The sequence below is a fragment of the Salmo salar genome, chromosome 20 (assembly GCF_965601325.2).
Source record: "Salmo salar chromosome 20, fSalSal1, whole genome shotgun sequence".
Classification (NCBI taxonomy): domain Eukaryota; kingdom Metazoa; phylum Chordata; class Actinopteri; order Salmoniformes; family Salmonidae; genus Salmo; species Salmo salar.
In genome coordinates, this window is record NC_138310.1 from 28,957,324 (window position 1) to 29,061,047 (window position 103,724).

At 44.3% G+C, this 103,724-nt stretch overlaps 4 protein-coding genes and 1 pseudogene across 13 annotated transcripts in view; 4 read left to right on the forward strand and 1 right to left on the reverse strand.

Moving 5' to 3' along the window:
* LOC106580384 (tuftelin-interacting protein 11-like) overlaps nucleotides 1-13,048 on the forward strand; it is a 13,173-nt pseudogene extending 125 nt beyond the window's left edge. The window contains exons 1-9 of the transcript XR_014381787.1: nucleotides 1-313; nucleotides 8,582-8,721; nucleotides 8,828-9,019; nucleotides 10,456-10,564; nucleotides 11,228-11,284; nucleotides 11,406-11,540; nucleotides 11,656-11,762; nucleotides 11,852-12,022; nucleotides 12,255-13,048. The exon at nucleotides 1-313 is cut by the window's left edge and continues 125 nt beyond it. The product of XR_014381787.1 is annotated as a tuftelin-interacting protein 11-like (transcript). The remainder of the gene's footprint in view (nucleotides 314-8,581; nucleotides 8,722-8,827; nucleotides 9,020-10,455; nucleotides 10,565-11,227; nucleotides 11,285-11,405; nucleotides 11,541-11,655; nucleotides 11,763-11,851; nucleotides 12,023-12,254) is intronic.
* Nucleotides 13,049-15,839: 2,791 nt separating this feature from the next.
* LOC106580291 (THO complex subunit 5 homolog) lies at nucleotides 15,840-41,881 on the forward strand. Of its 4 annotated transcripts, none has more exons than XM_082966332.1 (20): nucleotides 15,840-15,976; nucleotides 19,517-19,672; nucleotides 19,774-19,917; nucleotides 26,376-26,489; nucleotides 26,599-26,696; nucleotides 26,856-27,002; nucleotides 27,090-27,204; nucleotides 27,278-27,410; nucleotides 27,540-27,617; nucleotides 27,770-27,816; nucleotides 29,492-29,591; nucleotides 34,369-34,477; nucleotides 34,883-34,984; nucleotides 35,105-35,201; nucleotides 35,314-35,425; nucleotides 35,542-35,645; nucleotides 35,867-35,954; nucleotides 36,081-36,196; nucleotides 36,336-36,526; nucleotides 41,616-41,881. In XM_082966332.1, exons 2-20 carry the CDS (start codon nucleotides 19,547-19,549, stop codon nucleotides 41,677-41,679), a joined length of 2,085 nt encoding a protein of 694 aa, XP_082822458.1. In that variant the 5' UTR covers nucleotides 15,840-15,976; nucleotides 19,517-19,546; the 3' UTR covers nucleotides 41,680-41,881. The 4 variants fall into 4 exon arrangements, with proteins under 4 accessions (XP_082822458.1, XP_014016608.1, XP_082822456.1 ...); XM_014161133.3 differs by having other exon boundaries at nucleotides 19,517-19,639; XM_082966330.1 differs by having other exon boundaries at nucleotides 34,369-34,984.
* A 2,941-nt stretch (nucleotides 41,882-44,822) lies between these two features.
* Nucleotides 44,823-50,500, reverse strand: LOC106580290 (uncharacterized). The gene is made up of 4 exons (XM_014161131.3): nucleotides 49,742-50,500; nucleotides 47,827-48,026; nucleotides 47,610-47,734; nucleotides 44,823-47,417 (listed from the first exon to the last, which is right to left on the reverse strand). Exons 1-4 carry the CDS (start codon nucleotides 50,334-50,336, stop codon nucleotides 45,509-45,511), a joined length of 2,829 nt encoding a protein of 942 aa, XP_014016606.3. The 5' UTR covers nucleotides 50,337-50,500; the 3' UTR covers nucleotides 44,823-45,508.
* Nucleotides 50,501-60,413: 9,913 nt separating this feature from the next.
* On the forward strand, nucleotides 60,414-73,883 carry LOC106580383 (transitional endoplasmic reticulum ATPase). Its single transcript, XM_045703181.2, has 17 exons — nucleotides 60,414-60,595; nucleotides 61,881-61,992; nucleotides 62,196-62,368; nucleotides 62,470-62,612; nucleotides 64,849-64,979; nucleotides 65,214-65,345; nucleotides 66,965-67,067; nucleotides 67,187-67,320; nucleotides 67,558-67,693; nucleotides 67,797-67,909; nucleotides 69,104-69,268; nucleotides 70,988-71,110; nucleotides 71,394-71,606; nucleotides 71,777-72,085; nucleotides 72,286-72,441; nucleotides 72,564-72,718; nucleotides 73,347-73,883. Exons 1-17 carry the CDS (start codon nucleotides 60,579-60,581, stop codon nucleotides 73,450-73,452), a joined length of 2,421 nt encoding a protein of 806 aa, XP_045559137.1. The 5' UTR covers nucleotides 60,414-60,578; the 3' UTR covers nucleotides 73,453-73,883.
* Nucleotides 73,884-75,082: 1,199 nt separating this feature from the next.
* On the forward strand, nucleotides 75,083-81,570 carry akr1a1a (aldo-keto reductase family 1, member A1a (aldehyde reductase)). Of its 6 annotated transcripts, none has more exons than XM_014161129.3 (11): nucleotides 75,135-75,192; nucleotides 75,284-75,320; nucleotides 76,041-76,154; nucleotides 76,247-76,366; nucleotides 76,462-76,613; nucleotides 76,738-76,933; nucleotides 77,011-77,060; nucleotides 77,193-77,342; nucleotides 77,436-77,508; nucleotides 77,708-77,794; nucleotides 78,002-81,570. In XM_014161129.3, the coding sequence occupies exons 3-11, from the start codon at nucleotides 76,074-76,076 to the stop codon at nucleotides 78,065-78,067; spliced, it is 975 nt and encodes a 324-aa protein (XP_014016604.1). In that variant the 5' UTR covers nucleotides 75,135-75,192; nucleotides 75,284-75,320; nucleotides 76,041-76,073; the 3' UTR covers nucleotides 78,068-81,570. The 6 variants fall into 6 exon arrangements, 5 of the variants coding, with proteins under 5 accessions (XP_014016602.1, XP_014016604.1, XP_045559138.1 ...); XM_045703182.2 differs by having other exon boundaries at nucleotides 75,139-75,192; nucleotides 75,284-75,528; XM_014161128.3 differs by having other exon boundaries at nucleotides 75,139-75,192; nucleotides 75,284-75,440.
* Nucleotides 81,571-103,724: the final 22,154 nt, after the last annotated feature.

Below are 103,724 nucleotides of genomic sequence, written 5' to 3' on the forward strand. Positions count from 1 at the left end.
CGAAGAAGAAGCAGAGGGGACATCTAAAGGAGAGGAGGCTGTGGCAGTCCAGGAGACCAACAGCGAGGTGCTCTCAGTAGAGGCAGGTCACGATGAGAACCCAGCCAACAAACAGACAGTGGACTGCCATCAACAGGAGCCCACTGAGGAGAACGTAGAGGAGGGCTCAGTAGTAGAGGGGTCAGCAGTAGAGAGTGGCGCTTTTGGAGAATCCAGTGAGGGAGATGAAGACCGAGCTGCCCCAGAGGCTGAGCAGCACACAGGGACAGAGGATGGAGAGGCAGAATTGATGGTTACTGAGGAAACTGAACCAGTATAGAGGAGAGTCTGACACAAAATGGAGGTTTGGAATCTGACGGAAACAAATCAGACAGTGAGATGGTCAATGATAAGCCAGGGTCAGAAGTGAACGGATCACCAGTGATGACCAATCCTTGATAACCATCGACCAAGCAAAACTAACCCTGACCACAGCAGAGGGTGAGATGCTAGCTAACGGAACATCTGTCAGAGAGGGAGGACTGAGAGGGAAGGACCTTTTTTATTTTACTTCAAAAAAAAATTTAAGGGATTAACAGAACAAATAACCAAAGAAAAGCCATAGGACAGACAAGGCAGTAGCATATTAAAGGGGCTGTTGATTCAGCTGGATCAGAATCCTGAGAGCAGATGGCTGTAGAGGATGAAAGGGAAAAACAAGGAGAAAGAATATAGAAGTGTACCACTGTACCATTCTCTTTTATCTGGGTTCTTTACTGATATTGGGAGAGGGCTAAACTTAGTTGGTCTTTATCACCAATGTTTTGGCATCACTGTGCCATCAGGGTTTATTCAACATTAAACATGTAATTCCATTGACTCTAAATAAACCTGTGTTTTTTTAATCTTACTGCGTTGTTTGATTTAGTAACAGATGGCATATAACTGAATGTTAATTCTTAAACTGAATAAAAAACATGAGCTGGAGCACACCCAGAAAAATTATTTTATGTCGAGGTGCTGACTAATGGCAAATAAACTATAAAAAGAGTTGCGCACTTCATAAACTCCCAGTAATTTATATATGGAGTGTGCGACTCTCTTTATTTTTATAGTTTATAATTCTTACAACTGAACCAAAATATGAAAATGTATTTTTTTTTTAACATTTCATACATACTGTGCATTCAGAAAGTATTCAGACCCCTTTACTTTTTCCACTTTTTGTTGCATTACAGCCTTATTCCAAAATGTATTTTAAAAAAAACAATCCACATCAATCCACACACAATACCCCATAATGACAAAGCAAAACAATTGTTTTTTTAAATGTTTGCAAAATCACATTTACATAGGTATTCAGACCCTTTACTCCATACTTTGTTGAAGCACCTTAGGCAGCGATTACAGCCTCAAGTCTTTTTGGCTGTTCATCAAGTATTTTGCTCCATTCATCTTTCCCTCGATCCTGACTAGTCTCCCAGTCCCTGCTGCTGAAAAACATCCCAACAACATGATGCTGCCATCCGTCTTCACCTTAGGGATGGTACCAGGTTTCCTCCAGATGTGACACTTGTCATTCAGGCCAAAGAGTTCAATCTTGGTTTTATCAGACCAGAAAATCTTGTTTCTCATGGTCTGAGAGTCCTTTCGTGCCTTATGGCAAATTCCAAGTGGGCTGTCATGTTCCTTTTACTGGGGAGTGGCTTCCATCTGGCCATTCTACCATAAAGGCCTGATTGGTGGAGTGCTGCAGAGATTGGTGGAGTGCTGCAGAAATGGTTGTCCTTCTGGAAGGTTCTCCCATCTCCACAGAGGAACTCTAGAGCTCTGTCAGAGTGACCATCGGGTTCTTGGTCACCTCCCTGACCAAGGCCCTTCTCTCCCGATTGCTTAGTTTGGCCGGGCGGCCAGCTCTAGGAAGAGTCTTGGTGGTTTCAAACTTCTTCCATTTAAGAATGATGGAGGCTGTGTTCTTGGTGATCTTCAATGCTGCGGACATTTCTTGGTACCCTTCCCCAGATCTCTGCCTCGACACAATCCTGTCTCGGAGCTCTACAGACAATTCCTTCAACCTCATGAATTGTTTTTTGCACTGACATGCACTGTCAACTGTGGGACCTTACATAGACAGGCGGGTGCTTCTCCAAATCATGTCCAGTTAATTGAATTTACCACAGGCGGACTCCAATCAAGTTGTAGAAACATCTCAGGGTTGATCAGGGGAAACCGGAAGCAAAGTAACAAAATGTGGAAAAGGGAAGAGGTCTGAATACTTTCCGAATGGAGTGTGTGTGTGTGTGTGTGTGTGTGTGTGTGTGTGTGTGTGTGTGTGTGTGTGTGTGTGTGTGTGTGTGTGTGTGTGTGTGTGTGTGTGTGTATTTATTTATATTCCACAGATGAATAAACACAAGTTATACAGCACTTACACACAGCAGCCTGAGAGTCGGACTATAGAAATCCAACTTAGCTAACAGGATGTCCAGTATCCCACAATCCTTTTATTTTAATGAACTGGAAACCATAGACTACATCATCATTGTCTCTCCATCATCCACTCAGTAATTACTTCATCCTCCACCCCTCCCCTCTCAGCGCTGTGGTTCCCTCTGTATGATCGGGGCAGTGTTGATATTGGGGCTCTGGCACCTCAGCCAAGGTTGATTGTGGGAGTCTTTTTAGGCTGCTGGGATTGAAAGCGATGAGGCCAGTGTAATTGAAGACGTCTGGCTGGGCATGGGAATTGCCACTCCTTATACACACACACACACAGCCTGACTGAGGGAGGTTCAAACACCTCCAGAGACAGTGGATCATATGAAGCTCACTTGATTTCTACTGTATATATCTTGAGTTCTCTATGAAACATCCTGAAGAAAAAGACAATTGTTTAAAGGCAAGGTTTCACATGTATGTGTGCGCACACAGACCTGTCCTGTATACTAGCAAAGCTGTTTCCTATGATAGTCAGTAAAGGCAGCGTTTCTCTACAGCAGGCTGTTTTACAGAGCCTTCCCACAATGCATCAGGTAGAAAAGAGTTGGCCTCGACACAGCTCAGCTGAATACAACAGTACTTCATTAGTCCATCTGCAGAGACCCACATTGTCTTCTGTATTACTTCCCCACACACAACAAACCTACCTCATTTTCAGTCAGCACGGTGAAGTCAAGCTGTCTCAGTACCGCCAACTCCCCTTAGGAGAACAAAGGGTCGTACACACTGCACAGCTCCATAGGGATCTAGACAGGAATACAGTTTATATGACATATAGTATGGAATACAGTGTCATTACACACCACACTGCTCCGTGGGGATCTAGAGTGGGCCAGGATAAACTGTGAAGCTGTGTCTTTTGAGAGAGAGTGTGTGTACCTGTAGTGATTCCAACAGCAGTAAAAGCATGACAAGCTGGTAATGAGCTGTTACACAGGAAAAGAAGGAGCCTAGACCATAACACACAGACTCTGGCGGGCCGTTGGGGCTTCAGGGGCCAGTTCCCCTTCCTCAGGCCCTGGGTCACAGCCTGCTGCTGGGGAGTCTGTCTTTACCACAGCCGTCAGTTGCTCTGAGAAAGATAGGAACTCTTATCATAGTGTTTACACTTATCCAATCCTTTTTAGTTCAGCCCTACAGGGGGAGAAAGAGGGACGTGAGCAACAGTTTATCATTTTGTGTCAACTGCCGTGACTAGATAGGCCTACTGTCCAACATGTAGAAACTATTCTAAAATACTACTTATGAATGGAATTTAGAATGGTCATACGCATTGAAAAAGTGTGATTTATCAAACACTGGTCATATGCACACTGGTAAGAGATAACCATTGATAAATACCAATTGTTCTCAGACTAAGTGCTCACACACAACTTTGGCTTTTTGCATTTCGAAAGTCCCCAATTAACCATATATGGTCAATCATCCCTTTAAAGCTTGTGGGAAATATACAACACCGTACCATGAAATACAACGGCGCAACCAAAAAAAGCTAATACATTGTTTATTTTTTTGAGAGTGAAATAAAGGTGCTAGTGTCAGAGATTGAGTACAACCAAAAGGTTTTATTTGGCTCGCTCAGTTGAGCTTGACCATGAAAAATAAAAACATAGCTACAAAGAGAGGACCATTAGGACAATTAAGTTGCTTTAGCAATGGTAAATATACACTGCTCAAAAAAATAAAGGGAACACTTAAACAACACATCCTAGATCTGAATGAAAGAAATAATATTATTAAATACTTTTTTCTTTACATAGTTGAATGTGCTGACAACAAAATCACACAAAAATAATGAATGAAAATCCAATTTATCAACCCATGGAGGTCTGGATTTAGAGTCACACTCAAAATTAAAGTGGAAAACCACACTACAGGCTGATCCAACTTTGATGTAATGTCCTTAAAACAAGTCAAAATGAGGCTCAGTAGTGTGTGTGGCCTCCACGTGCCTGTATGACCTCCCTACAACGCCTGGGCATGCTCCTGATGAGGTGGCGGATGGTCTCCTCAGGGATCTCCTCCCAGACCTGGACTAAAGCATCCGCCAACTCCTGGACAGTCTGTGGTGCAACGTGGCGTTGGTGGATGGAGCGAGACATGATGTCCCAGATGTGCTCAATTGGATTCAGGTCTGGGGAACGGGCGGGCCAGTCCATAGCATCAATGCCTTCCTCTTGCAGGAACTGCTGACACACTCCAGCCACATTGTCTTGCATTAGGAGGAACCCAGGGCCAACCGCACCAGAATATGGTCTCACAAGGGGTCTGAGGATCTCATCTCGGTACCTAATGGCAGTCAGGCTACCTCTGGCGAGCACATGGAGGGCTGTGCGGCCCCCCAAAGAAATGCCACCCCACACCATGACTGACCCACCGCCAAACCGGTCATGCTGGAGGATGTTGCAGGCAGCAGAACGTTCTCCACGGCGTCTCCAGACTCTGTCACGTCTGTCACGTGCTCAGTGTGAACCTGCTTTCATCTGTGAAGAGCACAGGGTGCCAGTGGCGAATTTGCCAATCTTGGTGTTCTCTGGCAAATGCCAAACGTCCTGCGCGGTGTTGGGCTGTAAGCACAACCCCCACCTGTGGACGTCGGGCCCTCATACCACCCTCATGAAGTCTGTTTCTGACCGTTTGAGCAGACACATGCACATTTGTGGCCTGCTGGAGGTCATTTTGCAGGGCTCTGGCAGTGCTTCTCCTGCTCCTCCTTGCACAAAGACGGAGGTAGCGGTCCTGCTGCTGGGTTGTTGCCCTCCTACGGCCTCCTCCACATCTGATGTACTGGCCTGTCTCCTGGTAGCGCCTCCATGCTCTGGACACTACGCTGACAGACACAGCAAACCTTCTTGCCACAGCTCGCATTGATGTGCCATCCTGGATGAGCTGCACTACCTGAGCCACTTGTGTGGGTTGTAGACTCCGTCTCATGTTACCACTAGAGTGAAAGCACCGCCAGCATTCAAAAGTGACCAAAACATCAGCCAGGAAGCATAGGAACTCAGAAGTGGTCTGTGGTCCCCACCTGCAGAACCACTCCTTTATTGGGGGTGTCTTGCTAATTGCCTATAATTTCCATCTGTTGTCTATTCCATTTGCACAACAGCATGTGAAATTTATTGTCAATCAGTGTTGCTTTCTAAGTGGACAGTTTGATTTCACAGAAGTGTGATTGACTTGGAGTTACATTGTGTTGTTTAAGTGTTCCCTTTATTTTTTTGAGCAGTATACTTCAAATGAGTAAACAACACTGACCAATAAGCCATCCATCCTCAACAGCTCCCTCCTGTAGGCGTATAGGCTAACATTACTGTTCAGCAGAATGAACGAGTCGTGTGTTCCACCTGGCCACCACTTTCAGCAGGGTCTTTAGCGCATCACATAACCTATCACCTGCACATAAAGAGTGGAAGCCTTTTCTGTTCACATAGTTTAAATCGTTTTGGGTGCCGTCTATTGCTCCATTCGTATTTGGGAACCTATTGATGGCATCATGGCAAAGAAACCCCTCTTGACCTCAACCTGTTGTGCGATGGGGTATGAGGGGGCTGTGAGATGCCGATAGGCAAGCTGAAAAGTATCCACTGCCAAAACAACAGAGGGGTTGGATTTGGATGTACATCGGAATGGCATGTGTTTGCCTTTTTAAAGTAGGTCTTAAATCCTCCCAAAAATCCTATAAGATTGGTTTTTGGAAGCTATATCTGATGAGCTATTCAGTACTTTCTGTATAAAAAGGCCCACATGTCTCTAAAAATGTGCTCTCTGCGAAATGCAGCATGTGCCAAATCTTCAAACCACAAGATCAGCCATCTCTCATTTGATTTCCAATTATCTCAGTCTTTTATAGTATTTCAACAATGGTTTCACTTTTACAGTACCTCTCATTTAAGAAATGACTGTACTTTATATGGATTATTATTGTAACAAATGCACCTGATGTGGTCAAATTATATAGCATGTCAAAATATGTTGCATGAATTCACAAAGGAAGTACAGTGAAATCAAAAATGCATTTACTTAATACTCTCACAATTTCACTTTTTTTACATATACAGTGCCTTTGGAAAGTATTCAGACCCCTTGACTTTTTTCACATTTTGTTACGTTACAGCCTGATTCTAAACGTATAAATAGTTTTTCCCCCCTCAATCTACACACACAATGAATAAGCAAAAACATTTTTTTTGAAAAAAATATAAATAAATCACATTGTACATAGGTATTCAGACCCTTTACTCAGTACTTTGTTGAAGCACCTTTGGCAGCGATTACAGCCTTGAGTCTTCTTCCGTCTGGCCGTTCTACTATTAAGGTCTGATTGGTGGAGTGCTGCAGAGATGGTTGTCTCTGTGGAATTTCTTTCTGCATGCGTTTGACCCAATCAGTTGTGTTGTGACAAGGTAGGGAGGTATACAGAAGATGGCCCTATTTGGTAAAAGACCAAGTCCATATTATGGCAAGAACAGCTCAAATAAGCAAACTGGAAATATCACATTGTACATAAGTATTCAGACCCCTTGCTCAGTACTTTGTTGAAGCACCTTTGGCAGTGATTACAGCCTTGAGTCTTCTTGGGTATGACGCTACAAGTTTGGCACACCTGCATTTGGGGAGTTTCTCCCATTATTTTCTATAGATCCTCTCAAGCTCTCAGGTTGGATGGGGAGTGTCGCTGCACAGCTATTTTCAGGTCTCTCCAGAGATGTTCCATCGGGTTTGAGTCTGGACTCTGGCTGGGCCACTCAAGGACATTCAGAGACTTGTCCCGAAGCCACTCCTGCGTTTTCTTGGCTGTGTGCTTAGGGTTGTTGTCCTGATGGAAGATCTGACGTCCTGAGTGCTCTGGAGCAAGTTTTCATCAAGGATCTCGCTGTGCTTAAAAAAATGTTTTACCTTTATTTAACTAGGCAAGTCAGTTCAGAACAAATACTTATTTACAATGACAGCCTACCCCGACCAAACCTGGGCCAATTGTGCGCCGCCCTATGGGACTCCCAATCACAGCTGGATGTGATACAGCCTGGATTCGAAACAGGGACTGTAGTGACGCCTCTTGCACTGAGATGCAGTGCCTTAGACCGATGTGCCACTCGGGAGCTCTGTTCATCTTTGCCTAGATCCTGACTAAGTCTCCCAGTCCCTGCCGCTGAAAAACATCCACACGGCATGCTTCACCTTAGGGATGGTACCAGGTTTCCTCCAGATGTGACGCATGGCATTCAGGCCAAAGTGTTCAATCTTGGTTTCATCAGACCAGAGAATCTTGTTTCTCATTGTCTGAGAGTCTTTTGGTGCCTTTTTGCAAACTCCAAGCGGGCTGTCATGTGCCTTTTACTGAGGAGTGGCTTCCGTCTGGCCACTCTACCATAAAGGCCTCATTGGTGGAGTTCTGCAGAGATGGTTGTCCTTCTGGAAGGTTCTCTCATCTCCACAGAGGAGCTCTGGCAAAGTGACCATCAGGTTCTTGGTCACCTCCCTGACCAAGGCACTACTCCCCTGATTGCTTAGTTTGGTCAGGTGGCCAGCTCTAGGAAGAGTCTTGGTGGTTCCAAACTTCTTCCATTTAAGATTGATGGAGGCCACTGTGTTCGTGGGGACCTTCAATGCTACAGAAATGTTTTGGTACCCTTCCCCAAATCTTTGCCTCGACACAATCCTGTCTGAGCTCTACGGACAATTCCTTCGACCTCATGGCTTAGTTTTTGCTCTGACATGCACTGTCAACTGTGGGACATTATATAGACCGGTGTGTGCCTTTCCAAATCATGTCCAATAAATAGAATTTACCACAGGTGGACTCCAATCAAGTTGTAGAAACATCTCAAGGATGATCAGGGGAAACAGGATGCACCTGAGCTTAATTTCGAGTCTCGTAGCAAAGGGTCTGAGTACTTATGTAAATAAGGTGTTTCTGTTTTTCATTTTTAATACATTTGCAAAAATTTCTAAACCTGTTTTCGCTTTGTCATCAAGGGATATTGTGTGTAGATTGCTGAGGATGTTTTTATTTAGTCAATTTTAGAATAAGGCTGTAACGTAACATGTATCTGGGTTAATGATGTATGCCTTACCATACTTTCACCCCCCCTTTTTATTCTAGGAGTTCCAGAAGGAGCTAGCTCAGTGGCGTAGGGATCCTGTGGGTGGGGGAGGGAAGAAAAAAACAAAGTATTCCTACAGGACTGTAGAAGAGCTGAACGGACCACACCGACACCAGCTGGAGAACTGGCTCAGGTCAAGGTGAGGGGGAACACGCGCACAAACACACATGCATAGTTGCTCATTTAAGTATCCAGAAACAGATTTCAACATGTGAATTGCTGTTTTTATCTCCCCCTCTCTCTAGGTGATAGATATGACAGGCAGGGAACAGAAGGTGTATTACAGCTACAGTCAGATGACTAACAAACTCAGTGTACCAGAGGAGGCTCCAATGAGCGTAGCCGCACGTGAGCAGAAGACGTCTGGATTTGCCCTGCCAGAGCTGGAACACAACCTGCAACTACTGACCGACCTGACGGAACAAGACAAACTACAGGTGACCTCTAACCCCTGACCCTTTAACTTCTTTGGGATAGGGGGCAGTATTTTCACGGCCGGATAAAAGACATACCCGATTTAATCTGGTTACTACTCCTGCCCAGAAACTAGAATATGCATCTAATTAGTAGATTTGGATATAAAACACTCTAAAGTTTCTAAAACTGTTTGAAAGGTGTCTGTGAGTATAACAGAACTCATATAGCAGGCCAAAGCCTGAGAAGATTCCATACAGGAAGTGCCCTGTCTGAGAATTTGTTGTCCTTCTGTTGCATCTCTATCGAAAATACAGCATCTGTGCTGTAACGTGACATTTTCTAAGGCTTCCATTGGCTCTCTAAAGCCGCCAGAAAGTGGAATGTGTTGTCTGCTGTCTCTGGGCAAAGAACAGCAGCAGAATTTGTAAGTGGTCAGCCTGGGGACAGTGAGACTGAGATGCGTGTTCACGAGACTACTCATTTTTTTCTTTCAGCCTTTGAATGAATACAACGTTGCCGGTTGGATAATTATCGCTATTTTACGAGAAAAATAGCATAAAAATTGATTTTAAACAGCGTTTGACATGCTTCTAAGTACGGTAATGGAATATTTTGAAATTTTTTGTCACGAAATGCGCTCGCGCGTCACCCTTCGGATAGTGACCTGAACGCACGAACAAAACAGAGCTATTTGAATATAACTATGGATTATTTGGAACCAAAACAACATTTGTTGTTGAAGTAGAAGTCCTGGTAGTGCATTCTGACGAAGAACAGCAAAGGTAATCCAATTTTTCTAATAGTAATTCTGAGTTTAGTGAGCCCCAAACTTGGTGGGTGTCAAAATAGCTAGCCGTGATGGCCGAGCTATGTACTCAGAATATTGCAAAATGTGCTTTCACCGAAAAGCTATTTTAAAATCTGACACCGCGATTGCATAAAGGTGTTCTGTATCTATAATTCTTAAAATAATTGTTATGTATTTTGTCAACGTTTATCATGAGTAATTTAGTAAATTCACCGGAAGTTTTTGGTGGGTATGCTAGTTCTGAACATAATATAACATGCTAATGTAAAAAGCTGGTTTTTGATATAAATATGAACTAGATTGAACAAAACATGCATGTATTGTATAACATAATGTCCTAGGCGTGTCATCTGATGAAGATCATCAAAGGTTAGTGCTGCATTTAGCTGTGGTTTGGGTTTATGTGACATATATGCTTGCTTGGAAAATGGCGGTGTGATTATTTGTGTCTATGTACTCTCCTGACATAATCTAATGTTTTGCTTTCGCTGTAAAGCCTTTTTGAAATCGGACAATGTGGTTAGATTAAGAAACAAAAACTTTTAACCCAGTACCACACATCTCACCCATTGCTATAACCCTATTTCCCGAGAGCTCAGAAACTCGTATAAACTAACTATATATTCCCGTCTGTCCAATTGTCTGTAGTCTTCACGGCGTCTGCAGCGTGGTGGTGACTCTGAGCCACGAGAGCTCCTGTCTGCAGATGAGGCTGGGGTCGAAACGAGACGCCATCCAGAGGCTGTAAGCAGTACGTGTCAGAGGAAGGCCCTAAAAATTGTCAAAGACCCCAGCCACCCCAGTCATAGACTGTTCTCTCTACTACCGCATGGCAAGCGGTACCGGAGTGCCAAGTCTAGGACAAAAAGGCTTCTCAACAGTTTTTACCCCTAAGCCATAAGACTCCTGAACAGGTAATCAAATGGCTACCCGGACTACTTGCATTGTGTGCCCCCCCAACCCCTCTTTTTACGCTGCTGCTACTCTCTGTTTATCATATATGCATTGTCACTTTAACTATACATGTCACTTTAACTGTACATACTACCTCAATTCGGCCGACCAACCAGTGCTCCCGCTAACCGGGCTATCTGCATTGTGTCCCACCCACCAACCCCTCTTTTAAGCTACTGCTACTCTCTGTTCATCATATATGCATAGTCACTTTAACCATATCTACATGTACATACTCCCTCAATCAGCCTGACTAAACGGTGTCTGTATGTACTTTTATAGCCTCGCTAATGTATATAGTCTGTCTTTTTACTGTTGTTTTATTTCTTTACCTACCTATTGTTCACCAAATACCTTTTTTGCACTATTGGTTAGAGCCTGTGAGTAAGCATTTCACTGTAAGGTCTACACCTGTTGTGTTCGGCGCACGTGACAAATAAACTTTGATTTGATTTGAGTACTGCAGCTGGTGGATCGCTTTCAGAGTGGAGAGACTGCACCCGGGGTGGGACCCAGCTTGCCGGTATACACACACACAAGTATTTGTGCTCTCTCAGGGCAGGTCATTGTTGAAGATGGAGAATAACAGTGGTCCCAGTATTGAACCTTGTGGTATACCCTTTTCTCTCTCTCTTTCTCTCTAGGAGTGTGCTGGTATCTTTGCGACCCTACAGAGTGAGTTCTGAGAGGAGTATAAGACTCTAGGTTTGGGATATCAGGCTGCGGTTGTAGTACATCCACTTATCAGAGAGAAACTATACACATGGGACCCTCTCAAAGTACACACACACTCCCTTGTTTGCTCCACCTTCAGTTGTGGAGGCACCACCAAGTGCTAGAAACACTCACATGTACTCCTAGTTTCCTCCACTGACTCCTGCTGTTTGTCTGTAGGATAGTTCATATGGTCTGGAGGAGGTGGGTCAGTGGCGAGCCATCCAGGAGTCAGGTCAGCTACACCACGCCAACGCCCCTGAAGCACACATGGACCCCTACCACAGGTAAGTCAATACCATGTCACACCTCAGAGGTGTTTGTGTGTCCCCAGTAGGCAAGTGGCAAACATATCAGTGTGTGTGTGTGTTTACAGGCTGCTGTGGGAGGTGTGGATCCCAGTGCTGCGAGTGTGTTTGTGTCGGGGTGGCAGCCTCGTATGGTAGGACCCATGGTGGACTGTGTGGAGGTATGGGCCCCTCTGCTGTCCCTCTGGATACTAAACCACATCCTGGAACAACTCATCTTCCCCAGGCTCCAGAGAGAGGTACAATCCCACAGACAAACATCAGCACTATACCAGTGATACAAATATGAAGACTCATGTCATGGTGCCAAGCTGTCTGTTGAAAAAAAATGGATAAACCTTTCAGAACCTTAAAGTAGTAGTAGCTTGGTCTTGGTAGGGTAGCTCAGAGTGTCTGCTCTTTTCTACCCAGAACCCTAAACATCATGAACACACCCTTTCGATCTCCACTAACCCCACACCTCTGTGATAGGTGGATAGCTGGAACCCCCTGACGGACACCATGCCCATCCATGCCTCTGTACCCGCCCATCCGCAGTAAACTGGCCAATGCACTGCAGCGCTGGCACCCAAGTGACGGCTCTGCCGCCTCATCCTTAATTTGTGTAATTTCTTTCCTTCTTAATGCGTTTGAGCCATTCAGTTGTGTTGTGATAAGATGGTAGGGGTATACAGAAGATAGCCCTATTTGGTAAAAGACCAAGTCCATATTATGGCAAGAACAGCTCAAATAAGCAAAGCGAAACGACAGTCCATCATTACTTTAAGACATGAAGGTCAGTCAATACGGAACATTTCAAGAACTTTGAATGTTTCTTCAAGTGCAGTCGCAAAAACCATCAAGTGCTATGATGAAACTGACTCTCATGAGGACCGCCACAGGAAAGGAAGACCGAGAGTTACCTCTGCTGCAGAGGATAAGTTCATTAGAGTCACCAACCTCAGAAATTGCAGCCCAAATAAATGCTTTAGAGTTCAAGTAACAGACACATTAACTGTTCAGAGGAGACAGTGTGAATCAGGCCTTCATGGTCGAATTGCTGCAAAGAAACCACTACTAAAGGACACCAATGATAAGAAAAGACTTGCTTGGGTCAAGAAACTCAAGCAATGGACATTAGACCGGTGTAAATGTGTCCTTTGGTCTGGAGTGAGACGCGGTGTGGGTGAACGGATGATTTCCACGTGTATTTCCCACCGTAAAGCATGGAGGAGGAGGTGTTATGGTGTGGGGGTGCTTTGCTGGTGACACTGTCTGTGATTTATTTGGAATCCAAGGCACACTTAACCAGCATGGCTACCACATCATTCTGCAGTGATACGCCATCCCATCTGGTTTGGGCTTAGTGGGACTTTCATTTGTTTTTTTTTAACAGGACAATGGCCCACCTCCAGGCTGTGTAAGGGCAATTTACCAAGGAGGAGAGTGATGGAGTGCTGCATCAGATGACCTGGGCTCCACGATCATCCAACCTCAACCAAATTGAGATGCTTTGGGATGAGTCGGACCGCAGAGTGAAGGAAAAGCAGCCAACAAGTGCTCAGCATATGTGGGAACTCCTTCAAGACTGTTGGAAAAGCATTACAGGTGAAGCTGGTTGAGAGAATGCCGATAATCTACAAAGCTGTCATCAAGGCAAAGGGTTGCTATTTGAAGAATCTCAAATATAAAATGTTGATTTGTTTAACACTGTTTTGGTTACTACATGATTCCGTGTGTTATTTCATTGTTTTGATGTCTTCAATAGTATTCTACAATGTAGAAAATAGTAAAAATAAAGAAAAACCTTTGAAAGAGTAGGTCTTTTAAAACTTTGAACCGGTAGAGTGAGAAAGCACATAGGTTGTGCTTAATAAGAATTGACTTACTCATTTCTGATTACCTTTGCTGTTGCTTAGACCTAAAATAGTGTAAATGCAGATAACTTTTTTTTGTGTGTGTAGGTGCCGTTTCCGTGGCTCGGTAACAGTCCTAACTATGAGGAGATTACTAAGTGGTACCTGGGCTGGAAGTCCATGTTCAGTGATGCTGTTCTGGCTCAGCCACTCATAAAGGACAAGTTCAATGAATCAATCAATTAAATGTATTTATAATGCCATTCTTACATCAGCTGATGTCAAAGTGCTGTACAAAAACCCAGCCTAAAACCCAAAACAGCAAGCAATGCAAGTGTAGAAGCACGGTCGCTAGGAAAAACTCCCTAGAAAGGCCAGAACCTAGGAAGAAACCTAGAGAAGAACCAGGCTATGAGGGGTGGCCAGTCCTCTTCTGGCTGTGCAGGGTGGAGATTATAACAGAACATGGCCAAGATGTTCAAATGTTCATAGATGACCAGCAGGGTCAAGTAATAATCACAGTGGTTGTAGAGGGTGCAACAGGTCAGCACCTCAGGAGTAAATGTCAGCTGGCTTTTCATAGCCGATCATTCAGAGTATCTCTACTGCTGTCTCTAGAGAGTTGAAAACAGCAGGTCTGGGACAGGTAGCATGTCCTGTGAACAGGTCAGGGTTCCATAGCCCTAGGCAGAACAGTTGAAACTGGAGCAGCAGCACGGCCAGGTGGACTGGGGACAGCAAGGAGTCATCAGACCAGGTAGTCCTGAGGCATGGTCTTAGGGCTCAGGTCCTCCGAGAGAGAGAGAATTAGAGAGAGCATACTTAAATTCACACAGGACACCAGATAAGACAGGAGAAATACTCCAGATATAACAGACTGACCCTAGCCCCCCGACACAAACTACTGCAGCATAAATACTGGAGACCTGGAGGGGTCAGGAGACACTGTGGCCCCATCCGACGATACCCCTGGACAGGGCCAACCAGGCCAACCCCATCCACTTTGCCAAAGCACAGCCCCCACACCACTAGAGGAATACCTTCAACCACCAACTTACCATCCTGAGACAATGAAGCTATGGACATCATGAATCGCGCTGTCTTCTCTAGCCTAGGTTAGTATTACACATACACACACACACACAGCACAAGACAACATGAACTGAGAACTGACCTTTGTATAGGTTAGTATTTATTAGGATCACCATTAGCTGCTGCAAAATCATCTGCTACTCTTCCTGGGGTCCACAGTATGATACTCACCCTTCTCGTTCTCCTGTAGGTGGGGGGGGGGGGGGGGGGGGGGGTACATGCAGCCCAGTGCGAGTGAGAACATAGCGCATCACACACACACAGAGCGTTGTAAGGACTTCCAGTACGAGGCTTTGCAAGAGAGTCAGGATGCTGAGAGCGATGCATCGGTGCCAGCCTGTCCACCAACTTCAAAGACCTTATCCAGACCAAGGCTGAGGAGAACAACATTGTCTTCATGCCGCTGGTTGCCAAACGCCACGAGGGCAAACCGCTGTACACCTTTGGACGTATCATCATCTACATCGACAGAGGAGTGGTCTTTGTACAGGGAGAGAGTTTAAATAGTTAACTGATAATTCCAGATAAGCATTTTTGCTGACTGAAACCCTTGTGTATACCTACCACTGTGGCACAAATAATATTTTTTACTGAGGAAAAATATAAATGCAACATGTAAAGTGTTTGTTTCACGAGCTAAAATAAAAGATTTCTGAAATTTTCCATATGCACAAAAAGCTTATTATTCCCTGTTAGTGAGCATTTCTAATTTTCCAAGATAATCCATCCACCTGACAGCTGTGGTGGCCTCACAACTGCAGACCAAGTGTAACCACACAAGCCCAGGACCTCCACATCTGGCTTTTTCAATTTCAGGATCATCTGAGACCCGACAGCTGATGAAATTGAGGAGTATTTAGGTCTGTAATTAAGCCCTTTTGTGGGGGGAAACTCATTCTGATTGGCTGTGACCCTGCCCAGTCATGTGAAACCATAGATTAGGGCCTAATGACTTAATTTCAATTGACTAATTTCCTTCTAAGAACTGTAACTTAAGTAAAATCGTTGAAATTGTATTTATATGTTTGTTCAGTATAGACGAGAACAGACCGAGACAGTCGAGATACTGTACTCTGAGGTTCGGGCCTCCAGTACCCTAAGCAGCGGTATGCATCTCTCCTCGCTAAACTACCTGCTGTTGCAGACACCAACGAAGAAGGTCGTTACCCACAGTGCTTTGCGTTGGAACTGGAAACAAAGTGTCTAGAACAACTTGTGCACGAGATGAATGTTCTGATTTAGTTTTTCGTATTTTATATTGTTTTGGTGAGTATGTGTGGCGCCTGTAATATTTGTTATCGCTACTTTGATAGCTACCTGGCTTGTGCATTTGATAACTTTATTAACTGTCTCGCTTGCCACAAAACACCATCCTGGCTTGCCTAATACATCTGACTTTTATACCAATACTTGATATACAGTCAAACATAGCATTGCAAAATCGTCGAAGTGTTCCTTAAAAGCCAGAAGGTAGAATAAAATTACATTTGAACTCAATCTAACTCAATTGTATGGTAGCCCAACCGGCCGCAAGATGGAGCTACTATGTAGTTTACGCCGTTTGTCAATGTGCTCAGCCAGCAATACACTGGTGTCCCCCATCGACCGGCTCGTACATCCTCCATTTAGGCTGAAAATGCGTCGTTTTTCTCCTTAATTTGATTTAATGCTTAGTTATTGGAAAAAGGGTAAAATATGCGTACTGCCTTATAAAACCATTTTTTACCACTATTTTCCGATAGTCTTGATGTTGCACACGGCGTGAGTCTTGTTTACTGCTGGCTAAATTCACACCGCAACATCAGGAAGTAAGTTTTTCGGCAAGACAACGGTCCATGCTGGACTTTAACTAGGCAAGTCAGTTAAGAACAAATTCTTATTTACAATGACGGCCTACCAAAAGCCTCCTGCGGGGGCTGGTATTAAAAATATAGGACAAAACACACATCAGGAAGAGAGACCTAAGACAACATGGCATGGCAGCATCACCACATAACATGGTACAAACGTTATTTGGCACGGACAACAGCAGCACAAAGGCAAGAAGGTATAGACAACACATCACACGAAGCAGCCACAACTGCCAGTGTCCATGATTGAGTCAATGAATGAAGAGATGGAGATAACTGTCCAGTTGGAGTGTTTTTGTGTAACTCGTTCCAGTCGCTAGCTGCAGCGAACAGAAAAGAGGGGCGACCCAGGGATGTGTGCTTTGGGGACCTTTAACAGAATGTGACTGGCAGAACGGGTGTTGTATATGGAGGATGAGAGCTGCAGTAGGTATCTCAGATGGGGGGGAGTGAGGCCTAAGAGAGTTTTATAAATAAGCATCAACCAGTGGGTCTTGTGACAGGTATACAGAGATGACCAGAGTATAGAGTACAGTGATGTGTCCTATTAGTACCATTGGTGGCAAAGCTGATGGCCGACTGGTAAAGAACGTCTAGCCGCTTGAGAACACCCTTACCTGCCAATAGTATATTACCCTGTGGGTTGCCTGGAAACCCAACATTGCATTGAATTCTACATCTGGCAGAAATGTGCAATTGAATCAGGAAAGTTTACTCTCAGGACCTCTACAAGCCAGAGTGTTGAATAAAATTATATTTAAACTTTATCGGTTGTCCATGCGGTTGGTCCTTTTACAGGTAGGAATGAGACAATATATCAACAGGGAAGTATAATTAATTCAACTATTCAGATTGCTGTCACCTGAAGCATGTACACACGATGAAAATACATGTGTGCATACTTGCAGAGTTCTGCACATGTTTCAGGTGATAGAAATCTGAAAGCACTACCAGCACTTCGATAAGGTGACTTAATTCTACTTTCCTGTGGATATATAGTCTCGTATTCTTACCTCCGAAAGGACCAACAGCGATAACGGGTAGAATATGTTTCGGCTAGGCTCACTGCATGGACACCTAGGGGTCTAGGCGCTAACTGTGCAGTTGGTCCTTCATCCACTCAAATTTTTTTTACAAAATATCAACAGGAAAGTATTGTTTACCCAACTTTTTTGAGCACCCGTACTGCCGTTTAAATTTAAATCACCTGGTAAAAGCATATAAGCCCCTACAGACTTTGGTTACATGCAGGCGTTTTCTTCTGACTTGTGTTCAGCAGCTGCCTTTGGTCACAAGAAAACTAATCTTGATTGCCACACACATAGACCCATGTTTTGAAGACGGGTTAAGAACACTATCCTGTGGATATTTTGTCTGAAATTTCGACCAACTGAAGGATCCAACACCACAGACAATTAGCAGAGTTCAAATTAAGTTTATTCAACATTCTGAATTGTAAAGGGACTGTTTGGAATTGTTTAACATAAATGTGCATGGTGTTTCCTACATAATTTGAAGGCATCACCAAGTTTCGTACCTACATCATGGCTAGTAGTGCTGAGCGGTTAACCACCATTTCGGCGGGGGGGTTTGGTTATTAAACAACTGATGAACCGACGTCGGTTCAATTGCTTGAATTCCATTCATTTTTTTTTTTTTTTTTTGTGAGGCCAACGCCATTTTCTAGAGCGAAATCAAATCATCCACGAGAGAAATCAAGGCAAGAACTGTGTGGGACACTGGGCTGAAGGGAATTGTAGTCTTCATTAAGGAACTATTCAACCTAGTCGGATATCTTTTTATAATGACGAGATGCTCATGTCTCCCCCCTAACAATCGTCGTTCCAAAGTTGGGAAAGGGTCGTCCCAAAGTTGGTAAGGCAGGCGACAAGTTTAGGTCCAAAATAAGTCCATAGAAATGCATTGGGATTATTTTGGCAAGTGAAACCTCTCGCTTTGCCTCTTTTCCTTTCTGACCTAGGTCAGCAAATAACTACGATGACCATAACCCATTGCACCTGTTCTTTCCGGCTCAGAGACTAATACACTTTTACGCCTGCTACATTAGGTTTGATACACACAGACCGCATGAAAGAGGAATGTACACAACACAACCATGAGAAGGATAGACACAATTCGTGAAAGTATGCCTTATCTACTTTGAAAAACGAGTACAATTATTTAGTCAGACTGCTCTACAGCATACTTAGGCAGTCAAGCCTAGCAAAATTGGATGACTTAAGACAGTACAGAGATAACGTGAGATGGTTGTCTGGCTGAGATTAAGACTTTAAGGAATTAAAAATAATAAAGTCATAAGTAATATACACAACTGAAATATTGTATTATTTCAGTCATTTCATTTTTTTTGTATTGATGTTTACCCATTGTGGACCTGACAGAGACAATGGAGTATTTTCAATGTTTTGGCAATTGAATGTTTGCTATTTTTGGCTCAAATCTAACGGAAAACGAACCGATCTCAAATAGTAGTAATCGCTCAGCACTACTACCTAGCTAGATCCTCTCAGTTACTGACGTTGACTTTGTTTTTAGAACAATCATATGGTCACTTATGATTAACATTTGTTGAACTTTGGTAAATAGCTATTTATGTGAAATGCATTAGTAACAAATAAAATGTTATTTGTCACATACATATGGTTAGCAGATGTTAATGCGAGTGTCGCGAAATGCTTGTGCTTCTAGTTCCGACAGTGCAGTAATATCTAACAATTCCCCACAACAACCTAATACTTAGAAATCTAAAGGGGTGAATGAGAATATGTACATAAGTATATGGATAAGCGATTGCCGAGCGGCATAGGCAAGGTGCAATAGATGGTATAAAATACAGTTTATACATTTGATATGAGTAATGTAAGATATGTAAACATTATTTAGAGTGGCATTGTATTTGTTACCGGTCTGTTTCCATACCAAAAACCTGCTAAAGTGTCCTAGACTAGTCTGACGTTGACCAGCCATGTCTGACGCCCTGAAGAAGCGCAAGTCGAAGGTGCTCCGCAGCGAGATGGGCACGCCGGAGGTGAAACGTGGCCGCGGAGAGGGGGACCAGGTGAGCACTGGAGAGGAGAGGGGTGGACAGCAGGTATGGTGGAGGAAGGGAGGGGGGTATGGGGTCAAGGTGGGAACTGTAGAGAGGAGGGAGCATTACCGAAATTGACTACTTTGGTGTGTGTGTGTATTCAGGATGTACGTGTGTACAGTGAGGAGGTGGAGCTGGATGGCAGGGACCCAGAGGAGGACTACCAGCAATATAAACTAACCTGCGAAGCTCTGGCCCAACTGATGAACGATATCCAGGAGCTGAAAGCCAACGGCGCCAAGGATGGGGTAAGAAACATACACACACCAGGGTTTTTGTTAGCCGGTAATTTGCAGGTTTTTAAAATGTAATAAAAGCCAATAAAAAAAAAATATGTAGCCGGCCATATTGTCCGGAGCTGTCTATCATACCCCCAGATCTTGCGCTTAAGCGCCATTCTCTCACTCCTTGGCATTGCCCACTGCCTTACGTGCGTGCACCTGCTGCTGAGGAAAGAGAAAGAGGAGCCTTGGCCTACGCTACTGTTGATTGCAAAGATGGGGGGCCTTTTTCATTGACGAAAAGCGAAAGTTAGAGTATGCCTATATTGAATAGCGTAGAAGGGGCACGTCCTCGTTAGCGGGGCTAAATGTAGGCTACTGTGCAACTCTATTCGGGTAGAAACTTTTATTTATAAAAACATTTGTATTTATAATAATTTGTTTTAGCATTATTATTGTATGTCGTTGTTGTCGTAGGCCTATTTATTAATATAAACCAGTTCTTTAAATATGCTAAATGTGTTTAGTTTAAGATGGGTGTTAAGTAGGCTTGTTGTAAAATAGATACAGTGGCTTGCGAAAGTATTCACTCCCTTGGCATTTTTCCTATTTTGTTGCCTTACAACCTGGAATTAAAATTGATTTTTTTTGGGGTGGGTTGTATCATTTGATTTACACAACATGCCTACCACTTTGAAGATGCAAAATATTTTTTCTTGTGAAACAAACAAGAAATAAGACAAAAAGAAACAGAACTTGAACGTGCATAGCTATCCACCCCCGAAGTCAATAGTTAGTAGAGCCACCTTTTCCAGCAATTACAGCTGCAAGTCTCTTTGGGTATGTCTCTATAAGCTTGGCACATCTAGCCACTGGGATTTTTGCCCATTCTTCAAGGTAAAACTGCTCCATCTCCTTCAAGTTGGATGGGTTCCGCTGGTGTACAGCAATATTTAAGTCATACCACAGATTCTCAATTGGATTGAGTTCTGGGCTTTGACTAGGCCATTCCAAGACATTTAAATGTTTCCCCTTAAACCACTCGAGTGTTGCTTTAACAGTATGCTTAGGGTCATTGTCCTGCTGGAAGGTGAACCTCCTTCCCAGTCTCAAATCTCTGGAAGACTGAAACAGGTTTCCCTCAAGAATTTCCCTGTATTTGGCGCCATCCATCATTCCTTCAATTCTGACCAGTTTCCCAGTCCCTGCCGATGGAAAAACATCCCCACAGCATGATGCTGCCACCACCATGCTTCACTGTGGGGATGGTGTTCTCGGGTTGATGAGAGGTGTTGGGTTTGCGCCAGACATAGCGTTTTCCTTGATAACCAAAAAGCTCAATTTTAGTCTCATCTGACCAGAGTACCATCTTCCATATATTTGTGGAATCTCCCACATGCCTTTTGGCGAACACCAAATGTGTTTGCTTATTTTTTTTCTTTAAGCAATGGCTTTTTCTGCCCACTTCTGTAAAGCCCAGCTCTGTGGAGTGTACAGCTTAAAGTGGTCCTATGAACAGATACTCCAATCTCCGCTGTGGAGCTTTGCAGCTCCTTCAGGGTTATTTTTGGTCTCTGTTGCCTCTGATTAATGCCCTCCTTGCCTGGTCTGTGCGTTTTTGTGGGTGGCCCTCTTTTGGCAGGTTTGTTGTGGTGCCATATTCTTTCAATTTTTTTTTATAACGGATTTAATGGTGCTCCGTGGGATGTTCAAAGTTTCATATTTTTTTATGACCCAACCCTGATCTGTACTTCTCCACATCTTTGTCCCTGACCTGTTTGGAGAGCTCCTTGGTCTTCATATTGCCTCTTGCTTAGTGGTGTTGCAGACTCTGGGGCCTTTCAGAACAGGTTTTTAAACTCAGCAAAAAAAAGAAACATCCCTTTTTCAGGACCCTGTCTTTCAAAGATAATTCGTAAAAATCAAAATAAATTCACAGATCTTCATTGTAAAGGGTTTAAACACTGTTTCCCATGCTTGTTCAATGAACCATAAACAATTAATGGACATGCACCTATGGAATGGTCATTAAGACACTAACAGCTTACAGACGGTAGGCAATTAAGGTCACAGTTATGAAAACTTAGGACACTAAAGAGGCCTTTCTACTGACTCTGAAAAACACCAAAGAAAGATGTCCAGGGTCCCTGCTCATCTGTGTGAATGTACCTTAGGCATGCTGCAAGGAGGCATGAGGACTGCAGATGTGGCCAGGGCAATAAATGGCAATGTCTGTACTGTGAGACGCCTAAGACAGCGCTACAGGGAGACAGGACGGACAGCTGATCGTCCCCGTAGTGGCAGACCACGTGTAACAACACCTGCACAGGACCGGTACATCCGAACATCACACCTGCGGGACAGGTACAGGATGGCAACAACAACTGCCCGGGTTACACCAGGAACGCACAATCCCTCCATCAGTGCTCAGACTGTCCGCAATAGGCTGAGAGAGGCTGGACTGAGGGCTTGTAGGCCTGTTGTAAGGCAGGTCCTCACCAAACATCACCGGCAACAACGTCGCCTATGGGCACAAACCCACCGTTACTGGACCAGACAGGACTGGCAAAAAGTGCTCTTCACTGACGAGTCACAGTTTTGTCTCACCAGGGGTGATGGTCAGATTCGCCTTTATTGTCAAAGGAATGAGCGTTACACCGAGGCCTGTACTCTGGAGCGGGATCGATTTGGAGGTGGAGGGTCCGTCATGGTCTGGGGCGGTGTGTCACAGCATCATCGGACTGATCTTGTTGTCATTGCAGGCAATCTCAACGCTGTACGTTACAGGGAAGACATCCTCCTCCCTCATGTGGTACCCTTCCTGCAGGCTCATCCTGACATGACCCTCCAGCATGACAATTCCACCTGCCATACTGCTCGTTCTGTGTGTGATTTCCTGCAAGACAGGAATGTCAGTGTTCTGCCATGGCCAGTGAAGAGCCCGGATCGCAATCCTGTTGAGCATGTCTGGGACCTGTTGGAGCGGAGGGTGAGGGCTGGAGCTATTCTGGGAACTTGCAGGTACCTTGGTGGAAGAGTGGGGTAACATCTCACAGCAAGAACTGGCAAATCTGGTGCAGTCCATGTGGAGGAGATACACTGCAGTACTTAATGCAGCTGATGGCCACACCAGACACTGACTAACTTTTGGTTTTGACCTTCTGTTAGTCACATGTCTGTGGAACTTGTTCAGTTTGTCTGTTGTTGAATCTTGTTATATTCATACAAGTATTTACACATGTTAGATTTGCTGAAAATAAATGCAGTTGACAGTGAGAGGATGTTTCTTTTTTTGCTGAGTTTATATACTGAGATCATATGACACTTATAGGCTGACCACACCACTCGCATCGTCTGCGTTGCAACATAAATTTAGAAATCCATGTTATTCAATTATTGCACCCACGCTGCTCGCGCGCACCAACGAGCGTCTGCGTTGCCAAGGGCTAAAATAGAAATCGGTTCTATTTCTGACGTAGATCGCGCTGCAAGTCCTGCCTCTCCCATCTCCTCATTGGTTTGTAGACGCAGGTACCCACGTGCCATCTCCTCATTGGTTATACCCATGTGGGTGACTGAAGATGAACGAGGTCAGTGGCGCTAATGCACCTAATTTATGAAAGTTGCCAATCGCAATATAAAGTCAAGAGAAGAAAAAGCCTGGAAGGAAGAGAGATGACTAGAAACGATTCGGTTGACTGTTTTATGTGTGGATTAATTGGCGGAGTAGAGGACCTTGGGCATTTCAGGTAAAATAACAACTCAATGTTTATATCCCAAGACAAATTAGCTAGCAACAGCAAGCTAGCTAAATAGGACAAATTACCTAGCAAGTGCAAGCTAGCTAGCTAAATTGCCATGCATGTTTAATGCTTTTCGACCTGTCCCCAAATTAATGTAATTGGTTCAGAGTTTTAAATATTTTAACCTGCGTTTGGTGTGGGGGGTCAAAATAAATCTATGCATCATGGCGCACGCGCGTGCGCAGCCAGTTTGGGTTCCGTGTTAGATTACACACAGGTGGACTTCATTTAACTAATTATGTGACTTCTGAAGGTAATTGGTTGCACCAGATCTTATTTAGGGTGAATACATATGCACACGCCACTTTCCCATTTTAATATTTATAAAAAAAATGTAAACAGGTTATTTTTTTCTTTTTGCTTCACCAATTTGGACTATTTTGTGTATGTACATTACATTAAATCCAAATAAAAATCTATTTAAATGACAGGTTGTAATGCAACAAAATAATAGGAACAACGCCAAGGAGGATGAATACTTTTGCAAGGCACTGTATCATTAGCTTGTTGCTGTCATTTGTTGGGTATGGTAGGCACTAGTCTTTCTTGATAATTGCTGCAATATAGCCTGTTCAAAACTTTTGAAGGTTTAAACTAGTTAGCAAGTGTTTTCTTTTCCTTCTGCTGATCCATTTTCTTTGGCCAAATGAACTCTTGTGTTTACCACAATATAATATTCTGCTTCTATTTTCCCTATAAACAATGACTTACTTTTGATATTACCCTAATAATGTTTATAAACTTTTTTCAAGGTTTGGTGTGGCTATTAGCCTATTATACTGCAGGCCGATGATATGAAGGCAGTGTGCATTGGCGCTCCGACTAACTCCAACATAGAGCTGGGACGATAAACCTAAAATTATCAAGACCGATCACTTTTATCGCAGACATTTTTCAGATATCGTTCATTATCATAAGTAGCCTATACCAGAGAGATGTGAAGATTGAAATTGAGTTTGCTAATACGGGTGTTTGTTAATGTGAAAATGAATGGCTACAACCATCAAACTAGTGCTACAGAGTTTCCCAAACTCTGGCCTGGTGCCATATGGATTTTTGTCCATATTGCCCAGCTCTACTCTGACAGTTAAACTTGAGGTGAGGAAGAATGTTTTAGGCCTACCAGAGTAACTCCTATAATTTAGAATATAATGCTTTAAGAATGAACCTCCTCCTGTATGCCTATATCTGTTAAGCAGACCGAAGCACCGCCGCGAAGCGTTCTATGGCGAATGCTGCAGAAGAAGCAAAGTCCTTCATATGTGACTCTTTCGTCCGCGCGCACAGACACGGCTGGCTGTTTAAACCTGTCTGAAAACAGCCTATACTATATCTTTGCCTATAAAAACTCTGAGCTGCATGCAATTGAACAAGTCACAGAAGGCATGCGCTCCTTTCGTTGCCTTCCTTGTAGAAAGAATAAAACGGGGTTGGGCGGATTATTTGAAACATTTACTCGCCTAATCCGTAAACCTACTAATACATTTATGAATAAATTAAAAACATGCACTATGCACAAATTCAATAGCTTAGAAACCTAAAAAATATATTTTAACCCGGTAATAATAAATCTTCTTCAACTGGCTATAGAATCTAATTATCAATAGTAAAACTAGGCCTATGATATTTCATTAAAGTAGACTCCAACAGCATATGTCGGATGGGAATTGCCTTTAGCAAGGCATTGCGGCTGGTACTGGCAGATCGCCTCGAACTTGTCAGCAGCACACCGAATTGCTCCAGCAATTGGAGGAGTTGTAGGCTACTAGTGATTGGCACCAATATGTGACGTCTGACTTTAGCCTGTTACCAGTTGCATTTTTTTCAATATGAAAAGACTGAATGCGACTGACCTGCACACGTAGGAAAGTGTCCAGATGACTGTGTGCTGATTGACCAGTAGGTGTGAATGTTCTGAAAGATGAATTCCCTAAATTGATGTTGGTCATCTGCTAACAGAAGGCAAGGATGTTTGGAATGGGATTACTTTTTTTCTTCATTCAATTGAGTAGCTTTTATTTTGGTTGTGAGGACTAAACTGATATATCGCACTTGTCTGCCAAATGTGTAGGTGTCCACATAATGTTTAATTGAGTGTGATCATAAGTTATTTTAGCGATCCACAGTAGACGTCCTTGCTAATGAAAAGGCCCCCCCCATCCCACTGACGTGAGCTGCTGAACAGCGCACTTGCACTAATTTATGGATGAGAAAGTGAACTTGCCTTCTCCAAAAAGTTTTAAATGTAGGCCATTCATATGAAATATGTGCGAAATACTTTGTTTTAAGCATCAATTTATTCTAATCAGTTCTTGTTGTCTGGCTCTAAATGCGAGCAGCACCTGTCAAACTCAGTAATGTCTCTGAAAACACAGGGATGTTGGATTTTTGCAGCATTCCATTGGAAATGAATGTACTTCTGGTGTACCAAAACACGATGCTGTTTGTCTCATTGAGGCAATCCTCGACAAAAAGTAGTGTTGTGTGGGTGGACGGTCTAATGGGTTACGCACCCAATGCATATGGATGACTGGTAAATTCTTTAAATGTCCGATAAATGTAAATCTTCCCAGTTGCTTGTCTGGCGGCAAATTTTCCTGACGGAAACCTTGACACAGAGGCTACTCGGTGTTAAACGAGAGTTGTTGCTCTAACCCCCATGTTGTCTGCCCTTCCCTCCAGTGTGCTGAGGTAGAGCAGAAGAGGATGCAGAGCTGTATCCACTTTATGAGTCTGAAGAAACTCAACCGCCTGGCTCACATGAGACTGAAGAGGGGGAGAGACCAGACACACGAGGTATGTATATATACACACACATGCATACTCTCTTTCACACTCACAGTTCCCTCTACACACACACAGCAAAAGCAGTTATTGACTCTCCTCACCTCTCTCCCTCCTCCAGGGCAAGCAGAGAGTGGATGTGTTGCACCTGCAGCTCCAGAACCTGCTCTATGAGGTCATGCACCTGCAGAAGGAGATCAGCAAGTGTCTGGAGTTCAAGTCAGTACCACTGAGAGAGGGGGTTCTAATTCACGTCTGCTCCAAGTCTGCCGGCATTTGTCCAGGAATGAGAAGCTTAGAGTTTTGAGGCACAATGTCTAAAGTTAATAGTATATTTTCAAAGTTGATGTTGTTCTCTGTGTGTGTGTGTGTGTCCAGGTCAAAGCATGAGGAGATAGATCTTGTGAGTGTAGATGAGTTCTACCAGGAGGCCCCCGCTGAGGTATCCCGCACCCCCATCACCAAGGACGACACCCACCAACTCACGCTGGCCAGGCTGGACTGGGAACTGGAGCAGAGGAAGAGGTGCCACACACACTGAGAAACCTTTCTTGCTCTGTAGGTTAGCTGAGCAGTACATGAGCTCCCACTGTTGTGTGTGTGTGTGTGTAGGCTGGCTGAGCAGTACAAGGAGTCTCTCTCCAGTAAGGAGAAGATCCAGAAAGGCATTGAGATGAAGAAGGAACACCTGAGTTCTCTACAGCCTGGACTCAACGCTATCATGCAGGTAACATACCTCTTTGTAACTCACACCCATGTGACCTTCCAGGCCTGAAGCCTAAACCTGTCCCCTTCCCCAGGCATCCCTCCCAGTCCAGGAGTATCTCTCCATGCCATTTGAACAGACCCAGAGACAGACAGAGATCGCCCGCCACCTTCCCCCCTCTCTCTATGTCCTACTGGTACAGGCCAGTGCTTACGGACAGGCCTGCGGTGAGTGTTTGTGTGTTCACTTACATTTGTGAATACGACTGTGTGCCAGACTTTTTTTTAAATTGTCACATTATCCATTTTGATGAGGACATGCGGTTTTTATGCGTTTTGTGTTTGTGTGTGTTTCAGATAAGAGCCTGAGTGTGTCCATCAGTGGAGACGTGGACGAGGCCAAAGCTCTGTCTAAACCTCCAGAGGACTCCCAGGGTAAGACTGCATCACACCTGCCTGGCTGCATGTTAATGACCCTATACTATGTGTGAGTGTTCGACAGGGCAGTGATTAAGTAGAGAAACGTGTGTGTGTATTTTGACTGTGTGTATCTAAGTGTGTGTCATTTGATTGTCTCTCCTCTCTAGATGATGATTCTGGTGATTCTGATGCAGAGGAGGAGCAGGAGAAAACGGTGAGTGTGAGAGTGTCCCACACCATGCTGCCACTAGAGGCCCCTGTAATACCACACACACACACACACACACACACACACACACACACACACACACACACACACACGCAAGCAAGCATGTGTCAGGGTCAACGAGTTCACCTCTCCTACACCCAACCCTCCTACCTACCCACATTTTAAATTGCCTATTGTCATTATTTATTGATTGATTCATATTTCTGCTGAAAGCAACTGTCTGTGGTTGCCTGGTCACATTACTGCTGCTCTGCCACACCTCAGCTGTACCTCCTTTTCACCCCTCCTCCCTCCCTCCCTTCCCACCAGCTAGTCCTTCTCTTTCTCTGTGAAATATGTATGATCTGATTGTCTCTATTGAATACTCCTCCTAACATCTTAATGACAGATGATCACTTAGGATTATAGATTGCTTCCCAAGTGGCACCCTATTCCCTATAACAAGGGTTCCCAAACTTTTTCACTCAGGCCCCCCTTCCAGCATTGATGAACATCCTGCGATGTCTATTTCTATAGACACAAGCATTGTTCATGACACAAACTGTTTACACCCCTCTTGTTGGCGGAAATAAAAAACATATATAATAATCTTGGAATTCTAAACATTTTGCCATGTCTAATGTGTATTCTTGTGACATTTGAGTGACTCCAACATTACCACAAAAAACCTAGTTAAAAAACATTATCTGACATGGGCTAGTTGATCTGGACATTTCTGACTAGTTATAAATGGTTCTTTAAGGTATGCAGCTGATGGTGCACTACCCAATTTCAAAATTGCAACTTGCATTCTACTATTACAACTTTAAGTAAGTTGAAAGCCAGACTGAGTTCCCCCAAAAATGTGTGTGTATGGGGCTTTGTCATTATGGGGTATTGTGTGTATTTTAGAATAAGGCTGCAACCTAACAAAATGTGGAAAAAGTAAAGGGTCTGAATACTTTCCAAATGCGCTGTACCAGCGCTCTGGTCTAAAGTACTGCAGTATATAAGGTAAAAAATATATATATTTACACACTGAGTATAGAAAATAGGTGAATCCAGGTGAAAGCTATGATCCATTATTGATGTCACTTGTTAAATCCATTTCAATCAGTGTGGATGAAGGGGAGGAGACCGATTTTTCTATTTTGTATTTTTTTCTTTCTTTATTTTTATTTTTTTTAATATATATTTATTTTAATTTTTTAAAGAATGGATTTTAACCCTTGAGACAATTGAGACATGGACTGTGTGTGTGCCGTTCAGAGGGTGAATGGGCAAGACAAAATATTTAAGTGCCTTTGAACGGGGTATGGTAGTAGGTGCCAGGTGCACCGGTTTGTGTCAAGAACTGCACCGCTGCTGGGTTTTTCACGCTCAACAGTTTTCCATGTGTATAAAGAATGGTCCACCACCCAAAGGACATCCAGACAACTTGACACAACTGTGGGAAGCATTGGAGTCAACATGGGCCAGCATCCCTGTGGAAAGCTTTGGACACCTCGTAGAGTCCATGCCCCAACGAATTGAGGCTGTTCTGAGGGCAAAGGGGAGGGGTGCAACTCCATTTTAGGAAGGTGTTCCTAATGTTTGGTTAACTCGGTGTAGACATCAGTACATCTGATTAATGAGCAGTAGAACATGACAGCGTGATGTAATGGTAATTCTCTGTGTGTAGAAGAGGAGGAGACCTACTACAGGTGGTCAGCTGGATGATAAGAGACGTGAGATGCTGAAGAGACACCCTCTCTCCCTCTGCCTAGACCTCAAATGCAAAGGTACACACACACACTTTCTATTCCAGTAGTTTCTGTGTGTCAGCCTTTCACAGATAGTGCTGTTTTTCTATCTCTGTGAAAGACTGCAGTATTCTGTCACTGCTCCTCAGTGACACACACACTGTTCCTGTGTGACAGGCAGCAGGACGCTGTCACTGCTTCTTAGTCTCTCTGGGACAGTAAAGGGGAGATGACATCATTCAGAACTACAGTTGAAGTCGGAAGTTTACATACACCTTAGCCAAATGCATTTAACCTCCGTTTTTTACAATTGCTAACATTTTAATCCTAGTAAAAATCCCTGTCTTAGGTCAGTTAGGGTCACCACTTTTATTTTAAGAATGTGAAATGTCAGAATAATAGTACAGTGATTTTATTTCAGCTTTTATTTATTTCATCACATTCTCAGTGGGTCAGAAGTTCACATACACTCAATTAGTATTTGGTAGCATTGCCTTTAAATTGTTTAACTTGAGTCAAAAGTTTCAGGTAGCCTTCCACAAGCTTCCCACAATAAGTTGGGTGAATTTTGGCCCATTCCTCCTGACAGAGCTGGTGTAACTGAGTCAGGTTTGTAGGCCTCCTTGCTTGCACACGCTTTTTCAGTTTTCTATAGGATTGAGGTCAGGGCATTGTGATGGCCACTCCCATAACTTGACTTTGTTGTCCTTAAGCCATTTTGCCACAACTTTGGAAATATGCTTGTGGTCATTGTCCATTTGGAAGACCCATTTGCGACCAAGCTTTAACTTCCTGACTGATGTCTTGAGATGTTGCTTGAATATATCCACATAAATGTCCTTCCTCATGATGCCATCTATTTTGTGAAGTGCACCAGTCCCTCCTGCAGCAAAGCACCCCCACAACATGATGCTGCCACCCCCGTGCTTCACGGTTGGGATGGTGTTCTTCGGCTTGCAAGCATCCCCCTTTTTCCTCCAAACATAACGATGGTCATTATGGCCAAACGGTTCTATTTTTGTTTCATCAGACCAGAGGACATTTCTACCAAAAGTACGATCTTTGTCCCCATGTGCAGTTGCAAACTGTAGTCTGGCTTTTTTATGGCGGTTTTGGATTAGTGGCTTCATTGCTGAGTGGCGTTTCAGGTTATGTCGATATAGGACTCGTTTTTCTGTGGATATAGATACTTTTGTACCTGTATCCTCCAGCATCTTCACAAGGTCCTTTGCTGCTGTTCTGGGATTGATTTGCACTTTTCGCACCAAAGTACGTTCATCTCTAGGAGACAGAACGCATCTCCTTCCGGAGCAGTATGACGGCTGCGTGGTCACATGGTGTTTATACTTGCGTACTATTGTTTGTACAGATGAACGTGGTACCTTCAGGTGTTTGGAAATTGCTCCCAAGGATGAACCAGACTTGTGGAGGTCTACATTTATTTTCTGAGGTCTTAGCTGATTTCTTTTGATTTTCCCATGATGTCAAGCAAAGAGGCACTGAGTTTGAAGGTAGGCCTTGAAATACATCCACAGGTACACCTCCAATTGACTCAGGCTAATTGACATCATTTATCAGAAGCTTCTTGTCATACACAAAGTAGATGTCCTAACCGACTTGCCAAAACTATAGTTTGTTACCAAGAAATTTGTAGAGTGGTTGAAAAACAAGTTTTAATGACTAAGTGTATGTAAACTTCTGACTTCAACTGTATATGACTGTTAGAAATGGATATTAATGGAGGTGATAAGGATTTTGTGGTGCAGTGTATATGGTGATGGTTCAGTGCATAGATTGAACAAGAATCATTAATTTAGTGTAATCAACAATAACATCACTACTAAGGCTACACAATGTCGCTTCGTCTCTCCTGGCTCTGCAGTCAGACAGAACCCAATGGCACACTGAGAGAAGGACACATACACACACTCACTCTCTCACAAATATACACACACGCACGCAGCTTTTACTGCTGCAAACCTCCAAAAGCTGCTTCATGGTTTAGAGCAGTGGTTCCCAACCTTTTTCGGTTACTGTACCACCAACTGAAGCCTATAGTCTCATGAGTCTTCTCAAATACCCCCTGTGGATAGGCCCAGTACCCCCCCCCCCATGGGTCCCAGTACTCCTGGTTGGGAACCACTGGTTTAGAGGACAACAGAGAGCGTGAGAGGAGGCTGATGTAAATGTGCTTAAAATAAGGTGTGAGTGCTGCAGCGCAACATTGCTGCCAGCTCCACACACACATACCGTCCTCTCCTCCCTGCCTGCAGTTCAACACTGCTGCCAGCTCCACACACACACACACATATATACCATCCGCTCCTGCCTGCCTGCTTGCCAGTGGATAGAGTTACACCTGCAATGCAGAACATCCCCCTCCCCTCTCACCTCATCCCTTCTCTTTGCCGTCTCTCCCTCCCCTCCTCCTCTTCTCCATTCCCCATTTCCTCTCTTCCTCCCCTCCTTCCCCTGTCAGCAAGATAATGCCTCACTTCATCCTATATAGTACCTGTGGACTCTGTTTTTGGCTGGTATTAAGCCAGCTCTCTTCTATTTTCAAACCCTAGCGCCAGGATTGGTTATTTACCTGTCGTATATGAGCTCACTTGCACTGAAGTGGGAGGGGTGGCAATATCTGAGGTGTGTCCTTGAAAAGGTGCTCCGAAGTGCCACTTTCATTATGCGCTGGTAGGGCTATTTAAGACCAACTGAAAGCTGGTCTTAGTGCTAACACTGTTGGTTATGGCATGAATTTTAACATTGGTTATGGCATGGATTTTAACATTGGTTATGGCATGGATTTTAACATTGGTTATGGCATGGATTTTGACATTGGAAGTGCAGCCTATCTAGCCGTGAAGCACAGTGCCCATATACACATGGAAAAATGTTATTTTTGTGCCCATAAACCTCGTATTTAGAAACAAACTCGTGTTTTTTTTCCCCCCTCTCAATGAAGGCTGTTTTTTTTCTCTCCTGTCCAATTCATTCGCCAAGTAGTCAAGACTGTCGATGAAGAGTTTGACTCATGAGTCCGCTTTGAAATTAGTCTTAATCACCAACGTTTGGCAGCAGCAAAACAGTGAGCGGACATCCCCTTTTTATCTATGTAGGCGATTGTACATTATTTTAGCCAGCTCATGTTATTATTTTGGATGTGCTTAAAATACCCTCCATGTAGGCTATATGCCCATCATGGAACGAGAGATGAGATAATCCAGTGACGCTTATATTCAGAAACCTGCAAGCCCTTAGGCTACCCTTACCCTACTATAACGAAAGCTAGTTCTACACCTATGCATCTGCCGTCTTCCTTATCCTGGCCCTTCATTAGCCACGTAGCCTATCCATAAAGGGCTTCTAAATGATCTACTCATGAAGCTTTTACCGTCATGCTTTTGCATTATTCACATAGGCCTACCTGCCATGCATCCTCCATTCTACTTTTATCCATCCCCATTTCCAAAGAGAGCCTCTTGTCTGGTTACCAAAGACGCGCTCCTACAAACAAATTCAAATGTTAATTCCTATAATGCCATATCCACGGTAGGCCTTGCTTATTGAGAATGTGCCTCACATACAATTTACAGGAGCCTATAGTATTTTTTTATTTAAGGAGAAGTGCGACGCGTAAAGGCCTATACTTGTTGAAGCCAATTACAACATCGTTGACTGTCAACACTCAAAGCATATTGAGAAAACACTAGATGTTGCTCTTACTCGTTACTGTAACCTATGCTATTTGATAAACTGTGGTATCAATCCACAATGGACCAGGATGAGAATATTCTGTGCCCCCCGCAGAATTGGAGTTGATGACAACGCAAAGACCGTCAGTAACCTACAGAACTTGAGACAAACGCATGCAGTATTAAGCCATGGAACTCCTTGATTGGCCAGAGAGTGGCCAAGCCTTTGTCACATCTACAACTTGTTTATTCATCAAAACCCAGCCCTTTCGCACCACCACTAGCTATTGCGCTCATAATAACGGCTGTGAAAATGGCACAAATATTTCTGACCCCCCCCCCCGAACCTATAGCGCTACTTTTACGTAAGGTTTGTTAAAATGAGCCCTGAGTAACCGTGTCATAGCTAAGAATCTAGTCATCCTCTTTGTGTTAATTCACATTGACATCACCCGTGAACCGGTTGGTGCCTGAAACATTCTCCTTTCAGGCTGCAAAGTCTTCAATTTCCTCAACTTTATTTAATGCAGAAAAGATGGGGGAAAAAACAGGGAAACTATGCATACTTTCCTTATAAAACATAATTTTCCACCATCATGCTAGAGTGGCTAAATGCTAATCCCAGTTGTTGCATATGGCATTCAGCCAATCAGGTAACAGCAGTCTGTTGTTTATCACTGAATGAACGCGGGGCGCAACATCAGAAAGTAGCATTTCTAGGCGTTAGCCACTCTAGCATGGTGGTAGAAAATGGTGTTTCATAAAGTACGCATATTTTCCTTTTTTTATTTATGTATTTTTTTATTTTTTTTGCCTTCTCCCCATTAAATACAGTTGAGGAATTTCAAGCCTTTGCAGCCTGAATGGACAATGTTTTAGGTACAAACCAGTCCACGGGGGATACAAGTGTATTGCTGGCTGCATACAATGCTTTTGAAAGCTAAGATTGCCATCTCAATATTGCCATCTGCCAGCCTTTGGGCTGTTTGTGGCAGATGCAATTTTCCATCCACGATACATGCACACCCACAATGTCTCATCTCCCTGTTTGCTAAATGGCATATTATGTATATATTATAAATAGATCGCATCATACCCAGTGACCCCTGTCCCTCTGTCTCTAGACGGCAGTGTGCTGCATCTGTTCTTCTACTACCTGATGAACCTGAACATCATGACTGTCAAGGCCAAAGTCTCCACCGCCACAGATCTCACTGGAGCTATCAGCGCCGGGTGCGTGTGTGTGCTTCGTGTGTGTGGAGTTTGGGGAGTGTGTGTGTGCTTGCGAGTGTGGGGAGTGTGTGTGTGCTTGCGAGTGTGGGGAGTGTGTGTGTGCTTGCGAGTGTGGGGAGTGTGTGTGTGCTTGCGAGTGTGGGGAGTGTGTGTGTGCTTGCGAGTGTGGGGAGTGTGTGTGTGCTTGCGAGTGTGGGGAGTGTGTGTGTGCTTGCGAGTGTGGGGAGTGTGTGTGTGCTTGCGAGTTTGGGGAGTGTGTGTGTGCTTGCGAGTGTGGAGTTTGGGGAGTGTGTGTGTGCTTGCGAGTGTGGAGTTTGGGGAGTGTGTGTGTGTGTGTGTGTGTGTGTGTGTGTGGAGTTTGGGGAGTGTGTGTGTCTGTCTTGTATTGATTCTATTTTCTGGCAGGGAGCTGTTAAACTCTGACACGCTGCTCAACTGCCTGTATGCCAAGGACCAGGGGCGCGAAACACCCAACCCCTCTAACCGTTACCAGTTTGATAAAGTGGGGTAAGGATGCTGTCCTAAAGCCCAACACCTATATACACAGTGTACAGTTGCTTCAGTATCAATACAGATATTGTTTAATTGTAGGATCAGTATTAATTTATATATTTTGTGTTCTTGTAGGATCAGTTCATTTGGAGACTACGTGGCAGAACTGGGTCATCCCTACTTGTGGGTGCAGAGTCTGGGAGGACTGAAGTTCCCCAGTGATGCACCAGAGGTGTGTGTGTGTGGCCCTCCCATTGCTATTAGTAAATTGTCTGCTGCTATGGTGTGCTTCTTTCTCTCTGTCTCTCTCTGTGTGTGTGTTAAGCCTACCGTGTGTGTTTCAGGGTTTGCGTGCAGGCAGTTCTCTGAGTGCCAGTCACATGGAAAGCACCATGAAGCTGCTGAGAGGACGAGTCCAGTCACGCCTGGCCCTGCAAAAACAATTCTCCTCACTAGGTATACACACGCCTGGCCTTTCACAAACAGTCCTCCTCACATTTCTCATCACTGGGTACACGCACACAGACAATAAAATACATGTTTAAGGTATTGTATGCTTGTGTGTTTTTCAGAGCACAGTATTGTTCCAGTGTCCAGTGAGTGCCAGCACCTGTTCCCTGCTAAGGTTCTCTCCCGCCTGGCTCGCTGGACTACCATCACACACCAGGAGTACACGGTACGAACACACAAAACACTTCCTCACACTTTGTTTGCTGTCAACACAACTGAGGAGTACACAGGAAGTACACAACTTTGACTACAACTCAACCACACTCAATATAACAATTTCTGACTCATTGTAGCTGCTGTGTAGATGGCGTGGCTATAAAAGGCATTGTGGTTTAATTAAATAAACCATATAGTTTACTGTTCTTTGTGTTCTCTCTCGATCTATAGAATCTGGTGTTCACGCAGCATGTGTCAGAAGCAGGTTTGGCTCGGGAGACTGACCTGTTCTTCATGGCCGTGTTGGAGAGAGGAACAGGTAAATACCAGGGGTTAAAGTGATGATTCACTGCGTAATATATTAAGACATTCCTGAAGAATTGGAGGCCTGTCTGCTTTGTTTGGACAAATTCTTTAGAAAATAAATGATCTCTTTCCCTTCCAGCTCGTCTTCAGGCTGCGGTGGTGTTGAATCCCCGGTACCCAGTCATTTCTCCTCTCTTTGCTGTCTCACTCAGCTGGAAGGGGGAGCGCAGTGGGCGTACTGACGACAACCTTCGAGTGAGTATACACACCCATCACACGCTGTGAATACGAGACCCTATCACAAGGGAGGGCAAATCTATATGCTGTTATGCCCTTTGATGTTAGTGGTTAGACACTCACCGGCAGTGATTGACACGTCTAACCCCTCCCCCAGGCCATGGAGAGTGAGGTGAACGTTTTCAAATCAGAGCTCCAGGGGCCCCGCCCAGGCCACCAGCTGCTGACCAATCAGGTAGCTCGTCTGGGTGTCTGTCTGGATGTGTACCTGGAGACTGACGGACAGGACGACAGCGTGGAGGGACCACGGGAGTTCCCCAGAGAGAAGATGTGTCTACGCACTGTCAGGTACATGTACACACACAAAGTTGGCACCGATCGACATGGCCCTCCTGCTTCTGGCTCCTAAGCAACTTTGTAGTATGTATTTTTGTTGTTGTTCTCACATTATTAGCCCAGAATGTTTTTTGCATTATTACATACAGCCAGAAATGACTTTTGGATATCAGAACGGCAGTAACTCGCCAGCATTTCGACCAGAAATACGACTTTCCTGAATTGGATCCTTTGTTGGTACCCCCCAAAGCAATTTAACTTATCCCAGTGGCTGCTCCAAGACGCTGCCAGTGGAGAAGAGTTATTTGGAGTGGAGGCATGCACACCATCCACCGCGTCCGAGTATATTACTCGCTAATGTTCAGTCCCTGGACAATAAAGCAGACAAGCTCAGGGTGAGGATCTCCTTCCAGAGAGACTTCAAGGACTGTAACATAGGCTCTTTCACGGAATCATGGCCCTCTCCGGATATACTGTCACCTTCCATACAGCCAGCTGGGTTCTCAGTACATGTACTGGGTTCTCAGTACATCGCGCAGATAGGAATAAAGAAGAAAAGTGGGGGTCTATGCCTCATGGTGAGATTGTGGTAACGTACAGGAACTCAAGTCCTTTTTTTTCACCCGACCTAGGATACCTCACAATCAAATGTCGATTGCATTACCTCCTAAGATAATTGTCTTCGGTCATCGTCACAGCCATGTATATTCCCCCTCAAGCCGATACCACGACGGCTCTCAAGGAACTACGCTGGACTTTGTGCAAACTGGAAACCGCATATCCTGAGGCCACATTTATTGTAGTTGGGGACTTTAATAAAGCAAATCTGAGGAAAATGCTACCGAAGTTTTATCGACATATACTCGCGCTTCAAAAACTCTGAAACATTGTTACTCTTCCTTCCAGGATGGCTACAAGACCCTCCCTCGCCCTCCGTTCGGCAAATCAGATCATGACTCCATTCTGCTCCTCCCTTTCTATCGGCAGAAACTCAAACAAGAAGTACCTGTGCCACGGTCTATTCAACGCTGGTCTGACCAATCGGAATCCATGCTTCAAGATTGTTTTGATCACCAGGACTGGGATATGCTCTAGGTTGCCTCTGAGAATAACGTTGACGTATACACTGACACATGGTGACTGAGTTCATCATGAAGTATATAGGGGATGTTGTTCCAACTGTGACAATTAAAACCTATTCAAACCAAAAACCGGGGATAGATGGCAGCAATCGCGCAAAACTGAAAGTGTGAACCACCGCTTTAACCACAGCAAGGTGACTGGGAATATGATTAAATAGAAACAGTCCAGTTATGCCTTCCGCAAGGCAATCAAACATGCAAAATGTGAGTACAGAGACAAAGTGGAGTCGCAATTCAACGGCTCACACACGAGATGTATGTGGCAGGGACTCCAGAAAATCGGGGGTTATAAAGGGAACCCCAGCCACGTCGCGGACACTGACGTCTTGCTCCCGAACAAGCTAAACAACACCTTCACCCGCTTTGAGGATAACACAGTGCCGCTGACACAGCCCACCCCCGAGAACTGGGAGCTCTCGTTCTTCGTGGCCGACGTGAGTAAGCGTGTTAACCCTTGCAAGGCTACCGGCCCAGGCAGCATCCCTAGCCGTGTCCTCAGAGCATGTGCAGACCAGCTGGCTCGGGTGTTTACAGATCTATTCAATCTCTCCCTATCCCAGTCTGCTGTCCCCACTTGCTTCAAGATGTCCACTATTGTTCCTGTACTCAAGAAAGTGAAGTTAACTGAGCTAAATGACCATTGCCCCTAGCACTCACTTCTGTCATCATGAAGTGCTTTGAGAGGTTAGATAAGGATCATATCACCTCCACCTTATCTGACACCCTAAACCTACCTCAATTTGCATACCACCCCAACAGATCCACAGTTGATGCAGTCTCTATTGCAACCCACACTGCCCTTTCCCACCTGGACAAAAGGAACACCTATGTGAGAATGCAATTCATAGACTACAGCTCAGCGTTTAACACCATAGTGCCCTCAAAGCTCATCAATAAGCTAAGCACCCTGGGACTTAACACCTCCCTCTGCAACTGGATTCTGGACTTCCTGACGGGCCGCCCCCCAGGTGGTAAGGGTAGGTAACAACACATCTGCCACGCTGATCCTCAACACAGGGGCCCCTTAGGGGTGCATGCTCAGCCCCCTCCTGTACTCCCTGTTCACTGATGACTGCACGGCCAGGCACGACTCCAACACCGTCATTAAATGTGCAGATGACACAACAGTGGTAGGCCTGATCACTGACAACAATGAGACAGGGAGGAGGTCAGAGACCTGGCTGTGTGGTACCAGGACAACAACCTCACCCTCAATGTGATCAAGACAAAGGAGATGATCGTGGACTACAGGAAAAGGAGGACCGAGCACGCCCCCATTCTCATCAACGGGGCTGCAGTGGAGCAGGTTGAGAACTTCAAGTTCCTTGGTGTCCACATCACCAACAAACTAACATGGTCCAAGCACACCATGACAGTCGTGAAGCGGGCACGACAAAACCTATTCCCCATCAGGAGACTGAAAAGATTTGCCATGGGTCCTCAGATCTTCAAAAGGTTCTACAACTGCACCATCGAGAGCATCCTGACTGGTTGCATCATTGCCTGCTATGGCAACTGCTCGGCCTCCGACCGCAAGGCACTACAGAGGGTAGTGCGAACGGCCCAGTACATCACTGGGGCCAAGCTTCCTGTCATCCAGGACCTCTATACCAGGCGGTGTCAGAGGAAGGCCCTAAAAATTGTCACACTCCAGCCACCCTAGTCATAGACTGTTCTCTCTGCTACCACACGGCAAGCGGTACCGGAGCACCAAGTCTAGGTCCAAGAGGCTTCTTTACAGCTTCTACTCCCAAGCCATAAGACTCCTGAACATCTAGTCAAATGGCTACCCAGACTATTCGCATTGCCCCCTCCCCTCTCCACACCACTGCCACTCTCTGTTGTCATCTATGCATAGTCACTTTAATTAATTAACTCTACCTACATGTACATACTACCTCAACTAACCGGTGCCCCCGCACATTGACTCTGTACCGGCACCCCCCTGTATATTTTGTTATTTTTTGCTGCTCCCCTTTAATTACTTTTATCTTTTATTCTTATCTGTATTTTTTTTAAACTGCACTGTTGGTTAGGAGCTCATAAGTAAGCATTTCACTGTAAGGTCTACACCTGTATTCGGCGCATGCGACTAATAAAATTTGATTTGATCAATCTACACACAATACCCCATAATGACAAAGCGAAAACATTTTTAGAATTGTTAAAAAAAAATTATTTTGCACATATATTAAAAATAAAAAACTGGTTACATGTGTAAATAAGGTTTCAGACCCTATGCTATGAGACTTGAATTTAATCTCGGGTGCATCCTGTTTCCGTTGATCATCCTTGATGTTTCTACAGCTTGATTGGAGTCCACCTGTTAAATTAATTGGACATGGTTTGGAAAAGCACACACCTGTCTATATAAGTTCCCACAGTTGACAGTGCATGTCAGAGCAAAAACCAAGCCATGAGGTCGAAGGAATTGTCCGTTGAGCTCCGAGACAGGATTGTGTCGAGGCACAGATCTGGGGAAGGGTACAAAAAAATGTCTGCAGCATTGAAGGTCCCCAAGAACACAGTGGCCTCCATCATTCTTAAAGTGGAAGAAGTTTGGAACCACCAAGACTCTTCCTAGAGCTGGCTGCCCTGCCAAACTGAGCAATCAGGGAAAAGGGCCTTGGTCACTAAGGTGACCAAGAACCTGATGGTCACTCTGACAGTGCTCCAGAGTTCCTTCCTTTGTGGAGATGGGAGAACCTTCTAGAAGGACAACCATCTCTGCAGCATTCCACCAATCAGGCCTTTATGGTAGAATGGCTAGATGGAAGCCACTCCTCAGTAAAAAGAACTTGACAGCCCACTTGGAGTTTGCCAAAAAACATCTAAAGGACAAAATTATCTGGTCTGGTGAAACCAAGATGGAACTCTTTGGCCTGAATGCCAAGTGTCACGTCTGGAGGAAACCTGGCACCATCCCTACAGTGAAGCGTGGTGGCAGCATCATGCTGTGGGGATATTTTTCAGCAGCAGGGACTGGGACACTACTCAGGATCGAAGGAAAGATGAATGGAACACAGAGAGAGATCCTTGATGAAAACCTACTTCAGAGCTCTCAGGACAGACTGGGGTGAAGGTTCACCTTCCAACAGGACAATGACCCAAAGCATACAGCCAAGACAATGCAGGAGTGGCTTCGGGACAGGTCTCTGAATGTCCTTGAGTGGCCCAGCCAGAGCACGGACTTGAACCCAGTCGAACATATCAGGAGAAACTAGAAAATAGCTGTGCAGCAACATTCCCCATCCAACCTGACAGAGCTTGAGAGGATCTGCAGAGAAGAATAGGAGAAACTCCCCAAATACAGGTGTGCCAAGCTTGTAGCGTCATACCCAAGAAGACTTGGGCTGTAATTGCTGCCAAAGGTGCTTCAACAAAGTACAGAGTAAAGGGTCTGAATACTTATGTAAATGTGACATTTCAGTCGTTTTTATAAATTAGCAAAAAATTCTAAACCTGTTTTTGCTTTGTTATTATGAGGTATTGTGTGTAGATTGAGGGGAAAATAACAATTTAATCAATTTTAAAATAAGGCTGTAACGTAACAATGTGGAAAAGTGAAGGGGTCTGAATATGTTGTGTGTGTGTGTGTGTGTGTTTATATGTACACACACAGCACCAGTCAAAAGTTTGGACACATACTCATTCGAGGGTTTTTCTTGATTTTTACTATTTTCTACATTGTAGAATAATAGCGACGACATCAAAACTATGAAATAACACACATATGGAATCATGACGTAAGCAAACAAAACAAAATATATTTGAGATTCTTCAAACTATCCTGTGTGTGTGTATATTATTAGATATTACTGCACTGTTGGCGCTAGGAACACAAGCATTTCGCTACACCCACAATAACATCTGCTAAATATGTGTATGTGACCAATAAAATGTGATTTGATTTGACACTCACACACTCTTCTCTCTCTATCTCTGACGTTGTGTTTCAGGGGTCCGAACCGTCTGAAGCCGTTCAAGTACAACCACCCCCAGGGCTTCTTCAGTCACCGCTGACCTCTCCTTTACCCCTCTCCCTTCCCCTGACCCCCTCACCCCAGATCTCTTACCCTACCTCAAGGCTTCTTCAGTCACCAGTGACTCCTGAATTTACCCTCTGTCATGCCCCTGCCCTCATATCCCCATATCTTGTTTAACACACTGTTTGACACATTCTGTGTGTCGGTTGGACAATAAAAAGCTAGTGATCTTGTTTGGATCTGCAAGTTCTTTTGTCTTTTTTAATGTTATTCTTCACTGCTGACTGATTTATGCTCAGCTTTATTCTACTATGAATTCTCTCTTTTAGCTAGTACATATTTATTTCCTCATCTCTCCCTCCCATCCCTTTTTCATTCCTCTCTGTGTGTGTGCGTGCATCAGATCACATAGTTATGTCCTTTATTATCATGGCTCAGCACTTCTCTAAGATGACTCATTCCTATTGGTTCTGGAAATACAGCGTCTACACTATCACACACACACTTAGAAATGTTCCCTATCCTGTATTTATAGTGTAATAAGAGATGATTAAATGTGTTCCCTATCCTGTATTTATAGTGTAATAAGAGATGATTAAATGTGTTCCCTATCCTGTATTTATAGTGTAATAAGAGATGATTAAATGTGTTCCCTATCCGGTATTTATAGTGTAATAAGAGATGGTTAAATGTGTTTCTTATGTATTTACAGTGTAGTAAGAGCTGATGAATAATACAGGACCACTTGATCATTGCCCTGGATGTAATCTGACATTAGTGCAGCATCACAGAGCCCCAGTAGCGCTCTCTCCTCCAGGACAAGCTTGCCACTGTTAGGATGTAGCCGATGTGTTTTGTGGGTTCCATACCATGGTGATCATTAGGGGAAGTGGTGTTCTGAGGATGTTTTTGCTGCAAGTTGTGTCTCCTGTTAATACCCAGTCATCCATCAGACATAAAGAGATTACATTAAAACCCCAAGGAGAATGATCATCAGGAAAGAATTCAAGGAGAAACTTAACGAACGTGATGATATCCTGTCAGAATTCAGGGAGATTCGCTACATGGCCAAAAGTATCTGGACACCTCTTCGTCGAACTTCTCATTCCAAAATCATAGGCATTAATATGGAGTTGGTCCCCCCCCTTTTCTGCTATAACAGCCTCCACTCTTCAGGGAAGGCTTTCCACTAAATGTTGGAACATTACTGCGGGGACTTGCTTTCATTCAGCCACGAGCGTTAGTGAGGTCGGGCACTGATGTTGGACGATTAGGCCTGGCTCGCAGTCGGCGTTCCAATTCATCCCAAAGGCGTTCGATGGAGTTGAGATCAAGAGCTCTGTGCAGGCCTGTCAAGTTCTTCCATACCGATCTCTACTAACCATTTCTGTATGGGCCTTGCTTTGTGCACGGTGGCATTGTCATGTTGAAAAACGAAAGTGCCTTCCCCAAACTGTTGCCACGAAGTTAGAAGCACAAAATCGTCTAGAATGTCATTGTATGCTGTAGCGTTAAGATTTCCCTTCACTGGAACTTAGGGGCCTAGCCTGAACCATGAAAAACAGCCCCAGACCATTATTCCTTCTCCACCAAACTTAACAGTTGGCACTATGCATTGGGACAGGTAGCGTTCTCCTGGCATCCGCCAAACCCAGATTCGTCCGTCGGACTGCCAGATGATGAAGCGTGATTCATCACTCCAGAGAACGTGCTTCCAGTGTTCAATGGCGGTGAGCTTTACACCACTCCAGCCAACTCTCGGCATTGCGCCTGGTGATTTTAGGCTTGTGTATGGCTGCTCGGCCAAGGAAACCCAACGAACAGTTCTTGTGCTGACGTTGCTTCCAGATGCAGTTTGGAACTTGGTAGTGAGTGTTGCAACCAAGGACAGACAATTTTTATGTGTTTCAGCACTGGGCTGTCCTGTTCTGTGAGCTTATGTGGCCTATCACTTCACGGCTGAGCCGTTGTTGCTTCTAGACGTTTCCACTTCACAATAACATCACTTGACCGGGGCAGATATTGGACAAACTAACTTGTTGGAAAGGTGGCATCCTATGACGGTGCCACGTTGAATGTCACTGAGCTCTTCAATAAGGCCATTCTACTGTCAATGTTTGTCTATGGCGATTGCATGGCTGTGTTCTCAATTTTATACACCTGTCAGCAACTACACAGCATATCACAACCACTCCCCCAGTGCAGCTGATTAGTGTTGTTTCCATGATGATTATGGACCACTGTGTTACATCAAGGAAATGACAGAGACCGACTCAAACATATCAAAATCAACAATAGACCTTTTTCTGTTCTGAAATAAAGGGTGTGTTTTTTTAGCACTTCTCATACTGCGCTCTATCTTTTGCAGCACTTGCATGGATCTTCAGATTAGCATGTGTAGATTCTCCCCTGGCTGGGCAGGTTACTGCAGTATCTCTACTTTATGGCTACTGTTTTAGCAGGCTGGCTATGTAAAGCAGGTACAGTGTGTGATATGGAGAAAGAGATAAAAGAAGGGAGAGGTGAGATAAGGAGAGACCTGAACTAAGGACAAGAGCGAGATGTGAAGGGGCAGGTGTATTCTCTAAGTCTTGGATGTTGTGTGGAAGATGGGAACAGTTCTGTTCAGGTAGCACTATTCTCCAGACCACCTCCGGATGTATGAACCAAAGTTAGGCGACGTCAGAGCAGGGAGTGGAGGGGAGGAGGGAGCGGTGTTGGGAGGGTGCTGCAACACCGGTCACTGCACCCCTCAGCCGCAATGCAGCACCACACACACACACACACACAGTTTTAGGAGATCCACACCCCTCTCACACCTCAACTTCCTCCCTCACACACACACCTCATCTTCCTCACCTCCACTGTGCTTCTCTTCATACCACCTTAGCACTCAGACAGTGTACTGTTCAGAACTGTTCCTTTCCTTGTAGTGTGTATGCTGAAATGTACATGAGAGGAATAGACAAGCTCTATAGCATTTACATCGTTTAGTTCAGTATCTTAGTACTGTACCAGTAAATGATCTATTTTAGCAAGCTAGTTTTTCTCTCTCAAAGTGAGCACATCAGGTAACGTCAAGACCATCACAGCAGCCATCAGTATCATTCCCACCAGAGTAATATAGTATCTCTTTGCATTTGTATTAGAGTAATATAATAATGACAACACACAGAAATCTTTCGGTTTTAACCTTTATTAGTTCATCAGTTTGTATTGCATACTCTCAGCAGTTTATACATAGCACAGTCATCCCTGACTTCAGAGTTCTCCTCACTGGCCTAGGTATCATTACTGACCACAGCACAGTGAGTCAGCACAACCATCGGACAGGGAGCTGTTTAAGATGCACAATGAGCAGGTTTGTAGTCTTTCTCTGCTTTTTATAGTCGTTAATATAATATACGCATTTATATCTTCATAAATATACACATACAGTACAATATATTCATCTTTCACAATCTTTTATAGACATTTTGTTGACATCGCTACCCTTGAAGGCTTCAGAAGGTGCATGGCCCTGTGCTGTGCTCCCAGCCAAGGCAATGGTGCTGTTTTAATGCACTTGTTATTATTGACGGGCAGTCAGATAGACACAATTCAGATAGAGTTTAGAGCATTCTGCATTCACTACAGTCATAGATTAGAAGAAGCATCATATCAGGGTTGAGTACCCGGGGATAGTAACTAGAGAGAAGCTATTGCTTTGTTTGTTTACTGTTTGTCTCCTGCTCTGCTATGCTCTGGCTTCCCTTTACAAAGGTTGCTCAGGTCTTCAGTAGCGTCCCTTCCCCCCCTTCCCATCCCTCCCGATAGTTCTTTGGCGTCTCTCTCTTCTCCTGGCTCATACGCAGTGTGTTAGTGACTCACTTCTTGGCTTTCTCGTCTTTGACCTCAGTGCTAGAAGACTTCTCGTCTTTGACTTCAGTGCTAGAAGACTTCTCGTCTTTGACTTCAGTGCTAGAAGACTTCTCGTCTTTGACCTCAGTGCTAGAAGACTTCTCGTCTTTGACCTCAGTGCTAGAAGACTTCTCGTCTTTGACCTCAGTGCTAGAAGACTTCTCGTCTTTGACCTCAGTGCTAGAAGACTTCTCGTCTTTGACTTCAGTGCTAGAAGACTTCTTGGCCTTCTCTGCCTTCCCTACCTCCTTCGTATCCTTTGCCTCTTTAATGTCGGATGCTTTAGAGGCCTCCTTCTTGTCCTCCTTCTTATCCTCCTTCTTCACCTCCTCTTTGGGCTCTGGTTTCTTCTCCTCCTTTGTGCTCTCTGTTTTCTGTGGTGATTCTTTGGGGGCTGGCTTCACCTCTACCTGGGGTGTGTCATCTGTTTTGGCTTGTTTCTCCTCTTCTTTCTTAGCAGGGCCGTGGCTCTCCTTGGCAGGGGCGGGCTTTTCCTCTGCAGGCTTGGCCGGGGTGGCAGCAGAGGGGGCAGGTGTTGGGGTCTCAGTCTTCTTGGGATTCTCCTCTGGCTTGCTCTCCTTGGGATCTGGTTTGTCTGTCTTCTCCTCAACCTTCTCCTCTTTAGGCTGGCTCTCACTCTTCTCCTTCTCCTTGGGTTCTGGTTTGTCTGTCTTCTCCTCAACCTTCTCCTCTTTAGGCTGGCTCTCACTCTTCTCCTTCTCCTTGGGTTCTGGTTTGTCTGTCTTCTCCTCAACCTTCTCCTCTTTAGGCTGGCTCTCACTCTTCTCCTTCTCCTTGGGTTCTGGTTTGTCTGTCTTCTCCTCAACCTTCTCCTCTTTAGGCTGGCTCTCACTCTTCTCCTTCTCCTTGGGTTCTGGCTCTTGTTTCTTTTCCTCCTTTACAGGCTGGGGTTGTTCCTTCTCTTTCTTCTCCTGCTTGGCCAGTTTGTCTTCTGCAGGGGGCTTGGCCTTCTCCTGGATGGGGGACTTGGGTTCAGGAGACTTTGGGAGGGGGGATTTGGGAGGGGGAGACTTAGACTCTGGGGATTTGCTGGGGGGAGATGTAGATGTTGGTGATTTCACAGCTGTGGGAGATTTGGGGGCGGGAGATTTGGCAGGTGATTTGGGGAGGGGAGATTTGGCTTGGGGTGATTTGGATTCAGGTGATTTGGGGGCGGGAGATTTGGCAGGTGATTTGGGGAGGGGAGATTTGGCTTGGGGTGATTTGGATTCAGGTGATTTGGGGGCGGGAGATTTGGCAGGTGATTTGGGGAGGGGAGATTTGGCTTGGGGTGATTTGGATTCAGGTGATTTGGGGGCGGGAGATTTGGCAGGTGATTTGGGGAGGGGAGATTTGGCTTGGGGTGATTTGGATTCAGGTGATTTGGGGGCGGGAGATTTGGCAGGTGATTTGGGGAGGGGAGATTTAGCTTGGGGTGATTTTGATTCAGGTGATTTGGGGGCAGGAGATTTGGGCTGGGGGGTTTTGGGGGGAGACTTAGATTGGGGAGATTTGGATGGAGAAGAAGCAGCCTTCTCAGGTGACTTAGACTTCTCTTCCTCTTTCTCCTCACCTTCCTCCTCTTCCTCAACTCCTTTCCCTTCTCCCTCCTCTGCCTCAGCTTTGGTCTCATCCTCTTCCTCATCCTTTTCTCCCTCTTCCTCTTCCTCTTCTTCCTTTTCTGTCTCCTCTCCCTTTTCCTCTTCCTCATCTTCTGCTTCCTCTGTCACCTCAGTGACCTGTGTCTCATCCGTCTGTTCCTCCAGTATGACTGTGTCTGAGAGCTCCTCCCCCTTCAGCTTCAGGTGGGCAGAGGAGTAGGAGTACAGGCTTGGCCCAGGTATGAACCGAGTCTCCTCCCCTTCCAGCAACTTCCTGTTTAGGGGAAGAACACAGGAAGTACAGTCTGAATTGTGTGTGTCAATACAGTCTCCTGTTCAAAAACGTATCAGTAGTTATTCTGTGATAATCATGTTTTTTTCACAAGAGCAGGCCTTATTCAGAGATAATCTGAGTGCATGAGTGCACTAACAAAAAAATATCCCCCACCCTTAACCTCTGACCCACCTGTAGGCTGCTATCTCTATGTCCAGAGCCATCTTGACGTTCAGCAGCTCCTGGTATTCTCTCAGCTGACTGGCCATCTCCCACTTAGTACTCTTCAGTTCACCGTCCAGCTGATGAATAGTCTCCTACACACACACAAATTTTGGTGAGAAATGCGTGTCAAAGTGCAGGGAAAGAGAAGAGCCAGACAGACAGCCAGACTGGCAGAGGAGTGTACCTGTAGTGAGTGGATATCTCCATGGTGTCTGTCCTCAGTCTCCATGCATTGTCTCTCCAGGGAGTCCTTGGTTCCTCTGAGGGTCTCCAGTTCGATGGTGCGGCTCTGCAGCTGCCGTCTGTACTCTGCTATCTCATCCTGGGCACCACGGATCGCATCTGTGTTAGAGTGAGCTGCATCTGCCAACCGCTCCATACGCACTACAGGGGTTTGGGAGAGGTGTGAGGTTGGGGAACAGGGTCAGAGACAGGGTTTTAGAGGTCATAGGGACAGGGGCTATAACAACCCTATACTCTCAGATAGTGTCCTTTCCTTGTATCCTCTCATTCTCTTTTCCTCCGTGACCACCACAGAGGTCGGTCATTGAGAACACAAATCCTCTCCTCCAGGAGTAACCTTGACAGTGCCTGTCTGTCTGTCTGAGGTCTGACTCAGCTACAGGACACTGATCAACAGGCTGCCAGAGTCAGCTGGACAGCTCCATCACATTCGGCTGCAGAGCTACAAAGAGAGGGAATGGTCACTGGTAGGAGGAATGTTAACTCAATGAGGTGGTGGACCAGTACAAATCAACATTTATCCATCCATTCAGAGAGTTTAACTAAGGTCTCTAATCCTAATTCTAGCACCAACACTGGTACATAACACAGTTAGGACACAATAGCATTGCTTGTGTATCTATGGGGACAGGTCATGACCCTGATGGCTGAGCTAGAGGTGGAGGACTGCATTAGCCATGATCTTATTGTTATTGTCCTCTGGTCTCTTCTCTCAGGTAGAGGCAGTAGCCCTCAGGAAATTATATAATGTTATGAAGGTTAGAAAACATACACAACACTCACTGGAAACCACACACACAGGGCCACAACATCTTCAAACACATAATCACCAAACACAGGCAAACCCCCACAGTCACATTAATAGAAATATAATCCATTGATTCTATTTCTATGGTCACATTAACATGCTATATACACAGTGTACTCAGACGCCCCCTACACGTGTCATCTCACCCTGCTGCGTCTGACTCTGCAGAGGAGCGCTCCCCTTGTGGTAGGAACATGGCATGACACTCAAGAGACTGCAAGTTATAAGAAAAGGTAGGACGGTGAGATAAGATATGTGACTTTGAGGGGCAAAATATATCTAATTATGGGGTTAATACGTACATTCACCAGGGCCGTGTCGGGAATGATTGAGAGACATATTTAATATCTTATGAGGTAGGGATTGGGGGGGGGGAGTGTCCGATGCTTTCTTGGCAAGATGCATTTCCAAGGACACTAGAATGCGCCATCAGTGTTTCTAGGGACCTAATACTGCTGACTCATAGTTGCCTGCGGCAGGAATGCATGATCGGACTCAGAGCAGCAATAAGGCTTTCAAAACAGGACTGTAGCAGACACAAATTTACATCAGACAGAACACTTTCTCCTCTCCATAAAATAAACCAGTAGGCTATTTCACCACATTATTCACATCTTTTATTTTTCCAAATGCAATCAGAGCCTATAACTCCATAACTATGAATGGTTCCATTCGATACTACCCTTGGGTAACACAAGCTGTCATTACAGTCATTGGTGCGCACTGGATGATGTTTATGCAGTGATTTAACTGAATATATAGCCTAGAGTCTAATACAGTTTGCTTCAAATGGTGACCTTACAACGAATCAATGTCCCAAATAGGATTGATATTAGCCTATAGGCTATGCACCACTATGTACCAAGAGCCTATTTGATAGTAAAACAAACGAGATCCATAGCCAACTCCTCCAAAGTTCAGCACCATGGACAGCAAACTGCACCGTAACATCAGAGCCCTAAAACTCTATAAACCTGGCTTTCTCTCACTGACACATCGCTGAGTAAAACCAGGTAAAGGTAGATTGATATAAAGTTGCGCCTCTCACCTTTGAACCATTCCTCCGCGTGCGTTGCGCTCTTGGTCGCGTGGCCATCCAGCTGAGCGCGGATCTCCCGCAGGGCGTTCGTGACGTCCGCCTTGATTGTGTCTCGAGCCTCGAAACTCACCTGTGCACCCTGGATCTGTGATAGCAGCTCCGCCACCTCCTCCTCGTGGTTCTTCTTCAGGAACGCGGCTTCTTCCTGCAGCGCGCTCAGCTTCTTGTCCAGCTCTAGCCGTGCGAGCCCAGACTCATCCACATACTTGTTCATGAGGCGTGCCTTGGCTTCCAGCTCCTCCCTGCTGCGTGCCTCGTCCTCGAGCCTGGTCCGCACATGCTGGATATCCTCTTCCAGGTGGTCTTGCTCCAAGAGTGCGCGTGCCTTCTCCCCGGTAAGCTGCTGAACCAGACCCCTCAGGTTCCCCAGCTCGCGCTCATAGTGCTCTCCCACGGTAGCGCGCCCGGTCTGGCTCTGTCTCAGCGCAGCCGCTTCCTGCTCCAGATTCGAGTTCATCAGCTCGAGGTTACGGACCTTGTCGATGTAGCCGGCGAACCGGTCATTGAGTGTCTGCAGAATCTCCTTCTCGTTCCTCCGAGTCATGTCGCCGTTAAAGATCTCCAAGCTGTCGGCGGAGGGTGTCTGGCTGTAGGCCTGGCGGCGGCGCTGAGAGGTCGTCCAGGGCTGGGAGTGGAAGCCGGAGGAGGAGAGGGAAGCGGCAGGCCGGGCAGAGAGGCCCTGCGGTGCCCTGCGGTAGGAGCCGTGGCCGTAGAGGTGGTCCAGTGGGTAGCTCATCTCTAAACCGGATGCAGACTGCGGCAGGATGGAGAGAGGTGAGCTTTTATACCGCGGGAAGAGAAACTCACAACTCAGCATGGACACTCTCTCTCTTTAAGGATACATCATCTTCGCTATCGTCATGCACCACTCCTTCCTCACACAGACTAACTACAGAAGAACAGTATGATGCTTGAATTTTTACCCAAATGTCCAATTGACATTAGTCAGTCACTTGCATGATTTAAACATGATGTCTAATAACTTCAGACCGCAAGAATCTTGTCGGGACATTGGGTTTATGCAGATGGTTCCTACTATATATCTAGTTTAAGGATCCATCTGTGTAAGGATCCATCTGTGTAAGAATCCATCTGTGTAAGAATCCATCTGGGTAAGGATCCATCTGTGTAAGAATCCATCTGTGTAAGAATCCATCTGTGTAAGGATCCATCTGGGTAAGGATCCATCTGTGTAAGAATCCATCTGTGTAAGAATCCATCTGTGTAAGAATCCATCTGGGTAAGGATCCATCTGTGTAAGAATCCATCTGTGTAAGGATCCATCTGTGTAAGAATCCATCTGTGTAAGAATCCATCTGTGTAAGGATCCATCTGTGTAAGGATCCATCTGTGTAAGAATCCATCTGTGTAAGGATCCATCTGTGTAAGAATCCATCTGTGTAGGAATCCATCTGTGTAAGAATCCATCTGTGTAGGAATCCATCTGTGTAAGAATCCATCTGTGTAAGATATGATTGTACGATCTTCGTTATATTAGGCCAACATAATGATATCCACAATACCATGTTGACAAGAAGAAATATAGCTGATGTAACATTTCCATTTCAGGTTTCAATCATTTTATTGTGTTTAGACTAGGCTGAAAGTTTCATGTGGAGCTCTTCATTCTCTCTGTCAGTGCTCTGTGAATACATTACAGTGTGTGTGTGTGTGTGTGTGTGTGTGTGTGTGTGTGTGTGTGTGTGTGTGTGTGTGTGTGTGTGTGTGTGTGTGTGTGTGTGTGTGTGTGTGTGTGTGTGTGTGTGTGTGTGGTTCTGTCAGTTGGCCAGGTGTGTGTCCCAGGTGGGTTGTATCAGGATAAGGTAAGACCCAGATGTAGACCGTATCGAAGTAACAATGTTTATTACAGCGAACAGAGGCAAAGGTACAGGACGACAGGCAGGCTCAGGGGGAGTCGTCAGGGTCAGGACAGACAAGGGTCAAAAACCAGGAGGGCAAGAAAAAGAGAGGATGGGAAAAGACAGGTGCTGACAGGACAAACACTGGTAAGCTTGACAAACAAGACGAACTGGCAACAGACAAACAGAAAACACAGGTATAAATACACTGGGGATAATGGGGAAGATGGGCGACACCTGGAGGGGGTGGAGACAAGCACAAAGACAGGTGAAACAGATCAGGGCCTGACAGGTTGAAGTGGATCTGCAGACTCACACTGCAGCGGTAATCACACCGCTTATCAGCAGAACATTTTACATTTTAGCCACTTTAGCATGTCAGTCATTGCATACCTTAGAAAGTTATTCATAACTTGTCAGAAATGTCAAGATCAACTAGCCCATGTCAGCTAATGTTTTTTTGCTAGGTTTTTTAACCCATAGATTTTGTTGTCTGAGATGTTCCCAAATGCTGGAAGGGGGTCTCTCTCTCGCTCTCTCTCTCTCTCTCTCTCTCTCTCTCTCACACACACACACCTGGCCCACTGACAGCTTTACACATCGTAAGAGTGTTTGAGGTTTGATGTCATAATCTGTTTTCATCATGCTCATCAGAAATTGATAAAAGTGAATGGACCAGCTCCAATGCAGTAGTTGAGACCAGACATACCTCTGTCAATAGCCCTGTTAAAGGAAGGGGAGATGACTGAGCATTAAGTACGCACACACAAGCACACTTGCTATTTTAGTTCAGTCCTAGTAAGTGTGTGTCAGCTGATTTGGAGGAATGTGTCTGAGGGGGATGATTCTGTCCCTACAGCACCTATTGATCAAACTCCTTTAGGATCTATACCACACACACACCACACACAGGAACATGACAGAAGCTATAGCATTTACATCGTTTAGTTCAGTATCTTAGTACTGTACCAGTAAATGATCTATTTTAGCAAGCTAGTTTTTCTCTCTCAAAGTGAGCACATCAGGTAACGTCAAGACCATCACAGCAGCCATCAGTATCATTCCCACCAGAGTAATATAGTATCTCTTTGCATTTGTATTAGAGTAATATAATAATGACAACACACAGAAATCTTTCGGTTTTAACCTTTATTAGTTCATCAGTTTGTATTGCATACTCTCAGCAGTTTATACATAGCACAGTCATCCCTGACTTCAGAGTTCTCCTCACTGGCCTAGGTATCATTACTGACCACAGCACAGTGAGTCAGCACAACCATCGGACAGGGAGCTGTTTAAGATGCACAATGAGCAGGTTTGTAGTCTTTCTCTGCTTTTTATAGTCGTTAATATAATATACGCATTTATATCTTCATAAATATACACATACAGTACAATCATCTGTCACAATCTTTTATAGACATTTTGTTGACATATCTACCCTTGAAGGCTTCAGAACGTGCATTGTTTCAATTATATTATTGTGTTCGGAATAGTTGAAAGTTTCATGTGCAGCTCTTCATTCTCTCTGTCTTCCAGTGTTGTGAATACGTGACAGTAAACACACACACACACACACACACACACACACACACACACACACACACACTTTGTCATGACCTTCTCCTCCTCAGAGACATAAACTCTGTCATTACATATCAGTCAGACAGACAGAGCATCACAATCAGACCAGAAATAAACACTCAACACGCTCCTAGTCCCAGTTACTCACTACATCCATTATATATGAGGCCACTGCAAGTGGAGATCACTGAGCCAGAATGGAGGGGTGGAGCCAGTCCTGTATTCTCAGTCCTTGGAATATCACTCAGTTTGATGTTTGAGGAAGGGAGGGGAAGGGAAGGTGTTGATGTAAGAGGGAGAGAAAGAGAAGAGGGGAGGAGGGAGATGAAAAGAGGGGAAGGGAAAGATGAGAGGGAGAGGAAGAAAGAGCGAGACCTAATGGACATGGAGGGAGGAGAGAGATGATGGAGAAAGAAAAGGAGGAGGAAAAAGAGAGGTGAGAGAAGAGAGTGACCTTGGGAAGACAGAGCTCTACTGGCAGGCCTCATATAGATGAGTCAGTTTCTATACAATTAAGCTTTTCGATTGTATTACATTGTACCGATCTGTCTGTCTGTCTGTCTGTCTGTCTGTCTGTCTGTCTGTCTGTCTGTCTGTCTGTCTGTCTGTCTGTCTGTCTGTCTGTCTGTCTGTCTGTCTGTCTGTCTGTCTGTCTGTCTGTCTGTCTGCGTGTGTGTGTGTGTGTGTGTGTGTGTGTCAAATCAAATGTTATTTGTCACATGCTTCGTAAACAACAGGTGTAGACTAACCGCGAAAGGCTTAAACTTACTTAACCAACAATGAAATAAAAAAACTATGAAAACATAGAAAAATAATAACAGAAGGAATAAATAGAAAAATAATAACAGAAGGAATAAATACACAATGAATATTAATAACTTGGCTATATACATGGGGTACCAGTACCGAGTCGATGTGCAGGGGTACAAGGTCATTGAGGTAGGTAAGGATAAAGTGACTAAGCAACGGGATAGGCAATAAACAGTAACAGCAGCGTATGTGATGAGTCAAAAGCGATTAGAGCAAAAAGGTTCAATACAGATATTCCAGGTTAACTATTTAGCAGTCTTATAGCTTGGGGGTAAAAGCTTTTCAGGGACCTGTCGGTTCCAGACTTGGTGCATCAGTACTTCTTGCCATAACTGTAGCAGAGAAAACAGTCTATGATTTGGGTGGCTGGGGTCTTTGACAATTTTTAGGGCCTTCCTCTGACACCACCTGGTATAGAGTTCCTGGAGGCCAGTGATGTACTGGGCCATACGCATTATCCTCTGTAGTGCCTTGCAGTCGGATGCCAAGCGGTGATGTAGCCAGGCAAGATGCTCTCAATGGTGCAGCTGTAGGACTTCTTGAGGATCTGAGGGCCCATGCCAAATCTTTTCAGTCTCTTGAGGGGGAAGAGGTGTTGTCGTGCCCTATTCACGACTGTGTTGATGTGTGTGGACCATGTTAGTTCCTTAGCGATGTGGACACCGAGGAACTTGAAGCTCTAAACCTGTTCCACAACAGCCCCGTCACTTTGGATGGGGGCGTGCTCGGCCCTCCGTTTCCTGTAGTCCACGATCAGCTCCTTTGTCTTGCTGACAATGAGGGAGAGGTTGTTATCCTGGCACCACACTGCCAGGTCTCTGACCTCCTCCCTGTAGGCTATCATCATCATCGCTGAGCAGGCCCACCACTGTTGTGTTGTCTGCAAATGATGATGTTGGAGTCGTGCGAGGCCACGCAATCGCAGGTGAACAGGGAGTACAGGAGGGGACTAAGCACGCATCCCTGAGTTGTTGAGGGTCAGCGTGGTGGATGTGTTGTTGCCTACCCTCACCACCTGGGTGCATCCCGTTATGAAGTCCAGGATCCAGTTACAGAGGGAGGTGTATAATCCCAGTGTGTGTGTGGTGTGTGTGTGTGTGTGTGTGTGTGTGTGTGACAGACAGAGAGAGAGGGCAATAACTGTACACATGACACACACAATGACATAAACTGGAATTCTAAACTCATCAGAGGGTCCCTCTAATTTGAGGAATTATGTTGGTACTCTCCTAAATTTCTCTTCACTGTGGTCATCTGGCGCCATCTCATGGACACTCAGTCAGGACTGTTTCCAAACTCCATACTTCTGTACAAAGGAGAAGGGTGTAATTGCAGACCGCATTTAGGGACATTTTTTACTACTTATTTTTAATATATCAAGTTACACCCATTGATCCTCGCCATTGGTCCATGGCTGTTTCATTCGTGCTGGGGACGCCCGAATTGCGGTCTGAAATCACACCATCTTGGTACCCAGGCCTACACAATGATTTATATATACACTAGATGACTAACAGCGGGTGCTGTGTTGAAGCCACTATGCCTCCATCTTGGCAGTCCCTCACCGTTGTTAAAAATATTTTGGAAGCTAATCAACTAATCATCAAGCTTTGATCATTTGAATCAGCTGTATAGTGTCAGGGCAAAAACCAAAATGTGCAACTCTTGAGGTCCCAAGGACCTAGTCTGGAAAACGCTAGCCTGGGGAGAGATAGGAAACCCCAGACACCTTAACCGTGACATGACTAGGTTTGATGCTGTAGTAGTGATGTAATGCAAATAATGATGGAGAGGAAGAAAGGAAAACACTGTCTTTTCAATAGTCTCTCTCCTTCCCCCATCTATCTTTGACCTCTCCCCCATCTCTCTCACCTCACCCCCCAACCTTTGTGCAGCTCTAGGGGCTGTAGGTTGTGACCGTCCTCCTCCCGACCCCCTAGTGTTCTAGGGTACGGTTTTAATGTCCCTGGGCTTCACGTTTTCCCTGCTGCTCTGTCTGCACTAGACTGTGTGTGTGTGTTTGACACCCCTCACATGTAACTGGACAGGATTAGAGTATTAGGTCATGGTAAAGTAATCAGGAATGAGGTCATGAAACAATAGCTCTTTGACAGTTACACACTGACATCACATCACAAATGTTCACGTTGTTTTTCTGGTTCCTTCTGTCTGCAGGAAGAGCTGCTTTCTCTCTCTGAGGGACTGGGGGCAGGAGAGAGGGATGTTCGGAGGAGGGCAGGAGAGGGGGATGTGGAGATGAGTGCCGTCAGGCCAGCGGTGGTAGTGCACCCCAGGGAGCTGAAGGGCCTCCTTCATATCTGCACTGTCATCGCTCAAGGTCTGACCATTTAGAGCTCTCCATGCTGGTTAGTTTAACCTGTCCAGGGTAGAGAGGTTAACCCTTACCTGTCCAGGTGCTGAGCTGCTGTCTGAGGGGCGGTGTTCAGAGGCCCTGACTGTTCTTCAGAGAGACCCCTCCCCCTTGGCCCCAAGAGACCTGCTGGCCCAGATACACACCCTCAAACGCCTCTGCCTCAGTGGCAAGGTACACACCTCACAAGCCTCTCAGATGCATGGTGAGAGAGTGTGACGACCAACGGTGTGCGTGTGTGTGTTTATGTGTAAGGTCGTCCCGTCAGTGCTGTGCTGTGTTATAGGAAGGCTTTGGAGACAGACGTGGGGTGTGTGTGTGCACTGCACCAAAGCCTCCTGGTTAACAGACAGCTGGGAAACACACAAGCAGAGATCCAGGCTCTACACCTGATACACTCAGTGAGTAACACGACGCCAGGACAGCGGAGTCAATCCCCACCTTCCGGAGACACCTGAAACGCCACCTCTTTAAGGAATACCTGGGATAGGATAAAGTAATCCTTCTAACCCCCCCCCTTAAAAGATTTAGATGCACTATTGTTAAGTGGTTGTTCCACTGGATATCATAAGGTGAATGCACCAATTTGTAAGTCGCTCTGGATAAGAGCGTACGCTAAATGACTTAAATGTAAATGTAAATGTAACACACACACACACACACACACACACACACACACACACACACACACACACACACACACACACACACACACACACACACACACACACACACACACACACACACACACACACACAGAATAAAGGCATCTGTCTGATGCTGCAGTTGACTGAGGTGTGATGGATCTTGTCTCCGTGCCAGGCTCTGATGATGCCACCTGCCACTCAGCCTGCTGTGGTCCTACCTCCTCTCGTCTGCCCCGCCTCTCTGCTCCCTGGCCAATCCTTGTCCAGCCTGCTTTCAGTCCCCTCCCACCTTAGCATACCACACAATCTGGCTCAAAAGTGTGTACTCCCAGACAGCCGACATTGAATATTTTTTTCTCTATACAGCCAATATGTAATTTATAGGCATATGCAACGTATTGCATTGGGACCCATGAAGTGGGTGGAGTAGAAAGTGCTGCTAGGTATTTAGACCACATTCCCCCATGAAATAACACCATATATAGATTCTACAGGCCCCACAGAGTAATCCCAACCCCACTTTTACCTCGACACAGAGAATCGTTTTTTCTCTACAGCCCAATATTGTGAACAGTCTAAACATTGTAGCCTAGTGGTTAAGAGCTCTAGACCCAAACTGTTATAGACCTGTATCCATCCTGCCCTGCCTTTCTAAAATCTTCGAAAGCCAAGTTAACAAACAGATCACCAACCATTTCGAATCCCACCGTACATTCTCCACTATGCAATCTGGTTTCCGACCTAGTCATGGATGCACCTCAGACACGCTCAAGGTCCTAAACGATATCATAACCGCCATCGATAAAAGACAGTACTGTGCAGCCGTCTTCATCGACCTGGCCAAGGCTTTCGACTCTGTCAATCACCGCATTCTTATCGGCAGACTCAATAGCCTCGGTTTCTCAAATGACTGCCTTGCCTGGTTCACCAACTACTTCTCAGATAGAGTTCAGTGTGTCAAATCAGAGGGCTTGTTGTCCAGACCTCTGGCAGTCTCTATGGGGGTGCCACATGGTTCAATTCTCGGGACGACTCTTTTTTCTGTATATATCAATGATGTCGCTCTTGCTGCTGGTGATTCTCTGATCCACCTCTACGCAGACGACACCATTTTGTAAACATCTGGCCCTTCTTTGGACACTGTGTTAACAAACCTCCAAATGAGCTTCAATGCCATACAACACTCCTTCCGTGGCCTCCAACTGCTTTTAAATGCTAATAAAACTAAATGCATGCTCTTCAACCGATTGCTGCCCGCACCCGCCCGACTAGCATCACTACACTGGATGGTTCTGACCTAGAATATGTGGACAACTACAAATACCTAGGTGTCTGGTTAGACTGTAAACTCTCCTTCCAGACTCACATTAAGCATCTCCAATCCAAATTAAATCTAGAATCGGCTTCCTATTTCGCAGCAAAGCCTCCTTCACTCATGCTGCCAAACATACCCTCGTAAAACTGACTTTCTTACCGATCCTTGACTTCGGCGATGTAATTTACAAAATTGCCTCCAACACTCTACTCAGCAAATTGGAGGTAGTCTATCACAGTGCCATCCGTTTTGGCACCAAAGCCCCATATACTACCCACCACTGCGACCTGTATGCTCTCATGGCTTGCCCTCGATACATGTTCGTTGCCAAACCCACTGGCTCCAGGTCATCTATAAGTCTTTGGTAGGTAAAGCTCCGCCTTATCTCAGCTCACTGGACACCATAGCAACACCCACCAGTAGCACGCTCTCCAGCAGGTATATTTCACTGGTCATCCCCAAAGCCAACACCTAATTTGGCCGCCTTTCCTTCCAGTTCTCTGCTGCCAATGACTGGAACGAATTGCAAAAATCACTGAAGCTGGAGACTTATATCTCCCTCCCTAACTTTAAGCATCAGCTGTCGGAGCAGCTTACCGATCACTGTACCTGTACACAGCCCATCTGTAAATAGCACACCCAACTACCTCATCCCCATATTTTTTGTTTGTTTGTTTCTTTGCTCTTTTGCACCCCAGTATCTCTACTTGTACATTATCATATGCACATCTATCACTCCAGTGTTAATGCTAAATTGTAATTATTTCGCCTCTATGGCTTATTTAATGCCTTACCTCCCTAATCTTACTACATTTGCACACACTGTACATAGACCTTTTCTATTGTGTTATTGACTGTACGTTTGTTTATCCCATGTGTAACTCTGTGTTGTTGTTTTTGTCGCACTGCTTTGCTTTATCTTGGCCAGGTCGCAGTGGTCAACTGGTTGAATAAAGGTGAGAAAAAAAACATGGTGCTGGAGACCAGAGGTGTCCGTTGAGAGAAAGGCAGGTTGAGGTTGCCAAGATCAGAGTAGTACATAAGGTGTCGTACGCTGAGGAAGTGAAGAGAGTAGTAAAGGAAGATGGGTCCAGGGCCTGGGAGCCTAGGAGGATCCCTGTGAGTAGGCCGAGGCCAATAGAGTGATAGGAATAACATGAACTTCAGTAAGGTTGGCTTCTTAGCGTTCATTGCCATGGTTATCAACTGTACAGGAGAAACGGAATGTAAATCACAGAAAATAGCTGTGGTGGTGGCAACTGCAGAGAAGTACTTGGGTGTACGAGATTTTACTGCAGAGGAGTTACAAGGTGTGTTGAGCGATAGTGTCCCGCACTACCAGGCTGCCGGCTTGGTGTAGGATCAGATAGGGCCAAGTAGTGGAATAGTGGGGATGTTTGTTAATGGGTGTAGGTTTAGTTGGTAGGGCAATTTTTCTACGATGTCTAATGAACTCACACACAGAACTAGATAAGAGGAATACATGAATAGGGAGGCCTTGAATGCGGTGCGAGAGAGGCAGGTTGAGGTTACCAGGGTTAGAGTAGAGCAGAGGTTGTCATATGTTGAGACAGTGAAGAAAGTTGAGGAAGATGTGTCAAGGGGGAGGGATCCTGAGAGGATTCATGTGAGTAGTAGATCTGTATCAGTACAGAGGGATAAGCCAATGAGTGATATATGCTTCAGTAAGATTGTCTTTTTAACGTTCATAGTAATGGTTATCAACTGTACTGCAGGAATGGAACGTAAGTTGCAGAAAATAGAGGTTATGGTTGCAGCTGTTGATTGGTGGTGTCCCGTCCTTTCAGGCTGTTGGCATGAGGTAGGACTAGATAGGTTTAAATAGTGGAGTTGGGTGGTGGGTTTTTAAATGAGTGTAGGGATAGGGTAAATGTTGATTTATTTTCCTTTTTTCAAGTAAAGTATAAGGAAGTTATAACCCAGTCTAGTTGGTGGTGGTAATGCAACATTTATTGGATGCCAACCGCATCGAAGAAGAAGAGGCCTTGAATGGCATCACACTCCACTACTGTAGGTGGTGGTGTATGCACTACACGGTTGCGATCCGCCAATACAAATGTAAAGAAGAAGAAGAGCTCAAGAGAACGTTGTGAAGTTACTTTGCGGACAAAGCTTAACAAATAGCTACAGTAGCTACTTTTTATTTATACACACTAGCTATTTCAGGAGGAGTACCACCATGGCCTCGGGAGGAGAGTAAGTATAAATAGATACAAAGGTGTCATTTTTACAAGCGAATTAGCTAGCTTAGCTACTAGACTCTTCTGGTATTTTACCTCAGCTAGCTAGTTAGCATATTGGATGTCATGCCATACTAACATTACGGTTTATGTAATACTCTTACTACGAGTGAATTTAGCTGGCTAGTTAGGTAACCAAGTATTAGCTAACGTTAGCTCGTAAAGTTGTACACTGTAATTGGGACCAGTCAATGGAATGACCAAAACGACCGTACATGACTGACAGGCGTTTGTATCTAGCTAGCTAACGTTAGCCAACTTAACCTGACAAAACGTAACTAGCTGGGCCTACCGGCACAATTTGCTAACCAATGTTAACATATGTTGCTAACTAGCTAGCCTGTGACTCTCTGGCTTGACAAACTCATCCAAGGACCCATGATGATGAGTGGTTGGGTAGCTAGCTAACTGTCAAAGCTGGATGAAAATGCCGGCCATGTCACTAACTTACTGGCTTAGCTAAACTAACGTTAACATGTTATCCTAACGTTACCCGTTTAGTTAGCTAATAAACGTATCATTCAAAGTGTAATGACGGTTTAGGTAATTTAGGAATATGGCATATTAACTAGCAATCTAGCATATGCAATAACGTTACCAAATTATCTACACCTCTGTTTTAGCTGGTGTAGCTAATAAATAGCCGTAACTTGACAACTTGGGATCTCAAAAGGTGTGTCCTTTTGCTGTGTCATCTGCTGTTTGGCTACTAGTAGCTAGTTAGCCAACATTAGCTGGCGATGAATGAACAGTATTTCGGATTTAGCTAACGTTAGCATAGTCTAGCATAGCTATTTAGCTGATCATGAAACAAAGTGTACAATATGAAAGTTGGTCAAGTGATTGCGCGATGTTAACTTGCAAGCTTTGCAAAGATGGCATTTATAGCCAGCTATACTTATCTATCTAGTTAGCTAGTTAATGAGGTTGTTAATCAATATTCCCAATAGGACAAGGATTTTTAAAATTTTATTTAACCGTTATTTAACTAGGCAAGTCAGTTAAGAACAAATTCTTATTAACAATGACGGCCTACACCGGCCAAACCAGGACGACGCTGGGCCAATTGTGCGATGCCCTGTGGGACTCCCAGTCATCGACGGTTGTGACGCCTCTAGCAATGAGATACAGAGCCTTTAGACCTCTGCGCCACTCGGGAGCCCAAGAATGAATGTGTATGTAGTAACTGCGAAATATCAGACAGTCAGTTTTAACTTATCGCTTTTGTTTGTTTCACCCAGATCCAGAAATGATGATCTTTCCACTGCGATTCTGAAGCAGAAGACCAGACCTAACAGATTGATTGTAGATGAATCCATCAATGAAGACAACAGTGTGGTCTCTCTCTCTCAGGTAGGCACATGTGATTGGGTGGACTTGTATCCACATCCTCTGTTCACAGTCCCAGAATGTAATTATTCTGGCGCTAAGCAACCATGTGTTATTTTGATTCTCTGCTGCTGCTGTGGCAAAAATCTGTAAAAGATCTGATCCTGCTGTACTAAAAGTATTTAGAACATCTAGTGAAACTCATGGTGTTCATGCTCTGTTTTTAGGCAAAGATGGATGAGCTGCAGCTGTTTCGTGGAGACACAGTGCTGATGAAGGGGAAGAAGCGCAGGGAGTCAGTATGTATTGTTTTGTCTGACGACACCTGCTCTGATGAGAAGATCCGCATGAACCGTGTGGTCCGCAACAACCTCCGCGTCCGTCTGGGGGATGTCATCAGGTACAAACACAGATGCACACACTGGAACAAACAAGTTTGTTTTGTACATATGCCCAAAGCAAATTTAGATGAGTGATGTTTCTCTATTCTTCCTGTTGCAGTATCCAGCCGTGTCCTGATGTGAAGTATGGGAAGAGGATCCACGTTCTGCCTATTGATGATACAGTGGAGGGAATCACTGGCAATCTATTTGAGGTCTACCTCAAACCCTACTTCCTAGAGGCCTACAGGCCCATCCGCAAGGGTCAGTACACACACTAGGGATGAGCATTTGAAATTATTTCACTATTCACATAAAATATATTTTTCCGGATAGTCATATAGTCAAAATTAGATATAATAATCTTTACTCTCTTGACCAATCAGAATTAGAGGTCGACCGATTTAATTAGGGCCGATTTCAAGTTTTCATAACCATCGGTAATCAGCATTTTTGGATGCTGATTACATTGCATTCCACGAGGAGACTGCGTGGCAGGCTGACCACCTGTTACAAGAGTGCAGCAAGGAGCCAAGGTAAGTTGCTAGCTAGCATTAAACTTCTCTTACAAAAAACCATAATTAATAGTTAACTACACATGGTTGATGATATTACTAGGTTAACTCGCTTGTCCTGCGTTGCATATAATCAATGCAGTGCCTGTTAATTTATCATCGAATCACAGCCTACTTCGCCAAACGGGGGATGATTTAACAAAAGCACATTCGCGAAAAAAAACTATCGTTGCACGAATGTACCTAACCATAAACATCAGTCTTTCTTAAAATCAATATACAGAAGTAGATTTTTTTCAAACCTGCATATTTAGTTAAAAGAAATTAATGTTAGCAGGCAATATTAACTAGGGAAATTGTGTCACTTCTCTTGCGTTCATTGCACGCAGAGTCAGGGTATATGCAACAGGTTGGCCTGCCTGGCTCGTTGCGAACTGTGTGAATACCATTTCTTTCTAACAAAGACCGTAATTAATTTGCCAGAATTTTACATAATTATGACATTGAAGGTTGTGCAATGTAACAGCAATATTTAGACTTAGGGTTGCACTGAAAGAATAAATGTTTTACTTTCGAAATGATAGTTTCTGGATTTGACCATATTAATGACCAACGGCTCGTATTTCTGTGTTTATTATAATGAAGTCTATGATTTGATAGAGCAGTCTGACTGAGCAGTGGTAGGCGGCAGCAGGTTCGTAAATGTTCATTCAAACTTTACTGCGTTTGCCAGCAGCTCTTAGCAGTGCTTGCTTCACAGTGCTGTTTATGACTTCAAGCCTATCAACTCCTGAGATTAGGCTGGCAATACTAAAGTGCCTATTAGAACATCCAATAGTCAAAGTCCTGTGTGGCTCAGTTGGTAGAGCATGGTCTTTGCAACGCCAGGGTTGTGGGTTCGACTCCCATGGGGGACCAGTACGGGGGGGGGGGAATATATATGTTTGAAATGTATGCATTCACTACTGTAAGTCGCTCTGGATAAGAGCGTCTGCTAAATGACTAAAATGTAAAGGTATATGAAATACAAATGGTATAGAGAGAAATAGTCGACGCATCACAATTCCTATAATAACTACAACCTAAACTTCTTTACTGGGAATATTGAAGAACTGGGAATGTTGAACCACCAGCTTTCATATGTTCTCATGTTCTGAGCAAGGAACTTAAACGTTAGCTTTTTTACATGGCACATATTGCACTTTTACTTTCTTCTCCGACACTGTGTTTTTGCACTATTTAAACCAAATTGTGCATGTTTCATTATTTATTTGAGACTAAATTGATTTTATTTATGTATTAGGTTAAAATAAAAGTGTTCATTGTTCAAGTCGGCCGATTTATTCGCTATCAGCTTTTTTCGGTCCTCCAGTAATGCCATTTTTCCCACTTCAAATAGCAGTTAGCTAACAGGCGCGCACCAACAGAGGGTCCACAAGACCTGACACAGATTAATGCAAAACACTAACCAGAAAACGTGTATATATATCGATATTGGCGTTGAAAAATCATAAATCGGTCGACCTCTAATCAGAATGATGCCACAGCAGCAGTGTACAGTTGTTTTCAGGGTGCTATTCCGGTAGTTTTTAGCTAACAGTAGTTTTTAGCTAACAGTGAACGTGAAGTCTAATGTTCGCCATAATAAATAAATATATATATATATATATATATATATATATATATATATATATATATATATATATATATATATATATATATATATATATATATATATATATATATATATATATATATATATTGTCCATTTGTGTGTAACATGGACAATTTCATTTAAACAGCTTTTTCATTGTTAAATTATCCCAAAATGTGTTCAAATACTAATATCTGTTCGGATGTCTGTATAGTCGATTAACTGTGCCCATCCCTAACACACACCTGTTACCAATCGTTTTGTTTCAAAACGTCACCGGTGAACAATTGTTTGTTCTATATTTGATTCTGTAATATGTCATTGTGTGAAGGTGATATCTTCCTGGTTCGGGGGGGTATGCGTGCGGTGGAGTTCAAGGTGGTGGAGACTGACCCCAACCCCTACTGCATCGTTGCCCCCGATACCGTCATCCACTGTGAGGGAGAGCCTATCAGGAGAGAGGTGGGTCACAACCTCAACCAATTGCTTGTGGGCAGAGCACTCTTAATTTAGCCTATGGAAATCTAGGCGTTGTACTTTTAGCCAATTAGCGTTGCTTTTCTCCAAGTCCACAGCAAGAGGCTCGGGTGGGATTCTGTATTGAATCTGGACCTATGTATCCTGAAGTCCCTGCCAATACCTAGCCCTAGTAAGCAAACCTACTCTCAAGCCTCAGACTTATTTCTGTGTGTGTAGGATGAGGAGGAGTCCCTGAATGAGGTGGGCTATGACGATATCGGAGGAGTGAGGAAGCAGCTGGCTCAGATCAAGGAGATGGTGGAGCTGCCACTCAGACACCCTGCGCTATTCAAGGCTATAGGAGTCAAGGTAACACACACAGTTCACTATCTTCAAGGCCTTGTGTTAGTCTACACACGTTCTTGAACAGTAAGGAGTTTAAAAACACACTTTCCAGACTTGAAAGTCAACCATTTCAATTGGCTTAACCTCCCTGGGCAAGGTGGGACGTTTGCGTCCCACCTAGTCAACAGCCAGTGGAATTGGGTGGCGCGAAATACAAATACCTCAAAAATGCTATAACTTCAATTTGTCAAACATATGACTATTTTACACCATTTTAAAGACAAGGCTCTGGTTAATCTAACCACATTGTCCGATTTCAAAAAGGCTTTACAGCGAAAGCAAAACATTAGATTATGTCAGGAGAGTACCCTGCCAAAAATAATCACACAGCCATTTTCAAAGCAAGCATATATGTCACAAAAACCAAAACCACAGCTAAATGCAGCACTAACCTTTGATCTTCATCAGATGACACTCCTAGGACATTATGTTATACAATACATGCATGTTTTGTTCAATCAAGTTCATATTTATATCAAAAACCAGCCTTTTACATTAGCATGTGATGTTCAGAACTAGCATACCCACAGCAAACTTCCGGTGAATTTACTAAGTTACTCACGATTAACGTTCACAAAATACATAACAATTATTTTAAGAATTATAGATACAACTCCTTTATGCAATCCCGGTGTCATTTTAAAATAGCTTTTCGGCGAAAGCACATTTTGCAATATTCTGAGTACATAGCCCGGCCATCACGGCTAGCTAATTTGACACCCAGCAAATTTGGCGCTCACCAAACTCAGATTTACTATAAGAAAAATTGGATTACCTTTGCTGTTCTTCGTCAGAATGCACTCCCAGGACTTCTACTTCGACAACAAATGTTGTTTTTGTTCCAAATAATCCATAGTTATATTCAAATACCTCCGTTTTGTTCGTGCGTTCAGGTCAGTATCCAAAGGATGACGCGCAAGCGCATTTCGTGACACAAAATTTCGAAATATTCCATTACCGTACTTCGAAGCATGTCAAACGCTGTTTAAAATCAATTTTGATGCTTTTTTTCTCATAAAATAGCGATAATATTCCAACCGGGCGACGTTGTATTCATTCAAAGGCTGAAAGAACATTTTTTTGAATTCACATGAATGCGCATCTCCAGTGTCACTGTTCTCAGCCTGACCACTCACAAAATCTCCTGCTGTTTTTCGCCCAGAGACAGGAGAGACGTCATTCCACTTTCTGGCGCCTTCTGAGAGCCAATGGAAGCCTTAGAAAATGTCACGTTACAGCAGAGATGCAGTATTTTCGATAGAGATGCCACAGAAGGAGAACAAATTGTCAGACAGGGCACTTCCTTTATGGAATCTTCTCAGGTTTTGGCCTGCCATATGAGTTCTGTTATACTCACAGAAACCATTCAAACAGTTTTAGAAACTTTAGAATGTTTTCTATCCAAATCTACTAATTATATGCATATTCTCGTTTCTGGGCAAGAGTAGTAACCAGTTTAAATCGGGTACGTTTTTTATCCGGCCGTGCAAATACTGCCCCCTAGCCCCAACAGGTTAAGAAGTAAGCATTTTTCACTATTGGAAATGTTTTAATGACTGACATGCACCTGTACTCCCCTCCAGCCCCCCCGTGGTATCTTGCTGTATGGACCCCCCGGTACAGGAAAGACCCTGATTGCCAGAGCTGTCGCTAATGAGACCGGAGCCTTCTTCTTCCTCATCAACGGTGAAATTCTAAACCTTACCCTTTCCCTGGCAGAGGTTCACTGTTCATGATATGTCATTGTACTCTTGCTGTTTTGATGTTTCTCTGTATGACCCTTCTGTCTGTGTGCCTGTCCGTAGGTCCTGAGATCATGAGTAAGCTGGCTGGAGAGAGTGAGAGCAACTTGAGGAAGGCCTTTGAGGAGGCTGAGAAGAACTCTCCTGCCATCATCTTCATTGATGAGCTGGATGCTATCGCTCCAAAGAGAGAGAAGGTGTGGGGGAGAGAGAATGGGTATTAACAGTGTCCATCGGTTGATGTGCAGACCAGGAGAATAAAAATGGAATACAAAGGAACCGGAAAAATCCTTCTAAAGGGTCACCCAACTATGACGTATCACTTCAATAAAAACAAAGTCCAGGAGCTATGAACTGATCTGACATTTTCTGTAGACCCATGATTAGATGGAGAGGCATATCCTGCTGTTGTTGACATGCGTGTGTGTTTGTAGACCCATGGAGAAGTGGAGAGGCGTATCGTGTCTCAGCTGCTGACCCTGATGGACGGGCTGAAGCAGAGGGCTCATGTCATTGTCATGGCAGCCACCAACAGACCCAACAGCATAGACGCTGCACTTAGGAGATTTGGTACGTATACTCACTTTTTACCGGTTGGTTACAGGGTGTTTTGATGTTTTTATTGTGCAGTTGTATTGGTTGCTTTAATGCTCCAACGTGCTTGTGCGTCCAGGGCGTTTTGACAGGGAGGTGGACATTGGAATCCCTGATGCTACAGGCAGACTGGAAATCCTGCAGATTCACACCAAGAACATGAAACTAAATGACGATGTTGACCTTGAACAGGTGTGTGCTGACTCTTGTCCTGCGTCCCAATTGGCATCCTATTCCCTACCGCCCTGGTTAAAAGTGCTGCGCTGAGGCCTCCCGCAGCATTCTAAGGTACTGCATCGTAGTGCTTGTTGCATCACTACAGACCCGGGTTCGATCCCAGGTTGTGTCGTGACCGGGGGTCCCATAGGGCGCCGCACAATTGGCACATTGTCATTAAGGGGAAGGTTGGGCCGGTGGGGGCTTTACTTGACTCATCACGCTGTAGCGACTCCTTGTGGCGGGCCGGGCGCTTGCAAGCTTTTTGGCGGGTCGTCAGTTGAACAGTGTTTACTCCGATACATTGGTGCAGCTGGCTTCTGGGTTAAGCGTGTTAAGGTGCGCATTTTGGTGGGTCATGTTTTGGAGGACATATGACTCGACCTTCGTCTCTCCTCAGCCCGTTAGGGAGTGTGCAGCAATGAGACAAGACCCACATTGGATTGCAGTTGGATATCACGAAAAAGGGGGTAAAATACAAAAAAAATAAGAAAGTTCTGCGCTGGGACAAGGAAAAATAATTGTCAGATAAGAAGAATATAGATTTAAGTTGTCCGAATGGACAAGTAAAAAGAAAGTCACACATCACAATATCAAACAATTATTCCGATATGAATTGGATAAGAGAGGCTAACATTGGAACAATATTCATAGATTACTCCCATCCACCAACCCAATCCACAACACCCTAGTAAAACCCAAGTCTAATTGATGGTAATAGTGCTCACTGTTGTCCCTTGTGGCCGATTTTTGAAGGAGGATGTCGGGAAATAAACGTCCAATTTCAACGTCAATCTTGACCGATCTCCCTCAATAGGCAGCGTAGCCTACATTTTTGTCAGATTATCTATGGTAAAAAGATAGTAATGCTTTTTATTTTTAAAGTGGTTCTTTGCTTCATACAGTGATGTAAGAATGGTGATGGACCATTTTATTCGGGGACAAGTGACTTGAGCTTTTGCACAAAATAAAAAAATCTGTCCTACTTGTCCAAAGGACAAGTGGCAAAAAAAGTTGTCAATCCCTGATTGAAGGAATAGGGTGCCATTTGGAACACATCCTGGGTGTGTCTTGTTAGGTGGCTGACACACATTTCCCACACCCATTGAACTGGTAGCATTGTGTTCTGAGACTGGCCTGCATGTTAACTCACCCTGTATCTCTGTGTAGGTGGCTAATGAGACCCACGGCCATGTGGGTGCTGACCTGGCTGCCCTGTGCTCTGAGGCTGCTCTCCAGGCCATCAGGAAGAAGATGGACCTAATCGACTTGGAGGACGAGACCATCGATGCGGAGGTCATGAACTCCCTGGCCGTTACCATGGATGACTTCAGGGTAAGAAACACACTACCAAGTGTAGACTCACTACCTAGGGTAGACTACACAGACTACCACAACCCAGTACATAATAACTATACTACTCCTGGTTGTGTATACAGTTGAAGTCAAAGTTTACCTTAGCCAAATGCATTTAAACTCAGTTTTTCACAATTCCTGACATTTAATCCTAGTAAAAATTCCCTGTCTTAGGTCAGTTAGGATCACCACTGTTATTTTAAGAATGTGAAATGTCAGATTAATAGTAGAGTGATTTTATTTCTTTCATCACATTCCCAGTGGGTCAGAAGTTCACATACACTCAATTAGTATTTGGTAGCATTGCCTGTAAATTGTTTAACTTGGGTCAAATGTTTTGGGTAGCCTTCCACAAGCTTCCCACGATAAGTTGGGTGAATTTTGGCCCATTCCACCTGACAGAGCCTGTGTAACTGAGTCAGGTTTGTAGGCCTCCTTGCTCTCACACTCTTTTTCAGTTCTGCCCACACATTTTCTATAGGATTGAGGTCAGGGCTTTGATGGCCACTCCAATACCTTGACTTTGTTGTCCTTAAGCCATTTTGCCACCACTTTGGAAGTATGCTTGGGTCATTGTCCATTTGGAAGACCCATTTGCGACCAAGCTCTAACTTCCTGACTGATGTCTTGAGATGTTGCTTGAATATATCCACATAATTTTCCTCCCTCATGATGCCATCTATTTTGTGAAGTGCACCAGTCCCTCCTGCAGCAAAGCACCCCCACAACATGATGCTGCCACCCCCGTGCTTCATGGTTGGGATGGTGTTCTTCGACTTGCGAGCCTCCCCCTTTTTCCTCCAAACATAACGACGGTCATTATGGTCAAACAGTTCTATTTTTGTTTCATCAGACCAGAGGACATTTCTACAAAAAGTATGATCTTTGTCCCCATGTGCAGTTGCAAACCGTAGTCTGGCTTTTTTATGGCGGTTTTGGAGCAGTGGCTTCTTCCTTGCTGAGCGGCCTTTCAGGTTATGTCGATATAGGACTCGTTTTACTGTGGATATAGATACTTTTGTACCTGTTTCCTCCAGCATCTTCACAAGGTCCTTTGCTGCTGTTCTGGGATTGATTTGCACCTTCCGCACCGAAGTACGTTAATCTCTAGGACACAGAACGCGTCTCCTTCCTGAGCGGTGTGACGCTGCGTGGTCCCATGGTGTTTATACTTCCGTACTATTGTTTGTACAGATGAACATGGTGCCTTCAGGCATTTGGAAATCGTCTACAGTTTTTTTTTTCTGAGGTCTTGGCTGATTTCTTTTGATTTTCCCATGATGTCAAGCAAAGTGGCACTGAGTTTGAATGTAGGCCTTGAAATACATCCACAGGTACACCTCCAAATGACTCAAATGATGTCAATTAGCCTATCAGAAGCTTCTAAAGCCATGATGGAATTTTCTGGAATTTTCCAAGCTTTTTAAAGGCACAGTCAACTTGGTGCATGTACATTTCTGACCCACTGGAATTGTGATACAGTGAATAATATAAGTGAAATAATTTGGCTGTAAACAATTGTTGGATAAATTACTTGTCATGCTCAAAGTAGATGTCCTAACCGACTTGCCAAAACTATAGTTTTTTAACAAGAAATTTGTGGTGTGGTTGAAAAATGAGTTTAATGACTCCAACCTAAGTGTATGTAAACTTCCGACTTCAACTGTATATGATATTAAAGGTGTGTTTGTATTTCAGTGGGCTCTGAGCCAGAGTAACCCATCAGCTCTGAGGGAGACGGTGGTAGAGGTTCCTAACATCACCTGGGGGGACATTGGAGGACTGGAAGACGTCAAGAGGGAGTTGCAGGAACTGGTGCAGGTACGAAGTGCGCGCACACACACATTTAAAATACTTTATTTGAATCCACAAATCGCATTAGTCGAAGGATTCAAACATTTCATAGGTCATGGATATATGGACACTTGTGGATGATAAAAAGCACCTTCTCCATACAGCAAGGCTGCCCATGACAGCTGACACAGAGCAGTACCTCGCTAGCTGCTCTGCCTTCGTCCAATGCAGGCCTGCAATCACACCCGCGCACAAAGTTTAACCGTACACACATTGTCATACCTAATCTCTATCTTTCTTTCCCCTATAGTACCCAGTGGAGCACCCTGATAAGTTCCTGAAGTTCGGTATGACCCCGTCTAAGGGAGTGTTGTTCTACGGGCCCCCGGGTTGCGGTAAGACCTTGCTGGCCAAGGCCATCGCCAACGAGTGCCAGGCCAACTTCATCTCCATCAAAGGACCTGAGCTTCTCACCATGTGGTTCGGAGAGTCTGAGGCTAACGTCAGGGAGATCTTTGACAAGGTATGACATAGACGTTACTCACCAAAGTTAACATTTGTATTAATGCGCTATGGTAGGTCATAAATCAACATGGAGAAAAACAGTGGTCTTGGCATTGAACCCTGTGGTACACCGCTACACCATTTTCAATAGTATGTGGTGTAATCTACTGTGTTTTTCTGTGTGTACAGGCTCGCCAGGCAGCCCCGTGTGTGTTGTTCTTTGACGAGCTGGACTCCATAGCGAAGGCCCGTGGGGGTAACGTGGGAGATGGTGGTGGAGCGGCCGACCGTGTTATCAACCAGATCCTGACTGAGATGGACGGCATGTCCAGCAAAAAGAACGTCTTCATCATCGGCGCCACCAATCGCCCTGACATCATTGACCCCGCCATCCTTCGACCCGGCCGTCTGGACCAGCTTATTTACATCCCTCTGCCTGACGAGAAGAGCAGGATCAACATTCTCAAGGCTAACCTCCGCAAGAGCCCCATTAGCAAGGTAAAACACACACCGCTCAAAAACACTACATCTTTCTACACCTGTCATCATGCTAATGTAACAAGAGCCCGATGGTAGTTGTATTATGTAGCAAGAGTTAGTGACTCACACCAATATGTAAGATGTTTCAGGTGCTATAGATCTGTCATATTATCCTGACGATGATTGGTTACACCCAGTCTCCTCCCTCCATCCTATAGGATGTTGATCTGGACTTCCTGGCTAAGATGACCAATGGGTTCTCGGGTGCTGACCTTACTGAAATCTGCCAGCGGGCCTGTAAGCTGGCCATCAGAGAGTGCATCGAGAACGAGATTCGCCGAGAAAGGGAGAGGCAGACCAACCCTTCTGCTATGGTCAGTTCACACATGCACACACCTCGTTCACGCCATCTCTCTTTCTCTCGGTCTACTTTTCTTTTTCAATTACCCCCCCCCCCCCCCCCTTCCTTCCTCCCTCCCTCTATTCCCGTCTCCAGGAGGTAGAGGAGGATGACCCTGTGCCAGAGATCAGGAAGGACCACTTTGAGGAGGCCATGCGATTCGCTCGCCGCTCCGTCAGCGACAATGACATCCGCAAATACGAGATGTTTGCCCAGACACTGCAGCAGAGCCGAGGCTTTGGCAGCTTCAGGTACGTTTGTGTGTGACCTCAGGGGTGTGTGTGACAGTGTTTTAATGTGCTATAATTAAGCAATAAGGCCAGAGGGGTTTGTGGTATATTGCCACAAAAATCTGACCGTATACCACAGGTACACAAAACATTTGTTTTTACTGCTCTAATTACGTTTGTAACCAGTTTTAAATAGCAATATAAGGCACCTCGGTTTGTGGATATGGCCGATATACCACGGCTAAGGGCTGTGTCCAGGCACTCTGTGATGCGTCGTGCTTAAGAACAGCCCTTAGCCGTGGTATACTGGCCATATAGCACACCCCCTCGTGCCTTATTGCTTAATTATAAACTGGGTGGTTCAAGCCCTGAGTGATGATTGGCTGACAGCCATGGTATTTCAGACCGTATAACAGAACAGCCCTTAGCCATGGTGTATTGGCCATCTACCACGCCCTCTCTGGCCTTATTGCTAAAATATACCACGGCTAAGGGCTGTTCTTAGGCGCGAAGCGGAGTTCCTGGATACAGCCCTTAGCTGTGGTATATTGGCCTTGTATACATACGGCTTTAATGCTGTTTCAGCCAATCAGCATCCAGGACCCTAACTACCTGGTTTATAATGGTGACTATTGTCTTTCTCTCACAGGTTCCCATCCAGTGCTGCAGGGGGCAGTGGTCCAAGCCAGGGTACCGGGGGAACTGGCGGGGGGCCAGTGTTTAACGAGGATAACGATGACGACCTGTATGGATAGATGGATGGACAGACTGACGGATGGTGCCACATGGTGGCCAGCTCTTATGTGATCACACCTGTACAAACATTCAAACCTGATTGACCATTTTTAGGACTCTTCTTTCTTTCATGTGCTTTTTTGTTGTTGTTGTATGATTCCTCTCTGGTGGCGAAAGCGTGTAGCTGCCTGGTTTGATCCATCCTCAAACTGGAAGCTTCCGGTTTCTACAGACACCGCTCAGGCGTTTATTTTACGGCCTGCTACGGGAAAGCGGGGCAGTGGATAGAGGTGAAAAGTTAAAGGTGATTGGTTGACTGTGGGGGGGTTGAGTGGCCTCTGAGTTTATCACAACCCTGTGTTACCAGCTATAAGAAAGAAAGAAAACTTTTTTATGAATAGTAGCATATAATGTATGATGACAAGTTTGAAAATAAAATCTCACAAAATGACTGTAGTTTGATGTTATTGAATTCAGTTCCACACTAGGTTCACCATAACAAAGTTGTCAAACCAGTTTCTCATTAATTTAGATGAGATGTCAGAGGTTCGACTTACTATGTGGGACCAGGTATCGAACCCAGGCCATCCGCATGCTTTAGGACTGTGTTAGCCCACTGAGCTAAAAAGCCTATGTATTTGCTCTGGGAGCTAACTTGAGCCCTCAGGTCTACAGGGCTAGTCCTAACACAAGCTTGTTCACTGAACTACCTCTGTTTTCTAGTGGTCACTAAATGTCCCATGGCACTCGAGTTGAGTAGAAGTCTAAACCCTAGTGTCCTTCCCAACCTGGTCACCATACCACTATGGCCACTTAATCATCCTGGCCTTCAATGGTCTCAAATAGCATTAAATGCCTGTAAATTACAATGGAAAGGAGTTGCGTGCATGAGTTGTCATGAATGTGGGATCTGTCATGAATATTTGTATTCAAAATGGTGGCCATTATCTCAATGTCTACAATCCTGTATCTGTGTCACACTTACTAGACCAAACCCATCTCAGGTTGCGTATAAAAACAGACATTAAAGGTAAAGTTTTGTGAGGACTGTCTGGGAGTGGTTTGAGTGGGGAGGGAAAACTGAAAATGAACTGTTAATGGCAGAGGTTTGGAACTCTTTCTTATTGGTCCATTATTGCTGTGTTCACGGGCTAGTCAACTTGAAAATGTCCGACTTGCTAATTGGTTGAACGCGTCATGTATAATAACTACAACCAGTTAACAAGTCGGAAATTTCAGAGTTCCTACTAGCACATGAACGTGGCATAACTAATTTACCGCATGGTGATGTCACCATGGAAGACCAAAACTCAAACCCACAAAAACAGGCTGAGATTTCAGGTGGCCTTTTCAAACGGCTCTCACACTAAAAGTGAAAATTATGAAAAGGCTCAATTTCACAGTATTATTCCAACCTCCTGTGGAAATATATATAAAACATAGAAAATCATGTTTTTGACTGCACTGGGCCTTTAAGGTTGGCTCTTTTCTTGATTTGACACATGATATTGATGTTGAGTGTCAATGTTTTAATTCATGAGACCATGAGTGTGTTATTCTGAGACTGAAAATGGGTTATTTACATGTGGGCTATTCATTGCCTATTTGTCCTCTGTAGATGACCATAGTCAGTTTTAGAAGTTTCCCAACCGTTTGGGTTACAGATAAACAGATCCGTCCAGACTTTGACCTCTGTCTGTTTAAAACCAGCCTAACTACTGAGCATCACACACACTCTGACACTCACAGGCATCTGATCGGTAAGAACTATCACTCCTCACATATTCTTACTCTAGCATGATACACACGGACATAACTTCTCACATTAGAGAACCTTCTCTCTTTCCACAGGGGGAAAGGCACCAGGGTGTTCGTGTGACTCTGAGATGTACTATTGTGTATCTCTTCTCAGTTCTATCTTACATCACTATTTTCTCACATTGTGGTTCAGGCAATGGTGGACACGGTTACAGACTACTAATCTACTGGAACAAACTACATTTAAACTGTAAAGCTGAAGCTGAAAGAAGTAGCAGATTGGGGGGGGATTCTCATTTGATCAGCATGACCTCAGACCACAACCTATTTTAGACATTGTACTATACTTTAATACAATACTGTATCACATGACATAGTAGAGGATTATAATGCTATGATGTTAATCAGTAATGTGTAGCCTGTGACTGTCATCAGCTATTTAGCTATTTAGGTATAGAAACTAGGTTCTTATACAGTTACATTATGAAAGGTTCAGAAAGAGTTCAAAATGTTTGAAAGAGAAAGACTGTGAGAGAAAAGAGAGGATTTGCCTGTTTTAGCTGTTGTATGAATATTTTGGGTATATTATCTCTCTCGTTATATACGAACATGTCACACATCTGAGTCCCCTGTGCTGAGTTAATGAATTCAAACATGAGTGATAATCAGTAACACAGCATTAAGACTTAGTCATGGTGATTTGCAGCTGACACCAGGTCAACTGGGTCATACTCAGAGATCTATAGCGATGGTTTAGCCTCTAGAGCTGGAGACACCATGTTGCTACCGCATATCAAATTTCATTCGTCCATTCATGATGTGTGTTTCTGTGTGCCTGTCTGTCTGCCAGTTTCCCTGCCTATCAGAACCTCTGGACTGAACCATGAGTTCTTGCGTGACCCTGTCGTCAGGGCATAAGATTCCCCTGGTGGGGCTGGGCACCTGGAAGAGTGCCCCCGGACAGGTCAAAATGCTATTAATTCTCATTCAAAAAACGAACATCCACAGATAACCTAAACCTTAACGTGTGTGTGTTGACTCTCTGTGTCACTGTAGGTGAAGCAGGCGGTGCTGACGGCTCTAGACTGTGGCTATAGACACATTGATTGTGCTGCTGCGTACAGTAATGAGCAAGAGGTCGGGCAGGCACTGGCTCAGAGGCTGGGACCAGGAAAGGTGAGCCACACACTTTTTGATCAGAGCATTAGGAAAATCCTTCTGGAAAGCTGTGCATGTATGTGTGTGTGTTGATCCCCTGTTTTTCCCCCCAGGCCCTGCGTCGTGAGGATGTGTTTCTGACCTCTAAGCTGTGGAACACCCAGCATCACCCTGATGATGTAGAGACAGCCTGTAGGAAGAGTCTAATACATCTGGGACTGAACTACCTGGACCTCTACCTCATGCATTGGCCCATGGCCTTCCAGTGAGCAACACACACACCCCTACTCGCACCTCAATATGACTGTGCACATCTCAACGAGCACACTTGTACTAGAAACCCGTCCCAGACATGTTATGGTCCTCTGAGCTGCCTGTGTGTTCTCCAGGCGTGGGACAGAGCTGATGCCCAAGCGGGCTGATGGGAGTGTGTGTTACGATGACATACACTACCAGGAAACCTGGGTTGCCATGGAGAGCTTGGTTGATAAGGGGCTGGTCCGAGCCATCGGTCTGTCCAACTTCAACGCCAGACAGATAGACGATGTCATCAGCATCGCCAAACACAAGCCTGTAGTCAACCAGGTATGGGACTGTGTGTGTACAGTATGTCTGTGTAATATTCTCTGACTTTGTGTGTTGGTGTAACTGTGTCTTTGTAGGTGGAGTGTCACCCATACCTGTCCCAGGCCAAGCTGCTGAGTCACTGCAGGTAGGTTTGTGTGTGTGTAAGGTAGAGTGTGTAGTGGTGTGTTTGCACCTGTGTATGTCTGTAGGTTTGTGTAACTGTGTGTGTATTCCAGGGTTGTAGGTGTATGTGTGTAATAATTTGCGTATGTTCCAGGTCGGTAGGTGTATGTGTGACGGCCTACAGCCCCCTGGGTAGTGGTGACAGGCCCTGGGCCTCGCCTGACGAACTCTGCCTGCTGCAGGACCCTGGACTGGGGGCTATCGCCCTCCGCCACAGCATGACCCCTGCTCAGGTCATACTCAGGTAACACAGTACACTGTAACACACAAACACCTCCGTGTAACTAGCCACAGTGTAATGAGCGATTCTCAGGTGTGTGTCTGTCTGTGTCTCCAGGTGGCAGGTACAGAGAGGGGTAGTCTGCATCCCCAAAAGTGTCACCCCCTCCAGGATCCAGCAGAACCTACAGGTGAGGACAGCGCCATCTAGTGGAATGAATACACATTGACCTGCATGATTTTTGACCAGTTTGGAAACAACTAACCTCTTTCCCAAAATGCGACTTTTTGCGAGATCCAGGGCTGGCTGAGTTTAGGAAACTACAGGTTACAATTCTGTGTAGCTGCTGTGATTGTTTTCTAGATTGGGCGTTTGTGTCTGATTGACAGGTGTTTGACTTCTCTCTGTCGGATGAAGACATGAAGCAGATGGAGTCATTCAGCAGAAACGAGAGGTACATCGTCCCAGCTGTGGAGGTAAGTTCCGATTGTCTCAGATGAGACTTCAGGGTGCATGTCAATAGTCTTACACGGCCTCCTCCCCTGGTCACAACGAGACAGGTGAAGGAGAGTAGATGAGGATGCCATATGAGACTACTGAGATGCAGCCAAATTTAGCTGAGTTTCAGTTGAGACATGGGGTTTTCCGGTGGTACTGAATGGAACTGTGTGTTCTCGTCACAGAGGGATGGAAAGAGAGTGTGGAGGGATGCAGAGCACCCCCATTTCCCCTTCAATGATCCGTACTGACCCCACATCTAGAGACAGATCAACTGACCCCACATCTAGAGACAGATCAACTGACCCCACATCTAGAGACAGATCAACTGACCCCACATCTAGAGACAGATCTACTGACCCCACATCTAGAGACAGATCAACTGACCCCACATCTAGAGACAGATTAACTGACCCCACATCTAGACACAGATCAACTGACCCCACATCTAGACACAGATCAACTGACCCCACATCTAGAGACAGATCTACTGACCCCACATCTAGAGACAGATTAACTGACCCCACATCTAGAGACAGATTAACTGACCCCACATCTAGAGACAGATCAACTGACCCCACATCTAGAGACACATCAACTGACCCCACATCTAGAGACAGATTAACTGACCCCACATCTAGAGACAGATTAACTGACCCCACATCTAGAGACAGATTAACTGACCCCACATCTAGAGACAGATTAAGTGAACCCACATCTAGAGACAGATTAACTGACCCCACAATGAGACAGATTAACTGACCCCACATCTAGAGACAGATTAACTGACCCCACATCTAGAGACAGATTAACTGACCCCACATCTAGAGACAGATCAACTGACCCCACATCTAGAGACAGATCAACTGACCCCACATCTAGAGACAGATCTACTGACCCCACATCTAGAGACAGATCAACTGACCCCACATCTAGAGACAGATCAACTGACCCCACATCTAGAGACAGATCTACTGACCCCACATCTAGAGACAGATCTATTGACCCCACATCTAGACACAGATCAACTGACCCCACATCTAGAGACAGATCAACTGACCCCACATCTAGAGACAGATCAACTGACCCCACATCTAGAGACAGATCAACTGACCCCACATCTAGAGACAGATCAACCGACCCCACATCTGGAGACAGATCAACTGACCCCACATCTAGAGACAGATCAACTGACCCCACATCTAGAGACAGATCTACTGACCCCACATCTGGAGACAGGTCTACTGACCCCACATCTAGAGACAGATCAACTGACCCCACATCTGGAGACAGATCAACTGACCCCACATCTGGAGACAGATCAACCGACCCCACATCTGGAGACAGGTCTACTGACCCCATATCTGGAGACAGGTCTACTGACCCCACATCTAGAGACAGATCAACTGACCCCACATCTGGAGACAGATCAACTGACCCCACAATGAGACAGATCAACTGACCCCACATCTGGAGACAGATCAACTGACCCCACAATGAGACAGATCAACTGACCCCACATCTGGAGACAGGTCTACCGACCCCACGTCTGGAGACAGGTCTACCGACCCCACGTCTGCAGACAGGTCTACCGACCCCACATCTGGAGACAGATCAACTGACCCCACATCTCGACATTATTTATGAGAGGTATTGACATGTTGAATGCGCCAAGGTGTCTGTCTAAACTACTGGCACACAGCTCCGACACCCATGCATACCCCACAAGACATACCACAAGAGGTCTCTTCACAGTCCCCAAGTCCAGAACAGACTATGGGAGGCACACAGTACTACATAGAGCCATGACTACATGGAACTCTATTCCACATAAAGTAACTGATGCAAACAGTAAAATTAGATTAAAAAAAAAACAGATTAAAAAAACACCTAATGGAACAGCGGGGACTGTGAAGCAACACAAACATTGGCACAGACACATGCATACACACACACATACGATAACATACGCACTATACATACACATGGATTTAGTAATGTAGAGATGTTGTAGTGGTGGAGTAGGGGCCTGAGGGCACACATTGTGTTGTGAAATCTGTGAATGTATTGTAATGTTTTAAAATTGTATAAATTGCCTTAATTTTGCTGGACCCCAGAGGAGCTGCTTTGGCAACAGCTAATGGGGATCCATAATAAATACAATACACAGATCTACTGACCTCACATCTAGACACAGATCTACTTGTTTCATTTCTACACAACTCCTGACTGGAATTACTAGGCCTAGTCTCTATATTTGAATATTTGATTACAGAAGAATCATCTGTACTGCAGTTCCTGTTCCCTTCGTAAGAATCAACGTACAGTTGGAGTCGGAAGTTTACATACACCTTAGCCAAATACATTTCAACTCAGTTTTTCACAATTCCTTACATTTAATCCTAGTAAAAATTCCCTGTCTTAGGTCAGTTAGGATCACCACTTTATTTTATGAATGTGAAATGTCAGAATAATAGTAGAGTGATTTATTTCAGCTTTTATTTCTTTCATTATATTCCCAGTGGGTCAGAAGTTTACATACACTCATTTAGTATTTGGTAGCATTGCCTTTAAATTGTTTAACTTGAGTCAAACGTTTTGGTTAGCCTTCCACAAGCTTCCCACAATAAGTTGGGTGAATTTTGGCCCATTCCTCCTGACAGAGCTGGTGTAACTGAGTCAGGTTTGTAGGCCTCCTTGGTCTCACATGCTTTTTCAGTTCTGCCCACAAATTTTCTATAGGATTGAGGTCAGGGCTTTGATGGCCACTCCAATACCTTGACTTTGTTGTCCTTAAGCCATTTTGCCACAACTTTGGAAGTATGCTTGGGGTCATTGTCCATTTGGAAGACCCATTTGCAGTGGCTTCTTCCTTGATGAGCGGACTTTCAGGTTATGTCGACTCGTTTTACTGTGGATCTAAATAGTTTTGTACCCGTTTCCTCCAGCATCTTCACAAGGTCCTTTGCTGTTGTTTTGGGATTGATTTGCACTTTTCGCGACAAAGTACGTTCATCTCTAGGAGACAGAACGCATCTCCTTCCTGGGCGCTATGACGGCTGCGTGGTCCCATGGTGTTTATACTTGCGTACTATTGTTTGTACAGATGAATGTGGTACCTTCAGGCATTTGGAAATTGCTCCCAAGGATGAAACAGACTTGTGGAGGTCTACAATATTTTTTCTGAGGTCTTGGCTGATTTCTTTTGATTTTCCCATTATGTCCAGCAAAGAGGCAGTGAGTTTGAAGGTAGGCCTTGAAATACATCCACAGGTACACCTCCAATTGACTCAAATGATGTAAATTAGCCTGTCAGAAGCTTCTAAAGCCATGAAATAATTTTATGGAATTTGCCAAGCTGTTTAAAGGCCCAGTCAACTTAGTGTATGTAAACTTCTGACCCACTGGAATTGTGATAGTGAATTATAAGTGAAATAATCTGTAAACAATTGTTGTAAAAATTACTTGTCACGCACAAAGTAGATGTCCTAACCCACTTGCCAAAACTATAGTTTGTTAACAAGGAATTTGTGGAGTGGTTGAAAAGAGTTTTAATGACTCCAACCTAAGTGTATGTAAACTTCAGACTTCAACTGTATATACACCATACTAAATTATCCAGAATTCGATATTAGCGTAGCAAATGTATTTGCTACTAATCCTTGATATTGTTCCACTCCAACTGATCCGGTGTTCCGATGTATGTATATCTAATCTGTGAGATCATTGGACAAATAAAGAAAGCATTATGTCATCCCTCCCTTCAGTCCTTGAAGTAAGCACAGAGCCAGGAGAGATGGATAGGTGAAAGCAGAAGAGTGGGGTTAGGCTACAAATAACTTCACATAGACACACAGGGCCATACACTGCTCAGTATTTGGTTTATTGGTTGTCATTGTAAAATTCAATTTACACGAGAAACTTTGTCAAAAGTACAGAAGTTGTGGAAAAACCACATTCTCACACAGCACCATGCCAATGCTCACTTCCTACTTTAGCCCCACCCCCATCCAGCGACCCTGCAGCTTCTCTGATTGACAGGCATTATTAGATCAAGATGGAATTCCTCAGATGTTTGCCAATCTGTGTCTGTTCTGTATCTCTTGGCATTACCTATAGACAGGGAACAACCACTACAGTATCAACCAGTCCTGACAGATTCCTTCAATGTCCACATTCTTTCAATTGAACACATATCACAGCTGGCAAAAAGTGGACCAAGAAAAGGGTCTCCATTTGATAGTCCTGAATAGATGTATCATGTTACCAGTGCCAGACTGATAGGTCCATCAGCGTAGTACAGATGATCACTGCAGCACCAAAACAGTCAGTGCTTGACTTGTGCTGGAACACACTGGTACTGAGTACCAGTACCTCATTTTTTTACTGCTTGAGTAGCAGCACCTATAGAATATCAACTTTAAAATATTGCAGTGTTTCTGCTCCTAAATATAAACAGTACTGGCACCCAAAACAAGTACCAGAATCTATTTCACTGCATGACTTTAAGCACTGCATACAGTGTCACTCCCAGTATACTACCCACAGACAACATCCACAGCAGAACATTCATGACTCTCTGGGCAGGTTTACATTGAAAGTGTTTTACAAAACCTATTATAAAGGTTCATAGAAATGACTATATTCTCTGTGTTCATCCTGTGGACACTATCAGCCATTACAATAGTTATTCACATTGAGTATGAATCCTGGTGCATCCCTGGTACTTGACAGGTCCATAGGGTTTCTGTAGGAATGGGGGAGTCGTGTGTGTGTGTCTTCAGGTTAAGGCACTTACCAGTCCCTCAGTGAGTCGTGGAGAGCTTAAAGGCAGTTATTAAAGACTCAGTCATTCCCTCTGAGACACAAACACCACAGGGAGCAAAGCACCTATAGATGAGATGCCTGGATGAACCTCCTGAGGTACTAATATGATGACCCATAGTGGATTACACACAGCTGGGCTGCTGGGGGTCTCAGCCAGTCACAAATACAACAAACTGTACACCATGTTGAAACCAAACCGTCAACAATTACATGCTCATTTGCACTGAGTGCTGATTATAACAAGCAAATCCAAATCTGAAGACATGCTTGCCAAACTATGTTAATGGTTAGGCACTGGGAGGAGGTGGGGGTAGTGTCTGCTGTCGTAGCAGTGGCCTTGTCCAGCAGATAACCTATACAGTTCACACATGATGCTTTATTAAACATTTGAAACAGCTTATTGGGGTAAAATAGGGGAGCACAGACTGAAGCTGCTGGTTGGGTGTAGATAAACAAAATAATACACTTTCAACTTTCCTCTGGAAAATCCTGGACAAGCTATTCTTTTTCAAATAAAGTGTTCCTCTCATCCCATCCAAAAGAAGAGGAGGAAAGGCAGGGGATGTATAAAACCCTTGATAAGTCTGTAGGAAAAAAAGAGCATTAAGAAAAGTTCTGGTAAAAGCCAAAGCTGCGCTGAGCCATTCCTCCGTATCACTCCGCCATGTCCGTGTGCGCTTGGGCAGAAAGATAAAAAAATTAACAAAAACAACCTTAAACTGCAGTTCCTCTTGGCACTTCCGTCATTTCTAGACAAAAATAAAACTTTCCCTTAAAAATATAATTGTCCGTGGGCGATGGGGTGTTGTCCTAAGACTGGGGCAGGTGTTGTCTGATGATCTCTCTTGACTGGGGAGGGATCCTGTCTGGGAAGCGAACCGTGAACTCCACTATGAGGTCGCCGCGCTGGGTGGGGCTCTTAGGGAGGGGCAGGCCCTCCCCCCTCAGCCTCTTTACCGTCCCCGGCTTTATGACGTCATGGCAGGGTAGCGGGATGACGCGGTTATCCAGGGTGGGAATGTTCACCGTACAGCCACACAGCGCCTGGGGGAGGGGAATATGAGAGGGTTTAATATTGTATCATATGACTCAAACATGTTCACTATGTTTACTATATGACTGGTTCGTTACAACAGTGTTGTTCAATCGGTTCCTCTGGGAAATGAAGGTGTTGTACATATGTTCTATTCACACCTGATGACATGAAAAACAATAAAGTAATCGGTTGTTAGTTAATTCAGTGATTAAGGATAGGTGATAACGTGTTTCAGGAGCTATGGACGTAGAACACTAGTATCTGTTCTAGTTCAGCAGTCCAGAACACAGGCTCAGCTGGAGAACATTAGATAACATGATTTGGCACTGAGGCACTCAGAGTGGAACAGAATGACATCAGCTACAATGGATCACGCCCTCTCTGACACTAAAACAACTTTCACAGTCTTTCCAGGTGTGTGGTTCCTGTATAGGGTTGGTGGGTTATAGAGTGCACAGGGGGCTAATTTTAGAGAGTGGTCTCATTTTGAGAGCTAATGAAGTAAGACAGGAATCAGCTGAGCTCGTAAATAGTTGGACGGTTTGTCAGAGGGGCTGGGACACAGTCTCGTCTCCTTATCACAGTGCCTATTGAATGCAGGGAGAGCAGTGAGAAATAGAATGGGTTTGAGGAATGAAACCTGAGCACTCAAAGTAGTAGGATGAAGTGTCCCATAGCCACTGATATAAGGTCATTTTTTCACCCTAATTGTCAAGCTTAAAATTGAGTAAGAGTAACATTAAACTGATCTTAGATCTGCAACTTCTACCAAGAGCAGGCAGCACACCATACTAACTCCAACCCTAACCTAGACAGGTTGCCATGATGCTGGAGGCACACAGACAGCTAACCCACGGCCAGTTTAATTATATAAGCCTCAGCTCAGACAAGGGAGCACCAGAATAATATAGTCCACTCCTAATAAGTGCAAACTCTGATTAAGTGCAGTAGGCCTACAATTTTCCAGTCCCAATTCAATAACATGATACTATTTCATTGCATGTTCCAGTTAAGTACTTACAAGTTGCCCAATCAGATGTCAACAGTCCCATTTCACAGCTGCCCCTTTCGGTGTTTACCATCCCCCACGACCCCAACCCCCCCACCCCCCAGTATAAGGCATCCAAAAACTGTTATCACTAAGCGTTATCACATGCATATGTTGTCTAAGCCAATGCATAGAGCATATCTCTCTGTAATATCAGAAGTCAAGTTCCTCTTAAAGCTCTGCAGCTAGAGTTAGCAACAGCCTGCTAAGTGTGGATGGGGTGTCGCGTGTGTGTTTCCTTCCTGTTCTCCACACTGACACCGAATGTCAAACTGTCCTGATTTAGAGAGAACAGCCGTAGAGAGAGCAGGGCTTGAACCCCTGCAGTTACAGGGCAAGGCCACTGGCTCCTGTAACAAAGATCCAGAACAGTCATAGAACAGTCATATGGAGAAGCAGTGGTGTAAAGTACTTAAGTAAAAATTCTTGAAAGTACTACTTAAGTAGTTTTTTGGGGTATCTGTAATTTATTTTACTATTCATATTTTTGACAACTTTTACTTCACTACATTCCAAAATAAAATAATGTACTTTTTACTCCATACATTTTCTCTGACACCCAAAAGTACTCGTTACATTTTAAAACGCTTAGCAGGACAGAAAATGGTCAAATTCACACACTTATCAAGAGAACATACCTGGTCATCCCTAATTCCGCTGATCTGGCGGACTCACTAAACACAAATGCTTTTGTTTGTAAATGATGTCAGTGTTGGTGTGCCCCTGGCTATCCATACACTTAAAAAAACTAGAAAATAGTGCCATCTGGTTTGCTTAATATAAGGAATTTTACATGATTCATACTTTTACTTTTGATACTTAAATATATTTAAAACCAAATACTTTGACTTTTAAAATCTGGTTCATACTGTAGCCACATGATTGCTGTATTCAGAGCAGTTGGAGGGACATAAATTAGGTTACTTACATTGCCTACCAAAGCCCCAGGTATAATGTACATTTGCTGAAGCATTATGACAACTCAGCGACACAATGGTATGGTTTAACTGAGCCTTCTGATAAGTAATTGTCTCAATGCAGCCTTATAATGCTGTGAAAGGATCCCGGAACCCAAATGATTTGGGTGGATCCCATCCTCCTTATATAACGGGTTTTGTTTCCAAAAGGTATCAAATTTGTCAACAAAAGTTACACCCATTGATCTGCAATAATCACGTAGCCAGTTGTGAAGAGAAAGAATCCTGCTAAAGCGTCCAATGCCACGATTCAGAGGGCACAGGGCCATATACGATGGGTCTTTTATTAGTGTCTAGCAGAGAGTCAATCGGCTCTTTAAAATCCAGTTTCAACTGTTCAGAGCTGCCCTTCATAGTGTCATTAACACCTACATGGACTATGATAGAATGGATATTTCCATGTCCTGACGTAGTACATTTAGAAGCAGCTTAGTAATGTCATTTACACAAGCTCCGGGATAGGACATTGTTTCTGGTGCAAAAACAAATCAAATCACATTTTATTTGTCACTTACACATGGTTAGCAGATGTTAATGCGAGTGTAGCGAAATGCTTGTGCTTCTAGTTCCGACCATGCAGTAATACCTAACAAGTAATCTAACAACAACTACCTTATACACACACAAGTGTAAAGGAATTAATACAAATATGTACATAAAAATATATGAATGAGTGATGGCCGAACGGCATAGGCAAGATGCAGTAGATGTACAGTATATACATATGAGATAAGTAATGTAGGGTATGAAAACATTATATAAAGTGGCATTGTTTAAAGTGGCTAGTGATACAATTAATTACATCAAGATGGCAACATGCAGTAGATGGTATAGCGAACAGATATACATATGAGATGAGTAATGTAGGGTAGGTAAACATTATATAAAGCGGCATTGTTTAAAGTGGCTAGTGATTAATAATGGGAAAATTGCTGTAATAAATTTAAGTGTCTAAAGTTGAGTCAGTATGTTGGCAGCAGCCACTTAATGTTAGTGATGGCTGTTTAACAGTCTGATGGCCTTGAGATAGAAGCTGTTTTTCAGTCTCTCGGTCCCCGCTTTGATGCACCTGTACTGACCTTGCCTTCTGGATGATAGCGGGGTGAACAGGCAGTGGCTCGGGTGGTTGTTGTCCTTGATGATCTTTTTGGCCTTCCTGTGACATCGGGTGGTGTAGGTGTCCTGGAGGGAAGGTAGTTTGCACCCGGTGATGCGTTGTGCAGACCTCACTACCCTCTGGAGAGCCTTACGGTTATGGGCGGAGCAGCTGCCGTACCAGGCGGTGATACAGCCCGCCAGGATGCTCTCGATTGTGCATCTGTAAAAGTTTGTGAGTGTTTTTGGTGACAAGTCAAATTTTTTCAGCCTCATGAGGTAGAAGAGAAGCTGCTGCGCCTTCTTCACCACCCTGTCTGTGTGGGTGGACCATTTCAGTTTGTCCATGATGTATACGCCGAGGAACTTAACTTTCCACAACTGTCCCGTCAATGTAGATAAGGGGCTGCTCTCTCTCCTGAAGTCCACGATCATCTCCTTTGTTTTGTTGACATTGAGTGTGAGGTTATTTTCCTGACACCACACTCCGAGGGCCCTCACCACCTCCCTGTAGGCCGTCTCGTCGTTGTTGGTAATCAAGCCTACCACTGTTGTGTTGTCTGCAAACTTGATGATTGAGTTGGAGGCGTGCATGGCCACGCAGTCGTGGGTGAACAGGGAGTACAGGAGAGGGCTGAGAACGCACCCTTGTAGGGACCCAGTGTTGAGGATCAGCAGGGTGGAGATGTTGTTACCTACCCTCACCACCTGGGGGTGGCCCGTCAGGAAGTCCAGGACCCAGTTGCACAGGGCGGGGTCGAGACCCAGGGTCTCGAGCTTAATGACGAGTTTGGAGGGTACAATGGTGTTAAATGCTGAGCTGTAATCGATGAACAGCATTCTTACATAGGTATTCCTCTTGTCTAGATGGGTTAGGGCAGTGTGCAGTGTGATGGCAATTGCGTCGTCAGTAGACCTATTGGGGCGGTAAGCAAATTGGAGTGGGTCTAGGGGGTCAGGTAGGGTGAAAGCTGATATGGTCCTTGACTAGTCTCTCAAAGCACTTCATGATGACGGAAGTGAGTGCTACAGGGCGGTAGTCATTTAGCTCAGTTACCTTAGCTTTCTTGGGAACAGGAACAATGGTGGCCCTCTTGAAGCATGTGGGAACAGCAGACTGGGAAAATAATTGATTGAATATGTCCGTAAACACACCAGCGAGCTGGTCTGCGCATGCTCTGAGGACGCGGCCGGGGATGCCGTCTGGGCCTGCAGCCTTGTGAGGGTTAACACGTTTAAATGTTTTACTCACGTTGGCTACACTGAAGGAGAGCCCGCAGGTTTTGGTAGCGGGCCGTGTCAGTGGCAATGTATTGTCCTCAAAGCGAGCAAAGAAGTTGTTTACTCTGTCTGGGAGCAAGACATCGTGGTCCGCGACGGGGCTGTTTTTTCTTTTGTAGTCCGTGATTGACTGTAGACCCTGCCACATAACTCTCATGACTGAGCCATTGAATTGCGACTCCACTTTCTCTCTATACTGACGCTTAGCTTGTTTGATTGCCTTGCGGAGGGAATAGCTACACTGTTTGTATTCGGTGATGTTTCCGGTCACCTTGCCCTGATTAAAAGCAGTGGTTCGTGCTTTCAGTTTTGCGCGAATGCTGCCATCAATTCACGGTTTCTGGTTGGGGAATGTTTTAATAGACGCTATTGGTACAACATCACCGATGCACTTGCTAATAAACTCGGTCACCGAATCAGCGTATTCATCAATGTTGTTGTTCGACGTTATGCGGAACATATCCCAGTCCACGTGATCGAAGCAATCTTGAAGCGTGGAATCCGATTGGTCGGACCAGCGTTGAACAGACCTGAGCGCGGGTGCTTCCTGTTTTAGTCTCTGTCTATAGGCTGGGAGCAACAAAATGGAGTCGTGGTCAGCTTTTCCGAAAGGAGGGTGGGGGAGGGCCTTATATGCGTCGCGGAAGTTAGAATAACAATGATCCAGGGTTTTGCCAGCCCGTGTTATGCAATCGATATGCTGATAGAATTTAGGGAGCCTTGTTTTCAGATTAGCCTTGTTAAAATCCCCAGCTACAATAAATGCAGCCTCAGGATATGTGGTTTCCAGTTTACATAGTCGAATGAAGTTCTTTCAGGGCCGTCGATGTTTCTGCTTGGGGGGGGAATATACACGACTGTGATTATGATCGAAGAGAATTCTCTTGGTCGATAAAACGGGCGGCATTTGATTGTGAGGAATTCTAAGTCAGGTGAACAAAAGGACTTGAGTTCCTGTATGTTATGATCACACCACGTCTCGTTAATCATAAGGCATACACCCCCGCCCTCCTTCTTACCAGAGAGATGCTTGTTTCTGTCGGTGCGATGCGTGAAGAAACCAGGTGGCTGTACCGACTCCGATAGCATATCTCGAGTGAGCCATGTTTCCGTGAAACAAAGAAAGTTAGTCTCTGATGTCTCTCTGGAAGGCTACTCTTGCTCGGATTCCGTCTACTTTGTTGTCAAAAGACTGGACATTGGCGAGTAGTATGCTCGGGAGCAGTGCACGATGTGCCCGTCTACGGAGCCTGACCAGAAGACCGCTCCGTCTGCCCCTTCTACGGCGCTGTTGTTTTGGGTCGCCGGCTGGGATCTGATCCATTGTCCTGGGTGGTAGGCCAAACAGAGGATCCGCTTCGGGAAAGTCGTATTCTTGGTCGTAATGTTGGTGAGTTGACGTTGCTCTTATATCCAATAGTTCCTCCCGACTGTAGGTAATAAAACCTTTAGATTTCCTGGGGTAACATTGTAAGAAATAACACATAAAAAAAAATAAAAAATACTGCATAGTTTCCTAGGAACGCGAAGCGGTCATCTCTGGTTCCAATTCTTACCACGGAGCTGCCCAAATTCACAGCTGGTAAGAAGGACAAGGAAATCCGCCCACTTCCACACTTCACAGGAGTCGGAGAACCCTTTAAGGATGGGCGAGAGGCAGGATAACTTGAGCCCGTAGCTCCCAGTGCTGGCCTCCGACAGATGGAGAAGCCCCGCTCGATCCAGAGCAGGGATGGAAAGTTGCTGATGTCCAGAGCGACTATTTCTTGTTTGTATCCACTCCGGGCCTCTCATTGGGAGTGTAGCCTGCTATGCGGGAGACTGCCGTCTTAGGCTTCCACTGCACGTGTCATGCAACCATTCATCGTTGATTGCCATGCACCTCTTGCTGTGCTCCTTCGACTCCGCTATCAGATGGGGGAGGAGAGGCAAGAAATAGCTCCGCTGGCGAACAAACTCTGGGCAACACCGGCCAGTCGGATAACGACAAACGTCAAGACGGAGATGCATCCAACAAGCGCGTCCAGCCACCGGCGTAGAAAAGGTAAACATTCCACTCTGCGTTTTCACCAGTTTCTTACATAGGCTGGCGACCTGCATGATCAAGGAAGCCATTTCAAGCGTATAATCCTCGGCAAGCAAACAATTGCTACATTGGAACTAAGTGATCCAGTTTGTCCCAAAACAAAGCGTAGTAGATACAGCTCCCACAGCACTGTAACCATTCATTTACTTCTCAACACAGAGGGCTCCATTGCAAAACTCATCTGGGACTAACTTCGTTAGCTTGATGGCTAGCAGCTTAGCAGGTGGGGTTTTAGAAGAGTTTCTAAAAGACCCTCATGGGGGTGTCCACTGAAAGTTGCATAGCAACAACAACTGGGTCCTAAAAGACACCCACCATGAGCGCCCACTAAAAGGCAAACAAAAGAAACACCCACACCAAACTTAAAGCCAGGAAGCAAAACAAAATTAGGGAAAGGATGGTTTGTCTAGAAATCAAAATAGTGAGCGCCAATTCATGGTGTTAACCCTCCGCATCTATCAAGACAACTGGAGCACTGGGCCAGCACCAGTGAAACACCTTCCCACTAACGAGATGGCAACCAGCACAGGTGTAACACATACTGACTAACGAGGTGACACCAATCGGTGCGCCCTACATGCTAACGAGTTATACGTGCTAAAGTAAAACCACAAAACATAAATGGAAAAACCAGTAGATTGTGATAGCGCTGATGTCATCCATGTATTCCTATGGAAAACTCCCGATGGCGCATAAAGCCAGAAGTATTTGAATTTGAAGGGCGCCATATTGCTGAATGGGGCTGAATGGCACCAAAAAAAATCACTAGGGATCATGGTGAAAGTGGCCAAAGGATCATGGTTGATGTAGTCATTTTCATCCTAAGAGAGCCTCCTCGTAGCCTGCCAGCCCTAGTTGGTATCAGCACATGGTCCTGTGGGACGACAAATGTAGTAGTCAGAATGGATCACTATTTAATTAATTCTCAATTTGTAACAAACTTTAAAATATTTAAATGTGGATATCAAACTTGATCATAATAAAACATATTTTAGAGCCCAAAACAGACGTCCCCAAAAATGTTGGGGGCCGTTCTGGCTATCATAATTTACATAGGCTTTCTAGGGCAGACCAGGGCTTTTGGCATCGCTAGGTTGCTACGCGGATACCCGACCAGCAGAGCACGTGACTTCACACTCCAGAGCGGACACTGAGGGCCTGGTGGAGTGCATATGTGTGTGTCTGTTCACAGTCAACGTTGTCATGTTTCATCAGTTTTTTAAAAACCTGATTTTACTGCTCAGCTCACTTGAATTACAGTACTTGATGTGGAAGAGAGTTCCTTGTAATCATGGCTCTAACTATGTAGTACTGTGCGTTTCCCAGAGTCTGTTCTGGACTTGGGGCCTGTGAAGAGACGCTTGGTAACAAACAGATTTAGCATCTCCTGGCTTCCACGCAAAGCATACAAGCCAAATGCAGATCTTTGGAACAGCTACTTTTGAAAAAGTCTCAAATCCATATAATATAGCCTACACCATCACAATAAATCCATTATTTATTTTAGACAGGTCTAAAGAAACCTGATATGAAGAAAATGTTGTCAATTTCAGAAGAACAGAATAGTTGTCCTTATGCTAGGCCCTGATCTGGCTCTGCCATATGGCTGTGGGCTGCACTAATTCATTTTGCAGACAAGATTTGCTTAGAATTCCGTAGCATTATTTTACAGTATGAAGAATGAAATTGAACAATAAAATAGAAAGGATATTTTCTCAATGATTTACGGGAGTACACACATGCAACTATTGTGTGGAGTGGTTAACAAACAGGTACTCCTATATGCTTAATTTAGAGTTATTAATGTAACTTTAGTTGTGATACAAACGTTGGGCTATATGTTAACCTCTATGGGCTAGGCGGGACGAATTCGTCCCACCTACGTAACAGCCACTTGAAGCCTGTGGCGCGATTTTCAAAACCTTAAAAATCCTATTACTTCAATTTCTCAAACATATGACTATTTTACAGCTATTTAAAGACAAGACTCTCGTTAATCTAACCACACTGTCCGATTTCAAAAAGGCTTTACAACGAAAGCAAAACATTAGATTATGTCAGCAGAGTACCAAGCCAGAAATAATCAGACACCCATTTTTCAAGCTAGCATATAATGTCACAAAAACCCAGAAGACAGCTAAATGCAGTACTAACCTTTGATGATCTTCATCAGATGACAACCCTAGGACATTATGTTATACAATACATGCATGTTTTGTTCAATCAAGTTCATATTTATATCAAAAAACAGCTTTTTACATTAGCATGTGACGTTCAGAACTAGCATACCCCCCGCAAACTTCCGGAGGAATTCGCTAACATTTTACTAAATTACTCACGATAAACGTTCACAAAAAGCATAACAATTATTTTAAGAATTATAGATACAGACCTCCTCTATGCACTCGATATGTCCGATTTTAAAATAGCTTTTTGGTGAAAGCACATTTTGCAATATTCTAAGTACATAGCCCAGGCATCACGGGCTAGCTATTTAGACACCCGGCAAGTTTAGCACTCACCATAATCATATTTACTATTATAAAAGTTTGATTACCTTTTGTTGTCTTCGTCAGAATGCACTCCCAGGACTGCTACTTCAATAACAAACGTTGGTTTGGTCCAAAATAATCCATCGTTATAGTGGCGTTTTGTTCGTGCGTCCCAGACACTATCTGAAATGGTAAATCAGGGTCGTGCGCATGGCGCAATTCGTGACAAAAAAAATCTAAATATTCCATTACCGTACTTCAAAGCATGTCAACCGCTGTTTAAAATCAATTTTTATGCCATTTTTCTCGTAAAAAAGCGATAATATTCCGACCGGGAATGTCCATTTAGCTAAACTGAGGAAAGTAAACAAAGCTTTCGGTCGACGCGGGCACGAGCCTGAGTCTCACAGTACTGTAACCAGCCACTACCCAAACGCGCTACTTTTTTTCAGCCAGAGCCTGCAAAGCCACGATTCAGCTTTTTGCCGCCTTCTGAGACCCTATGGCAGCCGTAGGAAGTGTCACGGGACAGCTAAGATCCTCACTCTTCAATAAACAGAGACAAGAAGAACGACACCTTGTCAGACAGGCCACTTCCTGCCTGAAACCTTGTCAGGTTTTTGCCTGCCAAATGAGTTCTGTTATACTCACAGACACCATTCAAACAGTTTTAGAAACTTTAGGGTGTTTTCTATCCATATGTAATAAGTATATGCATATTCTAGTTACTGGGTAGGAGTGGTAACCAGATTAAATCGGGTACGTTTTTTTATCCAGCCGTGTCAATACTGCCCCCTATCCTAAACAGGTTAAGATTGTTAATACATTCTAAGGCTGCATGATGTGTCTAATGATGATTTGAAAATAATTGCATGAAAGGCATGAGCTCTGATTTTTTGTTGTTGTTGTGCAGGCTGTACACACTTCACCAGTCTCTCATTCACAATTTGACAAGCACAATGACAATTTGACATGCCTCGATTTTCCCGGCGGCATACCCTTTGTGTGGCCGTAATGCCCCCTAAATAAATCCATGCCTTTTGCGGCCAGTGGCAGTGGTGCCCTTGGGCTGAATATAATAGTTATAATTCCCTTCTCCCGGCTGCGTGCTCCGAAGCACCTCTCACTCACATGGCTCTCCATCACGTGATTGGGTCTCTCACAGACAACAAGTGAAGACCAACACATCGGGGACGCAACTCCGCACATCCTTATCCAATTCCACAGCCCTGCACCCCCCACAGCAACTTGACCAAGCCTCCCCATTTCTCCTTCACCCAAATCCAGATAGCTGATGTTCTGAAACAGCTGCAAAATCTGGACCCCTACAAATCAGCCGCGCTAGACAATCTGGACCCTCGCTTTCTAAAATTATCTGCCGAAATTGATGCAACCCCTATTAATAGCCTGTTCAACCTCTCTTTCGTATTGTCTGAGATCCCCAAGGATTGGAAAGCTGCCGCGGTCATCCCCCTCTTCAAAGGGGGAGACACTCTAGACCCAAACTGCTACAGACGTATATCTATCCTACTCTGCCTTTCTAAGGTCCTCGAAAGCCAAGTTAACAAACAGATCAACGACCATTTCGAATCCCACCGTGCCTTCTCCGCTAATCTGGTTTCCGAGCTGGTCATGGGTGCACCTCAGCCACGCTCAAGGTCCTAAATGATATCATAACCACCATCAATAAGAGATAATACTGTGCAGCTGTATTCATCGACCTGGCCAAGACTTTAGACTGGTTCACCAACTACTTCTCAGACAGTGTCAAATCAGAGGGCCTGTTGTCTGGACAGTCTATGGGGGTGCCACAGGGTTCAAATCTCGAGCTGACTCTCTTCTCTGTATACATCAATGATGTCACTCTTGCTGCTGGTGATTCTCTGATCCACCTCTACGCAGACGACACGATTCTGTATACTTCTGGCTCTTCTTTGGACACTGTGTTAACTAACCTCCAGATGAGCTTCAATGCTATACAACTCTCCTTCCGTGGCCTCCAACTGCTCTTAAATGCAAGTAAAACTAAATGCCTGCTCTTCAACTGATCGCTGCCCACACCTATCCTTGACTTTGGCGATGTCATTTACAAAATTGCCTCCAACACTCCACTCAGCAAATTGGATGTAGTCTATCACATTGCCATCTGTTTTGACAACAAAGCCCCATATATTACCCACCACTGCGACCTGTATGCTCTCGTTGGCTGGCCCTCGCTTCATATTCGTCGCCAAACCTACTGGCTCCAGGTCATCTATAAGTCTTTGCTAGGTAAAGCCCCACCTTATCTCAGCTCACTGGTCACCATAGCAGCACCCACCCATAGCACGTGCTCCAGCAGGTATATTTCACTGGTCACCCCCAAAGCCAATTCCTCCTTTGGCCGCCTTTCCTTCCAGTTCTCTGCTGCCAATGGAACGAACTGCAAAAATCACTGAAGCTGGAGACTCATATCTCCCTCATTAACTTTAAGCATCAGCTGTCAGAGCAGCTCACAGATCACTGCACCTGTACATAGCCCATCTGTAAATAGCCCATCCAACTACCTCATCCCCATATTGTTATTTATTTTGCTCCTTTGCACCCCAGTATCTCTACTTGCACATTCATCTTCTGCACATCTATCACTCCAGTGTTTAATTGCTATATTGTAATTATTTCGCCACTATGGCCTATTCATTGCCTTACCTCCCTTATCCTACCTCATTTGCACACACTGTATATAGACTTTTTCTATTGTATTATGGGCTGTATGTTTGTTTATTCCATGTGTAACTCTGTGTTGTTGTTTGTGTCGCACTGCTTTGCTTTATCTTGCCAGGTCGCAGTTGTAAATGAGAACTTGTTCTCAACTAGCCCACCTGGTTAAATAAAGGTGAAATAAAATGTAAAAATTCCAAGGCGCATATTGAAGATACTGTCCACATTTAAATTTCATCAGCCAACAAGATGAGTAGGCCTAACGAACAGCAAAAGTACTAGCGGATGTCAATGTAGTATCCCCCATCGTACAAAAGTTTACCTATTCTGTGGGGGAAAATAAATATTTCAAAACATAGTCTGGGACAGTTGTGGGACGCGATAGATCCCAAATTAATACAACCACTAGCATCCCAATTTTTTTTAAGCAATGAGGCTGACGCAACAGATCAGAACTTTTAGCTTAAAATAACTATTAGGCTATTTCTTCACATTATAAGCGCAGCAATGCGCACACAGCACGCGAATGTTCCATTAGCGGGAAAACACCATTCTCAAAAGTGACCGCAAATGCGATTATGCATGTAATGCTTTTATTATAAAGGTGCATTTTTATAGTGAAAATGATCTTCCCCAAACTTGAAACTCATGCGCTGTGTATGCCAGTTACTCTACACCCTTTGTAAAGCTGATTGTGCTTAATTTTAAGAAGTTATTTGGCCACTTTAGTTGTGACAACCATTATCAAAACATATAGGCCTATGGGCTAGGCTACATGAGGTGTGCAACTATGATTTCAAAAAGGCATTTGTTGTTTCTGCAAACAAGAGTTTCTACTGGACAAATTCAGGTATGTTTATCCCAGTTTCGTTCCGTTTGCTTCTGTTTAAGAACTGTCATAGCAGCCACATACAAACAGAATGATCACTTTGATCGTTGTGGCTATAATTTCTTCTTGCATCTACACGCTCTCCTCCTCCCTTCGCTTGTGGACTTCAGTGCACAACACATCAGCTGTCTGTCACCAGGCAAAAAATATATTTCTAAGCCAAACCTTCATATCATTACCGCTACACACAGCCTACATTGTTGACACCATTATTAGCTAACGTGATAGCCAACATAGTTACTAGACCTAACGTGTTAGTAAACCCGCTACAATCATGCAGTACAGTGTAGTCAGCAAGCAGTTTAGCAGTTACACCGGTGGGCCCCGGTGGCAAAAAGATTTGAACAAAAAGCTTTCCTTGACTTGGAAGAGTTCCATTGTTGGATAGCCATAGCTAGCCAGTTAACATAGCATCCCTCTCTGTTTGAGCTGGGTGTTTGAGTACGCTAAACTAGCTAGCTGCATTCGCTAGCTAAGTAAGTGAAAGTGGAAAAAAATACCAAATAAGCGCTCTCACTATTTTTGTAGAAATACATTTTTTCAAAACTGTTCAACTATTGTCTTTACTCACCACAGTTTCAGTCACAAAGACAAGTAGTAATGCAGTCAAGTTCTCCTTTACTTTGAGCCAGGAGAGATTGACATGCATTATATTGACATTGGCCCTCTGTGTACATATAAGGGCCAGCCGTGCTGCTCTGGGCCAACTGTAATTTGCCTAGGTACTTCTTTGTGGCAGTTGACCATTTAACTGGGCCGTAGTCCAGGTGTGCGAAAGCTAAGGCCTGTAGGACTTGTTTAGTTGATTGTGATGTCAAGAAAGCAGAGCAGCACTTTATCACATTCAGACCTCTCCCCTTCTTAGCTACCATTGAATCAATATGTTTTGACTGTCAGTTTACAAATCTAGGGTTACACCAAGCAGTTTAGTCTCCTCAACTTGTTCAATTGCCACATAATTCATTACAATATTTAGATTAGCTTTAGTGAATGATTTGTACCAAATACAATGCATTTAGTTTTTGATATGTTTATGACTAGCTTATTACTTGCCACCCATTCTAAAACTGACTGCAGCTCCTTGTTAAGTGTAGCAGTGAATTCACTTGCTGTGGTAGCTAACGTGTATAATGTTGAGTCATCAGCGTACATAGATACAGGCTTTACTCAATGCTAGGTATTAGTAAAAATAGAAAAAAGTAAGGGGCCAAGACAGCTACCTTGAGGTATGCCAAACTCGTTAATGAGGCTTCCATTAAAGGACACCCTCTGTGTTCTGTTAGATAGGCAACTCTCAATCCACGATATGGCAAAGCCAAAACATTTTTATCAACAGCAGACTATGAACAATAAATGTCAATCTGCACTGAAATCTAATACAATTAATACATTTATTTCAGCCAATCATCTGTCATTTGTGTTCGTGCCGTAAATATTGAGTGCCCTTTCCTATAAGTGTTCTGAAAGTCAGTTGTACATTTCTTTACTGTAAAATAGCATTGTATCTGGTCAAACACTATTTTTTCCAAAAGTTTACTAAGGGTCGATAGCAGGCTGATTGGTCGGATGTTTGAAACAGTAAAGGGTGCTTTGCTATTCTTGGGTAACAGTATGACTTTTGCTTCCATCCAGCCCTGAGGACACACACTTTCCTGTAGACTTAGATTGAAGAGATGGCAAATAGGTGTGGCAATATAGTCCACTACCATCCTCAGTAATTTTCCATCCAAGTTGTCAATAGCAGGTGGTTTGTTATTATTGATAGACAACAGTAATTTTTCCACCTCTTCCACACTCACTTTACAGAATTCAAAATTGCAATGCTTGTCTTTCATAATTTGGTCAGTTATGCATGATATGAAGCTTCATAGTTTGTTGTTGGCATGTCATGCCTAATTTTGCTAATCTTACCAATGAAAAAGTAATTAAAGTAGTTTGCAATAGAGGATTTTGTGATGAATGAGACATCTGATTCAATGAAGGATGAAGCTGAGTTCGGGTGCTCCAAAAGCTTTATACTGTCATACTTTATATCTCTTAACCTTAAAAAAAAATAAAGCTTTGTTTCATAGTACAGTTACTTCTTTTTGTCTAGTTTAGTCACGATTTCTCAATTGACGGTATATTTTACAATTGGCTATGCAGTGAGAATTACTTGCCATTTGTTTTGCCTCGTCCCTCTCAGACATACACCTAGTTTCCTGAAAGGGGGTCACAAATTGTATGTCGCAAGTCACAACTTCACAGGAGAGCCATTTGAATGTAAAAATGTTTATCAAAGTGCGTTTTTTTGGTAGAAATGCCTTCTCGAACATGTGAACTTTCATATGCCTTAATAACAAACTTGTATGCCATCTGTAAATACGAATAAAATTGTTAAATTACGAGCCTTGTCGGTTAAGCCACAGAAAAAGAAGCAACCTTCCCACTAGCCATGATTGGCTGAGATAATGAGTGGGCTGGACATGCCGAGAGAGGAGTTTGGATTGGTCTGCCATAGAAGGCTTCCGTCTATTTAAGCTGGTCAGTCTGTTGGTAATCCTGTCGAACGCGGCTTTTTTTGTATTATGTATTGTGTAGTGGAGCTGCGTAAGTGTTGCTCTCCACTTGCTGGAGGATCAAGTTTTGAAATCAGTGGAATTAGAGTATGATAGCTAAAGACATGGAGAAAACACCTGTCTCCGGATTATATCTTCAAACTAAGGGCAACCGTGGCATGGCATTCGTGACAGATGCGTCCATCATGCATGATGATGTATACAGGTAAGATAGCTAGCAACATTTTCAGATATTACACATTTCTAATTTTGACAGGAAGTGGTTCCATTTCAAGCTGAAGTGTACTGTTAGCTAGCTAACGTTAGCTGGCTGGCTCCCTAGCTGACGTTATCATTCGTATCCCAGAGCCGTTTGCTTTTCTAGTTAGAGCCTAATGTTAGCTGCCTAATGTTAGCTAGCTAACATTAAACCTGGTTGGTTAGCTCCCAGCATATTCATGCAGGGTAGTAACAACATTATTTGGCACTGTATTAATTGTTATTTAACTAGCTAGCGTTAGCCGGCTGGCTCGTTAACTAAAAGTTACGTGTGTGATCTTACACTTTGTTTACCTACCTAGCTAGCTGTCTTAAGCTAAAGTGTACAACACCCGTTGAATATGGTCGGTATCTGTAAACGTCAGCAAAAAAGTGTAATAAAATTGTTGCCAGCGAAGCTGGTTAATCATTGGCCAGAGCATCAAGTGCACACTCTGAACGCTCCGAGAACGAAACAAGATGGGTGGGGCTAAAGCTTAAGAGGGTGTGAATGATGCTGAATGGGTGTAGACAAAGAAGAGCTCTTCACTAGATACCAAAACATTCAAGGCCATTTTCTCAAAAGTGAGTTTACAAGTTTAATCAACTTTCAAAGCAGAATTACTTTCCCATTGTTCCTCAAAAATGCAGTGTATGAGATACCATTTTGTAGCTCAATCTACTTTTATCCAATGTAAAAAACACAATTTCAAATTTTGCTACATAAGGCCAAATCCAGGTGGTGAGTCACATTTTTCAATTCCTCATCAATCCATGGGGATTTAGTAGTTTTTACAGTGAGTTTATTAATGGAAGCATGCTAGTAACTGGAAGAAGTAATTTCATAAATGTGTCAAGTGAAGGGCCTGGTTGCTCCTCATTATACACAACAGACCAGTAAATATTCTTTACAGCTTCAACATGGGAATCACTACAGTTCCTCTTGTATGTCTCTTATACACAATTTTAGGCCCAGCCTTGACTACTTTGGTTTTTCTAGATATGGCTACAATATTATGATCATTACATCCGATGGGTGGGGATACTGCTTTAGAGCAGATTTCGGCAGCATTAATAAATACACAGATACATGTCAATGATTTATTTCCTGTGCTGTTTGTGTATAACCTGGTAGGTTGATTGATTACCTGAAGGCACTGGTCACAGTTGAGCTTTTTAATGAGTGGACAGCTTGATGAAAACCAGTCAATATTTATGTCACCTAGAAAATATACCTCTGTTAATATATCCAAATGCCTTTGTTACGTTACAGCCTTATTCTAAAATTGATTAAATCTTTTTTCCTCAGCAATCTACACACAATACCCCATAATGACAAAGTGAAAACAGGTTTTTAGACATTTTTGGAAATGTATTAAAAATATGTAAATAAACAGATACCTTAAGTATTCAGACCCTTTGCTATGAGACTCGAAACTTAGCTCAGGTGCATCCTGTTTCCATCAATCATCCTTGAGATATTTCTACAACTTGGAGTCCCCCTGTGGTAAATTCAATTGATTGGACATGATTTGGAAAGGCACACACCTGTCTATATAAGGTCCCACAGTTGACAATGCATGTCAGAGCAAAAACCAAGCCATGAGGTCGATGGAATTGTCCATAGAGCTCTGAGACAGGATTGTGTCGAGGCACAGATCTGGGGAAGTGTACCAGAATTAAAGGTCCCCAGAACACAGTGGACTCCATCATTCTTAAATGGAAGAAATGTGGAACCACCAAGAGTTAGCCGCCTGGCCAAACTGAGCAACCGGGGAAAAGGGCCTTGGTCAGGGAGATACGAAGAACATGATGGTCACTCTGACAGAGCTCCAGAGTTCCTCTGTGGAGATAAGAGAACCTTCCAGAAGGACATCCGTCTCTGCAGCACTCAACCAATCAGGCCTTTATGGTAGAGTGGCCAGAGGGAAGCCACTCCTCAGTAAAAGACATACGACATCTAACTTACCTGACACCCTAGACCCGCATCAATTTGCTTACCGACCCAATAGATCCAGATGATGCAATCGCAAATCACACTGCGCTATCCCATCTGGACAAGAGGAATAGCTACAGTTGAAGTTGGAAGTTCACATACACTTAGGTTGGAGCCATTAAAACTTGTTTTTCAACCACTCCACAAATTTCCTGTTAACAAACTATAGTTTTGGCAAGTCGGTTAGACATCTACTTTATGCATGATGCAATAATTTTTCCAACAATTGTTTAGACAGATTATTTTACTGTATCACAATTTCAGTGGTTCAGAAGTTTACATACACATTTAAACAGCTTGGAAAATTCCAGAAAATGATGTCATGGCTTTAGAAGCTTCTGATAGGCTAATTAACATAATTTGAGTTAATTGGAGGTGTACCTGTATTTAAAGACCTACCTTCAAACTCAGTGCCTCTTTGCTTGACATCATGGGAAAATCTAAAGAAATCAGCCAAGACCTCAAAAAAAAAATTGTAGACCTCCACAAGTCTGGTTCATCATTGGGTGCAATTTCCAAATGCCTGAAGATACCACGTTCATCTGTACAAACAACAGTAAGCAAGTATAAACACCATGGGACCACGCAGCCATCATACTGCTCAGGAAGGAGACGCGTTCTGTCTCCTAGAGATGAACGTACTTCGGTGCGGAAGGTGCAAATCAATCCCAAAACAGCAGCAAAGGACCTTGTGAAGATGCTGGAGGAAACAGGTACAAAAGTATCTATATCCACAGTAACACGAGTCCTATAATCGATATAACCTGAAAGGCCGCTCAGCAAGGAAGAAGCCACTGCTCGAAAACCGCCATAAAAAAGCCAGACTACGGTTTGCAACTGCACATGGGGACAAAGATCGTACTTTTTGGAGAAATGTCCTCTGGTCTGATGAAACAAAAATAGAACTGTTTGGCCATAATGACCATCGTTATGTTTGCAGGAAAAAGGGGGAGGCTTGCAAGCCGAAGAACACCATCCCAACCGTGAAGCACAAGGGTGGCAGCATCATGTTGTGGGGGTGCTTTGCTGCAGGAGGGACTGGTGCACTTCACAAAATAGATGGCTTCATGGGAAAGGAAAATTATGTGGCTATATTATATATTTGTGGGCTATACTCTGCCTTGTCTCAGGATGGTAAGTTGGTGGTTGAAGATATGCCTCTAGTGGTGCTGGGGCTGTGCTTTTTGCAAAGTGGATGGGGTTATATTCTGCCTGTTTGGCTCTGTCTGGGGGTATTGTCAGATGGGGCCACAGTGTCTCCCGACCCCTCCCGTCTCAGCCTCCAGTATTTATGCTGCAGTAGTTTGTGTGTCGGGGGGCTAGGGTCAGTCTTAAATGTGGAGTATTTCTCCTGTCTTATCCAGTGTCCTGTGTGAATTTAAGTATGCTCTCTCTTTCGGAGGACCTGAGCCCTAGGACCATGCCTCAGGACTACCTGACCTGATGACACCTTGCTGTCCCCAGTCCACCTGGCCGTGCTGCTGCTCCAGTTTCATCTGTTCTGCCTGCGGCTATGGAACCCTGACCTGTTCACCGGACGTGCTACCTGTCCCAGACCTGCTGTTTTCAACTCTAGAGACAGCAGGAGCAGTAGAGATACTCTGAATGATCGGCTATGAAAAGTCAACTGACATTTACTCCTGAGGTTGCTGACCTGTTGCACCCTCGACAACCACTGTGATTATTATTATTATTATTATTATTATTATTATTATTATTATTATTAGACCCTGCTCGTCATCTACTAACATCTTGGCCATGTTCTGGCCACCCCTCATAGCCTGGTTTCTCTCTAGGTTTCTTCCCTACGATCTAGCCTTTCTAGGGAGTTTCCTAGCCACCGTGCTTCTACACCTGCATTGTTTGCTATTTGGAGTTTTAGGCTGGGTTTTTCTACAGCACTTTGACATCAGCTTATGTGAGAAGGGCTTTATAAATAAATTTGATTGATATATTGAAGCAACATCTCAAGACATCAGTCAGGAAGTTAAAGCTTGGTCACAAATGGGTCTTCCAAATGGACAATGACCCCAAGCATACTTCCAAAGTTGTGGCAAAATGGCTTAAGGACAACAAAGTCAAGGTATTGGAGTAGCCATCACAAAGCCCTGACCTCAACCCTATAGAAAATTTGTGGGCAGACCTGAAAAAGCGTGTGCAAGCAAGGAGGCCTACAAACCTGACTCAGTTACACCAACTCTGTCAGGAGGAATGGGCCAAAATTTACCCAACTTATTGTGGGAAGCTTGTGGAAGGCTACCCGAAACATTTGACCCAAGTTAAACAATTTAAAGGCAATGCTACCAAATACTTAGAGTGTATGTAAACTTCTGACCCACTGGGAATATGATGAAAGAAATAAAAGGCTGAAAAAAAAATAAAAAAATTACTCATTATTCTGACATTTTACATTCTTCAAATAAAGTGGTGATCCTAACTGACCTAAGACAGGGATTTTTTACTCGGATTAAATGTCAGGAATTGTGAAAAACTGAGTTGAAATGTATTTGGCTGAGGTGTATGTAACAATGCTGTTCATTGACTATAGCTCAGCATTCAAACCATAGTACCCTCCAAGCTCATCATTAAGCTTGAGGCCCTGGGTCTGAACCCCTCCCTGTACAACTGGGTCCTGGACTTCTTGACGGGCCGCCCCCAGGTGGTGAAGGTAGGAAACAACGCCACT

What these genes read in the sequence shown, in the direction of transcription:
- akr1a1a (XM_014161127.3), top strand. Translation starts at nt 76,074, where the DNA reads ATGAGTTCTTGCGTGACCCTGTCGTCAGGGCATAAGATTCCCCTGGTG. An exon ending in GGAAGAGTGCCCCCGGACAG is followed by an intron (nt 76,155 to 76,246) that starts GTCAAAATGCTA and finishes GTGTCACTGTAG; the next exon opens with GTGAAGCAGGCGGTGCTGAC. An exon ending in CATTGGCCCATGGCCTTCCA is followed by an intron (nt 76,614 to 76,737) that starts GTGAGCAACACA and finishes TGTGTTCTCCAG; the next exon opens with GCGTGGGACAGAGCTGATGC.
- LOC106580290 (XM_014161131.3), bottom strand. Translation starts at nt 50,336, where the DNA reads ATGACTCGGAGGAACGAGAAGGAGATTCTGCAGACACTCAATGACCGG. An exon ending in CGCGGAGGAATGGTTCAAAG is followed by an intron (nt 48,027 to 49,741) that starts GTGAGAGGCGCA and finishes AAACCCCTGTAG; the next exon opens with TGCGTATGGAGCGGTTGGCA. An exon ending in ATAGAGATAGCAGCCTACAG is followed by an intron (nt 47,418 to 47,609) that starts GTGGGTCAGAGG and finishes TCCCCTAAACAG; the next exon opens with GAAGTTGCTGGAAGGGGAGG.
- LOC106580291 (XM_082966330.1), top strand. Translation starts at nt 19,547, where the DNA reads ATGTCTGACGCCCTGAAGAAGCGCAAGTCGAAGGTGCTCCGCAGCGAG. An exon ending in AGGAGAGGGGTGGACAGCAG is followed by an intron (nt 19,673 to 19,773) that starts GTATGGTGGAGG and finishes GTGTGTATTCAG; the next exon opens with GATGTACGTGTGTACAGTGA. An exon ending in CGTGTTGGAGAGAGGAACAG is followed by an intron (nt 35,955 to 36,080) that starts GTAAATACCAGG and finishes TTTCCCTTCCAG; the next exon opens with CTCGTCTTCAGGCTGCGGTG.
- LOC106580383 (XM_045703181.2), top strand. An exon ending in AGTTGCAGGAACTGGTGCAG is followed by an intron (nt 71,111 to 71,393) that starts GTACGAAGTGCG and finishes TTTCCCCTATAG; the next exon opens with TACCCAGTGGAGCACCCTGA. An exon ending in CGAGGCTTTGGCAGCTTCAG is followed by an intron (nt 72,719 to 73,346) that starts GTACGTTTGTGT and finishes TTTCTCTCACAG; the next exon opens with GTTCCCATCCAGTGCTGCAG.